The sequence below is a fragment of the Urocitellus parryii genome, chromosome 7 (assembly GCF_045843805.1).
Source record: "Urocitellus parryii isolate mUroPar1 chromosome 7, mUroPar1.hap1, whole genome shotgun sequence".
NCBI classification, from domain to species: Eukaryota; Metazoa; Chordata; class Mammalia; order Rodentia; family Sciuridae; genus Urocitellus; species Urocitellus parryii.
The window spans coordinates 14,234,383-14,378,561 of NC_135537.1; the positions used below are offsets into that span (position 1 = coordinate 14,234,383).

The 144,179-nt window shown below is 42.2% G+C and overlaps 1 protein-coding gene across 3 annotated transcripts; it reads left to right on the forward strand.

Moving 5' to 3' along the window:
* Window positions 1-48,107: 48,107 nt before the first annotated feature.
* Window positions 48,108-103,970, forward strand: Lratd2 (LRAT domain containing 2). 3 transcript variants are annotated; one of them, XR_003302497.2, is made up of 3 exons: window positions 48,108-48,501; window positions 49,032-50,264; window positions 103,908-103,970. XR_003302497.2 is itself a non-coding variant. In XM_026407697.2 (2 exons), the coding sequence occupies exon 2, from the start codon at window positions 49,128-49,130 to the stop codon at window positions 50,058-50,060; it is 933 nt and encodes a 310-aa protein (XP_026263482.1). In that variant the 5' UTR covers window positions 48,805-48,940; window positions 49,032-49,127; the 3' UTR covers window positions 50,061-53,743. The 3 variants fall into 3 exon arrangements, 1 of the variants encoding a protein (XP_026263482.1); XR_003302496.2 differs by lacking the exon at window positions 103,908-103,970 and adding an exon at window positions 52,694-53,743; XM_026407697.2 differs by lacking the exons at window positions 48,108-48,501; window positions 103,908-103,970 and adding an exon at window positions 48,805-48,940 and having other exon boundaries at window positions 49,032-53,743.
* Window positions 103,971-144,179: the final 40,209 nt, after the last annotated feature.

A 144,179-nucleotide genomic window follows, 5' to 3' on the forward strand; every position in this document is an offset into this window, starting at 1 on the left:
GGAGCTGAAACATCTTTAATTTAGCTGACTTTATCAGCAATCATCACACAACAGAATCGTGTTGATGCAAAATAAGCCCTCATTCTATTTGGGGAAAAAATTCAATTAACAACAGAATCATGTAGAGCCACCCCATGGTTATGGAGATTTAGTGACTCATTGCAACCCAAAATTGCCTGTGGTGGTGGAAGTGCTATTTTCTTCTTATTCTTACTTTACCAGCCCCCAGCAACCATGCTTGGTTTCCACTTATCACAAAGCAAAATGAAACAAAAATCACCAGGGGTTGAAAGACCCAAATTGGATTACAGCAGCACCATTTAGAAAACAAGATTTCACTGGTAGTCACTTTCAGCTGAATAAATATCCTGATATTAGCTTATGGTTCATTAGTATTCTAATGGTGATTATTTTTACTTAAATGTGTCTGCCCCTGAATAAATGGGGAAAGGGTGAAAAGATATGAGGTTCAAGATGAAATGGACATAGTGTTCAGGAAACCAGAATTTTCAGCAGAGAGCTGAAATTGTGGGTGACATTAAATTACACAGAGATTTGGTTAACATTCCTTCTATTCCTTCTTTGTCGAGTTGTCTACTGAGGCTGTACACTCAGAGTTTTTAAACTTTGTTGTGCATGAGAGCTTAGGGCCAAAAATATAGCTGTTAGGGTTCTTCCACAGGCATTCTGAATCAAAATTCTAAGGGTGAAATCTAGATATACATGTTTTGCACCTAGTTCCCCAGTAATCCAGTGAATAATCAGTTTGAGGAACACTGTTCTAAATGTTCACCAGTCTTATTTCAAGCTATCCATGATGATTCCAGCATAGACTAATCCAAAAGAAAAGTGGTGGACCGGGGAAAGATTTGAGGATCAGCAAACAATGGTCCACGGGCCAATCCTGGCTTACCATGAGCTTTTGCATGTAAAGTTTTATTGGAACACAACCTTCTCTGCTCGTTTAGGAATTATCTATGGCTACTTTCCTCCAACGTAGCAGGGTTGAGGAGTTGTGACAGACACCAGATGGCCTACTAAGCCTAAAATATTTACTATCTGGCCACTTACAGGAAAAGTTTGCCAACCACTGGTGTAAATAGATGCGGGTCCGGAGCGACCAGGAGAGTGGGAAGCTAACAAAGGCTGGTAGAACCGTCTGGAGATAGCAAATAGTCATCTCCCTTCCCTGGAATCTAATCTTGGCTCTGCCACATAGACAGAACACAATCTTCTTAACTCCTGTTTACTTCATCTGTAAAAACAAGGATTAGACTAAATAAAATTAAACTCACAAGATGCTGTTTTTGGAACCTTTGTACTAAAAATAAGATAGGAAGACAAAGAAATCATTATTTCCTCTCTCTAATGACTCTAAGAGGATCTCTAAGAGGTTCTGTCATATGTCTCGCTTAAGAAGCTATGTCTTATAGCTGTTAGGATGGCGGCTTCTAAGATAGGACCCAGGTGTGCAGACTCGTGAAATAGTATTGGGGAATCTGGAAACTCAGATTGCTAAGATCCCATGATAAAGAATTGGAAGCCATTTGGATAGAAGAAATAATTGAAGGAGTTATTGATTATAAAAAAAATAAAGTGGAAAAAGGTCATTTAAATAAATTTGTAAGAATAAAGATCAATATTTCACAAGAAATAGTTTTAAAAAAGGACTTGGGACTTCAAAGAAAACTAAAAATCACAATTCTTTGTATTTTCTATTAAAAATAATCTACACTGTAATTTTAATAGTGCATATTAATGTGCACAAAGAATGAATTGATATTTTTTTGTAGTTGCAATATACCCAACAAATTTTCACACTAATCTATTATAAAAAATATTTACCATGTTTCACTTAAAAAAAAACACATAGAAGTATATTTATTTTCTCTTTTTGTCTTCCCATAGCCTTTTTAAAAAATAAATAACTGTCTGGTGTTTTGTGTAAAAATCACAAATAGTAAAGTAGCTAATCTCAGCCTCTTGAAAGTAGATTAAAATTTAGATTCTTCACAAGCAATCCAAACATAGTATCCATTTATGTTTTTATGATCATCTCCCCTGAGCTTTTGTTAAACTACTCTTTAAGAAATTGTAATAAAATACACCTGATGTAAAATTTACCATCTTAACTATTTTTTAAAAGTATACTTCTGTAGCATTAAGTAGATTCACATTGTCAGGCAATCAATTGCTCCAGAACTTTTTTATCTTGTCAAACTGAAACATTATACTCACCCCTTTCCCTAATCACTGAAAGACATCATTAGACTTTCTGTTACCATGATTTGACGACTCTGGATTTTTCCTAAAAGTGGAATCAATTATGCAGTTTTTGTGTTCACGGGATGAGCTTACTTCCCTAGACATTCCCCTCTGGGTCTACCCATTCCATACAGTGGAATCCCATTCCTCTCAGGGATGAATGGGATTCCACTGTATGGATCTCCCACCTTGGGTCAATCCATTAATCTGACCCTGGATTGCTTTCACCCTTTGGCTGCTGAGAAATAATGCTGCTGTGAACAGGTCTCTTACTTTCCCTGAGCACTCTGAGTTTTCCAAATTCCCCAGGTCATTGGACTTCATGTTTCTCTATGATTCAAATTCAATGTCAAAGTCACACCTCTCAGGGGCCCTCTAAAAATGACTTTTCTATTTCTCAGTGTCACAACGTGTGCCAAGCCAACTGAGATAAAAATGCCGATGTGAGGTCCTTCTGTCCACTTACTTCCATTTGTCTACCCTTCACTTCATCGGTTTTCGAACTCTGCCGACTTCTCAAGGATCTGTCACTTCTCGCCTTCTCTGTGTTTCCTCATCAGAACTCTCAGCTGTGGACCTCACCACCCATGTCTGAGTGAACACCACTTTTCTCTTATTGCCTCAACTTCTTGCACCCCCCACCAGTTCTAATTCTCCCTTAATAACTCCCCAGGCTGCTCTTTCTAAAATGTAGCTCTGGCCTTGCCTGATTCACGCCTATAATCCCAGTTGCTCAGGAGGCTGAGGCAAAAGGATCGCAAGTTCCAGGACAGCCTCAGCAACTTGGCTAGACCCTGTCTCAAAATAAAAAATGAAAAGGGCTGGGGATATGGCTCAGGGGTTAAGTGTCCCTGGGTTCAATCCCTGGTACTAATCAATAAATATATAAGTAAATAAAAATAAAAAATAAAATGTAGCTCTGCTCCGGTCTGAACATTTTCATCACTCTCCTCTAAGTATGCATTCCCTTTCCTGTCCTGTGGACTTGGGTCCTGGCTTAATCCTGGAATTCCCTCCTCCAAGGCTTTCTGTCTCCACGTCCTGCTCACATCTCAGTGTTACTTCCTGAAGGTGACTGGATAAGTTCAAGCCTGTGTGCTGTCTCCCCAGGAACAGACTAGGCCTGCATTCCTCAGAAGAGAATATCCTCTCTGCGCATGTAACTTCCAGGGCATAACAGCATGGAACCCAGGAATAGGGCACCTGGATGTTTCTCAATTGCACAATTATGAGCGAAACTCTCGGTGGTTATAATGATAGCAATGTTGTTGCTAACTAGTCATCGGGTGCCTAGTCTGGGCTTAGCGTTTTATATTTGCTAATCATAGCCATCATTTACTGAGAATTTTGTAGCTGATGGATCCTAAATACATTATTTAAATGAGTGCACCAAAAGCCTTGTAAGGAAGGTGGTATTATTAGGTCTATTTTTAAGATGAGAAAACTAAGGCAGAGAGAATGGTTACAACGTAACAAAGGAAGTGGTAACTCATAAGTGGCAGAACTAGGATTCATACCCAGAGACTTCACCTCTTGAATCCAGAGACTTCACCTCCTGAAACCACATTCTTGCTCCATGTTATATCATAGCACAACATGTAATACCTCATGTAATAACTCTCCAAAATCCGTGCATTATTTTACCCACTTTGAAGACGAGAAAAGAGAATTCACAGAGGTTTAAAAACACCCTAAGTCTTAGATGTGATAAGTGTTATGTTAAACTTTATATCCCAAACTCATTGGACAATATTTTTATTATGCTTGTGTTATTGAAATTAATGTGACTATCTCAAAAGTTCCTGTAGGAATTCAATAAGATAATGCAAGTGCTTTATCAATGCTCATATACTCTACTATCTATTGGACTGAGTTTCCTATGAACACATTCACATGTTGCCCTCATGCCTATTGGCTTTAGACAAAGGGTCTTCAAACTTTAAATCCACTCTTCCACTGGCCTTTTTATTGTTTTAAAAATGTAGTAATTTACATATATGCACTACTGTACTGTAAGTCTTGGCTCTGTCACTTATTAGCTAATTGGTCTTATGCTTGTTTACCCATCTGTTAAATAGGGGTACTACTGTGAATATCATTGGGTGTTGTGAGAGTTAAAATAATGACTATATGTAAAACATTTTAAACAGTGGTTGCTACATAGTACCATGCATAAAGTGTCACATATGAATAAGATAATGTCTATTTTAAAGCATACTCAAAATAAAATTTATAGAAAGTAAATTAATTTTTTATATTAGTTTTTTGATTGATACTGTGAAGATTTTTGTTGTTGTTGTTGTTTTTGATGCTGGGGATTGAACCCAGAGGTGCTGTACCACTGACCTACATCTCCAGTCCTTTTTATTTTTCATTTTGAGACAGGGTCTTGCTAAGTTGTTGAGGCTGGCCTTGAACTTATGATCCTCCTACCACAGGCTCCCAAGTGGCTGGAATTGCAGACATGTGCCAATGAACACCACTGCTTCATTGTTTTTGAAAGTCTATAAACAATATTTTGTGGTTCAGTGATTTGATGGTTCAGTTTTTAAGTTTACTTTGAATTTTTAATTTTAGTGTGTTTCATAGTTACTTATAGAGTTATATACATAATTATATTTCACAAGAAAAAAAATCAGATCTATTTTGTCCATATAGAAAAACATATCCATAAACAAGTTATTAACTTTAACTATTAAATTATAGTCCCTACCTTTTAGACCCATCCACCATTAATTTTGGTTTTATGTTGATATGTGACCAATAAATTTCCATATTCCATATTGTCAAACTGCACACATGAATGCAAGATATTTAATATTTATATTTCTTAATAAACTATCTCAAAACATACTTAAAGTCTTCATGTGGAACGTACTTAAACATATTTTAAAAATTGAATTTCAAAGCCTTAGTATTAAAATATAAGAATTTATATGCAACATAAATTAGTTTCAGTTTCCAGAACAAATCCACATAATGATGAAAATATTTTTAAATATGCATTCTCATAATTCTTTCTCCAAAGCATGAATTTCCTTCAAAAGATATATTTTTTTAAATTTATTATCAAAACATAACTTTTATCTCAACAAGATCAATTAAATGGGCATTTTTTTAATTGAAAAAGGAAGTATCACTAAAAGTCATTGTTTTCCCCCTACAATATGACTGAAAAAGAATCTAAACTAAAAGAAGTGACATCTTATTTTTCTATTTTCCTATTCTTATCTTTGACTTGAATTATTAACATCAATTAGCATGTAATCCTTTGCAGGAAATGTGTTAAGTCCCTTGTACATTCTAAGAGGGTTAGTTTAGCTAAACTCAGTAATATAAGAATGAATTTTGGGGCTGGGGATGTGGCTCAAGCAGTAACGCGCTCGCCTGGCATGCGTGCGGCCCGGGTTCGATCCTCAATACCACATACAAACAAAGATGTTGTGTCCACCAAAAACTAAAAAATAAATATTAAAATTCTCTCTCTCTCTCTCTCTCTCTCTCTCTCTCTAAAAAAAAAAAAAAAGAATGAATTTTATCACATAGTATAAACCACCATTTAGTATGCATTTTACCAATGATATGAAAACTGCCATGTGTCGCAATACATTCAAATGAATGAATGCGCAAAACAGACACTGCCAATCTCTGGGCTACAGGCTCCCACCCTTGCCTGTGTTTGCAAACCATATGTGATGCCACAGGCTCCATCATCTAACTTACAGATTAAGTGATGGAGTCCCCCCACACACACAGTTTATGTAGTAAGTAGTAGTAAAGGGTAGGACTTTTTTATATTTAAAGATAAAATGTAAATAGAAGTTGGAATTTTGATATTTTCTTCAGGAACCTTTAGAATGTAAGTACTTTGGAAAGGACAGAACTAAGCTGTCTCCTGTCAACAGTGCCACCAAGTGGTCAGCAAAATAGAATGAATCCTGTTTTTCTTGTACTCTGTTGATCTTGTTGACAGGACCTCAGCTTTTTTTCCTCCTCTTTCCTTCTTGACTCTCCCCGTTCAGGTGACCCAGACTCCTCGACACCTGCCCACATCCATCCCTTTAAACTCTTGTTCTGTCATTTGACTTCCAAATTCCCTATGAATGATTCTTTTCCCTATTCTTTTTTTTTTCTACTTCATCAATTGAAAAATCACTCTAATCATGGCTTATAATCATAAACATGCTGCTGCTAGTCATTTGTCTGCATTCAAAAAGACACAAGTCTTCATTTTGATGTAAAATCAAGTACAGTGAGCACCAATAGCCTCTGTAGCCTCTGCACATTTTTAGCTGTCTCCCCCAGAATTACTGTTTTCACTTGGACTTCGCCCAGAGCCTCCTCGTCCGTTGCATGTGGGCCTGCAGGGTCAGCACTGGGAAGGCATGTTTCAGACTATCTCTTGCCCAGTTTTCATGCGGTTCTACTTCAGGAGGCTCCAGCTCCTGGCAGGATGGAGCAGGGGTCCCCACTCGATCTGCAACTAGAAATCCCATCATAGCTATGAAACCAGGGCAGGAGTGGGACAGCTACTGGGAACTCTGGAAAATAAATAATAGTAAAATGATCGGTTAAAAAAAAAGAAACACAATTTGAACTACTCCCTAAACAGGGGTGAATACTTAATTTCTCCTTCCATGTGTTTCCCTCCAACTGAAATCCAGCCATGAGCAGAGTTCCAGGAGAAGCCCTTCCTGCTTCCTGGAGCCTTGAAACGTGAAATGAGAACTCCTGGCGTTTAAAGAAATAAATCCTTTCTTTTCTGCCTTCTCACATCCCAGCTCCCTGGGGCCACCACCTGGTGTAGGGACAAAGGCCTCAGCAGGGCCCAGGGAAGGTGGGGGCTGGGCCCTTCCTTCCTGAGAAGTGGGGCTGTAATTTCCAAGAAGAGGTGCGGAGATCCCCCTCAGGCCCAGCTGTGGTCCCTGAACCTGGTGGCAGAGTCAGGTGACTCACGCCCCAGTGTTACAGCTGAAGGAGCAAAAGGAAAACTACCAGAAAGCAAGGACCCCGGAGTTCAAGGAGGGAGCACATCCAGAATGTAACCCCACAGAATTGATTATGAACTCCTGACTGACCCACAATCTGTGCATGCATAGCTATGACCTGCCTCAACACACCAAAGAATTGGAGACTTGACTTACAGAGGCCATTACACAGCCCACAGGTGACTCCAAGGGAGGCTGGATCTGCTTGGAACTGCAAAGCCTTTGAAAGTTGAACTGACAACAGAACTGCAGCCCATATAAGGTACATTGGAACTTGCAGCCTGAACTGAACCAGGTCAGTTGCTGGCTAATGCAAAGAATATTTATGTTTTCAATAGGATTTGAATAATGCCAACAGTTTTAAAGCATTACATTCAAGTGTGCAGGATACAATTCAAAATTGCCCAGAAAACCTCAATCTACATAGGATGATAAGTCAACAAATGACAACATCAAAATGACACGCTGCTATGAGCTAAATTTTGTCCCCCCACCCCCACCGAGAAAAATGCATACATTGAAGGAGGAATCCCCAAGAGCACAGAATGCAGCCGTATTTGGAGATAGGAGACATATTGATAAACAGCCTTTTAAAAGGTAATTGACTTGCAATGAGTCCATTAGAAGGGATTAATCCAAAATGAACTGACATCCTTATAAAAAGAGGAGATTGGGATGTGCAAAATTGACACTGGGGAAGCATTCACAGAGAACAGACCATGAGAGGGGACACACCTATCTGCCAGCAAAGAGAGGATGCTCAGCAGGAAAAACAGCCTGCCAACACCTTGATCTTGGACATCCAGTCCCCTGAAGGGTGAGGAAGGAATTTCTGTTTTTCAAATCCCTCAGTTTGTAGTGTTTTGTGATAGCAAGTTTATCAAATTAATACACAGCTATTATAACTTTGTGACAACATGTTAAAGCAGTTATTACACCAGTGCCACAACAAGCAATTGCAAATATCCCTAGGACAACTGAGAAAATTACAAAATCTCAGCAAAGAAATAAAATACAGAAAGAAGAATTAAGTGGAAACACTGATAATTTAGAAAAAAACCCACAATACAATAACCAAAAAATAAACTCATGAGTTAAGCTCAATAGAATATTGGGGGTGACAGAGAAAATAATCCATGAACCTAAAGATAGATTGGTATAAATTATTCAATCTTTAAAAAAAGAGAGGAAAAAAATTGAACAAAAGTTAGGGGTCTCAGAGATCAGTGGAACAATTCTTTAAATCTAAAATTCAGGTTGTTGGAGTTCCAGGAAGGAGGAAAAAATATTTGAAGAAATAATGGTGTAAACTTTCCAAGTTGGACAAAAGAATAAACCTACAGATTCAAGAAACCAAACAAAATCTAAACAGGATAACCCCCAAAGAATTCCATATCCAGGTACATTATAATCAAACTAATGAAAGCTAACAGCAGAGAAAAAATCTTGAAGCAGCCAGGGAAATGAAGCACTATATATAGGGAGCCAATTTGCAAGACAGATTTATCATCAGAAACCACAAAAGATAAAGAACTGTTCTTAGAAATTACACCAAAAGAAAAAAAAATAAAAGTAAAACAAAAGATAGACTGGGCTTCATTAAAATGAAAAACTTTTGCTTTTTAAAAGACATTATTAGATGATTGAAAAGACAAGCTACAGACTAGGGGAAAACATTTTCTAATTATAGCAGACAAAAGATAGATGAAGAACTCTCTATCTCAATAGAAAGAAAACAAAAACCCAGTTTAAAAATGGGCAAAAGAACAGATGCTTTCTTAAAGAAGATATAAGGAAAGCGAATATGCTTATGAAAAGATGTTCAACATAATTAGACATTGGAGAAATGCAAATTAGACCATAAGATGCTACTACATACGTATTAGAAAGGCTAAAATAGAAAATACCGGTAGCACTAAGTGCCGGTGAGGCTGTGGAGAAGCTGAAACTTGTACGTTGCTGGTGGGAATGGAAAATAACACAATCTCTCGTGAAAACAGTGTGGTGGCTTCTTGTAAAACTACACATGCCTGCACCGTATCACTGGCCACTACCCCTGGAGAAACAAAAACTTGCATTCACCCAAAAATCTGTAGGTGACTATTTACAGCAGCTGTATTCCCCATTGCCCCAAACCAGAAGTTCTTCACTGGACAAGTGAATAAACAAACTGGTACATCCATTCAGTGGAATACTGCACACCATTGAAGCAAACAAAGGGCACATGTATGCAAAACTTGAACAGATAAATCTCAAGGGAATCAGGCTTAGGGGAAAATTTAAAAGCCAATCTCATTTTGTTCTATTATTGTTTTGCTGTTATTATTTTTATTTGTTTGCTTATTTACAACTTGGGGAGTTGAACCCAAGGCCTCACACATGCTAGGCAGGTGCTCTACCACAGTGATATCCTTAAGCCCTTTTTAAAAGTTTTACTCTTGAGACAGGGTCTTACTAAGTTGCTTAGGTCCTCACTAAACTGCTAAGGGTGTTTTTGGACTTGTAATCCTCTTGCCTCAACCTCCAGAGTAGCTTAGATTATAGACATGGGCCACTAGACATGGCTAGATTCCACTTCCTACACCTCTTGAAGTGATAAAATTACATATAGGGATGAAGAACACACCATGGTTGCCAGGGCTTGGTTTGGGTGACTCTGGAGGGCTTTCACAAGGAGTGCTATAACTCTTCTGCATACTGATTGTGGAGGTATTTGCATAAATCCCACCTGAGTTAAAATTCACAGAATTATGTTCCTAAAAGTCAATTTTGTAGTACAATACTGTAGGAGAGAAAATTTGAAAAATGAATTGTGTTGTTTTATATAGCTATTTCATTTGAAAAATTATTACTTTTCCAAAATTTTAATTGCTAGATTTTAGTTATGCTATTGGAAAAATGAAACGTTGATGACTAGAAATCAAAATTTCAGGGGAATGAAAACGTTCTTTGGGTCCCCTTCATGACTTGACTAGGAAGGATGACTTCGGTCAAGAAGTCAAAGAAACAAGATGGGGCTCAGACTGGCCTTAGGTGGGCGGAGGGCCCTGGGTGCAGATGGTGTGGGAAAAGTCCAGCCAGGGCCAGGGGTCTGGGTCCTTCCAGGAGGAGCAGAAAGGAGAGACTTCAGGGTGGGAGGGATCAGGCCTAAAGGGAACGTGAGTGGCTTCTTGACCTCAAAGAGATTTAGAGCATTTCCAAACAAAGAGACTGGCCAGAGAGTGTATAGGTCTCCTGGGATTGCTGTGACAGAGCACCAGGCACAAGTGGCTTCAGGCAACTGCACTGTGTTTTCTCATAGTTCTGGAGGCTGGAATCCAGAATGAAGGCATTACTCATGTCGGAGTAACTCCTCCTACCTGCCGGACATCCGCTGGCATCCTCTGGGCAGCCCTCTTCTCTGTGCATTCTGTGTGTCTTGTTGTAGACTCAAGCTATGAGAGCCCACATTAACGACCACACCTTAACCTGACTACATCTGCAGAGAGCCTCACATTTTGAGGTTCTGGGGGTTAGAATTTTAACATATGAATTTGGGAGCAGGTTGCAATGGTTATTTGTATGTGTCAAATTGATTAGTCTAAAGGATGCCCGTGTAGCTGGCAAAACATTATTTCTGGATGTGTCTGTGATGGTGTTTCCAAAGAAGATTAGCATTTGAAACATGCTGCTTCATACTGCTCCCAGTGCCCACTAATTGGACCTGCCCTCACTAATGTGGCTGGGCATCATCTAGCCCTTGAGGGTCTGAAAAGAAAAATCAGAGAAGGCAATTCTCTTCCTTTCTACTTCAGCTGGGACATGCATCTTCCCCTCTTCCTGGATATGAGAGTTCCTGGTTCTTGGGCCTTCAGACCCAGATTGAATGACACCTCTGGCTTTCCTGTTCTCCAGCTTATGAAAGGCAGGTGGAATTTCTTGGCTTCAGTAATCACATAGTTGTATAAGACAATTTATATATATATATCACACATAAAATAGTTGTATATTTTACATAATATATGTACACATATTATATGCATATAGACATATATATTCTGTTTTTCTGGAGAACTCTGATGAGTGGTGGGGGGTGAGGGCAGCAGAACCCAGTAGTAGGCAAAAGGAGAAATGACCACAAAACCATCAGTTTAAACTGATCTACACTTTATAAGTTTGTGTTCCTGTGAGTCCTTCTTTCTTTAGGTCTTCATACTGCTCCCAGTGCCCACCATGCCCTAGTTATCTAAAAGATCTGGTGCCAGGCTTAGAGTAAAGATGTGGCTTGCTGCAACTCTGCAGCTGCCCTCCTGAGTACCTGGCAGTCACCTCAGATGAGTGTCCATCCTACCCTCAGCAGCTCTTGGGCTCACTGGTCACTTGCCCTTACATGAGGCTTTCCCTCTGGGCAGAGGTTTCACCCACGTGTGAGACATAGCTTCTTTCATAAGCCCTGGATCCTTGGTTGTCTTCAGGCACCCATCATCACAGATGCCACTCAATCTTCAGGAACAGGAAGAGGCACAAGAAGCACGTGAACATCTCCAGAAATAAGTGGAGACACCGAGGAAGAGGCACACATCACTCCTGGCCTCATTGCTCAGTCCAGAGCTCAGTTACATGGTCACACCTCGGCATCCGGGCAGGCTGAGGAACGAGGTCTGGCTGGGTAACCATGTGTCCAGCTAAAAGTCAGGAGTTCTATCACTAAGGATGAAAAAGGAGAATGGATATTAGTGGACAACTATCTGCTGTCTGCCCTGTACATATTTTGTTACATTGTGAACTTTTTTCTATGTCATAATATTTGAAGATATTATTTTAACTTTTGAATAGTTTTCAATCATGCAATAATTGACATCACCATTTTCCTACTTTTGGACATTTATAATATTAAGCTTTTCACTTCTAAATAGTGCTATGAAGAATGAACATACCAATCCCTGTGCATTTCCCTAATGGTCTCTTTATGGTAGTCTCCTAAAAGACTTTCCTGAGGCCCCATGACTCAGGTCTTTGATTCAGGAATCAAATTAGCCTGAAAAACTGCTGTTCTAGGTCATCTTTGAGAGAGGAGAATTTTCTATGGTCTTGGCACATTCTGACCCTCCTTCCGTGCCACCCTGTTTTGGTCACGTTTTCTGCTAGTCCCAGGGCTGGATATCAGTACCTAGGTACTTGGGGGAGAATTTGTTGTAGCCAGAGGTACCATCACTGGATGTTTTCATGGGATTTGATTTGAAAGTTTGTTTCGAAATTATGACCTATGTATCTCCAGGCCACAGGTTCTACTATTTTTATTCATCAACTCTATTTATACTTACAATTTTCAAGATACTTAAATATCCACGAGCTCATTGGCTGGATCCAACAATGCTTTTTCTAAAATAGAAATCTGATCCTGCCACTTCTGTGGCTTAAACCCTTTGAAGCCCCTATTGTGTCGTCATACTTAAGTCTAGATTCCTTAATGGGAATTTGTAAACCTCTGACTGCCACATCAATTAGCTTTTATTGAAAAAAGAGAAAGCACACACACACACACACACACACACACACACACACACGAACATAGCTGATTAAAACAAGAAAATCAGAGTCAGCTACTTAGTTCCTGATTCCATGGGTGAGCAATCTGGGCCGGTTCAGCTGGAAAGTTCTTCTGATGAGCTCATCTGGGCTCACTCTTTCGTCCATGGTCTACTGCAGCCCATTCATGCCACTCTGTTTCTGGAAATAGCTGCTTGTGTGCTAAAGGCAGGGTCTCTCATCACCAGGAGGATACTCTGGACTCATATGAGCATCAGTTTGAGGTTCCAAGTGTAACAAAAAGCTCCCATGTGCAGACATCTCTCTCCTTACATCATATTTGTTAAATTCCCACTGGCCAAAGCAAGTCCCACAGCCAACTCAGCTTTAAAGTATGAGAAGGGGAGACAGACTTCCCCTGTTGATGAGATGGAAAAAAAAAAAAAAAGGTGGCCATTTTTGCCATCTACAACTTCCTTCTCAGGGCTCAGATCTTTTCCTCCCTGCTCTCATCTCCATATTCTCTGCTTCATTCAAATACACTGCCAATTCTCCCAGCCCACCTCGTTCTCTCAAACTGCCAGGATTTTGTTCATGCCTACACCTTGCTGCTAGGCTCCTCTTCAGCTAGACAGCTCCAACCAAATCCCATCACAGGTGGCCCTCCCCGAGGAAGTCTTCTTTCTCTCACTCCAGACTGGCTGGGTGTTCCTCCTCTGCACTCTCTGTGCTTCCCCCAGAGCCTTTATCATGTTCTGTTACAAATGTGTGCTTCTTGTCCATTTGCCCTATGGGACTACATGGTGCTTGAAAGCAAGGCTTGTTTCCTACTGCGTACTTGGTACCTACTACCATATAGTGGGCCACAATAGCTATTTGTTGGTCAACTGGTGATCTGCATCTGAAGGAGTGGGAAAAAATAAAATAAGGAAAGCCTTGTGCAAACAGTTGAGCACTAGATATACCACAATAAAGGATCATTAGAGTAGGAAAGGGCCTTAGTTATATTCTTATCTACATTATCTACACATCCTTGGAACAACATCTTTAAAATTTGCTTCCACTTCATTGGGTACAGTTGTAATGGGGAACTTAATTCTTCCCCTCATCAGAGCTTATGATACTGCTGATCTGCTTTTAGACTTGAGCCCTCTCCTTCTCTCCCTCCCTTCCTCTCTCTCTCTCTCCATTGAACCCAAATCTTCCTCCCAGTAATTTACACATATTGCCCAAGACCTGTTGTCAGGAGCCTCAAAAGTCAAGTTCACTCTCCACACACAACAGGCAACTGTTCCTCTTAGCAGGTATCTCAGAGCCTTTACCACCCCGGTGGCCTTCTTCTGGCCATGCATACTGTGTCTTGGTGTCTCTTGGAAATGTCATCCAGAACTGGGCAGGACATTCCCTTGGGCTTGAGTGATGAGTGTCTGGGCAAATCAGAGGACAAGATGGTGCTGGCAGCAGCGAAGCTTAGCGCTGGGAATTGTGGCCCTCACTGTGGCGCAACTCACTGGCATCAAAACATGAATGCAACATTTCTGAAGTGTTGAAACTCTACCCAGACACCACATGAGGAGTCTTTTTTAACCCATTATTATGATTTGAACCCAGGTTAAGTTTCATCAAAGCTCAAAATTACCAGATTTCAAGTAACTTTAGTATAAAGTCGAGGTACTGAGGTCTGTTTCATCACGAATAGATCCTAAGCTCCGGAATTAAACAAATGACCTCCAGACAACAGTTCCAAATTGCAGCAGGTCAAGGCATCAGGACAGGGAATTAAGCTCCCCAGCCAGGCAGAGGGCTGCTGTTAGGGTGACGTGTGTAGCGGTTACTAACATTTGCACCAGGCTTGCTGTGTGTTGAACTGAGCACTCAGACACACTTGACGGATTTAACACACACGGACCTCTATGAAGAAGGCTTTATTTATGTGCTCATTTTCTATCAGAGAAATTGAGGTTCCCAGTGATGAAGTCATGTGTGTAACGTCACAGGCCTGGTCAGTACCAGTGCTGGCTGAAAACCCACATCTCCATCTCCAGACCAAGGGCCCATGATGCTTTAGGAATATTGGTCCCTACATCTCCATCTTGAAAAGAAAACAAAGGGGGATTCATTTGCCTAAGCAGTGACTGATGTGAGCTGCCATAGCTCAGCCACCCCGGGACTCATACCACCCCTGCCCTCAGTGGTAGCAGCCTGGTCAGAGCAACATGATTGGCACAATGCTCCCCAGTCTCTAGGGGCTTGGCAGTGGCAACCAGTTCTGCTGCTGTGTTGGCACACTTTCCCAGAAGTAGATTCAAAGGCAGGAAAATTAATTAGGAAAAAGGAAATCTACCCCAATGTATTATTTCGCTAACAGCCCTAACTTTGCAATAAATAAAGACAGCAAATGGGTAGAAAATGCATAAAATGAAAATAAGCTGAGTGAATCATGGCATGCGGTGTGTGCAGTAAATAAATATTCATGTTAAATCACCTCTTACTCCGGCTCCATGATCCTCCTGTGTGCACTTAGGGCTGAGCGTTTGCGGTAGGCCTTAGTTACCGACACCAACGCCTGTGACTTCGCTGTTAGCTGAGGAGTGACTAAGGACTGTTAGCACAAGCCTGAATAATGGCCAATCCCTCCACGAGCCCCAGAGGCTCAGGCACCCTCTCTCCTCTCCGTTTGGCAAGGACAGGGTAATCCATCTGTGCTCTTTCCTAGTCGACAGAAAGGGAGCCGGGGAGAAAGGAGGGGACAAAATCCTTAATCTTAGCAACGGTGGAATCTGGTATTTTAGCTGTGGAGCTTAAAGCGGAAAAACAAAAGGCTTTGTTGAAAAGTTCAACTCCAGGTAACCAGGTTTTCAAAGACTCTTTTGTGTGGGTGGGGAGATGGGCTGCGCAGGCCAGGGGGAACCAGGGTCACACAGGGAGTTGGTTTCCTGCCTGGAGGAAGGATCCATTCCCTTCGTGGGGGCTGACCGTGGTTGCCTTGCCAGGGCTGGCACCGCCTGGCACAGCTCACAGCTGAGCTGGGGGAAAGGCGATAGAGAGGGGCCAGCTTGCCTGGGGCTCTGCTGGCATAGAGGCCAGCATTCCTCCCCTCTTTCTGCTCTGGCCTCCCTGTGACCTTGGGGTTAAACTGCTGTCAAGTCCAAAGGCGATAAGGTTTATCTCACTTCTCCTCCCTGCAGTCTTCAGCTGCTTCTCACCAAGACAACATAGCAAATGGGCCTTATTGAAGTTTTCCTACATCAGCATACAGAGGTGTGTGGGAATGTTGTTTCCAAGTGTCCCAGGGTATCCCTACAAAGGAAAAGGGAACAGACAGCAAGGGTGGTGGTGGTGGTGGTGTGTATGTGTGTGTTTATATCATGCTAGGGAACTTTCTGCATATAGAAAGAGTCCTACAGAAATGGCCTGACTTTGAAGTGTTAACCTGGCTTGCTCTTATACCTCACCAAATTCATTGCATCACCATTTCCTTCAAATAAGGACACGCAGTCCGTAAAGTTAATCATGTTCCAAGTACAGCTTGGGGTGTTTATTCCAGTTAATTCAATAAACACTTCCTGAGCACATACTTTGGGGCAGGCATCACACTCAGAGATAATCACACCAGCATGGCTAGTGTCAGGACTCTAGAGTCAGGAGTCACTTTGCATCCTGACTCTACCACCTGCGCCTAAGGTAGAAAGTGAAAACTCTGGTACTTCATATTCTTCATGGAAGTGAAAAGTGGGATTACAGTGTCGCCTTGGGCATATGGGAGGGTTCAAGGAGATCATCCAGAGAAGGGAAGGCTACCAACTTCATGCAAAAGGACTCATGTATTTCCTGCAAATACATGAGTACATGATACTCCTGGTGAGGTAAGCCTGGGACTTTGCAGAAATCTAGATAACATGTTGTTCAGGCTTACACAGGCAGTTAAGGACACAAGCCGGACCAAGTAGAAAGTGTGTTAATTCCAATCAGGAGTCTACTTGTCTCTAAAACAACCATCCTCTGTGGGGAAGACAGAGCATGCCTGAATATCCCACATGAAACTGAATCTTGGCACATTGAAGCCCCACTTCAAGTTCCTTCAATAACGCAAGAGCACTTATTCTTTTGGAGACCCCTACTTTGGTGCACAGAAGCTTAAAACACATTTTCTTCTGAAGAGCATGTTCACATGTTAATAGGAATGGCAGGAAAATATTATACAAGTGCAGGAACTGGGAAGTGGTGGAACATACATGAATGAGACCATCTGCAGGACAGGAGACACTCAGCCAGAACATCTCTTCATCAGAAAAAAAGCACTCACTTGTTATTACCTGAGCATGATGGGGTGGTGCACATGGGTGACCCTGTTTTCCAGTCCCGTTCCCTGCTTCTGCCCTTAGCCGCTGGACACTGGAGACTCTTTCAATCCAGAAAACAGTAATGCTAATAGTTAACAGCTCCCTTCCCTGGAACATGTGGTGATAGCAGCTGTGCTAACCCTTGGTGTCATGACATTATTGAATCCATCAGTGACGCTGTGGATTGGCTTCTGCTGGCTGTCTTTCACCCCTCCTCCATACCCATATCCGCCTTCTCCATGTGGTTGCTCTCCCTGCAAGGGAGGCTGCTCTGAAACTGCTCTCCTCCCTGGCAGATGCTTGCAGCTCTGATGATTACAACCCTGGCTTCTTTGCTATCTTCTGTGGTTTTCTAAGCCACCACTCTCACATATTTAAAATGTGTCCCTTTGTAAATAAGTTAACCTGAGCACAGCAAACATTCCCTATTGGGATCCTGAGGCACAATTATTATATCCATTTAACAAGTGAGTCTTAGGGAGAGAAGGCAACTTGGCCAAGACCCCATAGTTGGTGGGCAGCAGAGCTGGAGGCAAATCCAGATCCCTGCTCTCAGCTGCTGAGCAGTAGCAGCAAGGGGCAGCCCTGGGAATTGCAGGCAAGCTGGAGGCCTGGAGGTGCAGCTCTGAGGGACTCCTCTTGGAATAAGCATGGGAGAGCTGCACTGTGGGGGGGAAGTTTGCTATTACTGCCATTGGCCATCTGTCAAGTTCTTCATCAGCCAATGAAGCGGGTGGGGGGGAGGGTAACAGGCTCCACATGAAGCTTGCTGTCCCTCATCCTCAAGTCAGCCTGAGCTGTGGGAGAAGAACATCTACCCATTCAGATTGTCAGATTGCACCCACATTCACATCCTGACTTGAAATATATATCCCAGGGCCCTATGGATTTTCTCTAATTATCCTGACTGAGCTTTATTTTAAATAACCAAACATATCAGAACAGGAAATGATGGATTCTCCCTTCCAAAAGAAAAGTTGAGAGACAACCTAAAATACCTTATGGCATCAATATGAGACATGTGTGAGACCAGGCAAGAATGTGCAGAGGTGAGATGATTAGGTTATGAGAGTCTTAACCTAATCGTTGGACTAATCCACTTATGTGGATTAACTGGGTGGTAGCTGTAGGCTGGAAGGATGTGGCTGGAGGAAGTAGGTCATGCACGGGGGCCTGCCTTTGGGGTTTATATTTTGTCCCTCATCAGTGGAGTGCTCTGTTCCTTGGTTGCCATGTCCTGAGCTTCTTCCCTCTACCAGGCCCTTCTGCCATGGAGTTCTGCCTCACTTGGGCCCAGAGCTATGGAGTTGGCCATAGACTGAACCTCTGAAACCCAAAGCCAAAATAAACTTTTTCTCATTTAAGTTGTTCTTGTTGGGTCTTTTGGCCACCATATTGCAAAGCTGTCTTAAGACCCAGGAGGACTAGAAGTAGGAAATCACTAACCATGTTGCTTGCCTCTAAGCTGACTGGCCTCTGCATGCTGGTTTCTGACTTCCTCTTTGGGAAGCTGAATTATCTTTATGTAATGCTGGGGCACTCTGCAGAATGAGAAATTTACCATCTCAGGCCTCAGATTAAATGAAGAGAACATTTAGAATCATGTATTTCCATAAATGATTTTACTGTAAACTAGGAAATGTTTTACTTCCTCTGTCTAAAGTGAAGCAGATTTGATGAAAGGACTCTCAATGGTACCTTCTTTCAGAGACAGGTACGTCTCTGTCTCTGTCTTAGCACTCACTGCTCGGAATTTTGTTGACAAGTTGTCCCTGGCACCAGAAACCAAAGTTTCAACTTATAATTGAATGATGTATTTCTTTCATGCCCACATCTCTGGCCCGCCCAATGCCTGGCATACAATAGGCACTTAATATATTGCAGGATGAACAGACACCTGGATGTGCCCAGAGCAGCCTAAGGGCTGTTGTCAGAGAGCATATTGTACAACCCTGTGTTGACTGGTCAGCCTCATCCATGAAGGCAGACGCCATATTTCATTTAATTTTACAACTCCTGTGTTGGGAACATCAGGACTGCTCAAAATAGATTTTGGAGGAAAAGTAGGAATGGAGGATAAAATTTCATTAACTCTTGCCTTCCCAAACTGCTTGGAGACAGTTTGCCAACACTTTGGGTCCTAGAAACCTGCCTAACCCATGCTCCCAACATTCTAAAGGAGCCATGCTCTGCCATGGAGTTGCCCCAAGGAGAAGACCCAGAAGGACTTACTGAGCAGGGCACCAGCTGAACTCGTTCTGGAGCAGCAACCTTTCTCCTCCTCCAGGCCACCTTGTGGTGAACCTTAAGATCCCTGCTAAAGTGCCCTTCCTCCAGGAAACTGGGCCTGGCCCTCCAAGAGAAGTCCAGTGTCCTTCAGAGCATTTCATTCTGCTTGTGATTTCATAGTTTGGTGAATGTCCAATTCTCCAGAAAGCTCCATTAGTTGAGATGGCCTCTGTTTTGCCATTTTCATGTTCTCAGGGCCAAGCATCATGTCATATTACCAGGTGTTCATTAAATCAGTACTAAATGAATAAATAAAGGAAGAATAGATGGATGGATGGATGGATGGATGGATGGATGGATGGATGGATGGATGGATGGACACTCAAATCCCCAGTCTTTGCTAACTTGTATTGGACCACATTTTCTCATTCTTGTTCCATTATTCATCCCTTAATACCTGACCTGCCATTTTAAGTGGATATCATGTGTCAGTGTGTATGTTAGTGTGTGTGTGTGTGTGTTAGTGTGTGCGCATGCATACAGCATACATGCATCTATAGGAATTGGGTTTTTTTGTGAGTAGTCACTCTCATTCCACCCCTCGTTGGTTTCTGTGCAAATTCTCTCTGCAGGGCGATCTATCCACAGCTTCTCCAGCTCTTGAAAAAAAGCCATGAACTTTAGCTGATTTTATTTTTAAATATGCTTTATTTAGAAAAACTTCTTCAAAGAATTTACATTCAATGAATTGTGATATCCATACAATAGAACATTATCCAATGATAAGAAGAAATGAACCAGGCATCCAGAAAAAGACATGGAGGAATATTAAATGCAAATTGCTAAGTGAAAGAAGCTAGTCTGAAATATCAACAGGCTGCAAAATTGCAACTATAAAACATTGTTGAACAAACAAAACTGTGGAGACAGAAAGAAGATCAGTAAGAGTTACCAAGAGTTCAGAAGCCGACTCCAAGGCAATTTTAGGACAGTGAAATTATTCTATATGATTCTATAAGGGTGGGTCCAGATCATTATGCAGAAAAAAAACATAGAATGTACAACACAAGGAGCAAGGTTTAATGTAAATAGTTTATTACAAATAAAATTAGTTAATAATGATGTGTTGATTTTAGATCATCAATTATAACAAAAATACCACACTAACGCAGGATACTAATGATAAGGGAAACTGGACAAGGGGTATATGAGAATGCTGTGCTTTCTCCTCAATATTTCTACAAATATAAACAAGTGTCTATTCACAAGAAAAATATTTAATTCTAGCTGGTCCCTCAATATATAAAATGTAAGAATGAGGTGCTCTCTTAAGCCCACCCTCCCACTTTGCACCCACAAACATTTGCCAGTTCCCCCCTTTCTTCCTGGTCACTGAGACACTGATACCGAAGGTGTGCAGGGAGGAAGGAGCATGAGTTCTGCCCCCTGGGGAATAGGTGAAGCCAGAGTGCCCACATCCTCCAGAGGTACAGCCAGCACTCCTCGGCCACCTGCTGATGTGATGCTCTCATTGCCAACCACGATTCCAAAGTGAATTCCACAGTCCCTTGAAGGCAAACCAGAACCTCCTAACACAAGTGGTGACCCCACAATTTCCCGTCCGTGCCTGCTGGGCAGAAGCTGCCTGGGAGCCACCACGGGGAACCCAGACGGTGAGGAGAGGCTTCCATCAACTAAGGATCTGAAATAAAGTTGCACCCAGGCCAGCTCAGGCCCCTGGAAGGGAAAGCCACCTTCCTCTCTCTGATGACCGAGGATGAGAGGCAGAGCAACCGCATCGCCATGGCTACCTGCCTCCAGAGCCTGCCTCAAAGACTTTCAGGAATCTGCTATTTAAGGAAACTGGGTGGATCCCCCATAGGCTCTCATTCCTCCACTCCCTGGGTTGTCAGCCACTGTCTCTTCTTCCCTTTCCTCAAAATAAAAAGGCAAGGTGGGCCCTAAAACTCTGTCCCCCAACAAGGGCCCTGAAACTCCGCCCTTGTTGGGGGACCCCCAGTGGCACTCAGCTGGCAGGCTCTATCCGAGGCTGTTCTTTTGGCCCCAGATCCTACATAGCCACAGACTGCAATGTGGAGCATCCGTCGCTTACTCTTCAAATCTAACAGGATTGGAGGAATAAACAGACCCCGCTCCTGAAGTGACCGAGCTACCAATTAACGGCTCAGGTCTTCTTTTGCTTTTCTGTGTTCTGTTTTTCCAGCACAATCTCAGGGGGAGGTGAGCGACAAGATAATGCAATGAGGATTGTATATTTGCTGCTCAAAACACCCAGTCAGCAGCCTTCCCATAGGGGCCAGCAGTGGATGTGGGTACAGTTTTTTTTTCAGAGAAAATAAAGGAGAATGTGTATATGGGTTTAATAAGGCAATGTTTTTGGAGAAGATGATAACTGAATTTAAACTAGCTTAAATTCTTATTAAGACTAGGTCCTCCCAAACAACTAGCAAAATAGACAAAACTCCTCCAGAGTCTGTGAGGATGCTCAAATGGTCCCTATCACTGTCTGTGCATATCTAATTTTCTTTTTTGGCTGATATGTCAATGTTCTCTCAGATGGACATCAGCTCATTTTTTTTAGGGTGGTGTCTCCACATCTGCTCTTTCTGAAACATCTGTCCAAACATGAAGTGCAAAGGAACTGCCAATCACAGTATCCAAGGGCTTTGACCGAGGATGGACATCTGACCCATGGCTGATGGGTCAGTTTTTCCCGACAGGCCTCAGGATGAAACTTCAGTGGGGGGAAGACCCTTCTTTCTGTGGGTGAGAAGCTGTGAAAGTGATTTCTGGAGGTGAGGGAACCTGAGATTCCTGCCTTGTGGGAAAGCCTGTGTCTAAAGGAAAATATGTAGAGAAAAACAAAGATGTGTTAGGGAGCCCCCGGGGACATTCAATCCTTGGTTTAAGGCATATGTGGTGGATGGTACAGGAATGGGACCCAATATACGGTGACTCCTTGTGTCCTCTACCCTACACTGTCCCTTCCCTGACTGATTCTGGGCTTGGCCACGTGACTTCTTAGCCCATGGACGTCAGCTGTCAGGATGCAAGTAGAGGCTGGAGAAGCACTTGTGGTGAGAACTTACCTTTGCTTGCTGCCTCTGGAACCTCCCCGCCATTCCAGGAAGCCGTGCTAGTCCTCTGGAGTCAGGTGGTCCAACTGACAGCCAGCACTAACTGAAGCCTCATAAGCCACATGAGCGATCCTAGCAGAGGTCAGCCGAAGAATCATCCAGCTGAGCCCCGCCCAGAATGATGACTCACAATGAAATGGTGGTGTTTTATTTCACTGAGCTCTAGAGGCATTTATTAGCCATAGACAGCTGGCTGCTTGCCAAGACCTTTCCTCTACCACGTGAATAAAGTGACTGTGGGACAAGAAGCTGAGTGGAAAGAAAGGTCCAGGTGTCCTAGCAACATCTGTCTGGCCATCTAGCTGAGGTCACTACAGAGCATGGAGCCCAGCTGACACACATGGAGCAAGAATGTGCCTCTGGGAGGGGTGCAGGGGTCCAAGCTGCCCATCCACAGATTCATAGGCAAATCAATGTCCCTTTAAATCTGAACTTTAAACTTTAAAGGTCACTATGTTTTGGAGTGGCTTGTTATACAGGAAAAGGTACCTCTTGCCACTTCTTTAAAGTCACCCCATTCTTGTCTTTCTCAAGAAGGCAGCATCTCCCCGTTTTGCCCAAGCTGCTATAGCAAGGTAATTAAAGGAATTCCTAATATCCATTGGCTTCATCTCCCTTGACTGTAAAACCCTGATTTCATATACAGAGGCAATTTTCCCAACTATTTATTCTCTCCATTTCCTTGGCTATGATACAGTAGATATAACAATTGATGGAGTAGATAACACTCTTTCCTTTTTTGTTTTCTACCTTACATAAACACAGATATGATGACTGGAGCCACAACAGCATTTTGAGACCATGAGTTCAAAAGAGAAAATTGATAAGGATCACAGAGATGCCAGACCTGATACTGGTGAACCCCTGAAGCAATCCTAGTGACACTTTAACTCCAGAAATGCTGTTGTACAAGAAAAACAGGAATTGGTTCCAAGACACCTGATGAAGGTGTCAATTACATACAGCCTAAGACGATCTCAGGAGAGAGGACTTGAGTTGTTTCTGTCACTTGGACACACAGAGTCACACCTACTCACTTGGTCCTTCCTCTGGGGAGTACTGTGGTCATCTCCACAATCCACACTGTGAAGTGCACTTATTCTTTCTAGCCTGTGTGAGTCACAAAGCCATATCCCTTATTTGTTTAAAATAGATGCCATAGCTGGATATTTACTGATGTATGTTATTAAAACTAAAAAAAAAAAAAAATTACAAGAAAACAATATATTGGCCGCTTCCATCACATTTGACACTAAAATCACGGAATAGGCTTTATGAGCCTCTCTCTAATCTCCTTATTTTGAAAGAGTGTTTCTCAAAGTGTTCTCCACAACCCAAGCTTCTGTATCATCTGGAAATGCCACAGAAAAGCAAATTCTCAGGCCCTGTCCCCAACCTGTAGAATCAGCATGGTGGGGTTCAGCATGGTGGGGTTAAACAATAGTGTTTTACAAGCCCCGAGGCCTATTCTGCTTCAGCCACTGTTTGAAAACCACTTCACTAAGATAATGACTTGCCAGCGCCTGCTGGTGTGGAAGTTCTTGTTCCTTTCCTTCCAGGCAGAGTAGGGCAATGGGCAGAGAACCTCTGTCACCTGGTGACTCGGCCTGATTAGCTGTGAGATCTTGGGGTGGTGATTAGCTCCTAAAACTCTGGGTCTTAACCTGCCATAGATGATCATGGGTAAATTAGAGCACTGACTGACAGGACTGGTTAAGGGCAGTATGAACAAGACCTGTCAAGTGCCTCTGAGGTAGTCTGGGCCTTCTGCTCTCGCAGGGTGCTTCTCAGCCCTGGGGTCACAGGTTATCCCAGGAACAATGTCTGTAGGGTTTACAGTTATCTCATTCTCAAAAACAGCAAGTTCCCTCCATCCAGTTCAGCTCTCCCAAGCCACTGCCACTGAAGCCAGAGTCAGGGGGAAGAACCTAGCTTGCGCCTTAATGAACATGCAGAAATCACCTCCTTGGCTAGTCTGGCCTTCTCTGGAACATTCCCTCCTCCTCGCCCCCCAAGGTCTTCCAGAGTCCACTTCTTTTCATTAAGGTATGAAGCCACCTTTAGCCAGGTTGTCAACACACCAAGGGTCAGTCACACTCTGAAACAACTGTTCATTCATGAGAGCTGGTGGAGAGACAGACATCCAGGGGTAAGGCAGACACCTGACAGAGTCTGTGCTTTTCATCTTGAATAAGGAGTTCACATTCAGGAGCAAGAGAGTCAGAGCGTATAGAAGAGAATGATATGCAAAGTTATTCTCTTTCCAAACTTGGGCACTTTTGCCTTTCCAGAGCAATCATACTAACCAACTCTGAAGATAAACTTTTAGTCTATATGTGGGGAAAATCATGGGGAAAAAATCATGAATATATATCTATATTTATCTACACATGTATTACTCACATGATTTGCACCAACATGGAGAGCAGTGGGTCAGGGAGTGGCTTGAGTGTCCTGTGCCAGGGGAGCCTGAGAGATCCTAAGATGTACCTGCAATATAAAACAATCCTGCCTTGTGTCTCTGGTCTCATACAACAGCTCTCTCGAGTGTCTCCTCCTCTGTGCACACATACACGCTCACATGTACCATGCGCATGTCTGTCGGCCTTACTCTGAACACATGTGTGGCCTCATGCATCTTGGGGATCAACCTGTTCTCTACTTCCCCCACCCCGCCACCCCAGCCTGGTCCCTGAATCCGGGGTTGGGCTCACAGTCCCCAGCTACTTAGCCCCTGGAAGGCCCTTGCACTCATGGCTGGCCCCCCATCAGCTTTGCTCCTGCCCAGGTCTGTGGAGCAGCACCTACTTTGTTGGGGATCATGCTTGGCTTTGTGCAAGCCTCAAAGCCCAGTCTCCTTGGCTGCATCCCTCCTTCTCCTGCATGTTCAACACCCACTTACCAGCAGCCATGAGGATCTTGCACCAGTGCTCTGCCTAGTTACAGTTGGGAAATTGGGATGACCCCAGAAGAACATGGACAGTGACATACCAGGATTTGAGCATCAGCTTGGGCAACAGGGGATAAGTATACAACAGCTGTAGGTTTAAATCCTGCTTCTACCACATAAGAGCTGTGTTTTCCTGGTTGAATTTCTTATTTCTGATGACTCGGTTTCAATATTTCTTTTTTTTTTTGGGGGGGGGGGTACCTGGAATTGAACTCAGAGACACTAGACCACTGAGTCACATCCCCAGGCCTATTTTGTATTTTATTTAAAGACAGGGTCTCAGTGAGTTACTTGGAGCCTACCTTCTGCTGAGGCTAGCTTTGAACTCGCCATCCTCCTGCCTAAGCCTCCTGAGCTGCTGGGATTACAGGCGTGTAACACCGTGCCCAGCTCAATATTTCTAAAGTGGAAATAATAATACTTAGCATTATATAATGGCTAAGGATCTTAAAGATTACATGCAAAACACCAATAAAGTATTTTATTGGATAAAGATAGGTTTCCAAATTTTAAGTTGTAATCCTATATATCTCAAAAAGGCTCATCCTCATAGTGCTACCTCTCTTATTCTGTAAACAATATTCACACATAGTGTGAGCTTATACATAAGGGATGCAAAGGTCATTGATGCATGCCTTTGTACCCAGCTGGTGGACATTATGGTAAAGGGGACAGCTGCAATCAGTTTTAGTGGCCCAGTGAGTGTGGTTAGGGACAGATAGATGTGAGTGGTGGGAACATGAGGTGAAGAGGAAAATTCCATAAAATGGGCCCACTGTGCTGACCCCCTGCTTCCTTTTCCAAGAAGCAATTTACCTGCAGCCCTGCCTAGCCTAAGGGGTCAGGCTGTGTCACATTCCTCAGCAATTTACCTGTTATCTGTAGGAGAAAAACAGGCCTGAAATAATGCTGATAAGAAGAACCCAAGCCACCCTGAAGGGGAGGCTTTTGTGATCCTTTTAACAAATCAGATAAAGATAATTCCTCCTAAACATAAAATATGTAAGAATCTGTGGTTAAGAATCCAATTAGAACCGGTCAGCATGGGCCCAATGACCTCAGAGTTGTCATGACAGTGCAGACTTGAAAGTCTGAGGTCATCCTGCTGTCAGCCAAAAGTGAAGAGGTGGACCTGGATGGGACTCTGGAAACTTCTCTGGACTCTCCAATAAAACTGGAGTGCAGGAGAGGCACCCCGTGCCTCCCCTCTCTGAGAGGACCCACTCTTCCTTGAGAACGTCCCCTTCCCCTTTCTCATCCCTTCTAATAAACTCATTGCCTGCTACTATTCATAGGTCTGAAATCTTCCTGATTGGTCACAAGATTCAGGGGTGGGGGGGATCTTTGCACTGCTTCAGTCTCCCGGAAGGCCAGGCCCTGCAACAGGGGCTTCCGGCAATCAGGTGTGATAAGAAGTGAAGGAAACAGAACACTTAGCTACCTGCCATTGACCACAGAGAGAGCAGAGCCAGGTCAGGTGGCTTTGACTGTGTGAACCAAGATCAAGTGTGGCCTGCAGCGGGGACGTAGGTCTCCTGGGTTTCCTGCATGTTTTCTCTTCTTGTTGGGCCGCTGAGTTCCTCAAGGCCATCACTGTGTTGCTCCAGAATTCTCCAAATACCATCACTAGTGCTATGGCCAAATTTCTGAGCTTGCACATGCACAAGGATACAAAAGTCCCCCTGTACCAAGGCAAATTCCTCTACCTTTAACACTGGGGCCCCAGCATCACCTCTTGATAGAGTCTTTGAGATATAGGCCTCTGGGATCGTTTGTCAAGCCAGCTCTCAGCAACAGGGCAAAGGACCTGTCCCAATGTCTACAGATAGGAGCTTACATCACAGCCTGAAATTTGTTTACCCTTATCTCAGCACACAAGAACAAAGTACCCAGCACTTGTTATCAATCCCGCAGCTTTCTGTTCATGGGTAGGTTTCCATATAAATCTCCAGCCAATGCTGCTAGGCTGGTGGCTCACTTTTGCTTGCTGCCTTCTCCTGGCTGCAGGCTTGGGGGATCATCAGTCTCTCTGGTGGACACACTGGCTTTCATCTACGGTGACAGAAGGAGAAGGGAGAAAGAAGCCAGCCTCACTGCTGCCACAGAACCCCCTTCAGCCAGGCATGTCTTCTCTGCCAGCTGAACTGCAGTGGTTCCAGCTCCCAGAAGGACCAAGCACCAGAACAGCTCTGCCTGAGAGCCTGGAAAACCTGCACCTGGCACCTCGGAGGGTCTCTGGTGGACTCACCTGTACAGAATGCTGGGTGCAAGCAGATGATCCCAGGCCCCAGAGGAACCTGTCCAAGTGGAGCCCCAGCACTAAATGATGAAGATTTGTCAAGGGAGCAGAAGCCTTCCATCAAGATAACAGATAACATAACCATGAAACTCAACATCGTGGGCTGGGTACCAAGACCTCAAAGACAACAAGAATGGCCCAGGGAAGATGAACATTTAAAACAAAATCATCAACAACAATAGCCAGGGAGCCCCTTCTATGCACGAGCAAGGACAGTGCCCTCAACTTCCTTGGACCCTCCACATGTATTACCTTGGAGTTCACTCTAACCCAGAGAGGTGAATCCTGCTAAAACCAGGGGCTAAAGCACAGAGAGGCCAAGTGATTTGCCTGAGATTGCACAAAAATAAAGAGAAAGTGCTGGATTAAAACAAGCTTCAGAGACTGAGTCCCTAACTTGATGCTTTCCAGGTACTAACGCACACCACAGTCACGTGGATGTCTTGTTAAAGGGCTATTGTCTTATAAAGTTCTATTTCAGCAGGTCAGGTAAATCCTGCATTTTTTTTATAAGTTCCCACGGGAGACCCATACTGCTTATTGGAGGACCCAGAAGCAAGTCACTCAGCCCCTCTGAGGCTCCATTGTGGAGATGAAGCCCGCCAGTGTCCATTTACTGAGGGCAATTCAGAAGAAATGACGTAACCTAGTGAAGTCCTTAGCCCAACATCCAGAACAATCACCAGCAGTGAAGAACAGATACTGTCATTACCATTCAGGGGAGAACTGCAAGGAAAAGTCCATATCAGGTATTTATTGACTCTTAGCATCTTTGAGAATGAGGCCCTGACACTCTGCTAGGCACTGAGAAGGCAACAGACCATTCTGCTCTCTACAAAGTTGGATGAATTTCCTCTTCAGCTCAGAACAGATAGAGCCTGATTTCTCTTCTATCTATAACAGCAGTTAAATTTTAATCCTAACAGATCGGCAGAATAATGCCCCAAGGCACTGCAAGATGCCTGATCATGGAGCAAAAAATGTAATTATTTCTATTCTACTCCAGAAATTTACACAGATGTGTGAACTAACACAGTTTGAAAAGATTTTCAATAACAAAGGATGCAACCAGGCAGGTTTTACTCAACCTCCAGTTAAACAGAAATCTAGTTAAGTAGAGACCTTCAGAGGGGAGTTTTCCAAATTAATCTCTGTTAGATTCTGCCTGAAAGTTATCCACATAATGACTGAGGAAGCCAGAGCCCCTGGGACTTGTGGACAATGGAAGGAAACAGCCCAAAGATGCTTTGGTAAATGTTGATCTAGTCCCTGGTAATTTGCACAGGAATTTGTAAAGCACTAGGTGAAGGGAATTTGCCTGGTAGAAATGGGAATGTTTTTGACCTTGCCACACTGGCAGAAAGAATTCTTCATGCTCAGGTTGGTGCTGTGTTTAAGTGTCAGCAGGGATGCAGCGATTGGGTACTGCACATTGAAATCCAATTTATTTCTCTTTGTTGGCAGGCCCCCAAAGCTCTAATGACTCAGATCCTCCCTGGTAATAAATTCATTTGTCAAATTAGTCAAGATCTTCAGGTTATCCCCCATCCCTTGGCACCCTGGGCAATCCTTATATAGAAAGTTCAGGTTCCAATACCCTGTGGGGGACATCCTCTATGGGGCTGCTTCTGAAATCTGTAGGGGCATGCTATAGTCTAAGCAACTCAGCTGGAGCCCTTGGTCAACTGCTCTATACCCCACTTAGAGGAGAAGGAAGAGGAAAAAGAAATGTGTTGGCTTTGTTAATGGTGGTATTTTGCCTCACCTTCTGTGGTTTGTGCAAATAGCAGGATGAAAACTATTGAAGTAGAAGGGACCTTGTGCATCGTGGCCTTAGACTCCCCTCCACCTGGGTCCACATTCCATTGGTTGTTGGAGTTTCCAGCTCTGGCATATTAGCATTCTCCAGAGAGACTAAACCAGTAAATGAAGGATAGATAGATAGATAGATAGGTAGGTAGATAACAGACAGACAGACAGACAGTAAGTAAGTAAGTAAATGAGAAGGGATTTATTAGGGGAATATGCTCACAAGTTATAGAGATTGAGAAGTCTCACGAAAAGTTGTCCACCAGCTAAAGATCTTGGGATGCTGGTGGCATAGTCCAGTTCAAGTCCAAAAGCTTCAGCACCAGAGCAGTTGATGGTGCGACTCTCAGTCTGAGAATTCAAGGGGCCACTGGTGTTTGTCCTGGAGCCCAAAGGCCAGAGAACCTGGAGTTCTGCTGTCTGAGGTGGAAGAGTGTCCCAGTGCAAGAAGGGGGTTGGGGGGAATCAGCTTTCGCTGCTTCCTTTGTGCCATCCGGTCCCCAGTTCATTAGATGGTGCCTGTACCCATCAATTGTCCCCACTTGGTCCACTGTCACACTGACTCCTCTGGAAACAACCTCTCAGCCACACTCAGAAGTAACTGGTAACTGTTTTACCACCTTCCCAGGTTTCTTAATCTAGTCAGGTTTACACCTAAAATTAGCCAGTCCAGATGGTGATGAGTCCAGTATGGAGGGCCACTTTACCCTGCCATAGAATAGGTAGGCGCATCATAACACCCTGTGAGGTGGCAGGGAGGGTTTGCCAGGTGACAAAGTGCCTGTCACAAAGTAAGTCCTGTTGCCACCTCAGAGACAAAACTTCATCTTCTTGCTGGTTCAAAGCTATGAATGGAGTGATTAGAGCCACTCCAATTTGCAAAAGGTAAGTACGCAGCTCTTCTACTTAACTTGTAGCTCTGTCTCTAAACATTCTGTTTGGTATCCCCAGTTACTTTCCAGGCCCTTAAGACAAAGGCCAAACTCTCTGCACTCATGAATCCATTACTTTAAAAATGTTTCCTGGACACCCAGAAAGTGCTATTGGTGTGAGGTGATGTGAGCTTCTACAGGGGGGATCCCATCTTAGTCACCTTCTCATGCCAACTCACCCACAGAGCAAGAGGCATGGCAGAAAGCAAGTGTCCAGTAAGGACCCCTGGAACTGGATGGCCAGGATCAGCGGGACTGCAGTGTCCAGAGGAACACACTCAGCTTTGGTCACAGGGCCCAGGGCCAGGCCCTGTCCTTTAACCAAAGGCAAGTCCTGGACATGCACTCTGAGAACTCCACCTATCCTTCACTAGGCCATCAAGCCCTGCTCCGGATGAAAACTTAGAAAAACCCTCTCTTGAATCTGTTCTACTTAATAGGCCCTTATTATCTTCTTCTTCTCAGGGTTTCTTTTTCTTTTCTTTTTTTTTTTTCCTATTTCTTCTTTGACCTCCACTTTATCAGCTTTCTCCTGGTACCACTCAACACCTTGGTTTCACAAACATGACCAATACTGAAAATGATTTTCTGAAGGAGAACAGAATAAGACAGGCTGGCTCATCTGAACAGATTCATTTATTCATTAAGTACTTACTGGGCAGAGGTCATTACACAGGGTCCAAGAGTGACCCGGGAAAGCCAGGGCTCCTACAGGGACCAGGAATGAGGATAAATAAGAAGTAAGGTCACTGTTTGGAAGTGTTGTGCAGAGACACCCCAAGGCCTAGGGAAGAATGAGGGGAGAACAAACTGGCAGGCAAAGGCCTCTGGAGGACTGGAGCTGAAAGCATAAGGAATGCAAAGAATTCAGCTTTGGGAATAACAGGATGGGAGCCCTCCAGGTCCAGGAAATAGTCACCTCAAGGTCTGCAGCAACCTTGAACTTCCTGTGGTCAGGAAGCCAAGGCCTGGGGCAGGGTGGGCCAATGGGGAACCAGCAGGAGGTGAGGTGGGAAGCCTGTGAAGAACAGGCCTCGGCACTGGGCCCCGGCTCCAAGGGATGATTTGAGCATTCAGAGAAACTGGGGTAAAAGGGACTAGGCTCTACCCATTAGTGTCTGGGCCAGGTGGGTGGCCAGAAGTTACTCCCACCTGGCATTGCCCGCTGTCTGTTATGTCTCTGTTTTCTCCTTTGAAAAGTGAGGAAACTGAGAATCATGCTGACATTGCAGGTGAGGATTGCATGAAGGACTGATTGCATGCCCAGCTCTCAGAATGCTGCTGGATAGGATGAGCACTCAACAAGCATTAGCTGCTACTACTGAACCTGGATTCTGTTGAAGCATGTCCATAAAGGTAGCCACATGCTGCCCAGAAAGCTGCTTTCAGTTGACAGGGAATGGACAATGAGAATGTGCCCAATATTGTGCTAGGGTGAGTGCCCAGCCCCGAGACTGTCAGCATCCTTCACCTCCATATCACTGGGGATTTCTCCCTCACAGGACAACTCTCAGGTTTGTGCAGGGGCTGCCTGTTCTATTAAGAAGCCGCACAAAACACATCATACCTGGAGGCCTCTTCCACCCTCTTTCCACTGCTCATTAAAAGTGATGTCCTTAGAGTGAGACATACATTCTTTAGATGTTGTTATGAACTGAAAGTTCGTCTCCTCCCCAATCGGCATGGTGATTCCTACCTCCAATGTGATGGCATTGGAGGTAGGGCCCTGGGGAGGTGATGAGTTTTGAGGGTGGAACCCACATGAATGGGGTTACTGTTCTTAGACAACAGTCCCAGAGAGCTCTTCTGTCCTCTTTCTGCCATACGAGGTACAACCAGAAGGTGGCAGTCTGCAACCCAAAAGATGGCCCTCACTAGGATCCAACCAGCCTGGTGCCCTGATCTCTGCCTTCCAGACTTTAGAACTTGAGAAATGAACGTCTGTTGTTTATAAAACCACCTTGTCTATTTTTCATTGTGATAACAGCATGAACTAAGACAGGTGTTTTAGGACCTCTGAGACTTGTTGATGCATTCTGCATATCTTTGCTCTTATAGGAAAGACAAGGTCACTGAGCTTTTGCCCTCAAGAGTCCAAGAGGAAATGCACTTGAAGACAGAGACCAAGGTGGAATGCAAATAGCTGGCAGAGTGAGTGTCACCCAATAGAAATAGGGTGCAGCCCAACGTGCCAGCTATCGCACATGCAATTTAAGTTTTTACAGAGGCCACGTTGAAAAAAGTAAAAAAGAAACAGTATGATATTAACTTTAATAATATTCTCCATTTGACACAATAAGTCGTAATTCAGAGTTAATTTTTGTATTTATTTATGATACAAAACAGTTCTGACTAGTGACATTTCAGATGCTCCACAGCCACATGTGACAGTGGCTACCGCATGGGACAGCATAGTGTTGTATTTTCTGATGAACTTAGCCTTATTACCTGGGCCCAATTTCTTAACCCTCTGAGACTCAACTGCATAGACTATAGTGTCTGGCGTATTACAAGCATTTAGTAAGTTTTAAAATTAATTTCCTTATTTGTAAATTGAGAATAATTCTTTACCAATAAGACCTGTGAAGATGAAGAGAAACAACCTATAAAAACCCTTTCACTTTTTCACCTAACAAAATTTATTGAGCCTAGCATGTGCCAAGGACTATTGCTGGAGCTGAGGATACCCTAGTGACAAAACAAAGATCCCTGACTTCATAGAGCTTCTATCCTGGGAAAGATGATAAATAAAAATAAATTAGTAAAATATACAGAATACTAAAAGATGATAAATTAATAGAATATGTGATAAATAATAGAAAAGGACAGCGGATGTATTGGTCCATTTTCCATTGCTGTAACAAAATACTTGAGACTGGATACTTATTTTTTTAAAAAAAGGAGGGTTATTTATCTCACAGTTTCAGAGGTCCAAAACTATGGCTTCAGCTTCTGGTCAGCTCTGGTGAAAGCCTCATGATTGAAAGTGCCGCAGTCTGACTGGGCACAATTCAGGAGCCACTTGTCAAAAGAAACAAACTTTATTTTTAAAACTACAAACGCCAAACAAAACAGCTCCTCAGGAAAAACCCTCAGAGCCCAACTGCCACCACTGGCTTCCAGAAGCCTCTCCCTCACACCAACCCCCACCTCCCACAATCCTCCTGCTCTTGAGGCCGATTGGCTAGGTCGCGTGGGCAGAGCCAAAGAAGTCCCCCAATGAGCAGTTCCGTAGTCTGAAGGGCAGGGAAACAGCCCAATGAACATGACTGCAGAGGAGCCAATCAGCTAGATGTTGCTGGGGCCACTGTGAGCCAATCATCAGCTGGCAGCTTGAAGGGCAGGGAAACAGCCCAATGAACATCACCGCAGAGGAGCCAATCAGCTAGATGTTGCTGGGGCCACTGTGAGCCAATCATCAGCCGGCAGCTGGAAGTTTGCTGGCAGCTGGAAGTTTGCTGGGGCCCCTTTGGCTGTGGCTCTCAACATCTCCCCCTCTCTGTTTAAACGACAAGCATGTGGCTTAGGGACCGTGCCTGCCTTAGGTTGTCCAATACTACATATGGTCCTTACCCGTCTTCGGATGAGCTGACCTCAGGGCGTCAGCCTCCTGTCTTAGGTTGGTACCATTGTAATTGGATCTTACCCGTCATTGACTACCGGTCCAGTATACAGCCACACCTGTGGAGAGGTACCAGCGGGGGGGGTGAGGTTCTTTGCCTCACCTCTGTTGGCCCCCAAATAGCTGAACGATCATTACAAGCAGAAGGGAGGAAGATATACCAAATCAATACTCCAATACTACCACAAGTCGCTGCACCAACAGATAGTTCACAATGCATACAAGTGAGTTCACAATGCATACAAGTGACACATAGTTTAGGCAAGTTCTGTAAGCAGTTCAGTGATGGCTATTGCAGAGACTGTAGATTAGTTTTATCTTTGTCTTCACCGGCACAGGGATGAAGATAGGAATTCTGGCAATAATGGCTAAAGAAAAAATTATATAACATTCTAGAAGGTACTAAAAGAAAACAATTTTCTTAACAATTTACATTGTCTTCACCGGCACTGGGATGAAGATAGGAATTTTGGCAATAATGGTTAATATTAATAATTGTGTAACATTCTAGAAGGCACTAAAAGAAAACAATTTTCTTAACAATTTACATTATTTTGAAAAGAATTATTAAATATAATGAAAAGAATAGGTGAAAGTAAACAAACAGATCTGTTAACCTTCTTAACAGTTATTTACCCAATTTAAATTAAACCATTTAAATCACGTGAATAAAAAAAAAAAAAATTTTGGATCCTTTTTTTTTTTTTTTATGAGCGCTCATCATATATGATATATGGACATATGTACATTCAAACACATAACACAAAACACAAGTGTGCACACATAATACATACAACACATAACATAATGGTAAAGGCCTTATAACTTTTTACAGGTGAAATCTCCATTGCAATGTTTAACAACTCTATAGTAAAAAAAAAATATATATAGAACTGATCAGCAAAACATTAACCTAGGTCTGTATGAGCTCAAAAAACAAAATAGAACTTCATGATATGGGAAAGGGCAATAATAAAATAGATATTGAAAAAAGCATCCTGGTTCTGTTGCAGATGTAAGGATAGCCAAATTGGAGTTTTGGATATCAGCTATTATTGATTTGAGCCAAATCATCTTCTTTTTGGTCTGTAGAATTCGCTTTAGTTAATCTCTCTGGAATCCAAATTGGCTGCTGTTCTCCCTGTGGAAACACACAAACAGACCCCCGACTCCAGACAATCACTGGGTCAGGATTTTAGTTAATCTCTCCGGAATCCAAATCGGATGCTGTTCTTCCTGTGGAAACATATAAACAGGCCCCCGACTCCAGACAATCACTGGGTCAGGACCTTGGTTAATCTCTCTGGAATCCAAATCGGCTGCTGTTCTTCCTGTGGAAACACACAAACAGACCCCCGACTCCAGACAATTACTGGGTCAGGACCTTTCCATTGTCCTGTTAGAATATCTTTCCAAAGTACCTTGGGCTTATGTACATTTTTTGGACACATATGCCTTTCTGCAGCACTAAGTCCTGATGAATCTAAATTTAAAAAGTTTAGAGTAAAAAGGGTTATTTTAAGTTTATCTTTGGGGAATATATACCCCTTCCCAATTCCGTCTTTTTGCTTTAATAAGTACATTTTAGTAGTTTGATGAGCTCTTTCAACTATGCCTTGTCCCTGTGGATTGTATGGGATTCCTGTTATATGAGTAATGCCAAATGATGAGCAAAATTGTTTAAAAGAAGTAGACGTATAACCAGGGGCATTATCTGTTTTTAACTGTTTTGGAATGCCCACAGTGGCAAAATTTTGTAAGCAATGAGCTATAACATCTTTAGTTTTTTCTCCGGCATGAAGGGAGCCCATCAAAAATCCAGAAGAAGTATCAACTGTAACATGCAAATATTTTAATTTTCCAAATTCTGGCAAGTGTGTGACGTCCATCTGCCAAATATGGTTAGGTATCAATCCTCTAGGATTGACTCCAAGATTAACTTGTGGTAAAAAGGTCACACAATTTTGACATTGTTTTATTATTTGTCTAGCTTGTTCCTTAGTTATTTTAAAACGCTTTTGTAAAGTATTAGCATTGACATGGAACCTTTTATGAAAATTTATAGCTTCTTCTAGTATAGAGAAAATATGTACGTCATGTGTAGTTTTATCTGCTAAATCATTGCCCAAACTAAGGGCTCCAGGCAATCCTGTATGTGCCCTGATATGTCCTATAAAGAATGGATCTTTTCTGTCCCAGATTAAACTTTGTATAGTGGAAAATAAAGAGAAAACAGTAGAAGAAGGGGAAATCCTACCAGCATCTTCAAGGGATACTATAGCATTAACTATATACTGACTATCAGAAAATAAATTAAATACAGAATCTTTAAACATCACAAAAGTTTGTAATACTGCATTAAGCTCTACCTTTTGAGCTGATTGTTTGGGTACTAAAAATGTAAAAGTTCGATCAGGGGTAACTATTGCTGCTGTACCATTATTTGATCCATCAGTGAATATATTTGGAGCATTCATGATAGGTGTTTTTCTTGTCATTTTTGGAAAAATTACAGGATGCAATGACCAAAAAGACAATAAAGGATTAGATGGTAAGTGGTTATCAAATGAAACATTAGATTTGCACATGATTATTGCCCAAGTATTTAACTCATTAGCTAATTCATCAATTTGATTCATAGTATATGGAGTAATAATTTTATTAGGAGAAATTCCAAACACTGCCTTTGCTGTTTTTATTCCTTTGAGTATTAATTGTCCTACAGCCTCAGGATACCTAGTAAGAATATTGTTAGGAGAATAAGATAAATGTATCCATAATAATGGACCTTCTTGCCAAAATACTCCTGTAGGAATATTTTTTGTTGATAGTACAATAAATAATAAAGGCAAACTTATATCAATTCTATCCAAATGCATATTTTCCATATATGTTTCAATGATTTTTAATGCCTTTCTTGCTTCAGGCGTTAACATTCGGGGTGAATTTGGATCTGATGGACCTTTTAGGATATCAAATAAAGGTCCCAATTCTCCTGTTGGAATACCTAGATAAGGCCTTATCCAATTTATGTCTCCTAATAACTTTTGAAAGTCATTAAGTGATTTGAGTTGATCTACTCGTATTTGAATTTTTGGTGGACGGACCATGGTTGAGGATAATAGAACTCCCAAATAATTAATTGGAAAATTTAATTGTACTTTATCTATTGCTATCTCTAGATTATAATTTTTTAATAAGTTTGTAAGTGTGGCATAACATTCTAGCAATGTGTTTTTAGCTTTGTGTGCTAATAATATGTCATCCATATAGTGAAATATTTGTAGCTCAGGATTTTGATTTCTAAGTGGCTGGATTACTTTGTTAACATAAATTTGACACATAGTTGGGCTGTTAGCCATCCCTTGAGGGAGTACTTTCCATTCATATCTCTGATCAGGACCTTCATGATTCAGTGCAGGGATAGTAAATGCAAAACGTGGACTATCCTCAGGATGAATTGGAATTGAAAAAAAACAATCTTTAATATCTATAACTAAAACATACCAAGTTTTTGGCAAAGCAGACAACTGAGGAATCCCCGATTGAGCAGGTCCCATAATGACCATTTCATTATTAATGGCTCTTAAATCTTGCAATAATCTCCATTTACCAGATTTCTTTTTGATGACAAAAATGGGAGTATTATGGGGAGATACAGAAGGTTGTATATGTCCTTCCACTAATTGTTGTTTGACCAGATCATGGGCTACTTGTATCTTTTCTTTAGTCAAGGGCCACTGAGGGACCCATACTGGTCTTTCTGATTTCCAGGTAATTTTTATTGTCTCAGTGGCCCTTTGTGAAAATCCAACCCATGTCTGTCTGTTCCTTGATTTATTTGTATTGGTGCTGCTATACCTTGTTCTTGTTTTTCTAATCTTTTTCCTTTCCTAAAACCTTGTCTAGCCATAATAGTGGGTGCATTTTGATTGATATTATTTGTTAATGTCAAACCTAATTGATCTAAGACATCTCGTCCCCATAAATTTACAGGAAGATGATCCAATACATATGGCTGTATAGTTCCTTCACATCCTTCAGGATCCTTCCAATCTAATACCATTGCACTTTTATCGGGATTATTCGCCACTCCTAGGCCTCGAAGCGTTTGAGTGGCTTGTTGTAATGGCCAATGTTTTGGCCATTCTTGACGAGAGATGATGCTAAGGTCAGCACCTGTGTCCAGTAGCCCATTAAATTCATGTCCTTGAATATTTAGTTTTAGCATGGGGCGAGAATCTAAATTTAAAGAAAGCATAGCCCAATCTACACCTGTGGAGCCTAATCCCTTGGAACCTCTTTCTACAGTATGATTGGAAAATTTATCATGTAGGCTTGGTATTATTAGTAATTGTGCTATTCTATCTCCTGGTGAAATTACTGATATACCCTTTGGAGAACTGGCTATAATTTTTATTTCACCTTCATAATCGGGATCAATTACCCCAGGACTTATCAAAAGTCCTTTTAGAGTAGAAGAGCTGCGTCCCAATAATAAGCCTACTGTTCCTTTGGGAAGAGGTCCTTTCACCCCTGTGGGAATGATTTGAACTCCCATCTCTGGAGTTAGTACTGCTCTGGCAGAGGCGCAGATGTCCAACCCTGCGCTCCCTCTGGTTTGTCTGATGAGGGATCTGATGCCCTGGGCACTACCCTGATGGGGTTGCTGGGGTTGCTGGGTTCCTCCAGAGCTCCGTATATTTGTGGTTTGGGGCCCCGGAGCATTGGGGCCCCCTGTCCGTTTTTTGGCAACGGAGCCCGATGCCTTTGTCCACGATATTGTGGATAAAAACCTTGTCCTTGTTCGTTTTTTGATAATGGAGTACCCTCTATGGTGGTTTGAGAACGGCATTCATTAGCCCAATGTCTCCCTCTACGGCATCGTGGGCAAATACCCGGTATTCTATTCCTTTGATACCTAGTATTGTTAAACCCTCCTCCTATGGGGCAATTCCTTTTAAAATGTCCTGCTTGTTGACAATTGTAGCATGTTCTTAGCCCGGCATCTAAAGCCTGTTTTACTGCAGCTGCCACAATTTGCCCTTGTTCATTAATGTCTCTGGCATCTAAAGCCTGTTTTACTGCAGCTGCCACAATTTGCCCTTGTTCATTAATGTCTCTGGCATCTAAAGCCTGTTTTACTGCAGCTGCCATGACTTGCTCTTGTTCATTAATGTCTCTACACAATTTAATATATTTGTTTAAATCTTCCTGTTTCCATGGTCTAATGATATCTCTGCACCAACGATTCGCTTGGTCATAAGCCAGTTGTTTTATTAATGGCATTGCTTGTTCTGTATTCCCAAAAACTCTGGTAGCTGTTTGAATAAGCCTATCTACAAATTCAGCATAAGGTTCATTAGCTCCTTGTATTATCTTAGATAATTGACCTTGTAAACCTCCATGTCCTTGTAAAGTCTTCCATGCCTTAAGTGCATCTATAGCAATTTGTGCGTATACACCAGGATCATATGCAAGTTGTTGCTGCCGATCCTCATAAGGTCCCTTTCCTAACAACATATCTAGATTTCTCTGAGGATAACCAGCTGCTGCATTTCCCATAGCTGTCTCCTTGCAAAATTCCTCATTAGCAACCTTCCATAACAGGTATTGTCCTCCAGTTAGCACAGCTTTACACATATTAGCCCAATCTGCTGGCGTCATGTTTAAGTTGGTAATGGATTCGATCAAGCTTACAGTGAAGGGTGCTTGAGGACCATAGGTTGTTACAGCCTCTTTTAGCTCCTTCACTGTTTTGTAAAATAAACCCTGGTGAATTCGCTGCCCTCCTACCTCAAATACAGGGCATACTTGAGATCCTGTCTCAGGATCCCAACTATCAACTGCGGGGGTTGGGAGTCTCTTAGCATATGGAGGTGGTGCTGTTGATTGGACACTTATGCCCTCTGGTGATAGAATGCTGTTAGTAGCAGTCTCCTGTAGAGGTGGTGCTGTTGGTTGGAGACTTTCGCTCTCTGATAGAAAGGTGTTATTAGCAGTCTCCTGTTGTAACTTTTCCCCTGATGGCTTTTTCTGCTCTAAACTTCCTTCCTCTGTCTCACTAGCTTGAAAGACCTTATCTTGTACTTGAATCTTTTCCTCATTCTGACTAACTTGAGAGACCTCTTTTACTTGAATCAATATGTCTTCTCCTTCCTCTACCTTTGTCTGATCTGAAGGCTTTGGACTAAGCAAACCAGATACGTTCGCCCACAATGTCAATGTGCCAACTGGCAGAGTCCCTGGGTTGTACTTTTCTATTCTTTTTAAATCTTCACCATGATGGTTCCATTGTGATATATCTAACAACTCCTCCTTAAAAAGCCATGGGCTATATTTTTGTATTGTATCAACGTATGCCCTGAGTATTCTTGATTTTACTGAGATGCCTCCTTCGTCTAACAATTTACTTAACACTCTTTCGGTTTGTTTTTTACTAATTGCTGATCCCGTATTTCTACTATAATACAACCCAGCAAGATAACACCAAACCAAACCGAGACAGAATCCAATAAAAATGGAACAACAAAATTTCATTATAGCCTTTCTATCCTCCTGACATGTGCATCCGTCCTTTCTCCCTATCTGTTCCTCAGACGCAAATAGTTTTTCCTCAGTTGTGAGCGGTTTTTCTTCCGTCTCACTCATCTCCAGGGACTGAAATGTCCATCCGACCTTTCTCCCTATCTGTTCCTCAAACGCAAATAGTTTTTCCTCAAATGTGAGCGGTTTTTCTTCCGTCTCACTCATCTCCAGGGATAGGCAACTTAAAACAAAAATGAAGCAAAACAAAAGAGTAAACTTAGAATGGCTACCCATCCTCTCGCCCTGCCCTCAGGGGCGAGCAGTTTACTTACCCTCAGTCGCTCCCCGTGCGGGCCACCAAATGCCGCAGTCTGGCTGGGCACAATTCAGGAGCCACTTGTCAAAAGAAACAAACTTTATTTTTAAAACTACAAACGCCAAACAAAACAGCTCCTCAGGAAAAACCCTCAGAGCCCAACTGCCACCACTGGCTTCCAGAAGCCTCTCGCTCACACCAACCCCCACCTCCCACAATCCTCCTGCTCTTGAGGCCGATTGGCTAGGTCGCGTGGGCAGAGCCAAAGAAGTCCCCCAATGAGCAGTTCCGTAGTCTGAAGGGCAGGGAAACAGCCCAATGAACATGACTGCAGAGGAGCCAATCAGCTAGATGTTGCTGGGGCCACTGTGAGCCAATCATCAGCTGGCAGCTTGAAGGGCAGGGAAACAGCCCAATGAACATCACCGCAGAGGAGCCAATCAGCTAGATGTTGCTGGGGCCACTGTGAGCCAATCATCAGCCGGCAGCTGGAAGTTTGCTGGCAGCTGGAAGTTTGCTGGGGCCCCTTTGGCTGTGGCTCTCAACAGAAAGTATCACAATAATGGAAGTATCTGAGAAAGGGATGACATGGCAGGAGAAGAAACCAGAGAAGAGTTGACAGGTCAGGCTCACTCATTTATAACAACTCTCTTTGGAACTAACCAGATCCCAGAACTGCCTTAAACCCTTCTGAGGGGCTGTGCTCCCAATGACCTAACCAACTCTCAGTGGGCCCCACCTCTTAAAGGCCCCAACACCACACAGAAGACCAAGCCTCTAATACAGGAATCTTTCAGGGACAAACCACATCCAAATCATTGCAGGGGATAAGGAGTGTGTATGGGAGGGCAATTTCAAGTGAAGTGGCCAGAGCAGGCTTAGCAGGAAGCTGACATCTGAGTTGACTTAAAGGGACATGCCATGAAGGTACCTGGAAGGAGGTGTTCCAGGTAGGAGGAACAGTAAATGCTGGAATTCTGGGCAAGCAATATGCCTGCCCTGGTATGCCACAGGGAAAAGGCCAGAACAAAGACCCAGTGTGTCTGGAGGTATGAGTGACAGGGGTGTCAGAGACAGAAAGGTGAGGGCAGGTCAGGCAGGGCCTTGGAGACCATAGGAACTCTGGCCCTCTCCAAAGGAGATAACGAGTTGGGGGAGGGCTTGGAGCAGAGGAACAGCCTGGCTGGACTCAGAATCACACAGGATCCCCAGGGCTGCTCTGTTGTGAATGGACTGGAGTGTTGTGAATGACCCACGGGGATCCCTTGGCCCCTGGCCTAGAAATGGGGGAAGGAAGATGGATTGACCAACTAGGCTTGCTGAGCCCTCCTCTACCGAGTGCTGGGTAGAGGTCCCCCAAGCCTGGGCTGCAGAAAGCCATGCTGAACCAAGGCTGGCTTCTCTCTCATCTGAGCTCCCCTTTCCCGGAAGCATGAAAAATGCCCAGGGAAAGAACAGGAGGTCGGTTTTGCTCTGCCGCAGATTCTCTCATTATTGACAGCCTTGTCTGAATATCTCATCCTCTCTTTCTCACACAAGAAGTGCAGAATATGATTCTTAGAATTCAGATTTTTTTTTTTAAATCCCTACGTTTGGATTTGCAGATATGCCAATATTTGGATTTGTAGAGCTGTAATTTAAGCCAGTCTCTCCCCTGGAACTGCCTGGCGAAATGCATCTTTCATGAGTCTCCTGCAGGAGCCCAGCTACAAGCTCAGACTCCTGAGCACAAATCAAACCGGGGCTCAACATTAACAATACAGTGGCAGAGGCCTCCAGGAACAGCAGGCCTCCAGGAAGGACAGACTCCATGGGTGTAGCGCCTCCAGGAAAGGTTTCAAGCTTCCTCATAAAAAAAAACCTGGCTCCAGGACCAATGCATGGAGAGCTGAGGGCTGGAGGTGGGCTACAGCCCAAGCCCCTTCTCCAGGCCCCTCCTCATCATCCCTGCCCACCTGACAGACCAGCTCTGTCTGGCCCAACCTGCTCTGGTGACCTGAGCAAAAACAGTACAGAAGACAAGGAGAAAGGCCTCATCCAGCAATCTTTATGCCTCCCTCCTTAGTCTGAAGGTCAAATAATAATTGGGCCAAAGTGTACCACTCCTTTGATTATCCAACGTAGGTGGGATGGGAGGGTCAAGCAAAGTAGTCTCAGGCCAGGAGCTCTCAAAGGTGGAAAAGATTCAGCCCTTACCTGGTGAGGAGCCCAGTGTAAAAAAAAAAAAAAAAAAACACCAAAAAAGAATGAAAGACAGAAACAGGCTGTGACATATGCAATATGTGTGCTCTCTTTTACTGGATGACTGTCCCTGCCTGGACAAAGGGGTCTGTTTGAGAGTAAGGACACAAACACCCACTTCTCCTCACTCTCCTCCCTTCTCCCTGCTCTAACCCAGGGCCATTCCCAGCTCAGCCCTCGGCTCCACAGCCCTTGGCTCAGAAAGGGCCAGGTCAGGAAGGCACCTGGCCAGGGAGGCCATGCCATGAAGCTCTCAGTGCTGAAGCCAAGAAAGTCCCAGGCAAACCAGGACATGGTGGTCACTCGTACTGCCAGTTTTTTGACTGAGCAAACAAACACATATGCTGGTGATCCTCGAGGCTGCTTGACACAGTATTCTAAACAGACTTGGAGCCAGACACATTTGGATTTGAATCTAGCTGCTTCCTTTACCATGAGCAAGAGTCCCATATTGACCTCCCTTGGACTTCGACGTCCTTTCCTCGAAAAAAAATTTTAATTTGTTCTTTTTAGTTACACATGAGAGTAGAATGTATTTTGACGTATTACACATACAGGGAGTGTGACATTCTTATCCATGAAATGCCACAGGATTAGTATGGAGACTGAGCAAGAAGATGCCCACAACAGATGGTCATCCTTTCACTTCTCAAACTAGAATCATCATCTGGCGTTCACTGTGGGGTGTAAGTTGTGTCTGGCTTCTATGCAGCCTTCAGGATTGACAAGGTACTTCCTAGCTGGGGATTCACAGTGAGGCAAAGAGGATCACCAGCCCTCCCTCAGAGGCCCAGCGAACACGACGCTGGACAAGGTCATCTGGTTTCTTTCTTACTGCTCACCACCTAAGGTTCTAGCAATTAATAACAGGCCTAAATCAATCTGAGAGTTTTCCAATGTAAGGGAGGAAGAGGACCCTATTTCTCAGCCAACTCCATGGGCCGGGTGCTGCTGCCATGGACCTGGGGCCCAGACTGGAGAGAGGGAGAGTTCCAGACTGCCTAGTCAGCTCTGCTGTCCCTCCTGCTCCTGTTTCGTACAATCTTAGAGCAGACCATTCACTCCAATGAAGACCTCCACTCCCCCTGTAACACAGGGGCCCAGGCCTTGTCAGGTAGGAACCTCTATTCTCAATTACTCCCCACCCATCTGAACAGGAATACCAAGAGGGTGACTACCTGGCATTCAACTGGGCTTGTTTCTATTGAGGGTCTCCTCCAAGGAGGGGTGTGGAATGTGGCACTTAGGCCACTGCTGGGGGACAGAGCTGCAAGAGGGCAGAACATTCAAATCCAACGAGCATTTCTATACTTCAAGGCTGCTGTGGGGGACAGCACTTTCACAGGCTGTCCCTTGCTCACCAGGCTCCTTCTGCCTCTCCTCTCCACGACCTGGCCCTTGGTGGCACCTGCTTCCTTTCTTTCTCCTGTGGTCCATTTTCCACAGGGCAGCCAGCAGAACAGCCTGGCCTTCTGAAGGCTTGCCTGCCTCTCCTCCTGTGTCCCCAGTGCAGTCGCTCTCACTGCTGTGCTCCTCACCACCTCCCATATATTTTCCCTAAAAAATCCCCAATCCTCCCTCTCTGGTCTTTGCTCTTGGTCTTCCTTCTGGGGAGAATGCCAAAGCCAGCCCTTCCCATCCATCCATTCTCAGTTCAGATTCTACTTCCTTAGGCGTACTCCCTGAAAATCTTATCGAGAGTAGGTCCCCTCCCATCACTTTCTCCTTAGTGACACTTACTCAATCCCATGACCCTATTATTCTTTTCCATAGCCTGCTCTCTGACATTCTTATCTATCATTTGCTTGGTCCCATCACCATGTAAATGCCATAAGAACAGGGTCTTTGTCGGCCATATCCATGGCTGTCTCCTGGAGCCCGGTGAAACCAGACACTCAAATATTTGTTAAATATTTTATAATCTGCTTGTCTCTCTTTAAACCAAGGGGTTACAAGCATTGGTCTGGAAGCAAAGCAGACCTGTGGTGACCTTCCCACTTACCAGTTGGGAGAAGCCACAGATTCTCTAGATTTTATTCTTCTTTATAAAAGAATCAAGAGTTCTCTCAATGGCAGCTATCATTAATCTTAGAGTTGCACTTCCCCACCAGGCCAGGACCCCTGATGGCAGGCACTTTATCCATCATTTATCTCTGTATCCATGTGCCTTGAGAGTCAGCTCACCTCCTCAGCTTGCTCTACTTCCCCTCTCCCAGGACGTGACACAGTATCCTAAAGAGTCTCTGTATCCAACAACCCTGAGTTCCATTCTATGGGTACAGGAATATCTACAAAGCTTAGCAAGCTATTGTAAAATACATAGCACAGTGAATAAGACTAGTAGGAGATAATAATAATAATAATAATAATAATAATAATACCAAGTGTATCCAAAAAATATATTTTGAATTAAATTCTCTCTAGAAGAGATATTTAAAATATATGAATTAGAGAATAATACTAAGTAGTATATGATCAGGCACTGAATTACCTATCATCAAGTGATAAAATGTAAGGTGGCCACGCAAGGGACCCAGGTAGGCAAGGAGAGTAGAGAACACATCTCTCAAAGCAACTGTCACTCAGTGCCAGCTCTTTGTGGATCATGGGCCTGATGGGCTCACAGCCTCAGATTTATCAGGTAAAGCTAGACATCTGAATTCTTTTCATAAGCTCTCTCAAGTTTTCAAATTGCTGACAACACACTTAAAATGTATTGAACAATAACTGAGATGTGCAAAGCATGTTTGGGGAGCCATTTTATAACCTCTGACCTCGGGCTCAAGGTGACTGGATGGAGAGTGAGTCCCAGGTGGTCATTAATATAAGAATCTATCAGACCCTGGTTATCAAAAGGCATCATTTCTTCATTTACTCACTGACTATCTTATAAAACCAAAGAGCAATTTTTCAGTACTGGAGGCTGAACCCATGTTGTGTGTGTATGTGTGGGAGGGGGACTCAGCTACATCTCCACTACCTTTTCATTTTGAGGCAGGGTTTTGCAAAGCTACCCAGGCTGGCCTTGAACTTACTATTCTCCTGTCTCAGCCTCTTGAGTTGCTAGGACTACAGGTGTGCACCACTACTTCTTTCCTCCCAGCCATATCAGGCAGTAATTCTTCATCCATGGGCAAGAATTTCCCTCAACCATCCATCAAACATTTATTGAATAACTGGTAAGTGTAGGTGTCTTCCCTCTGAAACTTTATATTGGTCAGTTCTAGAAATTAACCTGAATAGATAGCCTTGAGAAATTAGGAGAGGCAGCTAGACAACTAGGCCTAGTTACTCAAGCATTAGATCTGATTCAGAGCTTTGGCAGCAGACTGTCATTCAAGGGTATCCTTCTATGAATTTTCAGATCCTGGTCAACCCACTCAGTGCCACCTGGGGGCAACGTGGCCTACCACATCTGCCAGTAGCAGAGGTTCCCAGTCTGACAGACATGAGATGATTAGTCCTTGTCTCAGTCTAACTCTTCCCTATAAAATGGGTAGCTACCCACACTCAATGGTAGTTAGCAACAGCCCCAGAGAATGTGTTATTTAAAAGCCCAGAGGAGTGTCACCACGTCACATGTGTCTGAGGCCAGTCTGAAAATATTTCAATTGAGTCTGCACATGCAGTACACAGAAGCTTCATTTTGGTCTAGCTTATGCTGTGATCTTAGACTTGCTGAAGGACTAACTTCCATCACAGCTCTGACAATATTGATTGTTCTGGCTTAAAGGTACATAAGTAGATTGATTTTTTTATTCTCTCAACCCGAAAAGGATCACAGTAGTAGTATATTTCTGTTTCCAGGGATTGGTATACATGCTGAATAAATAATAGCATTACTTGGAAAAATTTAGTTAGAAGAAACAATGATGGAAAACAGGGTATAAGTCTTATGTTGCATTCTTAGAAATTAGTTTTGGGGGCTTCCTAAACTTGTCCATTGTAAACAAAGCCCACAATTCTCAACCCCATTATTTCAAATAAATAAATAAATACCCCCCCCACACACACACACACTTTGGTAGCCTACATCTTAGGTACCAGAAATGAAGCCAGCAGGGGGTAAAATGTCCTCTGCGGTGGAGGTTAATAAGCAATACTCCTGTCACTTCCTTCTCAAAGTCAGCAGGAAGGAAATATATCCACCAGGGGCCTCTGCTAATTTGTTTCTAATTCAAGGACAATTAGGCAATTCCTACATCCCCCACCCCCAAGAAAAGCTGCGATTACTACATGACTCTTCTCAGGACTCAAAAAACTGGTAACTCTCTAGAAACAACAGAGGTTATGAAATGAACTTTGTATAACTTCGAGGGACACGTAACAAACAGCGCATCGGTTTTAGATGCCAGCCAGTAACTGCATTCATTCTGTTTTACACCGTTTCCTTTCTCTGGATTGTTTTCTACCCCAAAGTTCAAACTACTTGTACTGGAAATGCCTCTGCGCTGAAGAGCTTCGTGCCAGTAAAGACTCTCTTCCTATGATCCTGAGGTCGAGAAATAACCTTCTGGACAAGGAAAGAAATAAGCCAAAGCCCTGGTGACTCTGCTCCTCCCTCTCCAGGTACTGAGAAATAAGAAATAAGAAAGGGAAAAAAAGCAACACTAACTCTCCTTCTCGTCCTCATTTCTAGACTGGCAGGTGGCTTTTGCCTTTCAACTTCTTAGAGCACCAGCTCTGAAAAACACGGAGGCAGCCGAGGACCCAGGGGCCTGGGTAGGGGGCCGGCCCCAGTTAGAGGGTTGCGTATTTATCAGCGGGATTTAAACCGCTCTGGAGGGGGCGTGGCCCGGGCGGAGCCCCGTGGCCCGGGTGGGCGGGGCGGGGGTGGGGATCCCGGCGGCTCTGCACCGTGTGGGAAAGACCTGAGCTCTGGAGCTAGCGCCTGTCTCTTTAAATGCCACGGGCTGCGCTCCCGCCCGGGAGCCCGGAGCCGGATCTACAATCCGTCCCTCCCGCTCCGGCGCTTGTTGCTCGCGCGGCCCGAGCGGGAGCTACCGCCGCCGGGAAGAGAGGCTGCCTCCTTCTCCTCGCGCCCCACGTCCCTCGAGAGCTGGCTGAGCGCGGCCAGCAGGGCCTGCGGGAGGGAGGGGGCGCGGTGTGAACAGGAATTGCCCCCCACCTTCAAGTCTTGGGGCGCCACCCAGCCGCGGGGAAGACATGCTTCTCTACCCCCTGCCCAGCGTCGCTGCCGCCGGTGCTGGGCGAGGAGGGACTGCGGAGCCCACACCCGCAAACTCGTCCTAGAAGTCTCGGGGTGCGGCCAGGGGCCCCTCCCAATCTCCCTCGGCTTCCACCTCCCTGCGGGTGAGTTAGCGCGGGTAACCCGAAGCCGAAGCCGAGGGCGGGCGAGCGCGGGGGAGGGGAAAGGCGCCGGAGGAGGAAGCGCCGCAGGTGAGCCAGGTGGGGTGGCTCACCTGCCCGGGCCGCGCTGCGGGATCCTCGCCTGTTCCCCGGGGAGGAAGGCGTTGAGGGACGTCTCCGGGGCCAGTTAGGGCCTGCAGTGGGAGTGGGAGTTGGAAAGGGGAGATTGGAGTAAAGTTTCTATTTCCTTCTTCCCTCCTGCCTGGGCTTGGCAGGTAGGGCGCGGGCGGAAGCGGCAAGAGCCACTGATGCCATGGCTTTTGCCCCGACCAGGTGAATGCTGGTGGCGGGGGAGAGCTGGAGTTGCCTTATCTCTTGTTATCTCGACCTTAGAGGAGAAGAAAAGCGCGCTACGATCGAGACTCTCCTAAAATGGCCCCAGGTGCTCGGTCTCCTCTCCTTTCTCTTAACAGAATGTCTTTTACCTGGAGGGACTCTTACAGATATGGCTTTCTTGCTTTCTCTTCCAACAGGTGGCCGCAACCCCTGTCCGGGGACCTGTGCCAATGACCCTAGTGGCGGTTTTGCTTTCTCCCCTCGCGGCGGTGTGAACGTGCGTCCACAGCGTGATGGGCAACCAGGTGGAGAAACTGACCCACCTAAGTTACAAGGAAGTTCCAACGGCCGACCCTACTGGTGTGGACCGGGACGACGGTCCCCGCATCGGTGTCTCGTATATCTTTTCCAATGACGACGAGGACGTAGAGCCACAGCCACCGCCCCAAGGGCCGGATGGCGGTGGCTTGCCTGACTGTGGGGAGCGGCCGCCGCTACCCCCGCCGCAGCCTTACGACCCGCGGCTACACGAGGTAGAGTGCTCAGTGTTCTATCGCGACGAGTGCATCTACCAGAAAAGCTTTGCGCCAGGCTCGGCGGCGCTGAGCACTTACACACCTGAGAACCTGCTCAACAAGTGCAATCCAGGCGACCTGGTGGAGTTTGTGTCTCAGGCGCAGTACCCGCACTGGGCGGTATACGTGGGCAACTTCCAGGTGGTCCACCTGCACCGGCTGGAGGTGAGCAACAGCTTTCTGACTGACGCGAGCCAGGGCCGACGTGGCCGTGTGGTTAACGATCTGTACCGCTACAAGCCTCTGAGCCCCAGTACGGTGGTGCGCAACGCGCTGGCGCACGTGGGCGCCAAGGAGCGCGAGCTCAGCTGGCGCAACTCAGAGAGCTTTGCCGCCTGGTGCCGCTATGGCAAGCGCGAGTTCAAGATCGGCGGCGAGCTGCGCATCGGCAAGCAGCCCTACCGCTTGCAGATTCAGCTCTCGGCTCAGCGCAGCCACACGCTGGAATTCCAGAGCCTGGAGGACTTGATCATGGAGAAGCGGCGAAACGACCAGATCGGACGCGCGGCGGTACTGCAGGAGCTCGCCATGCACCTGCACCCAGCGGAGCCAGACGAGGGCGACAGCGATGCTGCGCGGACTACGCCGCCTCCCAGGCCCACCCCTTCACCAGGCTTGGAGGGGGAGGATGGAGAGGCTGTGGCACACTGACGGGCGAGTGGAGGGCAGCTCTGCAAAAGGGAGTTATTTGCAGCAGCTGCTGCCCCTTTTCATCTCCTCTTCCTCCCTTCCTCCCTCCCTCCTCTGCCGCCACCTGGGCCCCACGGGGATTCCTGGGCCCTTTGGAAAATGGAGAGTTGGAGAAATACGCAGCCGGCTGTGAACAGGGAAGGAGGAAGGGAACAGAGGGAGCAGGTAGGAGTACTTTTGAGTGGTAGTATTTCCTTCCGGGGGCCCCCTCAGGCTTGTCTTCCTTTCTGTTGTGGGATGAACTGAACCATAGATTTAATCTGGGTTCAGAATCGACCCTTAAACACGCAAGGCTGGAGAAAGTTCAGAGTACCTATCAGAGCCCTGCCATTGCCTCTGCTTCCCCCTCTACACTGAGCTCAGAGCAAAGGTACAAAGGCCAGAGGGGGGTTGGGGAGGCGCCACCATGGCCAGCAACTAGAGCTGCTTATCATCTTCCCCCGCTGAGCTGTGAGTGGGATCCAGAAGGTTGGTGTGATTTATTTTATGGGATTCCTGGGGCGCAAGGCTGGTGAAACCATGACGCGGTCTGTGACCATCAGACCAAAACCAAGCAGCCCCCTATTAAGTGTAACAAATAGTTGAACAAACTACCTCCCTTCTCCATCCTCAAGTAATTCGTCTTCCGGAGCTTAGTCTCTTGCTCCACCCGCCCCTTTCCAGGTTACAAGTAAATAATTGTCAAGGGCCAGTCAGGGGAAGGATTCAATTAAGGTTCAGTTCTGCGCCTTTGTTTTTCTGCCTGCTGTTGTAGGCACTTAGAGCTGCAGTTATTTGTTAGCAAAGGAGAGAATAGCCCTTTGTGTCTGTGATCTAATTAAACCTGCTTTTGCTGGTCCACAGGTCACAGATGGGGTTGGCTTGTGCCACCCCATAAAGTATCCACTAGGGAAGCAGCTGAACGGTGCTGCCCTGGCAAGAATTAGTTAATTTCCTCTTTGACTTCCTTCCTGCCCTTTCAAAAATAGCTTTGGTGGTGATCCTGTGATTTTTCTTCCTTTTTAAAAAATTTTCCTCTCACTGGCCCATCTCCCTCACCTTCTCTCCTGTTCCGCTGGTGGTAAAATCTTGGGCTTGAGACCTGTTTCATTAGGAGGATACTTATTTTGCCAGCCACACTTGATGCATTTTAATTCAAGGGGCAAAGTCTTATTAATACTGCAACAGTCTCCTTGTTGCTTGGAGAGCACCCCTTCAGAGCCTTTGCAGTTAAGAGGGGTGACCTCCATTTCAGATGCTACCTGGTGTAGTCAGCACAGAATCTGATGACAGCCCTAAAACATAGGTTGGTAGCTATGGCATCTGGTAGTGGCAGCCTGAGCAGATACACTCGGGTCTGCTACTGAGCTACTGTGTGCTTTGGTGGGAGGCTTTCAATAATTTTCCCACCTGGCCCTTGTATCCTATGGGTGTGCCCTTGATTTTGAGTGCTTTTCAGTGCCCATTACCAGTGCTATCTCAAAAGATGAGTAAAGTTTGAAATTTTCTGTTTTTTAATTCCATCTTGGGCATCATTATAAACTACTTTGGACAAGTCATTTATGAACTAATTCCTAACAGCTGGAATAGAACCCTACTTGAGTAATCCACAACCATCTTTTCATCCTTGGGCTTTTTGCTTGGAGAGCTCTAAATCAAGGCAGTAAGACTTAAGGATTTTCTTGTCTGCTTCCTTTTTTCAGACATAGAAGTTGAGGCCATAATTTTTAAATGCCCAGATCTTCTTATATCCCACCATGAAACCTTTCTGTCATAGGGCATTAGCTGTGCTCCTAATTTAACAATGATCACCAAACAGGTCCTGTTCCTTTGATTGTTAAAAGTGAACCACACTCTAGCCCTGCTGGACTTTGAAGAAAAACCAGTCTCCCTTGGAAATGGAGGTCTAGTTTTCATGTTTAATACTCACAGCTTTGCATTCATATTCTCTCGCTCATGGAAGAGCAGTACAAGATAAAATTGGGTGAAGACATTTAGGAGAATTTATATCTAACAGATGGGAGGACCACTGTCCAGGTGGTAGGAAATAAAAGAAAAAGTTGTCACTGCCCCACAACTCTGGGCTGGAGGACACCCCCTCCACCTCCGTCTGCTGGTCACACCGAGTGTAGCAGTGAGTGTGTTTTGTTCCAAATGAGATGCCTTGAAAGTCTCAACTTGAAGGAAAAGCGCCTATAAAACCCGCTGAGCTACTGTGTGCTCAGTTAAGGAGCAGACCACTCCAAGGAGAGGCTTTTGATAATGGCTTGAAAATGGACTAGAATAGGAAATAGATCTGTGCCAGATGATCCTTCCTGGAACATAGTGCCAGTGTTTCTACGAGGCACCAGAGATGCTAAATGTGCAACACTTAGGAATAGGGGATTCCACTGGAAATGTTCTTAGGCGTATAATGCTTAAAGAAAAGCCACAACCAACTGGTGAAGGCTCCAAGAAAGAGGGTCAGATCAACTCTTGGTTCTTAAGATGGCAGTGTTGTGGAGAAGTGATTTTTTTTTTTTTTTTTTTTTAATGCCCTGGCAATGGCTACATCTGGCACTTTAGGAAAAAAAAAATATATATATATATATTTAATAATTTTTGTTTCTCCTTAGGAATAAGACTTTAAAACTATTTTGTACTGTGAATTACGGATGCTCTTTGAAGGAAAGAAATATCGATTCCAATATTCCTCAGAAGCTCTGGCAGGGATAAGCAGGACATCGACTGGAACGTAGGCTAAATGAAACCAGACAAATTCTATTTTCTTACCTGAGCAAATATTTTATTGAGACTGCTTATGTGTGTCAAAGAAGCCCACAACTTCAGCTACACAACTTTTTATATTAAAAGAACTCATAGTTTTTGTAGCTTTTATTCCACATTTAATTTAAAATGACTTTGTAGCACTAAAATGCCTAGCAGAAGACTTTATTCCAGACCTTTAAGAAAATTTTTAGTTTTTATGAGAAAAACACTTCAGTGGTTATACTTCTTGTGTCCCTGGTGCTTCGGGCCCTAATAGCACCATTGGACCATACGACAACCACATGGAACATATTTTTTGGAAGCAAAACTTTTAATTTTATATGACATATGCTATGGAGAGCTAAGAAAATTTAAGGACTACTTGCTTTGTTTTCTTTCTTTTTTTTTTCCTTAATGGGATTCACTGTGTTGAAGACTCTTGATATTATGTGCTTGTCTAACCATTTTTTTACAAATTAGAATACAATCTTGTGTGATCACAGTCGTAAGATTTGTTTGGAAAGTTAGATTTTACTTGTGGATTTTTTTTTTTAATCAGGATAACTGTAACTTGACTGGTTTATTCAATTTTTCATTATGTTGTTTTGTTCTTGTGAGCCATGGAGAATTACACTAACAGGATGAACTTCTTATGCATTTTATTTCCCAGTAAACTGTATAAACCTTATTTTTTGTTGAAGGTTGTATGTTAAATCAATGTTATGTTCTTATACCACTTCTTGAGAAGGAAGTTCCAATTTGAAATTGTATCATTTCCTTCAAAATGAAGGGCAGTGCTTAGTTAAATAAAAGATTGATGATATCTTTTAAGCCATTTCCTCTTCACTCTGTCTTATTAAAATAAAACCCATCAAGTTCTTTTGAAAAATGTTTGAGGTTTTCTAATAAGCCATCTATTAGGGAACACTGAATTCATATTTTTCCACTTGTATATTGTACTATTTTCTGATATTTTTGATCCAAGCTCAAGCTATTGAGCTTACTATAATTTCTCAGAATGTTAGTATGTATCATGTTTGCATTGCTTAGTAAACATTTTGATGAATTCATTTAGTGACTCAAAACCTTGCATTTACGGCGTAAGAATTAATCACCCATTGCTTTTAAGCTATCGATCATGAAAAACATAAACATAAATTCTCAATACACATTGATTTTTCAGAATCAATGCAAAAATTGCTGGAAACCATGTTCTCATTGTGGAGTCTACACTAAGAAGTTATGCTGTTGGGTAACCCATGTTGTGTCTTGGGTGGGTGGTTTGAGTGCCAGTTAAAAGGAGCATGCTCACCACATGATTTGATTACAGCAATGGGCAGATGTGATCACATGGTGCTGTCGGCATGATAAGCAGCAATGCAGTTGCCAGCAGTTGGTAGGGGGAAGATGTGGAACCCCAGAGGCCTTAGCACACCCTATGCCAGTGGCTGAAGCCACCATAATCCCAAGAGTTTTCAAATACCTGGGCTTTGTTAACCGGCTTCTATGAGGATCTTAAATAAGGAAGTTGAATGCTGAAGGTTATAGGAAACTCAAGCAGTAATGAAGTCATTTTGAAAGCCCCCGTGTGGGAGTCTAATTTGTCATTGGCCTCATTTCGGAAGCTGAGGAAGGAGAACCTAAGAAGACTGTGCATTTATTCTTGGGTGGTTTTGGTGGAGGCTGCTGTGCCTATTTTTCCTAAGTGGACTGAGCTTGCTTAATGTAAGAAAATGATATGTTCCAAAGCATTTAAAAGGATCTGAAAAATGAACAGACCCACAATATGTGCAGAGGGCTTTTATTTCCTTTTACTGAATTTACCAGGAAAACTGCCTATTAAACAAATACAGCAATTTTATCTGTAGAATAAATGCAAAAGCTGGCTTGTTTCTGCATCTGCTCTTGCAATAAGTATGACAGGTGGGTGGATGCTGAGCCCCAACCTAGTATCCATCTGAAATAACATCAGATTCTCCAAGGAAGAGTGATATTAAGAATAGTCTAGCACAGCAGTGGGGATATGGGTGCTGGAGTGAACTATGAGCGTATGCAGAGGCTGAGGCAAGGTAAAGTTTTAGAAGATAAAAATGAGAAGGATCACATCAGATATTTAATAATCCTTGGCCACAATGATTAACAAGAAGAGTGGTGTCAGGTTGAACTGGCAATAGCCAGGCAGGTGTCCTTGTAGAATTACTTTTTGTCCAAGGTCATGATGGACTCTGCAAGCTAGTGGTTCCAGCAGAGTCTTTTGCAATAGTTACATCAGGCAATCGCATGTAAGGACCCTTCCTTCATAACCTCCCTATTTCATTTATCTATCAATTTTTGGTATTAGGGATTGAACCCAGGGGCACTCTACCACTGAGTTATACCCTTAAATACTTTTAATTTTTTTTTTTTTTTTTTTGAGACAGGTTCTCACTGATTTGCTGAGGCTGGCCTTGAATTTGTGATTCTCAAATCTCAGCCTCCTAAGCGGCTAAAATTATAGGCATGTACCACCATGCCTAGCCCAGCTTTATTTTTTATTTTGATTCTACCAACTTTCTCTTTTTTTTTTTCCACACTAGGAACTAGAACATAAAGAACATAGAGGTCTTAATTTTTTTTTTTTAGAAGTGATCCTGCCCCTGAGCTTGTTTCTAAGGAAAGAAAAATCAGCTGGGCACAGTAGCACACACCTGTAATCCCAGCAGCTCAGGAGGCTGGGACAGGAGGATTGTGAGTTTAAAGCCAACTTCATCGATTTAGCAAGGCCCTGAGCAACTCAGTAAGACCCTATCTCTAAATAAAATATCAAAAGGGCTGGGGATGTGGCTCAGTGGTAAGTGCCCCTGAGTTCAATCCCCAGTACCCTCCCCCCACCAAAAAAAAAAAAAAAAACAACTTCACTCACATATATAGTACAGATTATAATAAATGGAGGCCCTGTTAAGTGCCGATGATAGGTATACAAATAAAGCAGATGTGTGTGTAAGTTTAATTGGAGTTTGAAAACTGGTGGTAGATGACCACTTGGAGTGTGTAGTCCTATTGAAATCAGACCAGAGACGTGCAGGGAGAGGCAACTGGTGATGAGGGAGAAAATGATATCACTAATATTCACTCAGTACTTAACTGGGAGGCTCCTCAATTCCCAGGGCCTAATATGCAAAGATGGACTAGATCCCTAGTTTCTGTCTTTGTCATTTCCATTCTAATCACTAATCACCAAAAAGAAATTCACAAGAAGGTATTCGGTTATCTCCCGTCTGAGATAGATGGAATGGAGGAAATATGCAAGGTGTGTGGGAGAGGATTTCTCTAATGGTGAGTCAGAGGAGCCTTCCTGAGGTTGTGGTATTTATGTGGAGCCTTGGGAAGGTGGAGGAGAAAGCCAGTTGCTTTGGAATGGTCTCTGATTACATTAAGCAAGGGAGGAAGTCTGGGGAGGAAATCTATGAAGCTCAAGTGCTCCCCAGATGCTTTTGCTTTAGCTACTGGTGCTCATTCATCTCTCCCTGGGCTTCCTTGCACAACCTGTCCAGCTTGTTTCATGTGTCTTCAGTGCTTAACAAAGAACCAGGCAGAAACCATCGCTAGAATTTGAGTGAGTGAATGCATTTGGGGTTGAGCTTTGCTTGACTTGGAAGTTCCTAGATATCTCAAGGTTGTTGTGACAGTGATTTGAAGGGGATGAACACAGCAGTGGTTTTCAGGATGCATTAAACAGGGACAGCTGGGAAGGACTCTGTCCTCTCTGCCTTGAGCACTGCTGGTTGTCCTGCTAATGCTTTTGTGGCCTGAAGTTACCAACCAGGTTAGGAGGTGGAATGAGAGTTCAGGCCTTTGCCCAACACAGGTGAGTGGACAGGTGGCATTAGCAGACTGGATGGGAAGAACATTAAAACAGCAAGAGCTTTTACAGCCTTGAAACTGTGATGGGTGATTCAGCTGGCAAGCCACTGCTGTCATGCAGTGTGCAGTGCTGGGTCAAGTGTGGCCACCTGAACTGCCTCCTCTGAGAAACTTGAACGATGTGGTCAACTCCCAGGGTCTGGTTAGCTTGCTATTCAGTGAGTTCTTTTTGATCTCACAACTGGGAGGGTTTTCAGTTACAACTAAACTGTAGCTACACAGGTACCCAGTAAGCAATAGTAACTAGAGCTTTGTAGTCAAAAGTCCTGAGTTTCTCTGCTCCAGCCTCTGCTGATTCGTAGGCTGGGAACCTTGGGAGCAGTTACCTACTCTCTTGGAAACTGTTTCCTCCTCTGTACAATGTACTTGTGACACCGGTCAGTTCACTTAACTCTCTGAACTTCAGTTGTTTTTGTAAAATAATTCTATATGTAGCATTTCATATTATCATAAACCAACATAAGCATTAATATGTAATAAAATAATGGTACCATATGAGTTTTAAAGGGGGGTTGTGAGGACAAAATAAAACAATGCTTTTGAGACCCAAATGAGTAACCATTATGATTAGCTTGGAAAATCTTTGGTCATATATATGTTCAAAAGTCTTTTATTATTATTATTATTATTCATATATATGTTCAAAAGTCTTTTATTATTATCATCATCATCATCGTTATCATCATCATCATCATCTGTATGGTGCTGGGGATTGAACCCAGGTTCTTGTGCACACAAGGCAAGCATTCTACTAATTGAGCTATACCCCCAGCCCTCAAAAGCCTTTTTTTTTTTTTGCCATCAGGGTGACTCTCACCTGTAATCCCAGTGATTCCAGGGGCTGAGGCAGAAGATTGCAAGTTCAAGGCCAGCCTCAGGGACTTAGGGAGACACTGTCTCAAAATAAAATGAAAAAGGACTGGATGTGTAGCTCATTGGTAGAGCACGGCTGGGTTCAATCTCCACACACAAACTCGGAAATACCCTATTAAATAAAGATACTGTGTAGGAGAGGGAGATCTTCCCTTTGGTCTCGCAGACTGTCTTACCTAGCTACAAGAAATCAGTAAGATATGAAAGAGATGATTCTCATTTCTGTGTTACCTGTCCTCCACCTGCTGTTTTGCAGGTGTCATCGTGTTTGAAAAGTTTGTGGAGCCTTGATCTTTCCTAGATGAACCATTACCTTTGTTTGCACATTTTATTATGTTTACTCATTAATCCAATACCTATTTACTGAGAATGTTTAAGGCACTAGGTGCTAGATGGTCCCGGAAGGATAAGAAAGGATTTTACAGTGATGACATTAACAGGCAGGATGTCCCCTTGCCCATACTGTTCTGTTTTAGTCATAATCTCAGACTTTCTGGACAGATCCTAAGATTATCTTCATTTTATAGTTGAGTAAGCAGGTTTAGAGAAATGGTCTGATGTCACAAAGCTAGTAAATGACAGTTTCTGGCTGAAACAGGAATTGTGGTCTCCAAAACCCCAGGCTGCTGTTCCTCTACTGGAAGACGCCCCCATCACCCCCTCCCAGCCCTTCTCCTCACCCCGTGGAGAAAACTCTTCTGCTCCCACATTCCTGCTTGCAATGTTACTTGAATAGCATTGCTATGTCACTTTTATGGTAGCACCCGGGAGGCAAGACTGGAAGGGGAGATGAGCAGGAACTGAAGGGAGGCAACTTGGCCAAAGGGGATTTTAGGTTCTTATCAAGATAACAGACCTCAGGGGAAGAGGGACCACCCCAGAATTACCCCTCCCTCCCTGTGGCTGAGCATTTAGTGACAGCTCCTCCTCCATCAGCTCTGTCCATCCATCTCCCTTTTGGTGACTTTTTCCCCCCACACCAACAGGTGGAGGTCAGGTAACACAGGCCTCATGTCCTGGCTCCAGCCTTTGACCTGCTCTGTGACCATGGCAAGTTAGTAACTTCCGTAAGTCACCCTGACTTATCTAAAATTCATTCACTCACAGAGCTGCTCTTTAGCCTACATGAATAAGTCACGGGGATCACAGGGCCCTTACCTAAGTGGGTGGCGTTGGCTCTGCCACATACGTCTCTGATTTGAACATGATCAGTGCCCTTGAACAAGTCCCTTTTACCTTGCTTCGACCTAGGCTCTGCATTTCCATCTGTGTGGCACCAGCTCTAGTAGCGGTCTGTGACAAGATTCCAGGTGTAACCTCAGTATTTGAAATGGACATAGATGTCCCAGTTGCTTTACATTTATTTTAACAAACAGTTGTTCCTCCATTCTCTAAACTCTATTCCTATAAAGTTTTATAATAATAAATCTAAAATCACAAAATTAATCATATACAAATTAATTATACAATTAATGATAATAATTGAATTTCATGAAGTGCTTTTGTTGGGAAAAGTGGGCACTAGACACAAGAGGTTTGTTTTTGAACTGGCAAATTTTGTCACTATATGAAATACTAGAAACCAAACCTGAAATATGGATGGGGAAAAAAAAGATCATGATAGGAATAAAATTTATTCAGGTCTCCTTTGTCTTAGAAAAGCATTTAGAGATCTTTTGTTTATTTTTTAATATTACTTTATTCAAAACTCATTCTTTTCCCCCTTCAAGCCAGAGCCCATTTCCCTTTGCTACCTGGCTCCACTCTTGGCCAATTCGTCACAGCCCACAGAGAGAAAGAATTCTGTCTCAGTGGATTGTCATGATTTATTCTAAGTCCATTTTTTCTCATATTTCAGAAAAAGTGAAGTTTGTCCATAAAGTTATAAAGTATCAAATGGTGGTAGTTCTTTTTTCAAATATATTTTAGTATCTTTTAAAAAATTAATGAACTTTATCTTTTAGCACTGTTTTTAGGTTCACGGAGACTTCCCACATACTGTACCCTCCTGCTGCACCACTGTCAAGCATCCATGTGATTCCTGTGTTGTGATCAATGAGCTAACACTGACCCAGCCTCATCATCTGAAGCCATAGTTTACCTGAGGGCTCATCATGGTGTGTCATGCGTTGTGGGCTTTGACGAAGGTCTCCCTGTTATAACATCCTACAGGACACTTTTACATCTGACCTTTTCTTCTTCTTTTCTTTTCCCCTAGGCTGAGAGTTGTACTATTTCTTTTCTTTCTTTTTTTCTTTTATTTATTTTTATTTTATTTATTTATTTATTTATTTGGGGGAAAAGAAGGGGCTCATGGCTTTGCTAGCAAAGGAGAAACACAGGGGACTCCTGTCCCAAAGGCTGTGATTCTGCTCATCAGCAGGGGGCTTGAGTTGGGGTATTTCTAGCCGCTTGTTACCTCACTTCTCTGCAGGCCCTGCTGCTTTCTTCCCCAGGCCCGGTGACATCCTGGGCCGGGATGGTGTTCAGTCACCCTTGAGGTATTTGTGAGACCAAGCAGCCTGGCTGTCATGGGGACTAGAAAGAGGAATTCTGGGTGGTCTAGGCACCTGCCCACATTGCCCTGGGGACACTGAGCAACACAGGCCAAATCTGGTGATAAAGCCTGATGATGGGACAGACAGGCACCTGGACTGTGATCAGGGACAATCTCACGTGGGGCGGTGGGGAGTCCTAGGCAGGGTTAAGCAGGTAGGGCAGGTCTGATCAGAAAGAGGCTCCAACGCTGTTGTTCTCCCCTCTCTTCAACTCTTTGCTTTTGACAGAAGCACATACCTCTCTCTCTGCGTGTGGTTGGGGGAAGGGCGTGGGCGTAAGAGTAAGCCTTACAAGTTCCTTAATTACTTGTTTTGTTTTGTTTTTTTTTCATATTGTTGATATAGATTTCAGCCAAGTAGGTTACGTAAGGACAAACTGCAGGAATCTTCATTTTTCTACAGCAAAATTATCCTCTTCTGTCTAATATCATGCAACTGACCTCAGAATAGCACACGCGTCCCAACCTGAAAGGATGGGCACTTCTCTCTTTCGAAGGAGCTGAGAGATACCCTGGGAGGCATCCGTTTGGCTCACCCCAGCCCCTCCCTTTGCTAGGCCACCCAGGCAGATATAAGTAGTCATTTGCAAAATGAAAATAATACGTCAGTCAACTACCATCAGTCAACTACTGTGCACAGGTATGGAGTGAGTGGTAATATACTTAAATTCACCAGAACCAGTCATGACAAGAGCTTGTGTGCTCAAGGATCGGTGGCTGTTGTGTTCCATTTTCCCTCCCTCAATATTGCCGTGTGTTCACCACTCAGTACCAGACTCAGTTAACAGGAGAATTTCTGATTGGGTCAGATCAAGCCAAACAGTTCAATAGAGCTAGTCAGAGAAGGTGCCATACCCAGCTCTGTAGTAGCTCAAACCATCTGGTCTCAGGCATTTGGGAAATGTCATAAATAAATAAATAAATAAATAAATAAATAAATAAATAAATAAATAGTTATATCATACTACATGGCACATACCCACGTGCGCATGCCAGCAAATGAAGAGCACCGTGAAATCCAAACCTTTGGTTTCCCTCAATGTGACAACCAAGAAGTGAAGTTCTGAGCATTGATGTCACTGTAAAGTCCTGATCATTTTCTTACCTCCCTGCTTACCATTTCTCTTGGCTTGCCCTGCCTAGTAATATCTTTTGTTAATATTGTTTTGTAACTCTGTGTGTGTGTGTGTGTGTGTGTGTGTGTGTGTGTGTGTGTACTCCAAGGATTGCTCTACCCCTCAGCTACACCTTCAACCCTTTTTATGTTATTTTGAGACAAGGTCTCACTAAGGTTGCCTAGGCTGGCCTTGAACTTGCAATCCTCCAGCCTCAGCCTCCCAAGTCACTGGAATTACAGACCTGTGCCACCATACCCAGCAATTTTGCTACATTTTCAAGATCTTAATGCAAAAGAAGTTCAAATGCAAAGTATATGAATAGTATATGATAGGCAAGGGCCTCTTCTGCCACCTTTTCTCACCCTCTCAAATGTGTATGGTGTCTGTGGTGTCCTTTTAAGACTTTTTTTTTTTCCTGTGAACATTCAGCTGTGCTCATCCACATGTATTTTTCCAAGTTTTTTTTAATGCAGTTATATCATACTACTTGTATTTCTCTGCTGCTTTTTTTTAAAAAAAAAAATTAAAAATCAGGACTTTTGTATTAGTACATACAGTGTTTGGAGCATTCTTTTTAAACAGCTATGTAATGGATAGTAATAAACATCCTTTTGTTTCTTATTTACCCATTCTCTCATTGGTCTCCATTTAAACCATCTCCATTTTTTTCCTAATTACAAATGAATCCACGTACATCTTGCCACACCTGTTCTTGAATACACATGGGTGTTTCTAAAGGCTCTACTCACAGAAGTTATCTTTCTGGATAAAGGTTTCCTGCACAATTTAAATTTTCATAGGAACAGCCATGTGGACCTTTATAAAACATAATGCAACCTTAGAGTAACGCTAATAACATTCTCAAGTGTTTGAAAATGTTGACCCCTCCTCAGTTAAAAAAGAGTTCATGGTTGCTCCCACTTCTGTGAGTGTTTCAGGTTTTACCTTCTGAGTTGCCCTCAGATGTTCTGACAAGAATGAAAATGAGTGACTCGTCAGTTTTCTTCTAATGTGAACCTTCAAATTGCCCAAAGCATTTGGATGTCAGTGAGCCCAGTGAATTCTAGAGTCTCAATGTGAAAGTAGATGAACCATACAAAGGAGGTTTCCTGAATGACCCTTCTTCTAGAAATGCAAATCAGAATGTGCCAGATGGCTTTAAGTCCATCCATGGCTTTCATAGTGCCCAGAATGAAATCCAGGCCCCTTACTGTGGCCTGTTGGCCTGAGCAACCTGGCCTCTATTGATATGGACCTCACTTCTTATCACTCTAGCAGGGACTCTTCCAGCCACACAGCTGGGTGTTTACTTTCCTAAATACATGGAGACCTGTTTGCATTGGAGTGGAGTTTTTCAGACTCCCTGACTGCTAACCTGTGCAGAAACACACAGTTTCTCCAGACTCAGCCACACGTGCCTATTTGTATGTGTGTATCTGAAACTAAACTCTCACCAAACAACTTCCACTTGTACCATAATGGATGCTAGTTTCCTCTGTTCTGATTTACTCTACTCAGTTTCATTTGGGGGAGGGGAAAACCTTCTTAGTATCCACTAGACTGATCTTACAGTTTACTAATGCAAGGCCCAGGGTTTGCAAAAATGTCACCAGATTCCCTCCCACTGAAGACTGAGGTCTTGGCTACTCTGCAAGCCTTCCATGTCTCAGCATAAGTATTGCCTCCTTTGCTGTTCTATCCCACTTTGTTATTCTATCACAACATCCTGTTTATTTCCTTTATTACAATTGACAAAATTGGAATCATCTAGCCACATAACTTTTCTTATCCTTTATTGTTTGTCTTTCCCAAAGAGACTAAAAAGAAGGATCTTGTTTGCTTTGAGCACCACATATAAGATAGTACCTGGAAAATAGTAAGTGCTCAATAAATGCTTATGAATGAATAAAGAGATGCCTTTTTTTTTTTTTTTAACACACTGAGATTTTTGGTTCTCCTCCATTTCACAGTCTGGCACATTCCATACACCCTGCTGCTTTTGATCACAGAAATTTTTCTCAGTAAATTTTTTAACCAGGATCTCCCTGGTTCTCTCCCTCTAAATAAGATATCAAAAGGTGAAAATGCATATTCTATTTCCAGAGGCAGTGTGTGTGGTGGTGTAGTAGGGACTGCAGGCCAGATTGCTTGGATAGTGGGATTCACCTCTTCATCACAGATGACTTGGAATGAAGTGAATGAAAAATTAAAGAAATGTACAAGTTGTTTGCTTCAAGAAAAAAAAAAACAAAACAGAACCAATATCTAAATAGAACTTTGCATTTCACCTGAGAGTTTCCTAAATGTCTAACCTCTACAATACCCTTATGGAAAAGGGTAGAAGATTTCAGTCATAACAACAGTGCTCATTGAGGTTGGTCTTGGTGCCAGGTCCTATCACTTCATCTCATATTCCCCAAAATAGCCCTGCAAGGGTCCCCATGTTAAAAGAGCTGCCAAAGGAGATGTAGTGAGAAGGTGGCATAACCACTAAAAAGTGAGATTGAGATCCAAAAACCAGTTTTTCTGTCTTCTAATTATGTGAAGATGATGTAGTAGACAAAATAATACCCTCCCTGAAAATGTCCACATTTGAATTCCCAGAATTTGTGAATCTGCAAACTTACATGGCAAAAAAAAAAAAAAAAAATACTGTCTATATAATAATTAAAGAAATACTCTCTTCTCTGCAGATTTGCTGCTCCTAGATGGTTCATAAAAATGGAGACATATGATGTGTGGCCTGTTGGCATGTTTTTAAGGTTTGTCCATGTTGAAGCACATGTCACCACCTTGTTCATTTCTATGACTGAATACTGTTCTATTCTGAGTGCATACCACATTTTGCTTATTCATTTGTTTATTGATGGGCATTTGGATTATTTCCACCCTTGGAGCATTGGGAATAATGATGCCGTGAACCATTGGCATCCAACTATCTCTTTGAGCTCTTGTTTTCCATTGTTTGGGGAATATACCTAAAAGTGAAATTGGTAGATTGTATGGCGAGTCTATGTTTAACTTTTTGAATATTGCCCGAGTGTTTAGCAAAGCAGCTACACCATTATTTTCACCATTTTTCTTAAGGAATTCTAATATGTAATGCTTTTTGTTTTCTTAAACTGAACATACTGTCAGATAATTTTAACACTTTTTTGACAACTCTATTTGGTTATTATTAATTAAGATCAATGATAAGTTCAATTTTGTTAGCTTTTTATTTTGGGAGCAAACAGTATAATGATGATGTTAATGATAATAAGAATATTCACCATTATACAGCATGTAAAAGTACAAGATCCGGTTATAAACAATTTCTATATGGAAATTTATTTAACCCTGGAGAAAACTGTAAGAGTTAGGTAGAAGTGTTTATTATTTCTCTCTTCATCTCACAGTTAGTATAATACAAGCACAGCAAATTTATATAACTTCAATATATTCATATAAATTCAGTGTTTTCATATGAAATCCATTATGTCTGTCATAAGACAAATATTCTCAGTGTTTGGTTCCTGAAACAACAATGCCAATATTATCTGAGAATTTTTTTGGTGAGTTAAGTTCTTGAGCCAGGCCCGGAGCTATTGAATCACAGACTCTATAGGAGTATCCTCCCGACATCTGATTTAAGCCCTCTAGGAAGCCTTCTAGAAGTCCCGATGCAGCTGAAGTTGCAGAAACATTGCCTTAAGAGACATCCTTATGGGGTTAAGTTTGCCAGATAAAATACAGTACACACAGTCATTTTAATTTTAGAAAACCTATAAATATTTTTTTTCACTACAGGTCTATCTTGGGTACTGCATCCTATAGTTTTATTTACTGGTGAATGTGCCACATTTCATTGCAAGGATTTGGCAATTGTTTTAGATCTTTCTTTCCAATTTTTTTTGTAAAGGGCTTGAAAGAGTGAACTAACAGTCTATGCTGCATCAGGCTCTCAGTGCACTGAAGAAATGATAAAGCCCAGGATGGAGGTCAGGCTTTGGAAGATGGTATGCAGAACTAGTAGAAGAGGCTAAGAATGTGGGGAAGGGGAGGGGCAATCAAAGTAAAGGGATGTTTCAAATTGATGAAGATCCTTTGTTAAGTGCTTACTGTGCTTTGTTGAAGCCCAAACTCAGCTGAGGATCTGGAGTACCTAGAATGAGTAGAACTCTGAGAAGCTCAAGCTGGGAGGGGAGAGGAGGCTCTCTGCACTGGGGACAGAAGGAATATGTGGGTATGCAGGGAGTGTGGCCCTGCACTATGACTTCTTGGCCTTTCCCTGGGGACATAGCAAAGTCACAGAGAGTGGCTTCATGAGGTCCTAGAGACAGGATCCTACAGTATGTGTGTCCTGATTTGCCAAAAATCTCCATGTGCCATAAGAAGGGAAGTTTCAGGGATATAAGACCTGAAGGTGACCAAGATTCAGAGACCTCCCCAAAACCTTGGTTGCGGATAGGGTGCCAGAGAAGAAATATAGACTTTTCTTTCATCTTGGAAACCTTGGAGTTTGAACTGTGAATTCAGTTGCCTAATGAAAATAACATGCGTGATAATTCTTGCCCTTATGAGTATATGGTCTGAGGTTCACAGATGCCCTGCCTCCATCCGACCTGCTACTGTCCCAGGTCCTGTGGCTATCAAGTTTGACAGGGCAGTGTGGACCACCAGTATTAGAAAATGAAATTTTGAAAGTTTTAATGGACTCTTAAAAATCTCTATCTATGATTAAATTAGAAGTAAAGAAAAGTTTTGTTGGGAGGGGAAAATACACATACGCTAATGTTCTATTGTATGGCTGGATTTGTGTTGAGCTTTTACACACTGACACATGAGCAAAGTCAGTTGCATGATTTCATGTTACAAATGGAAAACTGAGAGCTAGAGGTGATTAGCCATTCTCCCACTGTCTACTGGGACTGTCATAACAAAGGCCCACAACCAGAGCAGCAGGCACCACAGAAATTCCTTCTCTTATTGTTATGGTCTGGATGTGAGATGTCCCCCAAAAGCTCACGTGTGAGACAATGCAAGAAGGTTTGGAGGAGAAATGATTGGGTTATAGCCATAACCTAATCAATGCATTAAACCCTGGTGGGATTAACTGAGTGGTAACTGGAGGCAGGTGAGGTATGGCTGGAGGAGGTGAGAATTGGGGCATGGCTATGGGGTATATATTTGTATCTGGCGAGTGAAGATCTGTGTCTCTCTGCCTCCTGATTATCGTGTGAGCTGCTTCCCTCTGCCTCACTCTTCCACCATGATGGTCAGCCTCACCTCAAGCCCTGAGGACCGGAGCCAGCCTTCTATGGACTAAGACTTCCTCAACTGTAAGCCTTCAAATCAACTGTTCGTCCTCTACAGTTGTTCTGGTTGGGTCTTTACGTCATAGCAGTGAAAAAGCTGACTAAAACACACCTGGTTCTGGAGGCTGATGTCCAAGATCAGGGTATTGGCAGGGCTGGTTTCTTCTGGGGCCTGTCAGCTTGGCTTGTAGATGGTCATCTTCTCACGGTGTGTTCACCTAGCCTTCCCTCTGTACATGTCTGAGTCTAAACATCCCCTTCTTATAGATACACCAGTTGCATTGGATTAGCACCCACCCTAATGACCTGATTTAACCTTAATTGCATCCTTAGATCTCCAAATATAGTCACATTCTGAGAAATTCATCACATGAATTTGGGAGACCGCACCTGAGCCTATCGCAGGCTGGTCCTAGAATCCAGAATTTCAAACTCCAATGTCCTGTTTGATTTAGGGGAAACGTTCCCATTTGATTCCATCTGCTTGTTATTTCCTTCTGACAAGTGTGTATTCTCTCGGCCGCTCGTGTACCAATGAGTATTTCCTGAAAACCTACTGTTTTGTCAGGCATTATTTTTAGTACTGGGGTCAGGGCTGTGGAAAGTGTGGGCAAAGATCCTATTTCTGTATGAGTCATCTCCTCTAGCCAGGAGATGGTTAGAAAATGAACCAACAAGAGAATATTGGGTAAGTGTTACACAGAAAATTCAAACAGTGACTTACACAATATATTCACTTCATCATTAGTCATCCGAAAGGGGTAGGCGTTTTCACGAAAATGACATTTAAGCTCAGATATAAACAATGAGAAGAGACAGCCAGGTGATGTCCTGTGAGGAAAAGAATTCAAGGAGGACAAAACCCAAGTACCTTGAGATGATGTGTTCAAGGACCTCAAATGAATTGGGTATGAGAGAATGGCCTGAAAATGTATAGGCAAGTGCTAAGATTCTTCCTCATTTCAGGTTTTGCCAATATGCATCCCGATAAATTAACTCACCTAATTGTGAGGACTCCTCATAAGTTGAACGATGATAAAACTTATGAGTTAAGTGATTTTCCTGTGGTCACAAAGTCAGTAGCAGCAGACCTGTGCAGAACTGTGTTTTTACACTGCAGGTTTCTCTATGGTATTGAGAAATCAATTTAGATTGTTGTAACCATTTTTGTGTTTTTATTTATTTATTTTTATCTTTTTGGTAATGAAATTGGGTAAGAAAATATCAGAGAGCATCATAAATATCTTAGCATAGTGGATAAAACTTTTATTATTACTTTATCTGATAAAGTCAGGAAGGTACCTCCCTCTTTACAAATACCTCAGTGTTTGCAGGGTCAGGAAGTAAAATGTATTTGTGAGGGTCAAGGTTAACGAGATAGGGAAACAACATACCTCCAAGAGAACACAGATTTCCACTTGCTTTGCTTTCCTTCTAAATCTCCAGCACTGGTCACATATTCAATACACATTTGTTGGGGAAAGAAGGTTGCCGGAGAACATTCCCTATAGGTATCTGGGTTCCTTGGCAGTGTTGAAATTTCATTCTAAACAAAATATGAGAAGCCATTGAAAGGGTCTCGTGCAAAGGGTTCAACTTGATCTAATTTGTGATTTTAAAATCCCATCTTCCTTACTAGGGGTTTATTTTGGGTAAGAGGTGTAATAATGGAAATGAAGGGCTTCTTAGATAGCCCTACAATTGTTAAGAATAACTTGTGATAGGATAACCACAGAGAAATAAAGTAGAGGGATTTGAGATACATGCTCTACACGCAGATGAACTATGGTACTGAGGAGGGTTCCAGAGAGAAGGTAATTAAAGAATCAAAGATGATTGTTGACTTAATAAAGTCAAGCTATAGGGAAGAAATTAGCTTGAGGGTAAAGAGGTTGATATTGCAGAGAAGGGGAAGATTTAGGGGTTCAAGCATGAAGGGAATGGATGATCTCAACAAAAAAAATGTTCTCCAAGTATGTGGTGTGTCCTCAACCCAGGCTAATAACACATTAGGAAAATACTAACTCTGTCCAGAAGTATAGATTCGACTTCAGTAGTTGTGTGATTGTTGGAAAAATTAAAAAGCCCAGAAGTAACCTTAGAGTAATAAAGACCATTTGATACATTTAACTATAGGATGCGGTTAGGGGAAGAGCACATTTGGGCCACCTTGGTTGTCTCCAGCAGAAAAGATAACATTCATTTGTAAAATGATGTGTTTCCAAATCATGATTCTTGAGTTATCACATTTGATCTTTGTGCCCTCTCCTTACGATATTATTATTATACTCCTTGAATATGCGTTGGAGCTCAGGAAGGGAAAATCAAATGTGTATTGAGCATATATTTTATACTAGACCTAATTCTTGAAACTTTTGAATGCTATTTCATTTAATCATCCATGTAGTCTGGGAAGTTGTCATTGCCATTCTCATTATACAGATGTCACTCCCGTTGTATAGATGTCACTCCCATTGTACAGATGTCATTCCCACTGGACAAAGTCACTGAGCTGTGAACAGACCAACCAGGGTTTGGTTCCCAGTTTTCTGACTCCTGGTCTGATGCTCCACATGGACTGCAATTACTTCCTTTTATTTTTTCTTTACCAATTTCCTAGACTTGATCTTTTATTTTTTTCCATATTTTATTGGTGTATTACAATTGTACCCACTGGTGGGATTCATGTTACACATTCGTAGGGGCAACAAATGTAACAACATAGTTTGGCCAATGTCATTTTCTAGTATTTCCCCCATATCCCAGTGATTTCTAATAGTCACCCCCTCTTTTCTATGTCCCAAATCTCAGAATTCCAAGGGCTTCTCTTTAAAGTTTTGCCCTGCTGTTGAAAGTTGAAAAGGTGGAATTCAACTGAGATCTTTTTCAGTGGTTCCCGTTACTCTGAAAAATGGGTTGATGGGGTCAAGAGACTTAACTACCCAACTGAGGGATGACAAAGACCATGGACCTTTCTATAGATTAGATCGTGAATGTTCCCCAAAGACCTGTGTGCTGAAGATCTGATACATAGTCAGTGGTGTTCCTGGGACCTTTAGGAGGTGGGGACTAGAGGAAGGAGTTTAGGTCTTTGGGGGAGTGGGCCCTTGGAGGGAATTTTGCTATCCTGGCCTCTCCTCTTTCTCCTTGCTTTCAATGAAGTGAGTAGATTGCTCCACCATATGGTTGCCACCATGATATGTTATCTCACCACAGATCTAAGATATGGGGCCAACAAATCATGGACTGGAGCCTCTGAAAACACGATCCAAATTAAATGCTTTTTAAGTTGATTGTCTCAGGTAACTTGTTACAGTAATGGCATGCTGACTCACACAGATTTCTGCTTGCAAAAGGCTGTGGATTTCTTAAAATGTTTTATTTGGGCTTAATTTTAAGCTTGTTTGAATAAGCATAGTGCAAAGAATGTCTGTCTATTCTTTATGCCAATCATGATTTGTTAACATCATTCCATTTGTAGAGCGTAAGTGGGATCAATGTTTTCAGCACCATTCTTACTCAAGGATCCTACACATCTAGTAGCTTTTTTAATTTCTCATTTGCATTGCCTTATGGTCAGCACCCTTATTCATTCTTTACCATCCATGTTCTCAAGTTAAGTTTTTTTTTTTTCAGAATTTCCTTCTCACATTGTGACTAAAAAGTCTGGTTGTCCCTGACTTGGGTTGGATTAGGATCACTGTTCTATTTCTTATTAGCTGTTGTAACTTTTGGAGACATAGTTATTTCATTTGAAAAATGCAATAACAGCTCCCGGAGTGTGAATGAAGTTCCATGACATCAGGTGAGATGGTGTAGTGATTGCAGTAGACAGCATGCTTCTCTTCCTTCCAAATTCCTGTAATAAAATTGTGCCCACCAAGGAGATGGTGTTAAGGGATGGAATGTTTGGGAAGTGGTTAGGTCATGAGGCCAGGTCCCTCCTGAATGGGATTAGTGACTTGGCAAAAGGAACCCCAGAGGGTTCTCTTGCCCCCTTTGCTCCATGTGAGGGTCCAACTAAATGTCAGCAGTCTGCAGTCCAGAGGAGGGCCTTCACCAGAACCCAGTCATGCCAGCTCTTTGATCTTGGATTTATGCCTTAGGAACTGTGAAAAAGAAATGTGCGTGTGTGTGTGTGTGTGTGTGTGTGTGTGAGAGAGAGAGAGAGAGAGAGAGAGAGAGAGAGAGAGAGAGAGATGCTGAGGCTGGCTTCAAATTGCAATATTCCTGCCTCAGCCTCCAGAGTTGCTGGGGTTATAGGCATATACCACTCACTGCCCCTAACTCCAGCCCTATTTATTATATTGTATTTTATTTTATTTTCTCACAGGGTCTCACTACCTCAATCTCATGAGCTTTTCACTTCAGCCTTCTGAGTAGTTTGGATTATAGGTATTTACCACTGTGCCTTACTGTGTGTGTTCTTGTGGCTTTTCTTTCTTTTTTTAAGAAGCCACCTAGTGTGTGCGACTCATTACAGCAATATTTCATTACCACAATGGCCCTTTTTCCATCACAACAATGAAATACTGAGACAGGATGAGATTATAAAGAAAAGAGGTTCATTTGCTCACAATCTGGCAGGTTCAAGGGGAAGGCACTGGCCTTAGCTCAGCTCCAGTGAGAGTCGTCTTGGCTCCTTCACACTGTGGTGGAGCACAGGTGACTGAGGAAGAGAGCATCGCTAGAAACAGGAAGCCAGAGAGTAAGTGGGGTCCCACAGCAATGGACTAAGGACTTCCCATTAGGCACCAGCTCCCAATAGTTCTGCACCACTTCCTAGTACCACCACCCACCGTGGGGCCAAGCTTCCATCCCTTAAACCTTGAGGGACAGACAGCATAGAAGCCCTAGCATAGCCCAAATAGGCCAACAGAGTGACAGAACCAGACACAGAGCACATCCCCCTAGAAGTGCAAACCCACTTGCAAAGCCCCTACTGAGCCTGTTACATTTGTAGCGATGTACTTGCTAATCCAAGAGTGCATTTCCACGCCATCTAGCAATGGCTGCTCCCGTGAAGTCTACCCTTCATCCCCAGAGCACCCCAATCTTACAGGTCATCCAGCCTCTCCCATATGGTCCTGTGGATATTCTCACAATCTGACAAACCAGCACACGCCTGTGGATCTCAGCCTCCAGGCCCCTGCTGCTGCTGTGTATAGCATTTTGATAGGTTGATACCTGCAGGAAAATGTTCATATCAAGGCTGAATATTAACTTAGTGAGTATAAACACTAATTCCTTTGTTTACAAATGTGGAAGAAGCTGAGGGAGGGAATCAGGTAACTGTGTTCAAGGTCACACAGCTTATAATGACTTAATCCTGTTTAACTTCCAAAACCACGTCCAGTCTCCTTGGATTCAAAGGACTTGTTTCCAAACCTGGTGACCTTGGGTTGAAGATGTCACTGGTTAGAGGAGGAACAGAGGGAGTATAGAAGGATAGTTTTGGCTTCCTTGCCTACCTAGGCTTTGAAAAGTACCTAGACAGAGAAATGTTCCTTGTCTTTTTGTTCCGGGAAAATAGTCAAGCTTACTGGTCAACTTTAGGCCAGAGATCAGACTTAACTGGTTAATTATTCACAGAGTTTAAACAGCTGAGACAAGTCAGAAGTACAAAGCTAACAGAACAAACTTTTGGAAAATAACTTTTTGAAGCAGAACATACAGATATTCTAAGAGATGGAATGTGAGCCAACGGAAAGGAACATGACCCCGGAGCCAGGAGGGCTCCTCTCACCAGCTGCGCATTATTAGACAAGTCATGTGATAAGTCACCTCTACTTGGTCACTGGGAAAATGAGGATAATTATCTTGAGGAGAAATTTAGTCAGATACAAGAGGTGCCCAGTTCTGAGCTCAATGCCTGGCACCAGGAGTTGAGAGCTAACATATTTTCTGACTTGGAATAGGACAGAGAACAAACCAGTCACTGTGATTCAGCATCTCAGAGGCTCCTGGCAATCCAGGAGTTAACCCTTACATTGCTGAATTGTGGGGCAAGGATTCTGTCATTTACGGCCCAGTATGGGAATCATTTAGTAGCTATATCCACATGTCTGGCTGAAAAGCAACCCTGCCCATCAACAGAAGAAAGTGCTCAGCCAGGCTGGGGGTGGTGGCAGATGCCTGTAATCCCAGAGGCTCAGAAGCCTGAGGCAGGAGGATTGCAATTTCAAAGCCAGCCTCAGCAACTTGGAGAGGCCCCAAGCAACTCAGAGAGACCGTGTCTCTAAATAAAATACAAAAAGAGCTGGGGATATGGCTCAGTGGTTGAGTGCCTCTGGGTTCAATTCCCAGTACCCCCAATAAAAGAAATGCTCAGTCATCATATGATGAAAAAGGAATTGGTTTGTTTCCAATAGTTCAGAAGAAGTAAAGTGAACATAGAAACCTTCTCCTTCTTCCCTCCCATCCTCAGTCGACAGAGGTAAAAATTAATAGCTGGAAATTAGCCATTTCACCTCCCTTCCTTTCAGATCAACAGAATTATAATAATGGCTGTTTATCATGTGTCTATATGTCTGGGGGTATTTTAAGCCTCCTGTATGGACCACACATATTAGTTAATCTCCATGACAGAACTGTGCAGGAGTTATTGGGTCTCTTCCTGCTTCTCTCTTTGCTTCCTCAACACCGTCAGGTGGTAGGCCCTGCCCACCATGTGCTTCCAACATGACGATGTGCCTTGGCACAGGAACAAAAGTGACAGGGCCAACTGGACCACAGGACTGGAACCTCTGAAACCTCAAGCCACAGTAAACCTTTCCTCTCTAAATTGCATTTGTTCAGGCATTTGGGATGGTAGTACACAGTTGACCAATACACTCTGTTTTATGCTTGCATAGCATTTCTTGAAATGGATGTATCATAGTTTATCCAACTTATTCTTTTTTTTTAATTTTTATTGTTGGTTGTTCAAAACATTACATAGTTCTTGACATATCATATTTCATACATTTGATTCAAGTGGGTTATGAACTCCCATTTTTACCCCGTATACAGATTGCAGAATCACTTCGGTTACACATCCACTTTTTTACATACTGCCATACTAGTGTCTGTTGTGTTCTGTGGCCTATCCTATCCTCTACTATCCCTCCTCCCCTCCCCTCCCCTTCCAACTTCTCTCTCTACCTCTGGGATATTGAAGTTGTTTAAATCTGTCCTAATAGTCATGGTTACACTGAACATCTTTGTATATTTATCTTTGAAGTCTTAACTTTTATTTGATGTCTCCTTTGTGCCCGGTAGTCTAAGTACCTCTTTACAAACATTTTGTTATTTAATGTTCCATGAGATGAGGAGTTATCCCTCTTTCAGGTGAGGATATTGAGACTCCGAGTAGTTAAGTAATCTGCTCAAGGTCCGAGTGACAGTGAATGGTGGAGTGTGGAGTTGAACTTGGTCTCCCTGACGCTAGAACCTCTATTATCACTATCATCAAGGAACCAGCACTGCTGTCTATGAAAATACCCACGAGGAATTCTTATGTCCACAGGATTCTTCTTCTAATGCCATACCCCTTTATACTTTTTTTCTTGTGTATTAATCTCATGAAGACTCTGTAATTTTACCTATAAAATAGGAATAATGATACCAACTGTTACGAACTGAATTGTATCCCCTACAAAATTCATATATAAAAGCCCCAATCCCCAAGGTGATTGTTTTGGGAAGTGGGGTCTTTGGAAAGTTATTCGGGTTAGATGGGCTCTTTAGGATGGAGCTCTCATGATGAGAGCAGTGCTTTTATAAGAAGAGAGACCTTGCTTGCTCATGCCTCCTGCCTCTGCCTTCCTGCCATGTGAAGACTTGGTCAGAAGCAGGCTCCTGCATTCTGGGAAGACGGTCCTCACTGGAACCTGACCTTGCTGTTCCTGTGATCTTGGACTTCCAGTTTCCAGAACTAGAGAAACAAGTTCTACTCTTGAAGCTGCCCAATTGATGATATTTTTTTTACGACAGTCAGGGAAGACTGACATACCTACCTTATAAAATTATTATAAAGATAAACAGAAATGACAGAACAGTTTCTAACATTAGTTACAGAGTTAGACCATCCAGGCACCGTTCTAAGAGGGTCACATGCACCTTAGTTTCCTAAAACTACTGTGACACACTACTACAAACTGGGTGACTTAACACAACAGAAATGTGTTCTCTTACAGGTTTGGAGATTAAAGTCCAAAATGAAGGTGTTGATAGGGGCACACTTCCTTAGAAACCTGTGAGGGGGCTTGTTGCTTGCCCCTTTCTAACTCTTGGCTTGTGGTAGCATCCCTCGATCTCTGTTACCATTGCCATATAGTACTGTCCTTGTGCATCTTGAGTTTTCACCCCACCATATTCTTATTAGGATACCAGTAATATTGGAAGAAGGGCTGATACATTCTAGTATAGCCTCAGTGTAGCTAATGGCATCTGCAATGATCCTGTTGCCAAAGATCACATTCTGGGATAGTGGGCATTAGTCAACATCTAATAAAACATCAACACATAACAACACATATTACGTTATTCAATCTCCATGGCAACACAATGAAGCAGATTTTTTTTACTGTATTTCTATTATTATTATTCTGTTTTAAAGATGAAGACACTGGGGTTCATACAGTTCACATAACTTATCTAAGAGCACAGAGTAGCCTAAGGAAGAATATATTCTCCTGCTTCTTGGCTAACAGAAGTTGGGGAGTATAGAAAGCACTCAGAAAAAAAAAATGAGTTTGTTCTTTTTGTTTGTTTGTTTATGCTATTTTGAAACGCCTCAGAAAGGACCATGAATCCTTGAACAGAGGTTAGCAAATTTTACAGATAGATAGTAAATTTTTTAGGCTTTGCAGAAGATTCATGCAGTCTCTGTTGCAGCTTCTAAACTTTGCCATTGGAGCATGAGATCGGCCAAAGATAATATGTTAGTGTGTTAGTTATACTCATCACTGTGACCAAATGCCTGAGAATAATAAGTTGAAAGAGGAAAGGTTTATTTTGACTCATGGTTTTGGAGATTTCAGTGCATGGTCAGATGGCTCTATTGCTTTAAGGATAGTAGTGAGGCACAAACATCACGCTAGACGGACATGGCAGAGGAAAGCTGTTCACCTATGGCAGCCAGGAAGCCCAGAGAGTGGAAGGAGCTAGGGCAAGACACAGTCCCCAAGAGCAGGTCCTCAAGGACCTACTCTTTACAACTAGGTTCCATCACCTACAGTTTCTACCACCTCCCAAAAGTCTATTGGGCTCTGAATCCCTTGGTGTAATCCATTAATGAGCTCAGAGCACCCATGATTCAATCAGTTTCCAAATCCTCACCTCTGAACATTAGAACCCTAAGACATGCTGGGTGCCATGGCACATGTCTGAAATCCAAAGTACATTGGAAACACTGCATTGGGAACCATATTTTCAATACATGAGCTGTTGGGGAACGTTCTAATAAGCATTGTATGTATAAAAATAGATGGTGGCTGGACTTAGCTTTCAGGCCTGTAGTTGGCCAGTATTCACCCTAGAATCTTTTAATACCTACAGAACCTAAGATTCACCTTTCCCTGAGTGGCTAGTAGATTTGATTATTTCCTGTTCTTCACTCCTTCCCTCTGCCCTGTGACCTTGCAGTGAGCTATGGTGAGCTAAGTCTATTTCTCTAGCCCATTTATTGTCAACCGACAGAATGTTAGCCAAGGCCACAAGAGGATTTTCTTTCTCTGCTTTGTTTGAGTCTTTCTTTCCCATGATCCTCCATGAGAAGAGCACACTCTGGAAGCTGCTGGCCCCAGAGGAATGTGGACACAGGTAGTAAAGACCTGCACCCAAAGAGAAGACTGGAGTCTGATGTCTACCCAAATGAAGCTGACTCATGAGTGGGAAACAGATATTTTAAGTCACTGAATTGTGGGATGATCTGTTACTCAGCATGAACCAACCAATGTCAAAGAAAACAGACCCATCCTTGGAACTGGCCTTTCTGTGGAAGATACTCATGATACTATGGAAGTATCATTTCAGGATTTGAACCAATTCATAAGGAAGCACCACTCTAGTGGGTCATGCTTATAATCCTGCATTCCTCTTCAATACAAACAGAAACCCTAAAATAATGACAAGAATCAGAGACAGCAATGGAGAAAGCATGTGCCTTAGATTTACTTACTTCCTACCTCCCTTTGTTTCTCCATCCCTCCCTCTCTGTTCTTTCCTTCCAAGTTTTTTTTTTTTTTTTTTTTTTTTGTAGTACTAGGTATTGAACCCAGGGTACTCTACCACTGAGCTGCACCCAAGTCCTCACTAGTTTTTAAATGTTGAGACAGGGCCTTGCTAATTTGCTGAGGCTGGGCTTGAACTTGCATTTCTTCTGCTTCAGCCTTCTGAGTAGCCAGAATTACAGGCATGTGCCATGGCACCCAGCATGTCTTAGGGTTCTAATATCCAAGTTCAAGAGTAGACATTCCTCTGTGACCTAGGCAGAGACTGATCTATTTCCACATCTTTAAAATGGGCCCAGAGATCCTACTCTCTCTAGATTCAGGAGGCAATTAAATGGCAAGGTGCACATCTAGTAGGAAGGAGACACATTGCAATCAGGTGGAGTACAGGAAAGGCAGAAGGGACTCTGACATCTTCAGCAAGCTGTCCGTATAGACCTTAGGACTAGGAGCTTTCTGAAGTTCAGATGATGAACAATATGATTTTTACATTTAGAGGCTTTCAGTAAATATTTGATCAGTTCTGTCCAGGTGTCTTAGGATGGATAGTGTTGTCTGCCTCATGAGTTTAGTTTTCTTGTAGCTGGTTTTAACTTCCTAAGGCAAGTGCAAAAGTTGGTATTCATACATTTTTCTTCTCCAGGACTCTCATGATTTCTCTTGCTCGGTTGCCTCCTTGCCCAAATTCTCACTAAGGGCAAAAGACTGACAATGATGGAGGTGAGATTTGTTAGGAATAGGGTAAACCTCTTCTATGAGTAGGGTTTGTATTAGTTTTCTTTTTTCTTTTTAATGACAGCTTTGTTGAGATATAATTGATGTACCATGAAGTTCATCTTTTTAAAGTGTAAAATTCATGGTTGAATACAAATTCCATCATGCAGATATACTGCATTTTCCTTCTATATTCATCAGTTGATGGAATTTGTGTTTTTAGCTTTTTCTATTATGAATACTGCTGCTTTTCAATAGTGTCCCTCAAAGCATAAAATTTTATACTTTGTTAGAACAATTTATCTATTTTTTCATCTCATGTTTTAAGATTCCATTGCCTAATCCAAGACTATGAACACTTACTCTTATGTTTTCTCCTAAGGATTTTATAGTTTAGCTCTTAAATTTAGGTTTATGATTCATTTTGAGTTAACTTTTGTATATGCCTTTAAGTAGAAACATTATTTCATTCTTGTGCATGTGAATATTCAGTTGTCATGGGACCATTTGTTGAAAACAAACACTATTATTTTCCCGTCATGGTCAAAGCACTCTTGCAACATCATGGGCCATAAATGTAAGGGTTTGTTTTGGACTCTCAGTTGTGTTACACAGATCCATATGTCTACTCTTGTGCCAGTTACTCATTGTTTTACTTATTGTAGCTTTGATGTAAGTTTTGCAATCAGCAGCATGAGTCCTTCTCCTCTATTCTTCCTTTTCAAGATTGTTTTGGCTATTCTGGGATCCTTGCATTTTTACCATATATATTTTGGAATGAGCTTTCTAATTTCTGTATAAAAGCCAGTTGGAGTGTTGACAAAGACTGCATTGAATCTGCTGATCACATGGGGGAATATTGCCATCTTACCTTGAACATGGAATCTCTTTCCATTTACTTATGTCTTCACTCATTTATTTCATTGGCATTTTGTATATTTCAATGTACAAAACATACTTTTTTGACAATTTTATTGTTAAACATTTTGTGATTTTTGATGCCATTATAAAGGCAATTATTTTCTTAATTTCATTTTCAGATAGTTTATTATAAGTTTATATATATATATTTGATATTTACATATTTATCTCGTATCTTACAATCTTGTTGAACTCATTTATTAATACAAGCACACATAGTCAATGTCTTAGAATTTTCTAGAAAGACTATATTTTATGCAAATAGAAAGGGTTTGGTTTTTCTTTTTCAAACTAGATGTCTTTTAGTTATTTTTCATGTTTAATGTTCTAGTGAGAATTTCCAGCATAATGTTGAATAGAAATAAAAAAACTGGGCATCCTTTCTTATTCCAGATCTTGGGGGAAAATCATTCCATCTTTCATCCCTAAAATGTTAATTGTGTGTTTTTCATAGATTCTTTGTATCAGTTGAGGAAATTTCTACTATTAGGGTTTTTGATTAGTGATTTTATTATTAAAGGGTATTCATTTCTTTTTGTTATTAGATGATCATGCCAGTGTAAAACTTTGTTCTAGTAATATAATGTGTTATATTAATTTGACTTTTTTTTTGGTACTTGGGATTGAACCCAGGTGCTTTACCATTTAGCCATATTTCCACCCCTAATTGATTTTTTAAAAAATTGAGCCAAACTTGCCTGGGATAAATATCATTTGCTTTTGGTGTGTAACCCTTTCTATATGTTCATAGATTCAGTTTTTCTGGTGCTATTTTGAGTGTTTTTTTTTTTTCAATCTGTGTTTATATTAGAGAATGATTTGCTTTTATCTTATTGTTATGCCTTGGCCTGATTTTTGTATCTGAATAATGTGGACATAATAATATTCTTTTTCTTTTGTTTCAATATCCAATAATCTGAGTTGATGTATCTTCACGTTCATTGTTTTTTTCTTATGCTTGCACAGATCTGCTGTTGAGCTAGTGAATTTCTTATTTCAGTTATTGTAATTCTCAATTCCAGAATTTTTATTTGGTTCTTTTTTTCAAATAATTTATATCTTTCAATTGATAGTTCATTTGGTGATATGTTGTTCTCATATTTTCCTTTAATTGTTTGGATGTAGTTTCTTTTAGTTCTTTGTCTATATTGATTGCAACTGATTTAAAGTCTTTGTCTGGTCAATCTAAGGCATGGACTTTGCTGGAAGCAATACTGGCTATTTTTACTCCTGTAGATGGGCCACCCTTTCCCACTTTCCTTTGTAAACATTGTATTTTTGTTGTTGTTGGAAACTTTGGAAATCAGGCTTTCCCCCTTCCCAGCTGACTTTTATTGTTGTTGACTGTGGCTGCTGCTATCATTTCCTTGTTTGGTGACTTTCTGGATTAATTCCATAGCCTGTGGTTGTCATGTGTGGCCACTAAAGTTCTATAAAATGAGCTTAGTCGTTAGCTAATTATTAGAGATTTTCTTAAAATATCTGAGTTCTGTATGATATGTGTGGGTGTTTTGTTTTCAGTACTCGATAAGTTCTTCTTAAACCTATCTTTGCTTATCTTACATCTTGTACAGATAACTAGAGGTGAGAGATTAGGACCGTCTCAGGTTCTTCCTGGGCATATACAAAGTTATGAAAATGTACATGGGGTCCCAGATTTCCATAAATATACTGGAGTTTTTCAAAGGCCCCAATGAATAGTTCATTCCCCAGCGTTTCTTGATAAAGTTTTTGGTTAGCCTTTGGTTAGCTCCAGCTGGTATCCTCTCCTTTAGCAGTTGTTAAATGATTGTCACTGTCACATCAGACCAATATCTTACGAGTAGACTTCTTCACCAAGAGTGAGTTCTGATTAGGTCACGTGAAGACAGTCCTTGAAAGTGGAATTTATTAATGAGTGAACAGACTCAGGTCAAAGAGTGAGCATTCTCTGGGGATGAGATTTCTGGGAAGCTCTAAATATGTTTTCTTTATCCAGTGGCTACTAAGCTGCTAGTTTTTAGAGCTACTGTGGTTGTGAAGCTCTTCAATTTCAATACTAGCAAAGAGCTAGAGAGATGAGGATGGGCATAGATCAAGTTAAAATGCCTCGAGACTGTGATTTACTGAAATGAAATCATTTCTCTTAAATAAATATTCTTTGGTTTGCAGGCCTCTTGCAAATTTCCAGTGTTTTGAAAAAGTTGAGTTTTGCAGTTTTCACTACTCTTTGCATTGCTTTTATGGACAAGTGAATTTCAGAGGTTTTTAGTATACTACTTCAGAACAGTCAATTATATAATAGTTATATAATATAGCTATGCAACAAAGAGCCACAAACAGCATCTAGAAATACATCTATTTATTGTCTCAGATTTTTAGATCAAAAGATGTGGCTGAGATTAGCTGATTTTTTTTCCCCCCTTGGAGGTTACAAGGCTAAATCTACAAGTTGGTAGGACTGTGTTTTCTTCAGAGCCCAGAGTGATTTTCTTTTACACTGATTTAGGTAGTTGGCAGAATTCTGTTTCTTGTAGTTGTAGGACAATAACCAGCAACCCTCAGGTCCTTCCTTGCTCTAGCAGCTTCCTTTATCAAAGCCAACAGGAAAAATCTCTTGTCCATTAAGATGGAGTCAAATACATTATGCAACCTAATCATGAGAGTCTCCTATCCTATTCACAGGACTTACATCCGAGGGAAAGGAGTTAGGGTGTTGTGGGTTTTCACACATCCACGTAATCATGGACACCATTTCCAGCTATATTTTATTTATGAAGCACTGTTTTATGTAACACTTTCACCAAAATTGATTCAACTTACTCCTTACTACAGACCTCTGAGATGGGCAGGAGTGGTGTTCCTAAACCCATTTTAGAGATTTGAACTGAAGACTTCAAGAGATTCTATGACATGCTCACAGGCACACAGCTAGTGTGCCAGGCCGACTCCCTTCTGACTCCAAGTCCGATTGCCTCTGACTGGCCCCACACTTGCCTGCCCTGCTCAGCCCACTTTGAGTTTTGTTTTCACACAGCAGGTGTTGAGGATGGTAGTTCCTGAGTCTCCTCTAAGGGACTTTGTCCCTGCAATCATCTCCCCTCCATGGGCTCCTGCCTCTCCTGCCTGGGTGCTTGGGGAGAATGTCTGGGCATGGAAAATACTGTTAACCAGAAGTTTTGATAAAATGGAGTTTTCAGGGATGAATTGCCATTTAAATAGCTGAAAAATTCCATTTGCTTCCAGCAATGTATTCTGAATGCTCCCTCCGGCCCAGCTCAAAGGGAATAGACAGTCATCTCCTGCCGAAAGTAAATGGAATTTTTATTTTCACAATCTTGTGACAGGCGATAGAACCTCAGTGAAGACATCATCAGAAAGAACAGCAGAAGGTTGTGAAGCTAGGCAGCTACCAACCGAATTCACTTTTACTTTAATTGAATGACTTTATAAAAAAAAAGATAGAAGGAATTAACCACTTCAGATCAGCCTTCCTGGCACTGTGCTTTGTCTCCAGCTTCCGTGTGTCTGACCATTGAATACACTGTCAGTTTTCCTAGGTTTCCTTTCAAGCCTCTTACGTATTCTGCTGTGTCTTTCTATGGTTTTGCAAATGGATGCCTGTGGCCCTCATCATTCAATCCTTGAAATATTTGAGGATGTTGGTTCTTTCTCCGGATTCTATTTTCCGGCTCTTGTGTAAAGCCCACAGCTAAGGGCTTGTGTTCTTGCCCTCTACCCAGGCCAGACCCCGGGTCTCAGAGGAGGTGTATTTCATGCTCCAGAGCCCTCGGTGCAATCAGGATGCAGCCAGACTCCAGCTGAGACCACGTGCCTTTAGGTCCCTCCCTGCCCTCCTCCATCCCCTCACTTCTGTCTCCTGAGAGTCCTCTGCAGTGAGTCACAGCCACCCAAAACTACTGACTTAGGTGCCGCTTTGAAGGCACTGACCTAAGACACACCGTAAGGAAGTTCTGCCCTACCCTTCCTTTCTTTTAATTTAAAAACAAACAAAAATTCACACCTAGGAATTAAAACCTCTGCTGCAAAAAACCTTCCATTTAAGTAAGGCTGTGCCAAGGTTTCTAATTTGGAAGTCATTGACCCCACAACCTGTTCCCTGGAATATGGCCACAAACACATGAGAAGGCCTGTGGGCGACTGACTCAGGTATTGAAAATAAAAAGCAAACTGTACCTCCACTGCTTCAAAAGGGCAGGTCTAGAACTTGGTACCTGACACACATAAATGATGCTCTCAAGAGCTGGACAAGCTGTAAGCTCTGAAGTTCGCAGTAACACAGGACTCACTGCTCCCAATACACACACACCCACACACCCACCCCCCCCCACACACACACTCTTCACAGTGTTACTAGGAAGGAAACCTTATGTAATAATACATTAAATGTCTTAGTGCCTATCAGGGCTTTAAAAAGCAATGTTTATCATTAATGCTTCTGTATCATGGGAGTTTAGTCCTGTTATGGGCCAATTTCTATTTCAAATCTGAGGTTCAGAACTGATACTTTTGTTTACATACATAAAAAATGAAAAACCCTCCAGATCTCAGGGAAGCAAAAATGAACTTAATATCGTCTCCCAGCACCCTGCGCTCCACTGGAGAGGAAGGGCACGGGTGGCTTTGCTAGAGGACATTGTGGATTATGACTCTACGGATGCAGAGAGAAGGGGGCACAGACTGGGGAGCTGAGGTGGGCCTTGCCCAGAATCCCTGGAAGTCTGCTGAGTGCCAAGTGCTGAGTCTGCCTCATCCAAACAGGGAAGAGCAGCAAACCTGGGAGGTGGCATATGCAGCACTTGTTGAATCTGGGCAGTGACTTCCTTAATATCTGAATTCAAAAAAATTTATTTTTGTACTGAGAATTGAACCTGGAGCACTTTACTACTGAGCTATATCTCCAGGCCTTTTATTGTTTTAACTTTGACACAGGGTCTTACTAATTTGCTGAGGATCTCCGAAAGTTGCTGAAGCTGGCTTTGAACTCATGGTCCTCCTACCTCAGCCTTCTGAGTAGGATTTATGGGCGTGTATCACTGCACCTGGCTATTCTCTGTCATTTTATGTAAGTTTGAATTTTTTGAAAATAAAAAGTAAATTAATAACAAAAGTAAAAAATAACTAAATGTCCATTTTGAAATGAACTAGGCACAGTATAACTTACTACATTTTACTTTATCCTTAGCTTAAATTAATGCATACAACACATATTAATGTGCATATACACTCATTCATATATGCCTATATCTTTATAGGCAGATGCACATAAGTGTGTAATCACAGCCACTTTGCTTATGGTTTGGGTTTGGCTGTGAGTTGTTCCCCCACAGCTCCTGTGTTAATAGAGGTGGTGGAATGCTTAGATTATGAGAGCTGTAACCTTAGTGGTCCTTCCTAGTTGGAATGAACTAGCTGGGTGCAAGCTGCAGGCAGGTGGGGTGTGACTGAAGAAGGCTTACTAACGATGTGCCTGGCAGGGTTCATCTTCCTGTGGCTTCCTCTATTTCCTGGCTGCCAAGAGTGGAGTAGCTCTCCTCTGCCATACTCTTCTGCCATCATGTCTGCCTCATCTCAGACCCAGAGCAATGAAGCCAACCCACCATAAGCTGATCCTCTGAAACCAGGAGCCCACAGGAAACATTTCCTCCTCTCAGTTGGTTTTATCAGGTATTTTGGTCATAGTGGTGAAAAGCTGACTAACACACATACATTGACGTTCACATATTGCACATGCACATGATTTTACAAAACTTTCTAGCAATTAAGCAAATGCTTAGGTTAGAGGCATGGCCTCAGTTCTTCAATGGGTTCAAGAATAATTGTTAATTTGTAGTATGTCTAACTTTTTTCTTATTATAAGAGTAAGAACAATATGATTGAAATATTCTTTCTAGCTCTCTGTATTTCTGAGCTGAAACCAAAAGTCTCTACACTAAAGTTTTGAATTTGGCCATGTGCCCTGGTTTAGAGAACATTCCTTCTTTATTTAAAATCATTATTTTTGTTGGGTTAATTTTTTCTAGGTTACCAGTAAAATTGTACTTCTGCTTTCCATCAGTTATCTGCAGCCCTCCACAACAACTGAGGTCCCATATCTACTCTCTGGGTGGGCCACCTGGGGGTGATGACAGGGTGGAAGCTTTATTAATGTGGTTTGGGGGGCTGAGAGGATTGCTGGAGATGGTTCCTGGTCCCCATCCTCTTCTCTTTCCTCAGGGAAAACTCATTTGTGTGGCTAAGATCACTTAGCGATTCCCTGCCTTTATTTCTTTGGGACTGGCCTCTCCTCCCCAGCATAATTTATTTTAACTAAAACTTTTTAAAAAAATTATTCTACCAATGAAGACTTAAGCCTCAAGGCAAGGAACTTCAAACTGAGATCTGGCCCTCTCTTGCGGGGGGTGGGAGCCTCAGTATCCAGGGCAAAGTAAGGAGGGGATGTCCCTTTAGTCCTGGGGAGAGATATCAACTTTCACGTGTGGACCACTCAAGGAGGGTTTGGACTACAGTGTGATGAAGAGGGTTATGAAAACCCAAAGGCAGAAGCAATATCTGGGCTATTGAGAAGTTTCCTTTACCACTCCCGTCCATTTTAGTGGGGGAAAGAGATGCAAAGGTTTGTAAGTAAGCCCAGTTCCTGAAGAAATGGGTGAAGGTGACAACACTCTTAGGTCCACTAAACAGCTCATTATTTTGTGTTTCAAGCAAATTCCTAGCTATTTTTTCATATATATATATATATATATATATATATATATATATATATATATATTGAAAAGTCACACTACAACAAATCCGGTTTATCAGTTGCTCTTCACCATGAGAGAGTGGGACAGTGATGACCAAAAATAGAAGCTTCCTTCTGTCCTGGGAAGGTTTATTTTACATCTCATCAAATAAATATCTTCCTGGAGGGGGTGTCTTCCATTGTGGTACCCCCACTACCTACTGTCACGTGTGGCATTTGGTAGCCAATATCAGAAAATATAAGTTAAATGGAAATGATATCGACAATGGGGCCACAAGGGATTTGAGATCCGCTAAGGTCAGGAACATTATTCGCCTCTGTCATGTCGTGAGGAGATGCTCGGGGGGAGTCACCTGGTCTTTCTGAGCCTTGGACTTCACCCACATGAAATGGGGTAAAGATGGCTGTTGCCTCAGTTGTGGGTTGTTGGAAAGTCTCACGCACAACACACTTTTGTATCCAGCAAGACAAGCACGGTGACAAGATGACAGTGACTATGACGGTGAAAGGCAGCCTCCCTGAAGGATCCTACCTTTCTTCTCTGCCACCATTATTAGAAGGAGTTTATTTCCACATAGCTCCTTCAAAGCAACGCACCGTCATAAGCTTCCCATTTGAGAATAGAGCAGATGAGAGAGCTGTCTGTGAGTCAAGGTGACCTCTGTTATTAAACCAACGGGCAGGCTCCCTCTCCCTCCCTCTGTCATAAAGGAAGGTTTAAAAGCCACCCCCCAGGTTCTCAGAGGAAAAGCTCTTGCTGCAGGGGTTGGCTGAGCCTTCCTGAGCTGGGGCCCGGCACAGGGCCCTGAGCTGGGTGATTAAATACCTCATCTCTAGTTGAGTTGTGATTTTTTCCCTTCATCCCCCACCCTTCTGCCAGTCAACATTTCAAAGTCTGGAAAAGAATCATGTTTTTCTTTATTCTTCTCATCGTTACAGCTCTCTAACTTCACTCTCATCTCCATACATCCCACCCCCAATATCTCCAAAATCCACGTGTAGTGGTAAAAATCAATCATGATGGCATTCAGTAGAAGGAAAGGTGGCTTTCAGTCCTGGCTCCCTACCTGATTCCTGTGTCTGGTTTGACGAGGAGGCCTGGTAGGGGCTCTTCTTAGCCTGTGTCTATGGTGGTTCCAAGGTGTGGTCCCCTCATCCCGTACCATCTGGATGGCGGAGGGGAGGGAGGACCCTGGAATGAGAGGCATGCAGCCGTGTTCCTTCAATCAGAGAGACATTACAGAGAAAAGTTTGTTTAAAGTACTTTAAGTGAAAGCTATTTGGTCCATGTGCACTGTGATGATCCTTATTAATGTGAATCACAACCATGAATCTTAGATGAGATTAAGCAAACTTACCTGTAAGGCTCATCATTAGTAAACACTGCTTGATGCTGCAGGAAGATGCAGGGGGATACCCTGATCTTCTTCCCTCTCCTCCTGGACTCCTTAGAAAGATTGGCGTTGGATTCGCTGATCCTCTGTTGTTGTTGTTTTTTTTCCCCTCCTTGCCATCTTGGGGATTGAACTCACTGAGCTACATATATCCCAGCCCTCTTATTTTTATTTATTTTTTTTATTTTGAGACAGGCTCTCACTAAGCTGCTCAGGCTGATCTCAAATTCGCAATCCTCCTGCCTCAGCTGTGATTTTCTGCTTTCCTTTACATATCCTTCTGCCATGATGTTCTGCCTCACCTTGGTCTCATAGCAATAGAGCCAATCATTCACTAACACCTCTGAAACCATGAGCCCCTGATAAATTTGTCTTCCTCTATGTTGTTCTTCAATGTTTTGGTCAAAGCAGGAGAAAAACAAACGGACTAAAACATCCCTTAATACCCCAACCTGTGTTTCATTGTTTGTTCAATCCAGATAAATTTTATTCACTCAACCTGCCTTTTATAGATGTAATAGTTCTGTAATAGAGTTGGTAAAAAGCACTAAGGGAAAAGTGAAACCAAAAAGAACATAGAAACCTAGGTATTCTGGTCTTGATGGAAAAAATCTGATTGTTTTGTAAGTACATCTGTTACCAAAATAGCATGTAGCTAGCCTCCAGGAAGAAGCTCAAAAGTATGTGGAACTTCTTATGGGTGGGTTTGGAAGCCAGAGTCAAGATATTTCCTAAGCTGCTTTAAGAGTCTGAGGATGGCTGCATCAGTCAATATGCCAGGGCCCAACTGGTGGAGTGGGTTGGGCCAGATTTTGATTCAGGGATCATTGTGAGTAAAATTGGGAACCTTCTGTGTGTTGCTGTTAGCCTTCTGGACACTTTGGAGCCCAAGGTCCCCTAAAAACAGATGCCCACTGGGAGCAACTGCCCTTCTACATTTGCCCAGTCAGAATGTGGTTACTTCATGTGTTATTAACTTGAATGTGCAGCATGTAGAGCAGAGTCTTTAATAATAATGAGGTATACTACTACTCCAGAATGCACTACTGTATATACACAAAATTTACTGAATTCAATAGTACTGAAAGTACTACCGTTTGCTGGGTACACTGTATGTTATTTTAGCAATTCTTCACAAATACTCTGCAAAGTGAGTTTGCTGGAAATAGGTTGCATCTGGTTGATACCATCAGGAATTAGTTTTACTTTTTTTTTTTTCTACAACTTTTAACTCAGTCACTTTTGCCTTCTGTTCTTGTGATGGCAGATTGAAAAGATTTCGAAGCTTCCTGACCATTTCCAAGTATGAAAAAAGTCCAGTTTAATCTGAGTTAAAATCGAACCTCACTTCCATCTCCCCCCTTGTTCAGCTCAGGCTCGTCCAGATGCACGGGTACCAGTGTAAGTGTAAGGGCACTTGGTGCTTGTTAGCTCCCCTCACTACACCTTTCGCCCCACTCCCTTAACTGCTGATGTGTTTCCCAAGGTTGTGGATCAGAGGACAGTGGCAGATGTTGGCTGTGGTGCTCTTTGGCTATTGAGATCTTTCCAGTGGTATGATCCACGTGTTAGCGTTACCATGCAGGATCCTTGGAGACCCCGACTTGGCAGTGAACTTGGCTCACCTGCAGCCTTTCTGTCCCTGCCCCCTGCTGGTATCCCTGTCTTTGTGAGCATATGCGTTAAGCTGGCTGCCTTCCAGGGCATTCACTTGGTCCTCACACTATACACATTCCTGCTTGGCCACTGTGGACACATTGGACAAACCCCAGGTTCAGTCTCCTCCCGGCAAAGCACTGGGGACTCAATGTCAGGAAAACATAATGAAGAATCCCCAAGAGCCACGTTGGGGAAGAGGACTTGAGAACCGTGTTGGGGAGAAGGACCGAACCATAGGAGAACGGAGGAAAGGACACTGTGCTCTAGAGCAAGATACCTAAAGCAGGTGGCAGCCAGCAGCAAAACCCAGAAAAGAAATAGCTATGTCTGAGTATGGTTTGTCCCCTGCAAAATTCATGTTGAGGTTTGGTTCCTACTTGGCAGATTATTAAGGTGTTGGAAGCTTTAAAAGGTGATTAGGTCCCTCATGAAGGGATCGTATTTATCACAGAGTTGGTAGTTATTGTGAGCACAATTTTCCATAAAGTGAAATATGCACATATCCTCTCTTCCCTTCTCCATGTACTCTCATCCCTTCTGATTTTCCATTATTCGTGGAATAGCATATGGCCTCCCCCAAGAGCTGAAAAGATGGTGGTGCCAGGCTTGTAACCTTAGAACCATGAGCTAAACCATCCTTTTTTTCCTTATAAACTACTCAGTCTTGGATATTTTGTTATGGCAACAGAAAACATTAAAATAAAACTAGACTAAGACAGCAATCTCTAAGAATCCTTTTTAATTGCATTTTGTAAAACATAACTCAAACCAGTTTAAGGAAAAAGGTTAATTGATATGCTCAAGTCACCAAACAATTGAAAGTCCAGAGGCGACCCAACTCTAGGAATTGGTGGATCTAACACTAAAATTCTATTGAACTATTGAATTTGTCTCCAACTCTCTATTTCCTGCTTCTCCATGAGTGCTTATTTCTAGCTCTCAAGCTGGTTGTCTCCACATGATAGGAGGCATGACTAAAGCAATTCATCTTGACAATGACATGGTCAGAGAGAAAAGAGAACTTTCTTTTGTCAACTCCAGTGAGAAAAATTGAAGGGAAGTATTTTGATTGGTTGGGCTGGTGCCAATTCTATAGCCAGGGATAAGGGGCCCTACTTATGGCCCACATGGATTACATGTTCCCCCTGTGACCAGAAAGACAGGGTTTGTTACTATAAGAAAAGAGAGAATCACATAAACAAGGCTACTGGGGGGAATGACAGTTGAGTAGTCAGTCCATTATAGTTTTTTTTTAATATTTATTTTTTAATTGTAGTCAGACACAATACCTTTATTTTATTATTTTTATGTGGTGCTGAGGATTGAACCCTGGGCCTTGCATGTGCTAAGTGAGCGCTCTACCACTGAGCCACCAACCCAGCCCCCATTATAGGTTTTCTACATTTTCTTGTTATGAACAAGTGGTCACAGATGATATTCAGAAGCAAGACCTGGGGTGACCATAAAAAACAAATGCTCAGTGAACTCTCACATGTGCTACATAACATCCAAAGTACCACATATGGAGTTCACTAATTTTTACAATAATACCAAAAACTCAATGTTTTATTCTGTTTTTTAAAAGAACAAGTCAAAACTCAGAGAAGTTAAATGATTTGCTCAAGACCAAAGTTAGTAAATATGAAGTCAAGATTTGAACCCACGTTTTTAGCCTCTAATATCTATGCTTTTTCCTCTGCAATAGACTTTATTCTATACTAGAGGAACTAAAGACAAAGGAATGATATCATCAATTTCTGTAAATAAAGTAGACAATGCTTCACAGAAATGAGGCAGTGCAGCATGTACGTATGGTCAGAATTCAATAAAAGTCCAGACTGTACTGCTGAATCAAACTATGAGTATGTTTCAAAAATGTGCCCTCTCAAAATTTGGATATTAAATCTCTATCCCCCAATGTGATAATATTTGGATGAAGGGGGCTTGGGGAGGTGTTTAAGTCTAGATGAGGTCATGAGGTTGAAGCTCCCGCAGTGGTGTTATTGTCCCTACAAGAGGAAGAGGTTTCATAGTGCTCTGTCTCTCTCCCCCATGGGTGGACACAGTGAGATGGCAGCCATCTGCAAGCCAACAACAGAGCTCCACAAGAACCAGAAACAGCCAGCACCTCGATCTTGAACCTCCCACCCCGAGAACTCTGAGAAATAAGGGTCTGTTTAAGCCTCCAGTCTGCACATTTCTTATCTCAGCTTCAGTCCATGGTTTCCCTTCATTCTCTTAGTTTGGAAACAGCACAGGCCAGAGAGACTCGCTAATTTCAAATGTCATCTAGTATCAAGTGTACTACTTAGATGACTTATGAAAAGCAAGCATGATTTCTCCCATCCCATTATGGCCTTCACAGGTGATAAAACTGCACAATCCATTGGGTGTCCATGGATCCTTATTCTTGCCAACATGTGGGAGTGTGCACATATGTTCCTTAGCCAGACATAGGAGGAGACTCCAAGAGAGAAAAGAGCATGAATGGCTTAGTTTTGACCAATATGAAGAGAGATGAAATTCTGAGGGTGAGTGCAATGGATCCTCCTCTTCCTAGCATAAGAAGGAGGGTCTCATAAGGTGTAGAAACTCAAAGATTTAAGAACTGGAAGTAGGGTAACCAATGGTACTGGTTTGTGCAGGTCTGAGGAGTTTCCCAGGATATGTGATTCTAAGAGCTAGAACTTGAATGTTCCAGATAAACCAGGATAGTAGACCTCCTCCCAACCCCCAGTGTGGAAAGGACCTTAAAATGAAAATCCTGAGACATAAACTCTTCACAGTATAACCTGTTTTCTGGGTGTTTCCTTCATTTCATGTATAGCAAAGGGATGTCAGGAATCAATCATGTATAATTGATAGAGATGGGCTTCAACCATATATGAAAAGAGACAACACTAACTCAAGACTTGTCATTAGAATACCTGTGTGCAAAGACCCCCTTAGTGTATAACAGCTGAGAAAACCTGGATACATTATTTTCCTTTCTAATTTCAGTTTCCTTACCTGCAAAAGGAAGGTACTACTTAGTAACACCCTCAGAGTTTTGTCTTGAATATTAGAATTCAATGACTTCTGCCTGGCACATTGGGGGTGATTCTATTACTTTTACAATACTGTTAGCACTGTGAATTCTTATTCTTAGCTCTGTCACTTACCACCTACGTGTCTCAGCTCATTTCAGCTTCCTCATCTGTAAATGGGGAAAATGGCACTTACCTTATTCAGGGGCTAGGGGGACCTAGTGGGGTAGAGCAGCTATGTAACAAACAAGTGGAAGATACTCTATCAATTCTTGAGCAGTTCACAGCTCACATTTTTCTGTCTCATATTTAACTCCAATGCTAGAGCAGACAAAAGGATTTCTACACTGCATCTTAATCTTGGATATGCCGTTACTAGGGTCGTCATTAAGAGGCATTTTCTTTAAAAAGAGGCTGTAATGTTTTTGTGAGGCTGAGAATTTGCTCTATAGGCAGTTAACCAAAAGGAGTGTCAGTCATGTTTTGACAAATGTAAACATCATTGGAAGAAGCATGCAATTTTTAAAATAATTCAACTGTATGACCCACATGCTAGCTCTGTTCTCATTCTTCTGGTCCCTTTCCAAATATAGCCACCCAAGGACAATTACCACTGAACAATGCAGTACACTGAAGACCTTTGTGGGCACAATGGATTAGAGGCTTTATAACACTATCCAGCACAAACTCCTTCAAGTGGTCCTTTGCTATTTCCTTTCCTCCTGCCCTCTCTCTATTCTGTCTTTTCTATGCTTTCCCTCTCAGTTTCTGGGTAAAGATTTCTATGTTCCTTTTCTCTTGTTCTGGAGCTCATGGCTAGAGTGAATTTCCCAGGGTCCTTTGCAGGTAGATTCATCCATGAGGCCAAGTTGACTCAATGGAACGTGATGGGCAGGTGGGTACCACTTCCTGATGGTCTGGCCCATGAATCCTCTCTTCTTCCCCTGCTGGCTTGATGCAAAGTCGAGGAAATGTGGGTGGAGTTGAAGCCTCCATTAACCTGGATCCCAAGTGTGTCTGTGTACAATAGCACTAACCCTAACTTTAAATTACAACCTTTACCCTCTATCATTTGAATCATCCTTTGGGGGCTTACATGAGTAACTTTTTATATGTGATCACAACTTCATATGAGTGAGAAATCAATTTCCATTGTATTAGGTCAATGGTATTTCCAACTGTATCTGTCACAGCATATAATCTTGCATAAATTAATATAGCTATGCCTCTGAGGACTCTTCTACCCCACTTCTGATCTTGAGCCCCTCAAAACTTCTCTCCTCTTAATTATGATGAACAGCACAGCTTGTGGAGGGTGATTCTATACTTGCTCACTTATAACCAATACAGTGCTCAGCAAAGAACCCTTCAAGGATGAAGAACTGCTCTTTTAAGAAGAGTTAGATAAAATAATATTTATTTCCCATGACATAGATTTTTCTTTCATCCAACAAATTATCACAAATCACTCAATACAGGCTCTGCCATTCTGTAGGCACCAGAGATAGAAGCACGAAAGTCAAACAGTGCCTTCAGTAGTTTTTGGTGTGGTGTTAAAATAGACAACAAAAATATGGTTTGGAAGTTGTAGGAATTTATGGAAGCCAAATGAGGGAGTGGTCCCTTATTCCTAAGGTCCTCACTTATACAGTCCTTTGTTATTCATTAAGGTCAGATGAGCAATTTCTCATTCAACTTGGGTATGAGGGAAACCTTCCCAAGAAGGACCTGTCTTAATTATTATAGAATGAGTAGGAACTAAGCAAGGGACAGAGAAAGGTGTCCCAGCAACAGGAGAATCATAATAAGAAGGCAATGAGTGAGAAATCAAAGACTAGCCTCCCCTGCAAACTGCATTTGGGTCAGACCTGAGATGCAGAGGGCATGGGTATGACAGAGGACAGCATTGCAGTTGAGACCAGATCCTGCGGGCGTCACGTTGAAGGGTGGATTAGTCAGCTGTGACAAATGCCTGGGAAAAACAACCCAAAGGATGAAAGGTTTATTTTGGCTCAAGGTTTCAAAGTCTGTGTTTGGCTGGCTCCATTGCTCTGGGTCTGCATTGAGACAAGAGCGTCAGGATGAAAGGGCATAGTGGAGGAAAGCTGAGGATAATGGCAGGGGGGATGGAGAGAAGGAGAAGGAGAAGGAGAAGAAGGAGGAGGAGAAGGAGAAGGAGGAGCAGAAAGAAGAAACGGTCCGAGGTCTACAGAGGAGAGATAATTTGCCTCTCCTCATTTGAAAGTGATTGAACAAGGACCAGAATTACAATTTAATCCTCATGTTCTAAGCCTCAATATCCTTGAGGCCAAGCATCATATCTAAATATTGTCACCTTCCCAGTGCTTTTCAGAGGCACTTAATGTATGTTTGCTGACTTCACTTGGATAGTATTTAAGACCATACACTTTGAAGTTGAAGGAATCCTGGACTCAGCACTTGGTTTGTGGAATAGTTGGGGCCTATCAAGGTAGTGGGTTGCTCATTAATAAATGAACCGATAATGTTTCCCCATTATGAGAAACAAAGAAAATGAGGTGCTGAGCACAGTTCCCAGCAAAGGGAATTAATGAAATAAGCTAAGGATTATTATTAACTTGACCTCTCTTTTCAGTTATTATTATTTTTATTTTGCAAAAATTTAAATGTAATTCAGAAATAGACAGAATATCATAGTGAACCACCACTCACCAAACTGACAGCTTCAGAAATTATCAGCTCCTGCCAATTTTATTTCATCTCTGTGCTCATCTTCTTCCCTTCCTTATATCACTTTGAAGGAAATTTCAAGCATCATATCCTTTACTGTAAATTATGCAGTATGTACCTCTAAGACACAGATGAAAAAAATGATAAATACAGTACAACCATCACCCCTTCCCACAAAAATTAACAGTTGTAGCAAATACACAGAATAATATCTCCTCAAAGATGGCCATGTTTATTACTATCTTAATTATGTTTTTGACCTAACAAAGAAGAATGAAAAGGGCAGATGTAAGCAATTCATTGATCAGTTGGCCTGAGATCAAGGCAATGATCCTGTATTACTCAGGTGGACCCAGGATAATCACAAGGGTCCCTGCGGGGAAGAGGGAAACAGGGAGCTAGAACCCTGCAGATGGCAGGTGAGAAGGGCTTGTGGGCTTTAAAGATAAAAGAGAATAAAATCATGGCATTTGCAGGTAAATGGATGGAGTTAGAGAAGATAATGCTAAGTGAAGTTAGCCAATCCCAAAAAAACAAAATGCCAAATCTTTTCTTTGATTGAGGAGGCTGATTCATAGTGGGATAGGGAGCGGGAGCATGGGAGGAACAGACAAACTCTAGATAGGGCAGAGGGGTGGGAGGGGAAGGGAGAAAGCATGGGTTATTAATGATGCTGGAATATAATGATCATTATTATCCAAAGTACATGTATGAAGACACAAATTGGTGTGAATATACTGTATATACAACCAGAGATATGAAAAATTGTGCTCTCTATGTGTAATAAGAATTGTAATGCCTTCCACTGTCATAAATAAATAAATAAACAAATAAATCTCATGAACACACACACACACACAAATACACACAAATAATAAGAAGAAGATTAGGGAATGGGCCACAAGACAATGAATGTGGAGAACCTACAAATGTTAGAAGAGACGAGGAAAAAGTTTCTCCCTCAGAGCTTAAAGAAATGAAGCCCTATAGGCACCTTGATATGCCCAGTGATGACCACTTCAGACTCTGGAACCATAAGGTAATAAGGTTTTATTGTGTGTTAAGCTACTGAGTTTGTTACAGCAAATTACCACAGGAAACTGATACAACAGTAGTTGGTTAATCTCACCAAATACTCAGTTGGGTTAGCTTAGTATTTAAACCCCTAGCTTAGAATCCTAGTATTTATATTTCAATGTTTGGGACTGAATGTCTAAATTTGCTTTCAAAAATATTTAGAAAGCTTAAAGAGTGAATATGGTCATAGCATCAAAATTAAGCATATTGATTCTAAAATAGAAGGTGATTCTTTTTAAAAATATTTATTTATTTAGTTTTCAGTGGACACAACATCTTTGTTTGTATGTGGTGCTGAGAATCGAACCCGGGCCGCACGCATGCCAGGCGAGTGCGCTACCACTTGAGCCACATCCCCAGCCCTAGAAGGTGATTCTTAATGAAGAATCTTTATTCATTCGTTCATTCTTTTATTCGTGCATTTTTTCTTTATATAACCACAGAGTCCTACTATGGGTTATTTCCTGTGTTAGCCTTTGGGAAGTTAGATATACTACATTCTTTCTCCCTTGAGGTAGTAGCTGTAGGATAGCAGAGATCAAAACTCCAAATTCTAGGTGTACATGTTCAGGGTTAATTTTAGCTCTACCACTTATCAGCTGTTTGGTCCTTGGCAACTGAAGTAACCTCTTTGACCCTCAGTTTCTTCATATAAAATGAGGTTAATAATTGTGCCTACCTCGTAGAAGTGCTATGGAGATTAAGTTAATAAATGAAGAACCCATACAATGGTTCCTGGGATAGAAACATTCTGCAAGGATTTGCTTGTTATTATTACACACCAAGAGCTGATGAATCTTGAGTCATGCAGATTAGGCACAAGTTCTGAATCCCAGGTTTCTTATCAACAAAAGGGGTTTGACAATAGGAGTCCCCCATCTTTAATGAAAAAGCACAAATATTTATTTATTGTTTGTTCGGGGGGATCGTTTTTCTCACATTTTTATTGGTGCATTATAGTTGTACATAGTAATGGATTTGTTGTCATCTATTTGTATGTGCACAAAATATAACAATGATTTGGCCAGTATCACTCCCCAGCATTTCCCCCTCCCTCCCTACCTTCTGGTCTCTTTCCTCTACTCATCTCTCTTTGGTGTTTATGGGACCCTCCCCACCCTGTCTTTCCTGTTCTTTTTCCTCTCTAGCTTCCACGTGCAAAAGAAAACATATGACCTTTGACCTTCTGAGTTTGACTTACTTCACTTAACATAATGGTTTCTAGTTCCACTCATTTTCTTGCAAATGGCATAATTTCATTTCTCTTTATGACTGAATAAAATTCTATTTTGTGTATATATGCCACATTTTCTTTATCCATTCATCCATTGATAGACACCTAGACTGGTACCAAAGTTAATATTGTGAACTCTGCTGCTACAAACATGGGTATGCATTTATCACCATAGTATGATGACTTTAACACTTTAGGGTAAATACCAAGGAGTATTACAGCTGGAGGTTCCATTTATAGTTTTTTGAGGAAATTTTATTCTAATTACCATAGCGGCGGTATTAATTTACATTTCCACCAATAGTGTAAAAGTGTTCCTTTTTCTCTACATTTTCTCCAACATTTATTATCATTTGCATTCTTGCTGTCTGCCATTATAAGCTGGACACCACAAATATTTAATACAGTTCCTAGAAAACAGTAGATATTCCATAGGTTCAGGTGGTAATCAATTCTATTGTTCTTCTTTATTTTATTTATTTGAATTTGTTATATATGACAGCAGAATGCAATTCAACTCATATTGGACAAACAGAACACACTTTTTCATATCTTTGGTTGTACACAAAGAAGAGTCACATCATTGTGTTTTTATACATGTACTTAGGATAATGTTGTCCATCTCATTCCACTGTCTTTCCTACTCCCATTACCTGTCGGTTCCCTCCCTCCCCTTTGTACTATCCAAAGTTCATCTGTTCCTCCCATGCTCCTCCCAATCCCCATTATGAGTCAGTATCCTAATATCAGAGAAAAGATTTGGCATTCGTTTTTTTGGAATTGGCTTATTTCACTTAGTATTATATTCTCCAGCTCCATCCATTTACCTGCAAATGCCATGATTTTATTATTTTTTAATGCTGAGTAATATTGCACTGTGTATATATACCACATTTTCTTTATATACTCATCTACTGAAGAGTATCTAGGTTGGTTCCAAAATTTAGCTATTGTGAATTATGCTGCTATAAACATACATATGTCTGCATCCCTAGAGTATGCTGTTTTTAAGTCCTTTGAGTATAGACCTAGAAGTAGGATAGCTGGGTCAAAAGGTGGTTCCATTCATAGTTTTCCAAGGAATCTCCATACTGCTTTTCATAATGGTTGTACCAATTTACAGTCCCACCAGCAGTGTAAGAATGTACCTTTTCCCCCACATCCTCACCAATACTTATTATTGTTTGTATTCTTAATAGCTACCATTCTGACTGGAGTGAGATGAAATCTTAGAGTAGTTTTGATTTGCATTTCTCTAATTACTAGAAGTGTTAAACATTTTTTCATATATTTGTTCATTGATTGCATGTCATCTTCTGAGAAGTGTCTGTTCAGTTTCTTGGCCCATTTATTGAATGGATCATTTGTTTTTTGGTATTAAGATTTTTGAGTTCTTTATATATCCTAGAGATTAGTGCTCTTTCTGATGTGTGAGGGGTAAAAATTTGCTCCCATTCTGTGGGCTCTCTATTCACCTCATTGATTGTTTCTTTTGCTGAGAAGAAACTTTTTAGTTTGAATCCATCCCATTTATTGATTCTTGATTTTAATTCTTGCACTATAGGAGTTTTATTAAGGAAGTTGGGGCCTAATCCGACATGAAGGAGATTTGGACCTACTTTTTCTTCTATTAGACGCAGGGTCTCTAGTTTAATTCCTAGGTCCTTGATCCACTTTGAGTTGAGTTTTGTGCATGGTGAGAGATAGGGGTTTAATTTCATTTTGTTGCATATGGATTTCCAGTTTTCCCTGGACCATTTGTTGAAGAGGCTATCTTTTCTCCAATAGATGTTTTTGGCACCTTTGTCTAATATAAGATAACTGTATTTATGTGGGTTTGTCTCTGTGTCCTCTATTCTGTACCATTGGTCTATAAGTCTATTTTGATGCCAATACCATGTTGGTTTTGTTCCTATAGCTCTATAGTATGGTTTAAGGTCTGGTCTATTATTTTTTTAGCTGCTCACTTTGCTTCAGAAAGTCCTGGTTCCATGAGGCTGTTAACTAGGAGGTAGAAACCCAGGCGCTGCTTATGTATTTCCTCTCCTCTGCCAGGAGCTCAGTATTTAGCTTCTGTGGTGTAGGAGGAGGTAGCAGGGAGTAACCACCTGGGGGAAAAGGCTGAAAATCATTGCAAGGTTGAGCTCTGCACCAAAAGTCTTCCAGTCTTTTTGGGAAGACTGGTGTCATAGCCGTGCCCTCAGGGAGACCTAGGCGTGAAGAACTCTGACTTGCTTTTCACTTTAGAATACGCAGAAGCATGGAAGGTCACACTCTTGGTTAGGCTGTGTTTGCTGGCAAAGGCTGTCCCTCCCCAGAGTTTAACAACAGGAGTGCTTTTCAGGGAACTGTAAAGCTGGCTGAAAAGACATCCTTCTGTCTTGCTGTGCTACAACACTCCTTGGGCATTACCTGACTCTTCAAAAAGAACTGAGTTTTAGTATCTTTGCAGTATACAGCTGGATTTTATTAGTGGGGCTGATCAAAAAGGGGTCCAGGAGAGAAATAAGTGAACTCTATGAGTTTCATTCCAAGTTCTGGCAAAGAACACCTCTTGGGTAGACTAGAGTGAGGACATCAGTCACAGCAAAAAGACAGTCAATTTTGGGGATGGTAGGGAAGATCCAAGTCCTACAAAGTGATACCAATCTGCACTCTCACTAATAGAGAAATTAAGAGGCAGCTCTTAGAGTGGAGAAAAAGAGGGAGTCCTAAACCACCTGCTTTCCCGAGTATAACTATCCCAAAGAAGACTTGGAACTTGCTTGGGACACCTGGGAAATCAAGGCACACGTGCAAGTTTCACACGCAGGCATGCACAGCCACAGAATCAGACACAAGCAGTCACAGAGGAACTTTCATACTAATTTCCGTAGTGGTTGCCCTAATTTACATTTCCACCAATAGTGTAAAAGTGTTCCTTTTTCTCTGCATTCTCTCCAGCACTTATTATTTGTATTCTTGGTGACTGCCACTATGAACTGGACAACACAAATATTTAGGACAGTGCCAAGAAAACGGTAGATTCAGGTAGTAATCAAGTCACAGAGGCTTCAACCAGTAATCCAAAATTTTGCAGTCAGAAAATTTTTTATTTTTAGCAGAATGCAATTTTTACAAAAGAGGATAAGGGGCAGAAACTATGAACTCTTTTTAGCTTAGGAGCCCTAAATATCTAGAGAGACCACTGGCCGCACACCTATCAGTGCTTGGAGATGCTCAGTTTCAAAGCTCCCCAGGCCCCTCCCAGGTCTGATAGAGACAAAGGGCACCAAGTGAATTCCTGCTTAGCCACCCATTCACCTCCCCTGGGTTCCCTCCAACATGGAAAGATACACAGACTTGAGACCACATTGAGCCAGAGGAAACTGAAAGAACAGCTGTGTTCTCTTCACCCTTGAAAAAACAGAGACTCAGAGGGAGGCCATGGGTTCAAGGTCACAGGGCCACTTGGGTGCAGAGATAGGAGCAGCAGCCACACCCTGGACCTCTTTCCACCCCTTCCTTCTTGCCATTCTGCCTACACTGAAGGAAAGAGGTGGGTGGGTGTGCAAGGAATGCAAACTCATGCTTCTGTTTGAATATTAAAATTTAATATTGTAATTTTAGCCTAAAACAAGACTGAATTAAAAAGGTATATCTGCTGCTGCTGCTGCAAAAAAAATTATGCATTTTTAGCCTCCTCAACACACATGATTCTGAGTGATTTGCCCCTGTGGATCTATTCCTGAGAGCAGGGGCATGGACAGAAAGGCGTAGCTTGGTGGGGTCTCTCTCTATTGGGCATTTCTTTCTTCTCCATCACCCTCATTGCAGCCTTAGCCTCTACATAGTACCCCAATTTCCCTCTGCTCCTAAGGCATCTTTTTCCCACCATCAAAACTGACATTTCACATATTCACCAGGAGACCAACAGAGTTTGCTGGGCCAGCCATAACAAAACACCAAATCCTGAAGAGCTTTAACCACAGAGGTTAAAGCCTGAGGTCCAGGGTAGATTCCTTCTGAGGGCCAGGAAGGCCGAATCTGCCTCAGACTCTCTCCTCAGCTTGTAATGACCATCGGCTTCCTGTGTCTTCATCTTCCCTCTCTTTGTGTCTAAGTCTCCTCTTCTTCAAGGATACCAGTTAGATTACACTCATTGGCTTCATTTTTACTTGCTCACTACTGTAAGGACTCGATTTCCAAATAAAGTCCCAGGCCGGGATTATGGGCCTTAGGTCTTTATGTGGGGTGAGTACAGAGTTCAGCCTGCAACCCCAGCCAAGCTTGCAGCCCATGAAGAGCGAGCTGGGGAGAAGACAGGGCTTGTTTCTCGTGGATCTCAGACCACCATTGTCCACCTGCATGAGCTTGGGGACAGGTCACCACCTCTGAGAGACTCCGAAGTAAGCAGGGGCCACAAGTACTTTTCAAAGCTATGATGGCAGGTACACAGGACAGCATTTGAAAAAGTCCCAGGACAACATAGGAGATGTCAAAGACCCTCAATAATGATTGGTTCCTCCTTTTGTCCACAATAAAAGAACATTCATAGGCAAGGACCCATCTCAGACATCAAAAAAGAAAACAGCACAAAGGACACCCACACTGCCCTTGGAAAGTTCTCATACGTGAAAACGAAGAGGCCATGAAAAGTACAATAAAGAAAGCAAAGTGGTCAAGGACACAAAGACGTGACCCGGGCTCCCCCTCGATATTTACATATTCACAGAGACCCCTCTCATAATTTCTTACTTTCTTTCTCCAATTAGGAAGGATGAATCCTTGTGTAGTTTTACTTTATATAATAATAATGACATTTATGTTGCTTTTCTGATAAGGAATACATGTATTGTTTATAAATAAAATATAAAAATTATATAATATCTCACACATAATATACAATATTTGGAAATATCATTATTTACTTTTTAAGTAAAAACCTGTTACCATTGGCATTTTTTTTTAAAAAGTAGAATCATATAATAAGTGCCATTTTGGAATATATTTCCTATGTTCACCTGCAACTTACTTGCAATAATAAAGGGGAACTGCAAATTGGTGCAATCATTATGAAAAGCAGTATGGGGATTCCTCAGAAAACTTGGAATGGAACCACCATTTGACCCAGCTATCCCACTCCTCAATTTATACACAAAGAACTTTAAATCAGTAACTTACTGTGATGCAGCCACATCAAATTTCTAGCAACTCAACTCACAATAGCTAAACTATGGAACCAACTTAGGTACCCTTCAACAGATGAAGGGATAAAGAAAATATGGTACATATACATAATAGAATATTACTCAGCCTTAAAGAAGAATGAAATTATGTCATTTGCAGGTAAATGGATGGAGCTGGAGAATATCATGCTAGGCGAAATAAGCCAATCCCCCCAAACCAAAGGTCAGTGTTTCTCTGTTATGTGGATGCTAATTCACAATGGTCGGGGCAGTCCTAGGGAAGAATAAAGGTACTTTAGGTATAAGGGAGTGAAGAGAGGGTAGGGGTTTTGGGGGTAGGAAAGATATACTAGAATGAATCAGACATTATTATCCTACATACATATGTAACTATATGACCGGTGGAATTCTACATCATGTACAACCAGAAGAATGAGAAATTATACTCCATTCATATATGATGTGCCCAAGTGCACTCTACAGTCATGCATAACTAATTAGCACAAATAAAAAATTCGTCAATATATCTGGAGAGATTTATTGCACCTGTGCCTCTATTGCATCAGTTACTGAAGTGTTCCCGAAATCATCTCCTTGCAGGACATTCTAAGGAACTGGGAGAGAAAACAGGAGATACAAATAAGTGAACAGGAGTCTGGAGAGTGTTTTGAGTGGAGGAGAAAGTGTCCGAGCAGCAGCAGAGAGCAGAGCCCGCACAGGGACGGAGCCAGAAAGTGCCACCAGTGTCTGTGATGTCAACGCTGTCTTGTGGCACAGGATTGGGCACACGGGGCCAGAAATCTGGTCTTGGAGCTGCAGCTGATTTTGTTGGACAGACTTCAGCAAGACAGTGACTGTCTCTGTGCTGATGGTTAGAAAATGAAATTGTCCCTCTCAGACTCTATTGAGAGAAATCTTGAGCCTTCTAGGAGTTCCTGGAGAGGAAGGGACAACTGAAGGGTTACGCAGTATGGAGGAGGGTACCCGTCCAAGACCAGGGCGAGGTCAAGCCCTGTTCAGCAGTTTCTCCCTCTTATCATGATTCTGTCCCTCGGGCTCTCCCTTGGTGCTCTGTCAAATCAGCCTTCAGATCAACTGAGGATTCCACCTGCAGGGGTGGTGAGATCTCCATGTCATCAGAGATGCTTTACCTTGAAGGATGGAGGCCCCAGTTCCAAAGTGAGGGTTGCGCTGGCAAATCAGGCTCTCTCAGACTAATTACTGCAGATCTGATTTATTTCCCTCCTTGATGCTGTTTATTTTGTTTTTTATTCAAAATATAAAATTGCTCCCTGAGTTGGGAGATTAATGGCTTTTTTCTCCTTTGGCAACAGATCATCTTCGGGCTGGGTTATAAATAGGAGGTTGGAATCCATGACTCATTGTTTTTCCCTCTCCATTCAGGACGTCCCCTGAGATTACCTGGGTTACATTTTTTTTTTTTTTAAGTTACAGCAACTGATGCCTAATTATTTGCTAGCTGTTACATTGAATGCTTTTGTTTTTAGGAAATATTTTCTTCTGTGCCCTATTCCTGGAAAGTTTTGTATATTTCAATTGTCTAGAATTTTCAACATCATTGGCAGTGACCTGACTGATTGCACATTTTATTGTTTGATTTAATCTTTGAACAAATACGCACTTATTGTGGGCTTGCTGTATACAAAGGATATGAATGGTCCGTTTCTTGCATGCAAATTGGGCTCTGGTTCAGACAGTAGGAAGAATACAGAGACAGGGGATTGCTCCCCAGGTGGATTTATTTTGTCCTTGGAGCTTATTTGTTTAATATTTATTCTCTCACAGATTCATCTAACATCTGCTGTACCCACAGATTCTTTTGGGGAGTTTGACTCCGGGGTGGGGCATTTGGTATTCATTCATTCATTCATTCATTCATTCATTCATTCATTCATTCATTGACAATACCAGCCACCAAACCCAATCCCCTGCCAGGTATAACCCTCCAACTAGGCTATGGGATGTACAGAGATTGGAAAACAATTATGAAGGTCTTTGTACAACATATTTAAGAATCCTTGACTAGATTTAGTATCTTTATTTGTGCTTATTGCTACTCCCTAGCAGTTTAGCTTGGGGCAAGTTACTTAACCTCTCTGGGCCTCGATTTCCCCATGTATTAAATGGTGAATCCATCAAATACCCAGTCAAGAAAGTAGAGAGCACTTCAGATACATCCAGTAGAGAGGGATTAGCGCAGGTAATCGGGTAATTTTTGGAAGGGGGTACTAAAGTCAAAGGGAGAAGAGAGACACTCAGAGGCCAAGGAGCTCTTACCCACTTTTGGCAGAAGCACAGTCTGCTCTCCAGGAAGGAGTCTTGCTGCTACTGCTCTCAGGAGGCCCCTGTGCCTGCCAGGAGTTGCACTCTGGCTCAGACTGCTGTCCTGGGTGGAGGCTCCACAGGAAAAGCAAAACAATCCAGAAACTAACTTCTCCCTTCCTCCAGCTTTCCAGCCTCTTCCCAGTGCCTCCCACTTGGACAGCCTCACCGGAAGGCAGCTGACCCAGGAGCCGGGGAATGTAGCTTGCAGGCTTCCACACCCCTGCAGTGGAAGAGAGAACACGGAGGACATTAATGGAGCTGACAGCTAACAGACAAACAACCAGCCTCAGTGGAGACAACAATGAAACTCACCTTGTGTAGTGGCTGTGAGACGATCAACAGGCCAAGTTGGTGAAGCCATAGAACAGTGCCTGGTACATTGTAAACAATCGCTGTTAACTATTATTACTAATGTCTAATGACTTCAGGGAAAGGGGCATAAACATTCATAACAATCAGATTTACATTGGAGAAACCTTAGCAGGGGCTGATGGGAGAATAAGAACATTTATGAGTCATAGGAGAGGCAGGGCCCACTTAGGAGGTGAATGCACCATTTGTGCAGTCAGGGTAGAGAAAAAGAAATTAATTACAGAGTTATTTAGGCAATAGAATTATCTAGACTTAGTGATTCATAGAATTGGAGGAAGAGAGCAGTTCCAAGATGCTTCCCAAATTTGGATGCAGGTGACTAGATAGTAGATGGTCTCATTATTCATCATTTACTCATCAGGGAGAGGATGGAGTGTGTCTTAATGACCATCACTCCCCACCACGAGGATAGGGCTTGGTACACTCTATGTGCCTGATTAATAGTTATTGAGTGAGCCAATGAATAAACAGTTTGATTCTCCCACTTTGTTAAAGAAGTTGTTGAAGCAGGGAGTGGAATGGTCACATTCCCAGGGTTCTATAACAAGTAGCAAAGTCACTTATGTGTTTTCCTGCTGTCCATTATACTTTGCAGTGACCTCACGGACCCCACACAGGCAACATAACACCACAAACACATGAAATCATTGGTCCCATGCAGCTGTGACCCTGGAATATCTATAGACCAGGTTCTTCTATTTTAAGAGAGGATCAAGGATGGGGAAGCTCTTAGTCAGATTGTATCCATACAAAAACCATGGCTGTTGCTAACATTTGCATAGGAACCTCATCAGTAAAGAAATGGAGGTCAATTTCCTTCATAAACAGGAACATGTTACCCACCCGGTTATTTGGTGCTAGGAGTTGGGATGTGCCTTCTTAAGATGTGTCTTTCCTGTAGGAACTTGCTGCTCTAAGGGTCAGGATCTTCAAAAATTGTTTCTTTCCTGCATTTGAGAAGGTGGGATAGTTAAAGATAAGCAGACCTTCCCTGCAATGCCGCACCCATCTCGTAGTGAGTGCTATAGTTTCTGGGATTTCTTTTCAGACAGAAGATACCGGAGTCAGTGTTTGTGCTATTGTGACATGGTGTCTGCAAAAATGACTTACAGGCAGAAGGATTTATTTTGGCTCATGGTTTCAGTGCTCGGTTTTCTGACTCCATTGCTATGGGTGTGTGGTGAGGCAGACCATCAGGGTGGAGAGGGCATGGCAGAGCAGAACTGTTCAACTCATGGTTACCAGGAAGGAGAGAAAGAGAGTGGAAGGGGCCAGAGAATAGGATGGAGTGCCAAGGGCAATCCCCAAGGACCCACTCCTTCAACCAGATCCTACCTCCTACCGTTCCCACCACCTCCCCATAATACCATCAAATTATCAATCCACTGATGAGGTGAGAGCCCTCCTGGTCAGTCACTTCCTCACATCCCCACCTCCGAACGCTGCTGCACTGGAGATCCAGCCTTCAGCACATGGGCCTTGTAAGGGACAGTCCAGATCAAAACCATAACAGTCTGTGCAGGTGAGGCCAGCCTAGGCCTCAGCACCTTCCTATTGCACTTCTCAAAATGAGGTCCACGGATGTCCCACGTCCACCTGTGCCATCTGGGATGCCTGCTAGAGTGTAGAGTTCTTGAGCTCTAACCAAATCAGAACTTCATGGGTTTGGAGGCTCGAGTGAGGACATGCCTGAGAAACGCTTACCTTGACCTTCCCTAAGCAACACCTCCTCTGTACGCCAGCCACCAGCCTGCTGTTACCCTGCAAGGGAAGAGCAGGCTCTCCTGTCCTTTAATCCTCTGCATCCTTCTGGTGTATTGCACATTCTGCACCCTTGTGTGTCTCTGCACTAGACTTTCTTCCCTGAAGCTAGCCTTTCTTTCTCTTGTGATAATAAGGCACAGTCAAATTGAAATTCCCAGCATCCTCAGGAACCGAGTTCAAGTTCCTGAATACACTTTGCTTTTTCTTGATTCTAAACATTGCACATCTACTCTGCACTTGAACCATCTCCCCATCCCTTTTTTCGTTGTCTCTAAACCATCTTTTCAAACAACTTGAATATATTCTTTTCTGAGAGCCCTTCCCTCACCCTTCAAGTTCCACAGGTCCTCGGTGCTCTCCTTCTCTGAGTGCCTCTTCTTACACGATAGCTCTTTGTTCACCTGCCATTTCTATCTCACACTTGGCTCTGCACTGCTGTGAAGAAAGAAAATGGATAGATTTGTGCTAGTCTCTGATTCTGGCCTGAAAGCAGCCTGAGTTAAAATGACTGCAGAATTGACTGGCAGACTCCAGATCATGTTCTGGCACATGAGTATTATGCTGTGTTTCAGGGAAAGTGACAGATAAGCTTTCAGGTCCAGTCCGTGGTGGTACCAATTTAGCAAACCTGCTACCTCTGGGCAACTAGTCCCAGGGCTTCTGACGAGAGTGAAAATGCAAAGTTGATCCTTCTTGTATCTTTGCTTGTTTGGGTAATTGTTCCTGTTTGAAGGCGATCTCGGGGTTGGGGGTAAGTGACTCCAGGGATCAATGGCCTCTCTCTGCCCTGGGTAACTTGGCTGTAGTGACAAGGCAGTTTTTCTCTTTCCCAATCATGTGGAGGACACCCATCTCTACCTTCCTATTTCAGAAACAGTTCTGTCTCCCACACACGCAGTCATTTGTTTTCCAGGATTTAGAGCAGAATTAATTAGTTTGGAAAAACCCTGGGACAATGCTAAGTATTATTAATGACACAATTAGCGGATCCTTCCTGCAGGGGATGGGCAGTTCCTGGAGACAGGCCCTGTTCTTCTCAGTTCTACTTTAACAAGCTCTGCTCAGTATCCTGACCCAAGACTCTGTCCCCAGTTACACCCAGGCAGCGCCATAGCCAGGAATTCCCTTATATCATAATGGGCCTTGGTTTCAAGTTCCTGTCCGCTTTGTAGCAGAGGAAGTGGATGGACCGAGGCATCTGTCCTTAGCAAGAGGCGTGCGTGAAGGACACAGGTTGAAGCAGAAGTAGTAGGAGTCCAGCATGCTTTTGTCCCAGGAGTTTGGTGCTTTCCACATTTATCTCACTTCATTAATTCTCATTGCATGAGCCCTACAGAGTACACACTGCTATGCCATTATATGGAGGAAGAAATGTAGACCCCAAAGGGTAAAAGAATGGTCCACTGGAATACTCCTGTTGACTGTCAGAGGCAGGATCCGTACTGGTTTGACTTTAAAATCACTAGTGTTCAATCAATAGGTGACCGTGGCATGTAGCAGTGACACAAATACTCTTCATGAACTTCCTGGCAGTTGATGGTAGGCCTTGACCACAGGGTTTGTCCCCACCCCCACCCCCCAACTGCTCCTATCTCTGGAAACTTCTCTGTGCTTAGTGCGTGGCCTCACCATGGACCTAACAGCCCAGACCTCTCCCATTCAGTCCCTTCCTTTGGTTTATCAAGTCTTCACTGGAATTGTCTCCTTGTCTGGATTCCTATGGAAAATTAAGGACAGCGGAGGCCAATGATGAAGAGACCTCCTTTAGGGTTAGCATCTATTAGGATCAGAGACCAGGTCTACACACCACAGATACATGCACACCCGTGTTGATGGCACCACAATTCATAATAGCCAAGTTTTGGAACCCATCCTTCAACAGATGAATGGATGAAAAGAGTGTGGTCTACACACACAATGGAGTTTACTTGGCCATAAAGAAGGACAATGTTATGTCATCTGCAGGGAGATGGATGGAACTGGAGAAAGTCATGCTAATTGAGATAAGCCAAACTCAGAAAATCAAGGGTTGTCTATTTTCTTCCATATATGGGAGCGAGAGAGACAAAAAGGAAAGAAAAGGGCCCTTGTGAGAAGAGAAGAGAGAACAGGAGTAGTGGAGTGGGCCTGAGGGATGAAGAGGGGGACGGTAAGGGAAGTTACGGGGACCGAAATCAAACCATTTGAGCTATGTGGACACGAGAGCGTATCACAGTAAACTCTCCCATTCTGAATCATTATAATGGACCAATAAAACTAATATGAAAATGCCAGCTCTGTTACTTGATAACTTCACACCTTGGGAAATGTATTTAACACATCTTCATCTCCAGTTTAGGAAGAGGTTTAAGTCAATGGTTTCTTTTTTTTTTTTTTTTTTTTTTTTTAGTATATAATTTTTGTTTTTTTAGAGAGAGAGAGAGAGAGAGAATTTTTGATATTATTATTTCTTTTTTAGTTATCAGCGGACACAACATCTTTGTATGTGGTGCTGAGAATCAAACCCTGGCCGCACGCGTGCCAGGTGAGCACGCTACTGCTTGAGCCACATCCCCAGCCCTAAGTCAATGGTTTCTGTCCCCTAGCTCCTCTGCCCTCTCCTTTACCTCTCAGCTACATCCGGCATCAGCACCTTCAAGGAGCCAGTCCCTGGAGTCCAAGCCTCCTCTGTAGGCTCTGAGGACATTCTCCATGCTGGTTTGAATCATTATGCTCACCATATTATAAGAACCGCTGCACTGGACTAGACGGTAGGCACTTTAAGAACAGAGATTATGTATTGTTCATCATTGGGATCCCCAAGAGCCAGCATGGGACCTGGCATAGGCTGAAATTTCAATTGGAGTTTGTTGAAAAAGCAAAGGAATGAAGTGAGTCTTGAAATTTGAGTAGGTTCTCAGAAAGCAAACAGGGAGGCCAAGGGCAGAAGGCGGGATGGTTTGAACAAAGGCTTGGGAAGCATTTTTGGGAGCTTTGCAGGGAACAGAGACATCTGGGGATGGCTGAGTCCCAGGATACTAGCCAAGGGGGCAGAGCCTTCTGCTTTGGGGATCAACACTTCGGGCCTGTCGTCTGGGACTCCACTGAGGCTTGAAGGGAACAAAATATTGGTTCAACTCTAAGGATGTTTTGTTGTTATGGTTTGTTCCAGTTGAGTCACTTCAGATAATGCATTGAGTTGGTCACACTCTGAAGCCAGACGCTAGGGCATATTTGTAAAAATCAAAACAGAAACAAAATACTTTTGATTCAAGCCACAGTTCAGGGAAAAAGCCCTGTTTCTTTAATTCAATGGAGCACTTAAAACCGTTTTGGTATTTTGATATTGTCATCCGTCGTTTTAAATATCGTGTCTGGGTTGGGGGAGCATGGTGGGAGTCTTGTCTTTTTCTCCACACACTTCTGGGCTCCCCGAACGTGAATTTCTTCCCTCTTGGAAGTATCAGGAAGGGGGCCTCTGCTCTTCCCTCTGCTCTCCACACGCACTCCTTTGATTGAGGAAGGCAAGAGTTTGACTTTCACAGTTTTTCTAACTGTGACCAATTAGGGGTCATGAAATCAACAAAGATTGAGCTCTATCTAAAATGAACTAAAATTAAACAAAGAAAACACTATACATATATATTTTTTTTCCTGAAAACTCACTTAGGTTCTGTATGTGGGTTTCAGCTTCTGGGTATAAAACATCTATTGTGAGTCTTGGTCAAAACTTTAAGACCTCCGCATTTGCTGTCCCTTGACTGGGATGGACCTCCTCAGGCCACTGCTCCTGCATGAGCCCGCCTGTCTTGTCTTTGATTCGGGCCACTGGATGGCTTAATGGTGTGGTGTTGCCTCTGTTTGCTGCCTCTGTGTTGTAATATGGACGCCTGGGTCCAGTGCCTCTTCTGCTGGCAGAGCCAAGCCTCACACTCTCCTTGGTCCTTGCTGGAGTCAGTAGGTTGTAGCCAAGTTGAGATTCTCTACCCTGGGAACCGAGGAGTGAGGGCCTGCTTGGCAGGGTGGCTGCAAAGAACGGAGTGGTTTCTGTGCTCACAAAAGCACCCTGCCAGTCGTGGGAACCAGCCGTGGCTGGACAGCAGCGCTCGCTTGATGTGCCAAGCCACACCCCATGTGGCTGCCCTCTCCCAGAAAGGATGTCTTTGTCTGTTGCATCCAAAGGTTCCAGAGGGCTCTGTGGTGGCCCGGCTGCTCTGTAGCCTCCAGCCGTGGTAGTGTGGAGGTCTGGACTGGGTCAAGGGGTACAAGGCCTTCTTTTTTGGCAGCAGATCCCTGTGGGATTTCTCTAATCCGGTCTCCTCCCTGAGGAAGTTAAGAAGCTAATATTTATTTCCTAGTTGGCAATGGGTTCTGCACTAAGAAGATAAAGACAAGAAGGCCGTAATTATGACCTCTAGAAACCACAACCTGTACAGACACCCTTGAGGAAGGGTTAGTTTCCGTTCTCCATTCCTTCCAGAAGTTTCTGTTATTAAATCAAAGGGTGTGTGTGTGTGTGTGTGTGTGTGTGTGTGTGTGTTTACAAGTGATGATGTCTTATAGTTAGAAATGTAAGACGCGGTATTGGACTTGGCTTAGTCCCACGTATTGCCAGGAGTTTCAGTTTGGACTTGCTGTTTCCTGCTGTTCTCGACTGGTACCTCAACTCAGAGATGAAGTCTGTATTCAGGAGACCTTGCCATTTCTGTTTTCTTATCCTTTCATTCCTTTAATCTATTGCTCTTCTTTCTTTGCTCTCTCCCTATGGTTCTTCCCTTTCTGCCTCTTCTATTTAGTGAGTTTAACTTTTGTTAATCCTTGTCCTTGTTCCAAGCAGATCACATCATTCTCTATAACACAGAAAGAGAAACAACAGAAATTGGGAAGCAAAATAAAGAAATGAGCCAGACTTTTATGTCCACTTCATGTCTTTTTTTCATTTTACATAGTAAGCTTGTTACAGAAAGAAGCCAAGTTTAGAATCAGATAACATGGAGTAAAATGTGTTTTCTACCATTATCCACTGGTTTACCTTTCTGAGCCTCAGTTCTTTTCATCTGCACATTGGAAATAAGTTGGGAAGATTCAACTGGGGAGTGATTTATTTTCCCTCTTCCCAATGAAGCTGGCTAAATATGTGACCTGGTGCTCTCAAACCATGTTGGGGTGGAAAGTCATCTTTGGGCTGATTTTTAGGGCTTCTTTTAGGCATATGGTAGTATCAGATGGTATCATCCAGAGAGAAAGGTAAATAAAAAATCATATTTCCACTTAAGTCCCTCCTTGTGGAGTGTTGGCAGCTATTCCTTGCAGTGTGCAGAGCTCTGGCAGGATGGCAGGCCAGTCTGTGCAAGGGGCATATTCTGAGTTAGAAGGGACTGATACTTCTTTTATTCAAAGATTCCAAGTCATAAAGACTTCTTGGTGGCACAGGAGCTGTGATCCGTTTTGAGCTGTGCTCAGGCAATAAGACAACTAATGTAAAAAGACCATATTGCTTTCCTGGAGCTGCTGTAACAAGTCACCCCAAACTGAAAACAACAGAAGTTCATTTCTCACAGTACTAGAAGCTACACATATGAACCGAAGGTAGGGTCCTGCTGCCCCTCGAGGCTCTAGGGGAAAATCCTTTCTTGCTAAGGAGGACTTGATCCTTCGCACTCCTGGCTTTGTAAACGCTTCCCTCCAGCCTTGCCCTCCTGGCTACATAGTCTCTCCTTTGTGTCTCTCCTCTGCATCTGTGCCGAAATTTCTCTCTTCCTTAAAGGATGCCAGTGCCTGGCTTAGAGTCCACTTGAATCCATGAAGTCCACTTGAATGCGAATACATCCCAGAGACACTATTTCTCAATCTGGTACTCAAGGTCAGAACTTGAACATCTCTCTTTGGACTGCACAATACCACCCATGACAGTTTTCAAGTGGGTAAATGGATCCAGGGCTAGTGGGCTGGCCCGACACAGAGTCAGAAGATAAGGACAGGTACGGTGCTATGGGTCTACAGGGTCCTGGAAGCTAGAACCAGTACCTCCTGTCTGGTTTGCACTTGGGAATGTCTTTGGCCTAGGCATAATGAAAGAACTGGTAGCAAAGCATTGTTACCTGAGGTTTGGGCTTATTGAGACAAAGGGCCCTTGCCACAAAGTATAATCCTGGGGAGTGGCCCTGATCACCATAAAAGAATCTTGTCTATGGGACAAGAATGAGGGCTCTGACTCAGCTCTGCAGTTTGAACTTGACCCACCTCAAAACCTTTCTTTACTTAGTAACCAATAATCCTCCTTCACTTCCTCTTTCTCATCCCATTCATCATGTCCAGATAGACACTAACTGACCTAGTAGCTGGGGTTCTTCTCCAACTTCCTCCATTAGACAACAGAAACAACAAGATTGGTGCTAGGACACAAAGAAGCTCTCTGTGTGCCAAGAAGTGTTCATGTGTTTATGTGTTTTCTGCTGTTGACCCTTCTAAAACCTCATTGAGATAGGTGCTATTGACATTCCCACTATTCAATTAAAGGGACCAAGATCAAAGGATGTGGGGCTGGGTTCTGGGGCCCAAACTGCTGTGCAGATGAGGAATTTCTGTGACATTCTCTAAAAGCTTCAGTCATGCCCTGCCCATGAGGAGAGGGAGGGCACCTGCCTTTCAGGATAATGTCACCTCCGGGCAGAGAGGCCCTTGGCTTGACAGAAGTTCTGTGGGTCCACATTGATTTTAGTGTTCACACTGAAGTGTTCGTGTCAACAGAGGACACACTTAGTCTGCAGTACCCAAGATCTTCCTCTCATCAGACCTCAGTCCTTAACTCGTCTTTTCCCCTCCAAAAATTCCCCCCACGGACCTTCCCCCAGGGGAATCATGTAGGTCACAAGGGCATTTTCTTTTTCTCATTAAAACAGTGTTTTCCTGAGGAAGGAGTTACCAAGGTAACCAGGAAAAGTTTCTACACGGTCTTTAAGGAGACTTCAGCTCTACTTACTCAGATTTCTGTGTTCCTGGTTGACTCCATGCTTGTGACAGGAAGGATGCAAAGTTTTCTTGTTTCTGTAGTTTTCTTGTTTCTATTTTGTATGTTTCTCACAATGTCTCATTGGCCTTCAGACATTTTCTAGAATTTGCTAACAACTCATTGTTTTCTGTTATCTAAACTTGAAAGCCTCCTAACCTTCAATAATACAAATGCCCCTTTTGAGTCACACTTGCCCTCAATGTTAGCACCTGGGGATTCTTGCAGGCATGTGATGGGAAAGAATTAGTGTCTCAGGAAGTAAAGATCAGATATTTATACTCCTTCTTGTCCCACCATATATACTGAGAAATAACTTGATGACATTTTCTGTGACTCAAATAGCGGTGGTGTACACCGGTAATTCTAGCAATTTGAAGGCTGAGGAACGAGGATCCCAAGGTCAAAGCCAGCCTCAGCAATAGTAAGATCCTAAACAACTTAGTGAGACCTTGTCTCAAAATAAAGAAGTAAAAATAGGGGCAGGGAAGGGGATATTACTGAGTGATTAAGGATCCCTGGGTTCAATCTCCAGTACCCCCTCCCCCCAAAAAAGGAAAAAAATTAGCAAAGAAGGACGTTCCAATTTAAAAAGATCATAATCACATGCTACTTTTTTGGTGATTAAAAAAGATGATGCTTTTCATGTTCCTGAGTTATTCTGCCTCTTGCCTTATTACATGTTCCTTTAATATCTAAATACATGAACTCATGTCCGTGCTGTGAATAACTGAGGGAGCCCAATATCCTGTCCAAGATTCTGATGGTACTTCAAGGGCCGCCTGTACAGTCTTCTGTAACTCTCTGGCTTTCAATCCTGGCTTCCCATTATCTTTCTCCATTCTCCAAAGTACACCATCATAAGGCTGTTTTTGTCTTTAATGTCTTATTCTTTAAAAATGAATGTCAAGCCATTACCACAAAGAACAGAACACATCCATGAAAGTGAGCACAGTCCAGATGCCAAGCGTCCTACATCTCTTTTTGGCCATTCCCATTGATTTTATAGTCTCTTTCTCTGTAGGTCTGAGTCTCACAGTATTTTCTAGGAGCTGCTTCTTCCCTGAGTCATTCTCTCCTATTTCTTCTTTTCCCTAATTCTAAGGACTCAACCCAAGGATTGGGGCCTGGGCTGTGAATTGGCTGTGAATTGACTTGACTTGACAGAGCACTTGCTCCTCTCTTTGATTTTACTTCTTCCTCCCAGATCACAACTGAGGCTTGCCTTCCTAACCAAAAAGGACTTGAGAATGGGTTAAGTTTGTAAGCCACTCATCAGACACGGATATATGAATTTTTAGCAAAATAGAAACTTTGGAAAAAATTTCCTTCTCTTATCCTTCATCCTTAAAAGAGGTATCTCTGCTGATTAGCATCTGCTAGTAGAAGGAAGAGGGAGATGGTGGGAAAATGTATTGTCTGCTCTCTGGAGCAGACCCTAGAGACCCTGGAGTTTAGCACTTTTATTTTTTTCTACTTCAGGTAAAACACATGGAGGGTGACTTCCACGAGTCAGCAAATGTTGGATTTCCCTGGGTCTCATTACTCCTCTCCCGCTGCCTGCAAATGTGGGTGATGCAGAGTTAGTCGGCTGGGTCTGGTGCTAAGGCTCTGTCCAATCATGATCCCAACTGGTACACTCCTAAGGATGGAGCCCAGCTGCTCTGTCTGAGTATTTCATGGAAAACTTGGACACTTTTTGTGACTGTCTGGGATATCTGGCATCAGGCTGATGCTTATTGCAAAACTCTTGCCCATTGCTGTTAGTGTCAGCATTTCTGCGAAGCTTATGGGGGTAATTTATGCCTCTTTCCAGCTCTCCAGTGCTTCCTCTCCATTTTTTGAGACCATCATTTTACAGGAGGAATCTGGCTCATCCATCACCATCTTCCAGATTCAGCATGTTTTAGGGAGACCAGTGGCCAAGCATTCTATCGAGGAGGGGGAAAATGTGGCAGCCAACCTTAATTCACCTTAACCCCAGTGGCATGAGAGGGAAGATGGCTTTTCTCCACTTGTTCTAAAATCCAGTTTTTATTTTTATTAAAGTGACCCACGAATGTGGCTTAAAGAGTCATATAGTCCTACAAGGTTCATTAAAACAAATCCAAAAACCTGTCTCTCACTCTTCCATGTTCTCTAAGCCCCCACAAACAATCATTTAAAACTTTGTAGCTTTCTTTTTTCTTGGTATATTCATACATTTATCTAAATAGTACTTTTTCATTTGTCAGTTCAAGGTTTTAATTTGCTACCCACTGTAGAAAATGAGGATTTGGGTTTCTTTTATTCCCTTTCTCAAATCCTCATGAAAGACACGGGTAATTCTGTTCTCCTAAAAGATATTTTCCAATGATGGTAAAATATTCAGTGTTTAATTAATGTGATTTTTAAATGTATTCACATATTTAAATATTTGCTTGTAAATAGGTAACCAAGTGTCTCTTGGTGAGGATGCATTCTGAGAATCGCATCCTCGGGCGGTGCTGATGTGGAAGCATCATGGAGAGTGCATGGGTGAGCCTAAATGGTGCTGCATTTCTGGGCTGCATGGTATACAGCCTGTCACTCCAAGGTTCAAACCTGTGCAACACGGAACTGTACTGAATATGGTAGGCAGTTGTAATGCAATTTGTGTCTCTAAACATATCTGGGTGATAAGAAGTTGCTTCCTCATTAAAATCCTTTGGGACCACTCCTCTCTATGTGGTCTGCTGTTGAGTAATAAGTCATCCTGTGGCACATGGATGACTATATCAACTCTAGAGTGTGTGAGTAACCCATTTTCTTTTTTACATAGATTCTTACTCTTACTAAAGATAATGATTGCCTTTCCTTGTTTGTTTTCTTTGCTGTGCACCTCACCAAGGAATCCCAGTCTCCTTACTTGCCCAGATATTCTCTGATCTGATTCTGAGACATGAAGGGCCTCTCAGTCTTATCTTGAAGAAGTCCTTCTCTGAGCCTTCTGTACTCTGGGACACAGCCATCCTGCTCCTTCCCTGTACCATCATCCCAGGGCCTCAGGCCCTCTGCTGTTACATCCCTTGGCCTCCTGTAACCCCTGAATCTCTTTCTGGGTCTAGTTTCTTCTTTCATGAAATTCATCCTCAAGGACATTCCAGGGAATAGATGCACGAGAGTTGACATCTGTTGATGTGGTTTGCCTGCACACGTCTTCGTGGATCATTGCTTTGGTCTGAATGCTTGTTTCTCAGCCAGATTCATATGTTGGAACCTAATCTCTAGTGGGTTAGTGTTCAGGGGTGGAGCCTCTGGGTGCTACCTAAGTCATGAGGCCCTTATTAAGAGGTTTCATAGAACTGTCTTGTCCCTATCACGTGTAAGGACGTAACGAGAAGGTACCATCTCTGAGCCAGAAAGGAGGGCCTTCCCTGGATGCTGAATCTGCTGGCACCTTGATCTTAGGCTTCCACTCTTTGGAACTGTGAGAGATGAATTTCCGTTGTCTATATACCATACTCCACCATTTATGGTATTTTGTTATAGCCCAGATGGAAGTATGCATTTCATTTTCTCAGAATTTCTGAGGCATCTCTTCCAGCCTCTCATTAAAGCTGTGTGGTTCAAAGCCATTTTAATTCTTGATCTTTTGCAGAGAGATTCCTCTCATCTTGCTTAGGAAATCTGTGGTAATTTCTCTTCTTTCCCCTTGATATGGGTGCATGAATCTTTTTAAAAAATCTATTTGCTAAGAATTAATTAGGTATTAAATGTTAATTAAGCAGGCTTTTTATTCTGGAGACTCATGCCTTTCAGTCTGGGAACATTTCTAGAATTACTTATATATTTTGCCTTTCTTTTTTCTCTTCTTTTTTTTCTTGAGTGACTGCCAATGGGATATTGGATCTCGAGGACTCAATTTCAAGAATTTTGGTTCATTTTCTCTTTCTCTCCTGTTTCTATTTTTTTCTCTCTTTTGTCCTATATACTTAGGAAATTACCTCAACTTTACCTTCAAATTCTTTGGTGATTCTTGAAAGTAACTGTTGCTGGTGATATCCTTTCAGTTTTCAAGAGTTTTTGTTTATTTGTTTGTTTTGTTTCAAAATGTTTGTGCTCATTCTTTTGATTTATGGGTGTAATATCTTGATAAAAAAAAAGTCTCAGGTAGCTTCTTTGCTCTGCCCTTGACTGTTCTTTTTAAAGTCTCCCCTGAGGTGTCACATGATCTTGCAGTATCTCATATTTAAGCGTGTCACTCCACAAAGCTGACTGGGAGCTTGCGTGCATGCATCGGGCTTGTGAACTCTGGGCTTCACTGTAAGAAACACTGCTGGGTTATGTTGCTGGGAAGCCTCTACTATGACATTTAGGTCTTCATTGCTTGGGGCCTATTGTGCCTTGGCTTCTCTGAAAGCAGACACTGAGTCAAAACTGGGGAGCAAGTGATTCTTAGAGACTGACACTGTGCTGATGAGAAGGAGTAGACAGGACTGAGCAAAGAAGTCAAACTGCGACATGGGCCACCTAGAAAAGACATTTAAGGAAAGCACTTCCCATCATTGTCCCATGCTGAGCTGGAAAGGATGCCTCTAGGCCCCTGGCTAGGTTGAAGACTACCCTATGACTGGTCCTACGATTACTGGATACGCACCAGGACCTGAGTGGGCATCTGTCTACCATCAACCCGGCTGACTCTCCAAGAAGGAGAGTCAGTCTTCCACCTTTCTGCAGAATGTGAGCTTGTCAAATGGGTAGGGGGTTGTCTCTAATTAGTCTAAAGGTTTTCTCATTGTAAATCTTTTGTGGTATGGGTAGCCCACCTTTATCTGTGTCTCATATTCCACAGATCAAAGACCCTTTAATTTATACATTCCAAAGAACAGATCTCCAATCTGGGATTCCTAAAAAAAAAAAAAAGGGTGGAATTTAACTGCTTCTTAAACCTGCTTAATTTGTTGTTGTTGTTAACCTCCCAATTTTCCCATTTTCAAAAATAAATAATGCCATGGATTTCTGATATTTTGGAGACATGTGTATCATAAATCATCTCTCCCTACTGGCTTTCCCACTACATGCTTAGGATCAGCATCCTTGGGGTTACTACCTCCTGTCAATCATCCATCTACTTTGCAATTTCTAACATATAGCTGCAGTTATTATCTTTCCCTGCTCTCTTTGTCCTTGAGGGATTATACTTAAAATAATTCCTTTCCTCTCTTTTTACTGAGTTCGGGTCATTGAAGAGATATATTGAATGTATATTGCCATCTTAAACTTGATGTTGTTTTTAAAGAGACACAGTCTGTAATTTTTCTCCCCAGCTGATTGTAAAAATTCCTTGGTACAAATTAGAGAAACAGCAAAGAATTGTAAAAGCAGCAAGGTTTTATAGCTAGTGGCTCTTTTTCCTGATTAACAAGATCTTTATTCGTCTGAGCCTCATGTAATTGTCAAATTCGGATCAGAGTTGCTTTCTGCAAGTTATATGAGATCAAATATATAAATTACCTTACTTGCAGTAAATAGCTATAAATTTAGTTCTTAGTTCTCTTTGAACCTACAGATGGATGTGTTTTATATTAAAACATAACGAGGTCAAATCAAACATTTGAAATTAGACTGTGGGTGTGCTTGCTTATTATCTTTCTTTGTGGCTTGGTAGTCTTTTTCTGTGGATACAGCTGTGTCAGATTGGCTTCCAGGTGAACCTAAAGCAAAAGATGGCAGAGACCTAGTTTTCTAACAGCACCCCATCTTTGGTGTACCAACAGGGTTCTGCTTTTTTGACATTTCTTTCTTCTTTTTTATTTCCCTTCTTTTCTTCTCTCTTCCTTCCTTTCTCCCCCCACTGCTTTCTTTCTTTTTTATTATTGTTTTGTCTCACAGTTCATTTGTTTTTACTTTCATTCTTGGCCTGGGTTTCAGGTTAATAAGAGACATGGTATGCATATAAATTCGCTCTTGCCATAAACCCCAGGAGCTTCACTTTGGAGGTTTAAGAGCGACTGTAATGAGTGGAGAGGATATCATGGTTGGGTGGCTAAGAGGTATGCATTGCTTGTTTATGAGTCCACATTTAAGTCTGGGGTATGACACGCTGTGGGCTGTATCGGACCAACCTCCCTGGGAGCCCTTGCAAGCAGCCCCGGCTGGCTTTTCAGTCCCATATTTATGCACTGATGCTCCCCAATACTTCATTTCACCCCCAATTTCCCTACACTCAAAAACACATTCACAAACATGTAAGCTACCCCTGGTCTCCCAAAGTTTGCTCGCTTGATCACTTGTATATAAAATATCAAGTTTTCTTATGAAAAAATGGAGATTCCTGAATCTTGGTCAATAAGAAGTATTTTTTTTTTTTACAATATATTTTGTGCTTTGGTCTTTAGAGTCTATTCTCATAGCAATGTGTTGAAATGCATACAATTCAATACATAGATAACAAAGGAAACCAACCATACCATTTTCTACCTATATAACTATATATGCATTATCTCATGTAGTAATATGTATGCTTATTGATTGACACACAGAATATTAAGATTTAGCATCAAGTTTAATAACATCTATTATCTCTGCATGAACATAATTCTGAAATATCTACAACAGGAATGATGGCGTCATCAAAATATTTGTGGTTTCTATTGGTGACATCACACATATTACTATTAAGATTTAGTTTGTTGCTTATTTTCGAGATGCTAAACTTCAGTTGAAGTTTAGTCAGTGAATTCCACATAAGTTCAGGAACTTCCTGAGTTCTAACTATGTACACTGTTAAAATTTATGGAAGGGCATTGCTTTAGACAGCACTCTTACCCTAGTCCCCTGAGGAAACCAAACCAAAGACCAGTCACTCCTGCTAGGTGCCACATAATCAAAATGAAACTTGAATAAGTAGGTAAATTCCCAAACAAAAAAAAAATTTCTGTAAATATGAGACTAACAACAACCAGTCAAAAAGAGCCCACTCTGAGTTATGGTAATAAAGAAATCCCCTCTTCTTTAATGCTGCAGTGACCAAAGTTAGCCAATCTACCTTTTCAATTTTTTTTTCTGATTCTTGCCCCTGATTTGGAATGTCCTTGAATACTGGTGGACACTCTTTAGCTAATACATCTTCAAAGCCTTCCCTATTCCCTATCCTCAGGCGGATTTAGTTGATCTTGATGTACTCACATCTCTTTATAAGCTATAACCCCAGTCCTGCCCCTCACTCCACCCCATCATAGAAGAGAACGGTGAAATGTGCTATCAAACAGTAAAGGCAGGAAAAGCCCAAGAGCATGTGAAGTCCTGGAAAGCATATTTCACATTCCTATTGGTAAAACCCAACCCATTAGGAATCCTCAAAATAGGGTCTACTTTGGTGTGGCTATTTTAGTTAATCTACCTCATCTAGGCTCTCCAAGCACATTCCTCAGCCATCTTTATCTGCAGAATGTGGTCCTTGGGCTTTTTTCTACTTATCTTCTTTCCTCTCAAATCAATACCCTCAGCTCTTTTGCCCTCTTATGCCCTTTTATGTCCCTGTCCCACCTTCCTTCTTCATAGTTAGTTCTCCTATCAGTTTGCCACTGCAGCTGGTTTTGTAGGGGTTTTGTAGGACCTTCAGATTTTGAAGATATATCAGAGGAAAGAGAAGCCTTGTCCCTCACAGTGCTCTGGTCTCTAGGCAGGTTATGTTAAAAATAATAGTGATCATCTTTATCAGGAGGCCAAGACAGGAGGATTGCAAGTTTAAAGTCAGTCTCTTCCACTTAGTCTCAAAATAAAAAAGTAAAAAAAAAATTGGAGATTTGGTTCAGTTGGAAAAGTCCCTGGGTTCAATTCCCAGTACAAAAAAAAAAAAAAAAAAACAAAAAACAACTTTATTTCACATAAATTGCTTCATACACCTATTCTGCACCTCATTATGCTAACCCAGGCCTGCACTCTTCTCCAGTTTGAGTTACATTGTCAAAATCACCCCAGCTCCAAGAAAGACAGGGAGTGAGGGAGAAAACCCCATCCAACAACAGGGAATCCTCTCTCTGGTGCTTACTTTATCTGTCTTTTGGGACTGCATCCTTCAACAGGAGAGTCCCTACTATTTAAAAGCAAGCAATCTTTTTTTTTTCTGTTCTGTGATTTAAAGGTAGCCAATCTACATTTTAAATTTTTTTTAAATTTCACATTAAAATTCTTCATTTCAACTATAGTAAGCATGCCTTTCACTCTGAGTGGCATGCATAGTAAATGGTCAACCAAGAAGAGATTTATTGTTATTTGTCTCTTATTTCCAACACTCAGCAAAAGGCTGGTACATAGTAGTTGTCTGTAAATCCTGAAGGATTTGAAATGCAAGAATAAGATAAGAAACCTCAGAGTAAGAAAACCTGCGTCCTGATTCTGCCACTAACTTGCTTTCTGAAACTTGGGTATGTTTCTGTCCTTTCTAGAATTAGTGCCTGGTCCCTTCCAAGAATGGATGGATTATCTAATTTTAAAAACAGTAGTTTCAAAATCATCATCATCATCATCATCGTCGTCGTCATCATCATCATCCATGATGGTGATGATGTAAAGTAACAGTATTTCAGATCTCCACCCTAATATTTCACAAGGAAATTCTATTTTAACTTCTTACTGTGAGTTTGATCATTAATCAGGTTGAAAACTATTGCTCTAGGTCCTATTATCTCCATCTCACAAAGGTTAAAAGAGCACAAGGAACTGTGCAAATAGCTTCAGTAGGAAAACAGAACATGGAGCCTTTCCAGTCTCTGGATTTTTAGATCATGAGCATACCACTCATTTCTGTGGGCCTTACCATCTCACTTACTCAGTAAATGTTTTCTTCAAGCCCATCATGCATGGAGCTGTGGAAGAACCAGGGAACAGCACACAGGTCTTTCCTTGGAGGAACTCAGAAGTTGGGATGGAAGAGAGACAAGAAAGTCAGTGACCTGGCCAGGTATAGGGACACACTCCTATAATTCATCACTTGGGAGGCTAAGGTAGGAGGAGAGAAATTTCAAGGTCAGCCTGGGCAGTTTAGCAAGACCCTGTCTTAAAGGTATATAAAAAGGGCTGGATATAGCTTAGTGACAGAGCCCATGCGTTTTTAGGGGTGGTGGTGACCTCCCGGGAGAAGTCATCGTCTCTTTACCTTTGCCAAAAACAATGGGGATGCCCTGAAAGTGTCAAGGTATCATAGCAGCCAACACACTAAGCTGAACCCTGAACTGTCATCTATAGACTGATAAATCTTGAAAACTCCTCTGTACGCAATGAGGAAGTATAATTAAACTTCAATGCTATTAAATTAGAGGGAGAAAAAAATATCTGTTTCTTTCCCCCAAAAGAGCAGTTGAATCAAACTCTTAAGCATAGACCAATTGCTCATTGTGTGCTCAAACCAAACTCAGTTTTGGCTTCCAGAGGAGCAAGAGTTTGCCCTGGAATTGCAGGTTGCATTACCGGGATGCCTGGGGTAGGGTGGGGGGGTCATCTGCCTAACGGCATCATTAAGATTTCCCTTGTGTAGACAAAAAAATATTAACTTGTCAATGAAAAAAATGCTTAAATGTCATTAAAAAGTTTTGATGCTGTCATCATTCTTCTTAATGGGGCAAAAATCAGTGCAGGACGCCAGCTCTGAGATTGCATTTTTAAAGAACCCATGTGCTGGAAGTTTCAATGGCCTAATTACCATATTTATTGCCAGATTCTGTTTTCCAGTCCCTGATGACTTTGTCAGATATATTTATGTGCTGTTTCTTTTTTCCTTTGGCTACAGGTTCTGAGTTGGGCTTGCTTTAACATGAATTGGAGAGCCTTTTGGACAATAGGAAGGAAGCTGGGCAGGGAGGGCCCTGAAAAATGAAAACAGGCCAAAGCCAGAAAGAGAGGGAGAGCCTTGGCTGGCTGCCAAGTAATCATTACCAGCACCAGAGACACCATATTGTGGTTGTAATGGAAATAAATTAAGCTACATAAATTAATCTGGCTTCTCTCCTGCTTCGAAGACCCATGCCAGGGGCCCCTTTGAATTCTGCTTAGATCCAGAGAGGATCCTGTTCTTCTTCCTTCTTTCCTTAATTGAAGCTCACAAGTTCCTCATCCTGAAGAAGACAAATTAAATGCTAAGATACTTGGGTGACTTGTGCTGCTAACCATGAGAAAGCTTTATTGTGACTCCTAAGTCTTTAAAAAAACTGTGCCTTACATTATGGGGACCGAATTCTTGTCTCATATAGCTCAGTGAGCATAGCAATTTGGTTTTATTTTTTCTTTCTTTCTTTCTTTTTTTTTTTTTTTTTGAGGTGGTTGGAAACTATTTAAAAACTCACAATCTCCCTTCAACTTATTTCAGACACTCTCATGTCACCTGGTTCTCTACAATATGCCCTAGTGGCTTAAGCAAACAGAACTTGGCTTCCTACTCCATTTTCTTCTGCTTCTTCTCATTAAGTAAAGATCAAAGAAAGCACCCAGCACATAGAAGTAAACAATAAAATAGAGAATCAATTCTTGAAAATGCCTTCTCTTTAATGATCAGATATGATATGCAGAAAGGCTTTGGGATTACATGTTGGTATAGCTGAAGAGTTTTAGTATCTGCTTTTAAATCAAGATATTCTTAGAATTTTTTTCTCTAAATTATTGCAATATTTTCCTATATCCTTTTCCCCCCAATGGAAGTTAAAAACTTTTCCTTCGATGAATGGGTGGTTTTCACTTATTGTTTTAAAGGAAGACATTCTTAGCTACTTTCTCCTTAAATTCTTGCAATATGTTCCTATATTTCTTTCTTTCCCCTTTTAGGTTAAAGACTATCTTTTCCATATCTTTTCAAGGGACCCAGTGCTCATTTTCCCAAATGGGAGCTTCGTTTAGCACTCAGCCATCCTTGGCAAAAGTATTCTTTGCAGCCTCTTAGATGTGCCCAATTACAACAGTAAATTAACATCTAGATGATAATGATGTCATAAGCCTCAGAAGCTAAGTTAGACCTTTTTCAATTAGAAAATGAAGGGAAGACAATTTTAACATTTACTGAGCAGATAGAAGGCCAGGAATTGAACTCCCTGTCTTCCTATATTTTTCTATTTGTGCCTCAAAAGAATACTGCAAGGTAGGTCTTATTATCCCAATTAGGTCGACATTCAATTATTGATTCATTCCTTATTCACAGTCTGTGGTGAAATAAGAAATATTTGGCCTTTGTCCCTGGTCCCTGTAGGGAACTCCTGAAATGATTGCAGTTTCCTGAGTAGTAGGTAATAGGAGCACGTTTGTCATATTTGGTTTCTGTACAGAACTCCTAAAATCCTTAGATTTTCCCACGTCTGTTATTATTATTCATAACAAGAGTTGGATGGCTGTTGAGTCATGTGGTGACTTAGGGTGGTGTCCCTCACACAGCCTCAGGATGGGGCTGGTCACCAGAAAGACCAAGTGATTACAAAGTTGAAACTTTCACTCTCCCACTGACCTTGGCAAGCAGAAGGGGAAGCTTGAGATTAAAGAGACTAAAACTCTATTAAAAAAAAAAAGATTTGATGAGATTTGATGAGTTTCTAGGCTGGTAATACATCCAGGTTCTGGGAAGTGCCCAGCCATCTCATCCCAGGAAGAGCCTGGGAGCTCCTGGTACCACCTCCCTCCCCTCCCCATCTCCCACCCATACCTTGCCCTATCCATCTGTGTGTCTTCCATTGGGCTGCTCCTGATCTGTATTCTCCTTGATCAATGTTAGTTAAGTGTTTCCCTGAGTTCTAGGAGTGGATACAGCAAATTATCAAACATGGGGAGTAGGGGGCTGTGGAAACCCTCAGAAATTATGGTCAATGAAAAGTCCAAATTGTCCAAGGACCTGTGAATGGCGTATGAAGCAGTGGCAGTCTTGTGGGACTGAGCCCTTCATTTGTGAGGTCTGATGCTAACTCTGGTTAGTTGTATCAGAAATTAATTCCATTTTGTTATATCTATCTATCTATGTCTGGAGATTCAGTGAATTGATTTGTTGATTTTGGAAAATACCCCCAATACTTACAGACACACAAATTTGTCCACTTTACTTACTGAGTACCTGCTAGGCTCTGCGGAACCACATGGGCCAACCCTGCCTTTGAGGGATGTGTTGTTCAATGGGGTATGAGGAGGTAAGTGTGGAAGATAAATCCTGAGATGCCAAGAGCCAGGACCGAGTTATGAATAAATGTTGATAAAGCTAAGAGTAAAACCTGAAGTCACCAACATATCAAGGAACTTTCTCTCCCAGCCTTTCCCTAGATAGAAACTACAGAGAACAAGGGCCTTTGGCTAAGAGTTTAATTGAATCTTTGCTAGGGCTGCAATCCCACTGATTTTCTTCTAGTAATGAAGGAAGCAGCTCTGTTCTTTTCCTTGCAAGCTCCGAGAGGCCCAATTTGAAAGGATGGGAGGTCAAAAAAAGGGACTAAACTCTACTCTGCAGGATAATGTGGTTTATAGACACTATGGGTAGAAACAAATGTTTGAAATTATAAAGCACTTCCCAAATTAGTTTCTTCCTACTGTGGTTTAGACTATTCATTCCCCAGATTTGTGCTGAGGAGTTGCATGCTGGGAGTGTTTAATCCCGATATGCATGTTCATATCCTCATTTGAGAGAAATTGTGAAGGAAAGGGATTTGGGAGTCCTTACAATACTAGGATCCTATAGGAAACCTCCCCTTTACTGTGAATTTTCAGTGGCATCCATGATGATACTTGTGTGGCACATTTCCTGATGCCATTTTTAGCACTGTGTATCCTTTCTCCACACCAGTTCTCTAGTTCTCTAACAGTAACTGGGTCTCCAACAATTTCATTGAGCTCTGACACTAACTACCCAGAGTTAATAAAGACACTATTGGTCAGGGGCTCAATCCCAGAAGACTGCCCCAACTGAAGATGACAGATGTAATGGGGTTCCCAGTCTGTACATACTTCTGTCTGTCCAACTGCAAATTCAGGGGTTCCCAAAATCCTTATTCAGGTTTGATTATTTGCAATAATGACTCACAGAACTCAGAAAAGCACTGTACTTCTATTTACCTGTTCATAACAAAGGCTACAACTCAAAAACAACTAAGTAGAAGAGATACATGGGGCAAGGGATGGGGGTAGCTCAGAGATACCATGCCCTCTGGGTGTGCCATCTTCCCAATGTGACAATGGGTTCACCAACCTGAAGACTCTCTGAATCTCCTTGTCTAAGAGATTTCTGAATGCATTCGCTAGCAAGGGGTGGGATTAAACATTCCCTCCCTGTGACCATGTGTTTGGTCTTTTAGAGAACTGGAGAACTGGTGTGGAAAAAAGATACACAGGGCTAGAAATGGTATCAAGAAATGCCGTACAAGTATCTTATTATGAAGCTACCTGGGGTCCCATTCTGAATCAACTTCTTAATATAAACTCCATTTGATTGAAAGAGGCTTATTATGAATAACAAAAAACACCCCTATTACTCAAGAAATTCCAAGAGTAATTAACATCTTTGTGTGAGGAACAGGGGACAAAAATCTAAATACTTGCTTTATCATACCATAGTTGTACATGGTCAGTAGAAGAGAAGGATTTTAACCAGGTTTCTGATTCCTGAGTCCCTTCTATGACCCCACTTTATCTCCTCTGTCTCTTGCTTCTTTGACATTACTACAACTATCATATCTTCAAAGAAAATTCAAAACTCAGCACTGGAAATACAATGGAAGACAATGGCCCAAGGGCCCATGACACCTTGAGGTTTATAGTCCAGGCTCCAGAATGGGGACAGGAAAAACAGATGTGTTACAGCCAGTGCTACTGTGCCAATGTTTCAAGTTGTTCATTGCACCATGACACTCAACCCAGGATCCAAGCAACCCATGGAGACTGAAATCCAGTTTATTCCCTGCTTGCCAGTGTTCCCTTATGTGGGGTGGCGTTGTTGGCTTGGGAAAAAGGGATTTCTTCTAGTTTCCTCAAAGCTGCCTTTTGGGTTGTGTCCTGCATACATCTAAATGATGGTTATGGAAGCTATCTAATAATATAGAGAAATGTTTAGCTAAGTTAAGTGAAAATTACAATATGTAAAATTGTTGAACAATACAAATATAGTCCTATCATGGTTATAGCTCTGAAAAAGCATGGAGGCCCTTAAAAAACTAGAAATGAAACTACCAAAGTGATCCAGCAATTTGACTACTGGGTATAATCCAAAGGAAATTAAGACAGTATATAGGAGAGATGGCTGTACTTTGCATTTATGTCTCCCTCTTGATAACAGCCAAGACATGGGCTCAACATAGGTATTCATGGACAGATGGATGGAAAAAAAATGTTGATTGCATACATGATGAATATTATTCAGCCAGAATTTTAAAAAAGAAATAAAATCCTGTTACTAGTGGCAATACGTCAGATCAACACTGATGTTCTCACCTGGAAGTGGAAGCTGAGACAGCTGCTCTCAAAAGTAGAGAGTGGGGTGGTGGCCACTAGAGGAGAGGAAAGATGGGGGGCTGACGAGACATGGAGAAGGGGTACAAGAATGCAGTTGAATGGGAGCAATAGCTTCTAATGCTCTGTAGCACAGTAGGAGAATTATGATTGACAACATTTAACTGTCTATTTCAAAAGGGCTATTAGATGGGGCTGGGGCTGTGGTTCAGCGGTAACACACTTGCCTGGCATGTGTGAGGCACTGGGTACAATTCTCAGCACCGTGTATAAATAAATAAAATAAGGGTCTATCAACAACTAAAAAAAAGAGTATTTAAAAAAATAGCTATTAGAGAGGATTTTTTGAATGCTCCCAATACAAAGAAATGATAAATGCTTAAGGTGATAGATATAACATTTATCCTGATTTGATTACTGTGCATTGTATATATGTTTTGAAATATCATACTGTATCTCATAAATATGGAGAGTTACTATATAGCAATTTAAAAAGTAGAAAATAATATGCTTACAAGATTCAGATTGAGAGATTGGCTCTTTTCTTCTTATTTTCTTCTTTCCAAATTTTTTAGTAATATAACTGTATTGAATCTATAATGAAAATAAATATTTAAAAGCAAAACAACATAATTCCGATTGATGTATTTAACTTTCTCAATGACAAATGAAAGTATGTGTAGTGTGTAATGAAAATTTTTACTGAGTCAAAGTGGGCAGAGGCAGGATTACTGAATAATTCCAAATGAGAACAGAAAGACATATGACAGCTGGAAATGTCAAGGATTAAGGGAAGACTGCTTTATGTGCAAAAAAAAATGAGATATACATTCTTTTTTCTACCACCACTGACCAATTTTCCTCCTCCATTAAGTATGTATTCCCACAATTGAAGGTTTATTTAGCCCAACAAGGGACTCTTGGAATATTAAAGTGTCTCCTGGATGAGGATTAAGCCTTATAGACACCATACCGGGTGTAAACTTAATGAGATCCACATCTAAGTGAGAGTCTGCACATGCAGCTTCCTGCTATCAGAACTTTCTCAGACTGAGAAGCTTGGGGGGAGTTTTGCCCACTCTCCTATTATCAGTCTTCCTTTGGTATCCACAGTTGCTGTAGAGGACTTGTTCTAGAGAGATTTGGGAGTTCAAGTACTGAACTTGAAAAGAAGTGCTCTACTAATAATGACAGAGACAACAGGGATGTTAATGCAGATGCTGCTGAGAGCTAGCACTTGCTGAATGTTTGGATCACTGGGCACATGCCAAGTGCCTGCCATGCTCAGTGCGAGTGTCTCTCATTTAATCCACACCGTGTTCTTACAGTGCAGATGCCATTCCCTCTCCCGCTTGACTAGGCTACAAGGTGAGTAGGCTAAAAGAGGTGAGTAGGCACTTGACACGTCCAGAGTCAAGTGCCACGGCTGGGATTTCCACTCAAGTGGAAGATTTGAACTCTTACCTAGGACATTGGAATTTCCTTTACAATAGAAAGAAGTAGATATAGATATAGATGTAGATATATAGATATGGATGTATAGGATATAGATGTGTAGGCGTCCTGAACTTGGGCTACAAAGTGGGTTTAGTGAAAATCGAATAGATGTAGATATGTATGTAGATACATACAAATAGATATATTGATTTTTTTTTTGTAAGGAGCCAGAGAGTAAAACATTTTAGAATTCATGGGCCCAGAGACAAAAATGAGGACACAGTACAGTTGTTCATACATAAAGAGAGAAAATGAACTTCTGTACATTTTTTTTACTCAAAAAATTCAAAACTTGATTGATAGACATTTGAATTTGAATTTCACAATCTTCATGTGTCACGAAACATTATTTTTTAAAATTGATTTTCAATCATTTGAAAATGCAGAAACATCTTTAGTTTGAAAGCAATGAAAAAAAAAGTGGAGGGAAGAGAACTGTATTTGCTGACTGCTGCTGTGCTTGGGATGTCTGGCACAGATAGGGATGGGAGCAGGTGGAGGCTTAGCCAGACCAACAGAGGAACTGGAGACCTGTGTCTGTAGATAGCAAGGTGAAAAGGACACAGAAACCCCAGAATTCCAGTTATGTTGTTCAGTCGAAGCCTTTCTGCCCCAGTGAAAAGTATAATCGAGTAAATTTTGCCTGGAGTGGACGGGATCCATTCTGAATTTAGCATTGCAAGAAATTCTTAAGGGAGAGTGAACAGAATACTTGAAATTGGAACTTGTCGGGAAGATCCAGCATATGTTTGTTTAGCTGTGGGTTAAGATTAGATGTTATAATTGGTTTGGAACTCTGCCCACTCCTATCTCTCTTGCTATAACCTACTTGCTTCAGGGACTAGGAAGAAGATGGAGAGAGTAAAAGGAGGACGTAAAAGATGTGGGAGAAGAGCCATATGTATGACCCACATTTCCTTCATCCTCTCTTAAGGAACTGTAAAGTTTCATCATCTTCCTTGGCAAATTTATGTATTTACACAGTATTCTGGATTTCCGCCAAGTCTAGCAGAGGCCAAAAGAAGGAAAGGAGGGCTGGGGTGACATCATCAGCATCCAGTCAGGTGACCTTCAGTAGGTGATTAGCCTTCCTAAAGCTACCTTTTCTAAGTGACCAAGGCTAATATTCAGTTCATGGTCAGCTGACTCCATCTAACACAAGAAGAGGTCCAGTCCTTGTGGGCTGGGACCCTCAGTTACACCCATTAGAAACAACAAGCACTTCTCAGAAAAAGCGTTAGCTGGAAGTGGTAGTGCATGCCCGAATCCCAGCTACTTGGGAGGCTGAAGCAGGAGGATCACAAGTCCAAGGCCAGCCATGGCAACTTAGTGAGACTCTGTATTGAAATTAAAAAAAAAAAAAAAGACTATAGCTCAGGGTAGAGTGCCCCTGGGTTCAATCCACAGTGCCACCACATTTTTTTTTTAATTAAAATAGAAAAAGTGTTAGGACCATAGAGTGCAAATAATCGAAATGATCATATTTTGTCTCACAACATCAAGCCCAGTTTCATACTCTCCTTGAGTGCAGCAAGGCTTAGAGTTCTTCGGTTGGCTGATCTTAGGGAGGCTACTTAAGTGTTAGGAGGCCTGAATTCATTTATTGAATCACCTATTCAAGGAGCATTAATTAAGTTCCTTCTATGTGCTGGATCCTAAGGATAAAAAGATGTAATACCTGGTCATGTTCCTTAAGAAGCCTGAAGACCAAGGAGGTTGGTAGAACACACACGTGGAGCAGCAGGGCACCTCACCCTATCTAAGAGGGCAATGAGTCTCAGGATAAGGATGTAAGTCAAGTCAGAAGTGAGTACTGATGGCTAAATGCAGATTAGACAAATGAAGCAAGTTTACTCTAGGCAGAGGCCATAGCATACACACAGGGATAGAGAAGAAGAACGTGGTGATCCTGGAAAACTGCATGTTCTTTGCACTGCTAGAAAATAAGATTAGAGGAGCGTATTGATCAGGTTTTGTTCTTGTGTCCAAAATACCCGAAGAAAGCAACTTAGAGGAGGAAAAGTGTATTTTGGACTCACAATTTTGGAGTTCAGTTCATGGTCAGCTGACTCCATTGCTCTGGGCCTGAGGTGAGATGGAACATCATGGCAGAAGGGCATGGAGGCGGACAGCAGCTCTGCTCATGACATGCAGGAAGCAGAGAGAGAGAGAGACAGAGAGAGAGAGAGAGAACATGAGGAGCCAGAGACAAAATATAGGATCCCCAATGTATGCCCCCAGTGATCCACATTCTCCAGCCATAACCCACCTCACTACGGTTACTATCCATTTAGTCTATCCACATTTTTAATCCATTAGATTGATAAATCCACTGAGTAGGTCACAGCTTTCATAGCTAATCATTTCACCTCCTGCATTAACATAGGATATTTGAGGGGACACCTTATATCTAAACCATAATAAGGAACATTGAAAAATAAGGCAATTTTTTGATGCATAGTTAAAAAACATTATGCCATTTTAATTTCGCTCAGCTCTCCGAAGTCCAGTTTCAATTCATTGGTTTATATGTGAACATACTCTATTGTTTGGAAGTGAATCGCTAAGTGCAGTCCGTATTCAAGGAATGGTGCGTGTGTTTCTGGGTACGTGTGTATGTGTGTAAATGTATGTATGTGTGTATATATGTGTATGCATGCACATGTAAACAAGCATATGTACACTTGTGTGCATAGAAACAGAGACCCACCTCAGTGTGGGCTGTGCTCAGTGAACACATGGAATGACAGTAGAGTAGCCTTTCTCAAGCTACCTTGGCTGAATGACCAAGGCTAACATCAGTGGCAACTTGGGTAGGTGACATATACCTGGGTTATATGTGATAAAAGGGATGACATTCCATGGTCTTCCTCCAGGAATCCCACAATCTTTCTAACTGTGGGAGAGATATAAGATGAACCCCAATTGGAGGACAGTGTCTGAAACCTCTGACCAGTAGCTCTCAAAATAGTCAAGGTCATCAAAAACGAAGACAGCCTTAGGAAGTTATCCCAGCTCAGAGAAAGCTAATGAGACCGGATGGCTAAGTGCTGTGTGGTTTCCTGCATGGGATCCTGGAACAAGAAAATGGCATTAGGGAAAATCAGTGAGATTCCAATAAAGGAGTTCAATGAATAATAATTACCAATCTTGGATCCTTGGTTGTAGTAAATGTACCATAAGAATATAAAATGTTACCAACAAGGGGAGGTGAATGAGGGAACTTTCTGTATTATATTTGCAACACAAAGAACACATAAAGTTGTTCTAAAATAAAATGCTTATTTAGAAAATGCAATATTCTCTTTAGCTCTTGGTTAAGAAATACAAATACATTGGCAAAGAACTCCCCGTTTTACACATTAGTCACTATCTGGGAGGGATTTCCAGTCTCCTTCCAATGCAAGCTGTGCTGAGAAAAATGAATGGATCGGAGATGGACTCCCATGAAGGCTTATGTGAAGTGCAGGAGTTCCAAGAGCAGCAGCCGGGTAGGAGGGGCTCCTTGGACTTAAGATTCTCGGGAGCTCTTTTCATCTGACACCTAATTTCATGTGATAGTGTTGGAATCTTTCCTCTGATAACTTGGATGCAGGGAAAAGATCAGGCAAGTCTAGCGGTTTCCAGTTGCCCTCATAAATTCAATCCAATAATTGGGGGAAATGTTCTCTTGCAAAACTGAAGAATGATAATCCACAATGACCAAACTCAAAGCAAGGGAAAGAAATTCAAGGAACGTGCTGTGAGAAGGAGCAGGCCTGGTTTATGGACACAGCTGGGCAAGCCATGTTCTGTCTCCTGGTCTCTATCCTGAAAGACACTCTTGGAATCATTAATTTTCTCCTTCCATTCTGATATTCTACTACTCCTTTTCTAAACAGTTGATAACATGTCTGGGGCATGGCATCTCTTCAACAGACAGAATATTTGCAGAGCCAAGAGGAAATTCTAAACACTGATTTAACACAATTACATTTTGAAAGGCAATTTACTTTTCAAACTAACAAGTTTGGATGGATCAGCCTCTGGGGCACGTATTTTTCACAGATGATCTGTTCTACCCATCTCCTCTTTTGGTTTGACTCATATTGGCTGGTGAGTTCTTTTTTTTAAAATATTTATTTTTTTTTAGTTTTAGATGGACACAATATCTTTATTTCATTTTTTTATGTGGTGCTGAGAATCCAACCCAGTGCCTCACACATGCTAGGCGAGCACGCTACCACTTGAGCCACATCCCCAGCCCCAAGATGCTTTTTCAGGGTGGGGATATGGGGGATTGAACCCAGGGACACTGTACTACTGAGTTACATCCCCCCATTTTTTAAAATATTTATTTTTTAGTTTTGGGTGGACACAACATCTTTGTTTGTATGTGGTGCTGAGGATCAAACCCGGGTCGCACGCATGCCAGGTCAGCCCACTACCGCTTGAGCCACATCCCCAGCCCTGGCTGGTGAGTTCTAAGAAAAATGTGTTTCCTTCTTCATTTGCAGAGGTTCCCTCTAGCATACGTTGTTCAGGGTCCTCTTGATGCCTAAACATTGCCTACAGACAGCCAGGACTCTCTGCTCCTCTCTGCCAAGGAAGGAGGAGAGCTTCTCTCAGCTATTCATTCTGACAACACTTTCTTAATCATTCATGATTTCTCCCTTCACATACTCCAATCTGTAAAGAGAACTACATTGGGTTAGTTATTAGAAGCTCAAACTTAAGTAGAAAAGAAAAATGTAGAATTCAGTGTGATGAAAGTACACACAAGGTGTTCGGGAACCCGTGAGGGGAGTAACTAATCCACCTGGGGACGTCAGGCGTGATCCTGCCTCAGAGCCTTGGCACCTGCTGCCCCTTTGGCTTGAGATCCTCTTTTCCAAACACAGATATGGTTTTCCCTGCAGCTTAGCTCAGGTTTCTGCTCAAAGACCCCCCCCCCCCCGGGGTGAAGTGTTCCTCTACTACCCCGCCTCTCACTTACTGGGCCCAGTTTTCTTCAGTGACATTGTATGACATATTTATTTGTTTATTTCTCATCTTTCTGCTCATTGGATGTTAATTTCCAGGAGGGCGAAACTTTTATATGTGGACCACAGTATCTTAAGTACCTTGGTCTGTATTTTGTAAGTATTGGTTACTTGGTGGATGAATGAATGGATGAGTAAATGAAAGAAGGCTGAGTAATAAATACGTGAGGCTTCCTGGGGGAGGTAGCAATGTCGCTGGACAATCAAAAGCACGAGTGGGAGTGATCAGGAAAGGCACAGCGAGGAGGGGACTGCCAGGCAGAGTGACCATGTGACAAAGGCCCACGGGGATGACAGAGCTGAGAGTGTCCCTCAAACTGCAAACAGTTAGGCACAGCTGAAGCTTGGTGTGAGGCAGAGGTGAAGTGGGTGACCTTGAGGTTGGAGAAGTCAGCAGGGCCAATGCCATGGCTATGTATGGCAGCCAAGGTAGACGTTGCTCACGGTGGGAGTGAGGAGCCATTGGGTGAATCCCATTGGTGGGCAGGGGATTCTCTTCTCATTTTCTCAAACCTTATTTTGCACACACCGCATATTCTTAGCAACTTGTCTATTTACCTAGATTGGGGTCTCTCAAACGTTTTTTTTTTGACCATGACTCACATCAAGAAATACATTAAGCGTGGTATCCCGTTCATAGATAGGTTGATAGATGATAATAGACGCAGTAGGAAAACATATATAGGTTCTTAATCCTTATACTCCTACATGCACTTAATCCTTATACTCCTACTATTCCTTTCTATTCCATTCCTTTCTATTTTGTTCTGTTCCATTTCATTCAGTTTTTAAGAGCCCTGATTGCTCTCACTAAACTGATTTCTCTACCCACTGTTTTCAGACATAACTATAACTGGGTCGTGATGTAAATATATTTTTTTTACTGAGGGCTACATTTTTTTTAAAAATCTGAGTAATACTTGTCTACAGCCTGAGGTCCAGACCCAGACATTTCGACATCAGAGAGCACATTCTAGGCAAATGGCCCTTGACCCTGCGATCACTCAGATCCCACACTGGGAGAATTCTGTGACGAAGAATCGGGAGGCCAGTGAATGGCCCTTGCCTTCAGCCTCCCATGCTTAAGGAACAGGGTGCTTTGTGAGATGTGCTTCTGAGCATGCCAATAGCAGTTGCCTTTCAAAGCAGAGTTGCATTAAATGAGTTTTTAAAATGACCTGGATTCCAGGCAAGGAGCCCCAGGGAATGTGCGTGAATTTCTTGTGAAGATCATCATTGCTGATTTCAGTCATCCTAGCAAAGGGAGTGTAGCAGACTCACATGTGTCTGGCATGGCTGGAGTCTGCTTGGCTTATGGGTTGTTGATATTAATTTGCAGGAACTAAAATGGATTTTTGGAAGATATCTATGCCCAGAGACACCAGAAGCCCTCCACATCACCTCTAGTGAGGCAGAAGGCCAAGTACTGGTGGGAAAGAGCTTAGAATTATGAGGAGACATGGAACTGAGTCTAAAACTCTCCTGTGTGACCGTGGTCAAGTCATTTCATCTGTCAGTTTCTTTAATGAACCACGTGTAAAGACACCCTCCCTTGACCTCACAGAGACATCCTAGGGATATAAAGACAAAAAGGTATGTCAAAATTGCTTCTCAGTATCCAAAACTCTTACACAAATGATAACAATTTACACTGAATGTGAATAATGACAATTAATCAATGGCTTCAAACAATTTAATAGCTTACAATGAACATGAATAATGATAATTGATAAATGCTTTCTAAGCAATAATAAAACTACCCATAAGGAAACAGTCCCAGGCAGATAGAAAATTGACCAATGGAATTTTGTTTTTAAAATTGACCAAAGAAGTAGAGCATTAAACATTGAAGGTTGGATTCAAACCCAGGCCATTCTGGTTTGAAAGTCCTTGTTGTGTGCCACGCTGCTGTGCAGACAGTCCGCTCTCAATGCTGGCTGCCCTAGGGGACCGGGATTGTCACTGCTCTCTCTATTCACCCTGTCTGGCCCAGGGAACACACTCAAATCTGTGTTCTTTGCATGTTGTCTCATTTGTCTTTCTCCTTTCCTTTCTTCTGGGGATACTTAAATTGTTTTGATCTTTTTATTATTATTAAAATTACTTTGGAACATAGGTTAGCTCCCTGTAGCATTTGGAGCAGCAGTAGGCACACAAATCCGTGCTATATTCAGGAATAAAATTTGTTCAGAAATAAAATTTGTTCTGGCTAAAAATATATAAAACTAACCAATGCCTACACAAATATGGGCACTTAATGCCACACATGCCACCAAGGAATTACACAGACAGTCTTGTGCTACCATTGTCCCAATCCTGCTAAGATGAGCCTGGAGGCTAGGATTGGTGTCCTGCCTGGCTGGGTCACGTCTGACACATTGGGAGTGTCTGACATATTATCTGATGAGGCTTTAGGCCTAGTCCTAGCAAGACAGACATCACAGATTCCTCATCCAGAGAGCCTGTGTTTCTGATGCATATGCTCCAGGGAAAGTCACTGGGTGAAGCCTGGGTGGCTTCAACATGAGAAATTTATATTCTCAGGATTCGGGACCAGATCAAGGTATCTGTAGGATTGGTGTCTCTGAGGGCCTGTCTCTGGCTTGTAGATGACTATTTCCATGTCTTGACATCGATCTTTGCTCTGTGTGTCTCAGTGCTAATTTCCTCTTCTTCTGAAGACCCTGGTCACATGGGATTAGGGACTACCCTCGTAGCCTCATTTAAACTTAATTACCTCTTTGAGGACCGTCTCTCCAAGGGGACTCACGTTCTGAGGTACTAGGAGTTAGGACTTCAATATATGAGTTTGAGTGAGGACACAATTCAGCCCACAATAGTCAGAGACTGGAATCAAATAAATTGATGATGATGGGATCCACAAGTGACATTCCATCTTTCATATAATCTTGGGCAGATACAAAGCTCATTACGTCTGTGGATTTTTAAGTTTCAGACAAAAGTTATTTTAATTCCTTTTTATGCTTCTGTTATCAAACTAAAAACAAACACAGACCTCACATTTGGGAACTGAAGAAGAGGCGATTTGCTGACACCAAGGTGCCTTCTGCATTCTTGGAGAACCACTCATTCTCTGTGCATAGACCTGCATGTCTCACAGGCACCATGGAGGGGAGGGAGGGAAGGGGAGTTATTTCTCCACAATTGGGAAAAGTAACAGAAGCCACATTTATTTTGGGTGCTGGATTCAGTGAGGTGGCAGGACAGAGAACAGGCCCTTGTGGTAGCTTTGGATGGGGCTCATGCATCTGAGTAGGTCCTGTACCAAGCCAATGTAGTCCCCAACCCTCTATCTAAACTTCCTGGCCTGAGATGCTTTCGGGCTTATTATCAGACCACTCTCTATACTGGCTCTTGCCATTTTGGAATTTTCCTGGATTTTTAACTCCCAGAGAGTTATCCTTTTTTCTTTCTTTCTTTTGTTAAAACCTAGTTTTATTGAGGTATAATTACTATAAAGTAAAATGTACCCCTTGTTTTATGCTTGGGGATTAAACCCAGGGTGGTCTACCACTGACCTACATCCCCAGAAACTTTAAAATTTTTTATTCTGAGACAGGGTCTTGCTAAAGTACCCAGGCTGACTTTGAAATTGTGTTCCTCCTGTTTTAATCTCTAGAGTAGCTCAGATGACCGGTACACAACACTATTCCTGGCCTAAGTGTAGAGTCTGAAGGCTTGAGAAATGCATACAATGATGTAACTAATGCCCCAATCAAGATACAGATCCTTCCAATTAACCCACAAAGATCTCCCCATCTCGCTCATAGTTGCTACTACCCTCCATTCTCAGTCCCTGACAACCACTGATCTTATTTCTGTACCTGTCATTTTGTCTTTTCCATAATGACATATAAGTGGGATAATAGAAGGCATCATATAAATGAATTTCCCAATGTTTTGTGATTCATCCATTTATTGCAAGGATCAGTAGTAATTTGTTCCCCTTTTATTATTGGGCAGTATTCCATAATATGGGTTTCCAGATTGTTTGTTCAGTTATAAATTCAGGGGTATTGGGTTGCTTCTATCCTTTCAATATTATGTTCCATAGTCTTGCAATGTAGACTTTTTGAACTCATGTTTTTATTTTGGAGATAAGTGCTTGTGAGTTAATTTGAAGTAGATGCAAAGACTAGATTAGATATGTAAGAGATTTAGGAAAATGCCCATAAAATGAATTGTAGAGAGAATAGGGAGAAGGTAGGGAGAGACTTCATATCACCATGCAGGTCTGATACTTCTGGGGAAGAAGAAAGGAAAGGAAGTGAGAAGGAAAAATCACAGATTAGAGTGGTTCTAAGACAGATTCTTAGAGAGCAGAAATTTCAAAATTTGAAGTTCAATTTATCACAGTTTATGGCTCATGTGCCTTACCTCAGAACCATGGGGCAGGAATGGGAGTGGGGTGTGAGCTAAAGTCATCTCCAGAGGAGTGCTCTATCCACGGAATGAACCTGATTAGTGTGCTCACTGGGCTCTGAGCAGGAGCTGGGAGCCGCCCACAGGTGCATCCTCCCTGGCAGGACCGCACTGGGGTATGCAGAGAGGCAGCCCTGGGCCCTAAGTCTGTTATGGGCCCATGACAGGATGTCTGAGGGATGCTGCAGTCTGTGAAGGAGATCCTGGGTTCTGAGGCAATGGCGTGCTCGTCCACAAGAAAATGCCTCACTTACCCCAACTGACTGCACCATGCTATTTTCCTACTACCTGAACTCTGTGTGAGACTGGACTGGGACTCAATAGGAGAAAATAACTGGAACTCTACCTGGGAGCCCCAGTCCCTCTGTATATTTTCTGCTGTTTTTTTTTTTTTTTTTTTTTTTTGTGTGTGTGTGTGTGTGTTGTTGTTGTTGTTTTGTTTGTTTGTTTGTTTGTTTTAATTTGACCCATTCTGGTAAATGTGCACTAATGACTCATGGTAGTTTTAATTTGCATTTCCCTGGTGAATAAACATGTTGGGTGACTTTTTAGGAGCTTATTTACTATCTGCACCTCTCTCAGTGACTGTTCACATCTCACTATTTAAAAATTAAGATTGGTGTGTTCTTATTATTGAATTTTAAGTATTCTTTGTGTATTCTGGAGATAAGTTATGCAGTAAATAGGTTGTAAATGGTTCTTCTAATCTGTTTTTTATTATTTTTTTTATGCTTTATGTCTTTTAGAGAGCAGAAATTTCAAAATTTGAAGTTCAATTTATCACATTTTATGGCTTATGTGCCTCACCTAAGACATCTTTGCTTGACCAGATCATGAAGAATTTTCTTCCATGCATTTTTCTTTTAATTATTTTAATCTTTCCCAGACAAACACAAATTTGAATGAAATGCATGCATTCCATAAATACATTAGCAGCAAAACCTTCATCTCCAGTTCAGAGATTGTGATTTCAAGCGGGAAGGCATGCTTCATCAACTCTGTAAACTTAAGAATATGTCTGTTTCTTGCAAAAGCTGGGTATGCATGTTCCCTAGGATCTGAAAACAGGTCCATTCGGTGACCATTAAGACTTCTCTAGCTTCCAAATCCTTTGGCTTCTTCTATTCTTATCCAGTGAGGTCCTTCAGCACAGAGACAACCCAGAAGGCCCAGCCTTGCAAATGCACTGTGGCCTGTAGAGTAATCTGTTGCTTTGAGCTGGCAACAATTTAACAATGTCTTGATACTTTTCACAGGGTAAACCAAACATAAAAAAGATGGTTCCCTTTCCCTTCCATGGGCTGAGGTTCCTGCTTTGTCAGGTGAGTCTACTCATTTGTACTTGTCAGTAGCGAATCCATCAGACATTATATCTGGAGATTTTATAACGCTGGGTTTTATGTATGTTCTACTGTCTATTTCAGATTGACATGTGTATATGGTATATGTGAGGTATCCATGGAGGTTGATTTTTGCATAGGGAGGTCCAACTTTTCCTGCATCAATGTCTTGAAAAGAATGTCTTCTTTCTATAAATGGTCTTTTGATTTTTGTCACCAATAAATTGAGCTTGCATTTAAAGTCATCTGGAGATGACTTTAGCTCACACCCCACTCCCATTCCTGCCCCATGGTTCTACATTTTCTATTCTGTTGTGTTAATTTTTATTTCTACCATTGTGCCAATACCCCATCTTACCAGTCCCTCCCCACCCCCCCCCCTTTTTTTTTTTCATTTTGAGATAGGATCTTGCTAAGTTGCTGAGACTGGACTCAACCTTACAATATTCCCACCTCAGTCTCCTGAGACACTGGGATTACAGGTATATACCACCACACCAGGTGACTTGTGAAATGTTTCTTCCTTTTTACTTTTTGGGAAAACTTTGTGTCCAATTGATATTAATCTTTCTAAAACATTAGCAAGTGAAACAATTCTGGCCAATTGTAAGGATGTAGCTTAGAATTTAACTCCTTTAATAGATAGTAGACTGTTCAGTCTAATTTCTTAGTGAGCTTGGATTATTTGCATAGTTTCAAGAATTTACCAATTTCTCATCAAATTAATTCATATGAAGTTGTTTAAAATATTCCCTTATTATTCTTTTCATGTGTATTGGATCTGCGATGAGGTTTCCTCTTTTATGCCTGGCCATTTTTATCCTCTCTCTTTTTTTACTTGATCACTCTGGTTAAAGATTTAACAATCACATTGCTAAAGTCTGTAATGCACAAATAAAATAATGCTTGTGAGAACACATTGATGGTTTCAAGCCACTTGCCTTGAAATCTCAGAATGTTCTTCAACCAAATTATTGCTGAGGTGTAAGGAAGGGCAGCAGGAATGTTGTTTTCAAAGACAAATCACCAGCCCTGTCGATGACGATGATCACAATCATTATAATGGTGAAATTTACACCTTAGAACAAGCAGTACTTATGGTTAGTGGTTCATGAATAGGTTCTACACTGTGCTTTCATTTGATATTATAAATATGGAAATGAGACAATAAGTACTAACTTACATTATGTATAAAACCTATTTTTGTATGTTATTACATGGTGTGTTCTTTCTACTCACTGTGAAACAATCAGGAAAGGTTTATTAAGTAGGGTTTTGAATGGTGGCATTGTCACAACATGAGGTGACATCCACAGTCAGGGTCAAAAACCAGCAAGTGGGTTGACAACCACTTATTAGCCCAAGATTTCTCTTCTGACTTCATGGTCAGATATGTTTTGAAACTCAGAACTTTTATATCTTATAAAGTTAATCAGATATATGCATTTTCCTTTTGTTAAAAACCTCAGCAGGGTCTGTTGGTACATTTTACAGCATCTCATTGTTTTGTGGAAAACAATCACAATGAATAACCTTACAATATTTGCTACCAAATGAGTTAGGCCAAAATGCTATTCTTCAAAGACCTATTGAGTGTCAAGATTGTAGATAAGAATGAATTATAAATGTATGTGGTCAAAATTTACCATGAAAAATAACCTAAATCTCCCATAAAATATAGTGTTTTGGCTTCGTGTATAGTATCCCATCTTTCCGCTAGGGCTACTACGGCCAGTTGTTCCTCCAGGGTAGAACAGATTGCTGTTGCTTTATTGAGCACCAGATGAAGTAATTGGCTTGCATTTAGAGACTCGTGTTGAATGAAAATTATGCTTTTCTCTATTTTTTGGCCAAGCTTATACAGTCAAATTTGGGCAGATTATATCAATGTATGTTTGATGCAACTCTACCATAGAGTACTCACTTGAACAGTTTTACACGAGCCAACAGGAACAGACAGGAATAAAAATAAATACCAGTGCCAAACCACAACCTTCCTAATCAGTGACACATTTATAAGAAGTTGCAATGTAGGCAGAGATGCAGAAGATGATGCGTTCTGAGGTCTGCACAGAGAGAAGTTGATGTGGCAACACAAGCTAATGAATCGGTGGTCCTCAGGTGTCAGTGCTTCCTAGTGTGAATGGGTATTGAATTTTTAAAATAGTTGCTTTTTAAAAATGATGTTGGTCTAACATGACTTTAAAAAGAAATCTAGTTTATGAAGTGTTTTCACAGTATTGGGCACATACTAACCATCTGATAAATAATGGCTATTATTATGATTCATTAAAACAACCAGCATCAGACTGTTTCATAGTGGGCAGGGAGAGGGAGCATGGGAGGAATAGACGAACTCTAGATAGGGCAGAGGGGTGGGAGGGGAAGGGAGGGGCATGGGGTTAGAAATGATGGGGAATGAGATGGACATCATTATCCAAAGTCCATGTATGAAGACACGAAAGGTGTGAATATACTTTGTATACAACCAGAGATATGAAAAATTGTGCTCTATATGTGTAATATGAATTGTAATGTAAAAAAATAATGTTTGTACCAAATCTTAAGGCTCCACTCAATAGTTTGGTTGTTTCTATGGATTATTCTAGAATAGACAACAAAGCAATAGTAATAATAATAAAAACCCATTCATCATAATTAGTGTAATTTATATGTCTTGAGTATTTGTCATGTGCCAAGCAGGATTCTATGTGCTTTAGTTATATTAATTTGTTTAATATTCACTTATTCCTTCAATTAAGGCTTCTACTGAACATTTGGAGATGAAAACTACTCTCTGGCATTATTTCAGACCCATGCAGTGGCAGAGATTTTGGTTCCTAGAGAACATTTGGCAGGACTAGGGGGCATTTTGCAGGCTGTAATGGGAAGGTGCTCCTGGCACTGGTGGGTAGAGGCCAGGGATGCTGTTAAACACCACACAAGACAGATTCCTACCACAAAGAATTATCCAGCCCCAAATGTCAATAGTGCCAAGGTTGAAATACCCTACTAGGCAACAGAGACACAACCAGTGAACAAATTTTATGCCCATGCAGCTTATACTTTAGTGGAGAGAAACAGACCATTTAAAAAGTATTTGACAGTTGTATTAGAAAAGTGATGCAGGCATTACACTCTGGAGAATGAAGCAACAGCTTGGGAAGAAGGATAGGAAGTGTGTGTGTGTGTGTGTGTGTGTGTGTGTGTGTGTGGTCAGTGCAGGGCTGGGATTTGAAAATTCATGTAGTTCATAGGGAAGAGATGATTTTGTAGGAAAACCCGGAGGAGGTAAAGGGAAAAATATGTGGATACTCGGAGAAAGTAAGTTCTAGGCAGAGGGGAAAGCACAGGACAGGCCCCAGGTAAAAGCATGCATAGTTTTATCAAGGAAAAGCAAGGAGAGGATTGTGACCTGGGAGAGTGTAGGAGGGGCAGATGAGGAAGATTGGAAGAAGAGACTGTGTGGGATTTGTAGACAAATGTGAGGGAATGTGTTTACTGTGAGTGAGTGAGGGGCCACGGCAGAGCTTTGGGTCAAGAATTCCACGTGCGCATTTATGGTTTGTACAGTATCCCACTGACCACTGACCACTGAACTGAGAATAGACAATTGAGGTCCAAAGTAGAAGTAGGAGAACATTACGAGGTCACTGCAACAACCCAGTGAGAGGAGTGGTGACCTAAACAAGGTTTCTGACAGTCCAAAAGAGAAGCGGTGGGATTCCGGGTCTATCTTTTAAGGTCAAAGGGACAGAATTCTGTGGATGACTATGGCAGGCATGGGAGTCATGACAGAAAGTTTGCTTCTTGTTTGTTTTTGGAATGGGCCACTTGAAGAAAGAAATTGCATTTATTGAAGTGGAGGAAGTTAGAGTGATAGTTTGGAGAGGAAATTAGAATCATCATGCTTGATTTAGATTTTGAGGGGAGTATACCAGGGATTGAACCCAGGGGCCTGAACCACTGATTCACATCCCCCAGCCCTTTTAACTTTTTTAACTTGAGACAGGATCTCACTAAATTGCTGAGCTTAGCCTCAGATTTTTATCACCCTGCCTTAGCCTTTCAAGTTGCTCGCATTATAGGAGTGCACCACCATGCCCAACTTGGATATTGAGCAATTTATGTGAACATTCACTTGAAGGTGTTGAAACACTCATAATCACCTATGAAGTAGGTATTATTGTTACCCCATTTTACAGGTCAAGAATCAGTGAAAAAGTAACTTGTGCACGATGTTCAATGTTGATGATACAAATGCTTGTCTTCCCTTAAAAAAAAAAAAAAAAAAAAAAAAAAAAAAACCATCCATCCCTGTCTTCTGGGATGGCATCTCTCTGTCTCCATTTCTGTGGATTTTCTTGACACCAGCTCTTGGAGAGAATTTTTTTTGCACTGAAGTGGTGCCTGAAAGTTAAAGTGTTATTTCCATCAACTTTTTCCTCTATTGGCTGTCCTAAGGCCAACCACTGTGCAGAACCTAAAGAAGAGAATTTCTCAGTTGCAGAACGCTTAATCCATTGTGGGGCATCTACGTAAGATA

Coding starts and splice junctions, on each gene's coding strand:
- Lratd2 (XM_026407697.2), top strand. CDS start 49,128: ATGGGCAACCAGGTGGAGAAACTGACCCACCTAAGTTACAAGGAAGTT.